This window comes from Populus alba, chromosome 18 (genome assembly GCF_005239225.2).
Source record: "Populus alba chromosome 18, ASM523922v2, whole genome shotgun sequence".
Lineage (NCBI taxonomy): Eukaryota > Viridiplantae > Streptophyta > Magnoliopsida > Malpighiales > Salicaceae > Populus > Populus alba.
This window is the reverse complement of record NC_133301.1, coordinates 5,206,887-5,351,065: the sequence shown is the minus strand read 5'-3', so window position 1 is coordinate 5,351,065 and position 144,179 is coordinate 5,206,887. Positions and strand designations below refer to the sequence as shown.

At 31.9% G+C, this 144,179-nt stretch overlaps 7 protein-coding genes, 1 long non-coding RNA gene, 4 other non-coding genes and 1 pseudogene across 15 annotated transcripts; 8 read left to right on the top strand and 5 right to left on the bottom strand.

Moving 5' to 3' along the window:
• Positions 1-6,746: 6,746 nt before the first annotated feature.
• Positions 6,747-11,216, bottom strand: LOC118046008 (glycine dehydrogenase (decarboxylating) 1, mitochondrial-like; annotated as a pseudogene).
• An 8,180-nt stretch (positions 11,217-19,396) lies between these two features.
• On the bottom strand, positions 19,397-21,084 carry LOC118046007 (GATA transcription factor 21). Its single transcript, XM_035054757.2, has 3 exons — positions 20,820-21,084; positions 20,036-20,419; positions 19,397-19,917 (listed from the first exon to the last, which is right to left on the bottom strand). Exons 1-3 carry the CDS (start codon positions 21,012-21,014, stop codon positions 19,579-19,581), a joined length of 918 nt encoding a protein of 305 aa, XP_034910648.1. The 5' UTR covers positions 21,015-21,084; the 3' UTR covers positions 19,397-19,578.
• Positions 21,085-40,414: 19,330 nt separating this feature from the next.
• LOC118046006 (zinc transporter 4, chloroplastic) lies at positions 40,415-43,520 on the top strand. The gene is made up of 4 exons (XM_035054756.2): positions 40,415-40,709; positions 40,792-40,849; positions 41,230-41,975; positions 42,698-43,520. Exons 1-4 carry the CDS (start codon positions 40,695-40,697, stop codon positions 43,151-43,153), a joined length of 1,275 nt encoding a protein of 424 aa, XP_034910647.1. The 5' UTR covers positions 40,415-40,694; the 3' UTR covers positions 43,154-43,520.
• A 12,070-nt stretch (positions 43,521-55,590) lies between these two features.
• On the top strand, positions 55,591-59,525 carry LOC118046044 (uncharacterized). Of its 4 annotated transcripts, none has more exons than XR_012168637.1 (6): positions 55,591-56,500; positions 57,666-58,025; positions 58,148-58,230; positions 58,307-58,406; positions 58,499-58,628; positions 59,041-59,525. It is a non-coding gene; the product is annotated as an uncharacterized lncRNA (long non-coding RNA). The 4 variants fall into 4 exon arrangements; XR_012168636.1 differs by having other exon boundaries at positions 58,516-58,628; positions 59,041-59,523; XR_012168634.1 differs by having other exon boundaries at positions 58,307-58,628; positions 59,041-59,524.
• Positions 56,837-56,933, top strand: LOC118046052 (small nucleolar RNA snoR69Y). Its single transcript, XR_004687073.1, has one exon. It is a non-coding gene; the product is annotated as a small nucleolar RNA snoR69Y (small nucleolar RNA).
• On the top strand, positions 57,110-57,204 carry LOC118046050 (small nucleolar RNA snoR69Y). Its single transcript, XR_004687071.1, has one exon. It is a non-coding gene; the product is annotated as a small nucleolar RNA snoR69Y (small nucleolar RNA).
• Positions 57,410-57,504, top strand: LOC118046051 (small nucleolar RNA snoR69Y). Its single transcript, XR_004687072.1, has one exon. It is a non-coding gene; the product is annotated as a small nucleolar RNA snoR69Y (small nucleolar RNA).
• Positions 57,671-57,768, top strand: LOC118046047 (small nucleolar RNA snoR69Y). Its single transcript, XR_004687070.1, has one exon. It is a non-coding gene; the product is annotated as a small nucleolar RNA snoR69Y (small nucleolar RNA).
• An 8,791-nt stretch (positions 59,526-68,316) lies between the features above and the next one.
• LOC118046005 (pathogen-associated molecular patterns-induced protein A70-like) lies at positions 68,317-69,511 on the top strand. The gene has a single exon (XM_035054755.2). It carries the CDS (start codon positions 68,409-68,411, stop codon positions 69,348-69,350), a length of 942 nt encoding a protein of 313 aa, XP_034910646.1. The 5' UTR covers positions 68,317-68,408; the 3' UTR covers positions 69,351-69,511.
• A 6,811-nt stretch (positions 69,512-76,322) lies between these two features.
• Positions 76,323-79,463, bottom strand: LOC118046004 (translation machinery-associated protein 22). The gene is made up of 7 exons (XM_035054754.2): positions 79,173-79,463; positions 78,947-79,045; positions 78,755-78,819; positions 78,044-78,125; positions 77,866-77,933; positions 77,695-77,778; positions 76,323-76,699 (listed from the first exon to the last, which is right to left on the bottom strand). Exons 1-7 carry the CDS (start codon positions 79,318-79,320, stop codon positions 76,643-76,645), a joined length of 603 nt encoding a protein of 200 aa, XP_034910645.1. The 5' UTR covers positions 79,321-79,463; the 3' UTR covers positions 76,323-76,642.
• An 8,754-nt stretch (positions 79,464-88,217) lies between these two features.
• LOC118046003 (protein LATERAL ORGAN BOUNDARIES) lies at positions 88,218-88,868 on the top strand. The gene has a single exon (XM_035054752.2). It carries the CDS (start codon positions 88,218-88,220, stop codon positions 88,866-88,868), a length of 651 nt encoding a protein of 216 aa, XP_034910643.2.
• Positions 88,869-97,276: 8,408 nt separating this feature from the next.
• On the bottom strand, positions 97,277-98,553 carry LOC118046002 (NDR1/HIN1-like protein 26). The gene has a single exon (XM_035054751.2). It carries the CDS (start codon positions 98,346-98,348, stop codon positions 97,515-97,517), a length of 834 nt encoding a protein of 277 aa, XP_034910642.1. The 5' UTR covers positions 98,349-98,553; the 3' UTR covers positions 97,277-97,514.
• Positions 98,554-131,156: 32,603 nt separating this feature from the next.
• LOC118046001 (protein indeterminate-domain 7) lies at positions 131,157-134,252 on the bottom strand. Its single transcript, XM_035054750.2, has 3 exons — positions 133,291-134,252; positions 132,766-133,162; positions 131,157-132,314 (listed from the first exon to the last, which is right to left on the bottom strand). Exons 1-3 carry the CDS (start codon positions 133,445-133,447, stop codon positions 131,309-131,311), a joined length of 1,560 nt encoding a protein of 519 aa, XP_034910641.1. The 5' UTR covers positions 133,448-134,252; the 3' UTR covers positions 131,157-131,308.
• Between the last annotated feature and the right edge of the window lie 9,927 nt (positions 134,253-144,179).

The window sequence follows — 144,179 nt, the reverse complement described above, 5'->3', positions numbered from 1 at the left end:
TTTTTAATATAAAATAACCGAATCAAACCGAATTGAAACTGGTTGGTTAGATTTTGATTTTTAATTTAAAATAATCAAACCAAAACCGGTCGGTTAGAACCATTTTCAATTTTTCTATATATGTTTTATAAAATTTTGATTTAGTTGTTTTTATAAATAAAAATCAAATCAAACTAAAAATAATCACCTTTATAACAAACTATAATATTTGATTCAAGTGCCTGAATGGCTCCATCCATCCAAAAGGCTAATTAAGAGACCTGAAGCTTGGTGGTGATCACAAAAATGTCAGAACTTGCTTGTTTCTGTTGAGGAATTACATCTTTCTTATTTATTTTGGATTTGTGGGTGATTTTTAATTTTCCTATTTTGGCTATTTATATGCACGTGGTCATCAACTATCATTCAATAAAATTAAGTTTTGAAAGTTTCTCTCTTGCTATTTATTTTACAAGTTTTAAAGCAAATTATCAAATCCAATATCTTGTTATGCGTTGGGTCACTTTAATAACTGGTCTTTATTAGCTCGGAGCTGACTTCATCAGGGAGCATCATACGTTTATCGATGAAAGTCCCCAAGGGACGTAGCGTGGTGACAAATAATTTGAGATCTGCACAGCATGTCTCGAGTTCGAGTCAGGGCGTGCATTTCTTGTAAGAGCCTGGAACAGCCGGAGTTTTACTCACTCACCCGAGCCCACAAAGTGCGCTTTCCAGGGGATGGGGTTTCCTCGAATCCAAAAAAAAAAAATTTATCGACGGAAGCTCTTTCTATTTCTTTATAGGAATAGGCTACATGTGTGTCAGTCCACGAGGATGATTTTAAACAAGGTATTTACAATCTATATAATATAATAATGATTATTTATGGAGAACTTAACATACAAGATTGAATCCTCAATCAAGATACCTATGAATCAAAATATCATGTTGACTTGGTATAGTTATCCAAATATTGCTACAAACCATACCAATTAATGAGCATGAATTGTTTAGTTTGTCATTACAAACGCATACTAGTCAAATTAGTTGTCCAACAATTAATTTGACTAGTGTTCATACAAGTTTAGAAAATAATATAATTATAGAAGATTGTAATATTTAGTTTTTTCCTAAATAATAATATTTTGTGTGCAATGAACCTCCAATAAAAAAGAATAAAACATAGAAAGAAAAAACAAGAATCCTTGAATACCAATTATTCTCATAAAAAAAACCCACAGTTTGACTGACATATATCAAAGTATTGTTCAAATAAAAAACTAGTTTCTTGAATTTAAACTCTCACCATAAATTCGCTATATACTCAAACTTTTTATTTTCCTATCTAGCAATACCAGCAATGAAAACAAATGATCCAATAACAATTTGCAATCGATCCATCAATAATATTAACACAAAACTTTGATACTATTATTAATCATGTTTCTATGTGACTCCTAGATCAGTTAGATGACAATCTTTTATCTAAATATATCTTATATGTTTTGCTTAACTCATGTCTCTAATCTCATATGATCATTAGTGACTCATCCAAATTATAAAGGTTAGTTAAGTAGAACCTAATTTTATAGCATTAAATATTTTTTATTAACGGTAACCTTAAGTGACTCCAGCAAATTATTCATGAATAAAACTATAGTTTTATGCATATAAAATTGAAAGACAATTACTCATATTCTTAACATGTATTTAATATATTAATGAGAGATTCATTATCATTTAATTGAGTCCCATACATAACATGGCATAACAATTTATATATAAATATACACCCCTAGCATGTTATTCTAATTAGATAATTATGGACATATCTAAACTAATTTTCTCAAGCCATCAAAGGGAATTAAGTGGTCAAAATCTAGGTAGTTACTGCAAATCTTCACAAGTCCTTTGTGAGCACCATGGTTGTATCCTTCACCGCCATTTTTTTTTCTTCATCTTGGATTATAAAATAAATTTTCTATCTAAATTTCTACATTTATAAATTATATAATATTTACATAATTAATTAAAAAGCCTCAAGTTACATTCGAGCGGGAGTTAGATGAGAAAACAATTATAACCCATAAGAAAAAATAGAGATTAGACAAGACACACAAACCCTATTTAATAAAAATTATAAACATTCAACCATAATAACACAATCACATTAGTTTTTAATGTCTATAATCACCCATCATGCATAACACATTTTATATATTCATAATAAAATTATTACATGTTGCAATTCTAATCATTGGCTTTATATGCAATTTAAAATAATATTTCTAACACTTACAATATTAAATTCAAATCGAATATGACAATTTCCCAAATTTAATAAATTTTATTTAATATAGATTATTTTATTGATTTGTTTTCAAAATTTAATAAGAGAATTAATCATATTAAAATTCTTATTAATATCCTAAACTATTTTAGGATCAATTAAATAAAAATATTTTGCTTTCAAAACTCTCTTTACTTTAAAGAAACCATTTTTCTAAACAATATTTAATTAAATCCTAATTAATTTAATTTGTGTTTCAATTTTAAATTAAAAATTTTAATTCAATCCTAATACTATTAGGAAAATTAATTCCATAATTAATTTAATTTGTGTTTCCATTTTAAAATGTAGAATCAATATTTTATATGAGGGGTAAATTTGTAATTTTATTACAAAAGACAAAATGTAACAAGAAATAAAAGGTAGGGGTAAATACATAAATTGCCCCAAAAAACCCTTTTTTAATATATTATACGTGACCCAAGAGCTGAATATTTTGCCCCCTTCATCTTTAATTCCCTACTGTCGACACTGGGCTCTCTGCCCAGTGCCATTGGCTGGTGCAACAACAGCCACCGTTATCGCTGATAGCCAGCAGCGTGAGGGATAGCCCCCGGCGCTGTTGCTGGGCAGGTGATAGTGAGGCAACAATCATGGTCTACTACCTCGCCAGCCAATGGCGTGCTAGCCTGTGAGCTAGGCCAGGCGCGCCATCACCTGGCAATACAGCTGGTGGAGGTGCATTGATCATGAACTCTTCTTAAAAAAAAAACATTTACTAGATTCCGGCCAGATTCATAGAAATCCGGCCATATTTGGTCGAAATAGTACAGTTTCATTTAAAAACAATCAAGAAAGAAAAAATAATTTTGGAAAAATAATTTTACACATAAAATTAATTCAAAATTAACACTAATAACAATTAAAGCATACCATCAATAACCATAATTGTAGACTCTGATACCACTGTTGGGTTCCAACTATTATACACTTAACATAAATAAATAAATAAAAATTATTCAAGAGTTCCTAGGATCCTATTAGATATTTCTAGAGATGTTTAGGGATTTATTAACAGAAGATCTAATCTTCTTCGAATTTGAATAATTATTTATAAGACCGGGTTGATCCATATGAACCACTAATGAGAAATTTTCTAAATTTCTATTTAAAAGAAAGAAATTGTTATGCCTCGAGTACTAACTTACTATTCTGTAATTTTTATCTAACAAACAAGCACTAAAACATAAGAGGCATAACTTACTATTTATAGAAAAATTTAAAATTCTTATAAATTGACAAAAATATCAATTTGCCCCTTGAGTAATATTAATTTAGGATAATTTTAGAAATTAATTCAATCAAGTCCTTACTTGATTTTTCTAAGTCTATAAACATATTTCAAATATTAATTATATTCTAGTCTTTAATTTTTAAAATATATTTTAATCAAGTCATATTTAATTATACCATCTCATATTATTTTATTATTTTATGACTATTGGTTCTTAATTTATGACTATGTGTTCCCATGTGGAATCAAACTTGGTTCTTCTTCGAGGCTATCAGTTCATAACATTAATGCATCCTACTGACGATCATTGCAATTTTTAGCTATGAAACTTTTTGTGCTTATAAGATGCAGGCCAGATGTGCCATTTACTATTAAGTGACACAAGACCACCTATCACTGTTTATATATATATATATATAAACAGATGATTTGTCCTCTATCACAAAAAAAACAATTTTGTCTACACATGTAAACTTGCCTCAACTAATTAAGCATATTCTTATCAACAACTTCTAGTCCAAAGCAAAAACCATCTAAAATAAATTAAAAAAGGACAATAATATCAAGAGGTTGAGGTATTTATAATTAATTATATATTTTATTCATGTGTTAATCGTCGATAAAAAGAATACATAATTATATGTGAGGAACATAGAGTACAAATGCACCCCTATTGAGTTATTTTCTTACGACCACGGCGAGGCTTTGAAGGTGATTGAACTACTCGAAGACAATGATCGTAAACCTTTTGAGTCCGTTCGAAAAACTCTGGCACGGTCAATATGAAATCCGGTGTAGTGGCGACAAACAACCCTAAAGCATGGTAGCAAAATTTTGAAAACTTGGTGACTTCGGGACAACACTTGTTGGGAATATGTTTTTTCTTGAATATTGCTGCCATGGTTGCGTTACTACAAGATGGAAATTTTGTTGCTAGGGGCTTTTCACATCGATCCAAAACCTTAAAATATCCCGGAACTGGTTCGGGATACTTTGATGGGTTCCAAAAGGCATTTGTGTGTTTTGGAGAATTTAGCATCACCACAACAGCAAAGAGCGTAGCCGTAAAAATGAAAAGGTTATTTCTAGCTGCCATGACAATGGATGTCAGGTATGGATAAATGTTTCAAGGATATTTTTTTAAAATGAGGATTATGTAAGGTTAATATATAGACCTAGAGAGGAGGTAAGAATTTTCAATGATTCATAACATTTTTTCAGTTTTTATTATATACTCATTTAATAATTCATTAAATGAAGGCAAAATATGCATATTTACTCAATGTGAGTTAGTAACAACACATTGTCATTGAATCTCTTAAGCTAACTCTCCTATAAATTTTCTGTTAGATGCTAATTCACTTTATTTTACTTTCTAATAATTTTTTATTGGTTCTGTTTTCTCAATTAATTTATTTATCATGTATTTTTATTTTTCATATAATATTGATCTTATTAGTGAATGTACAGATTTTGAACATGCGTCTTGTAATGGAAATATTATCAAAACATACAGTAGAATGGTAAAACAAATAAATAACAACTATATAAGGGCAAAATCCATAAGAAATATATATATATATTTTTAATACGGGTGCTGGTGCAAAAGGTGCCAACAACCTTTAATACGTGAAGGAAACTCTAGATTTGCAGCCATGGCAGCTACGCATACTGCAATGTAGGCATACTTTATTTTGCATCGTAACACAGTGATGTGTTTTGGTTTATTGGATATAATATAGTTTTTTTTTTATCTATTTTTTTCAAGTTGAAACACAAATTAATATATCACAGAATTCATAATGAAGAAAAATAAACATGTTTTGTAGTTATTTTATTATCTTGAATCCTTTTACATTATATGAGAAAGCGATTAGTTTATAATATTGTACATATGTAAGAGTTTAAGACTAGCCTTTTTATATATTTTAGTATGCAATTCAAACGAGTCAATCTCGAGAGTATCCAGTGATTGTGCCTGATAAATTTAAATAAGTCATAAACACGAGTATTTGCCACTAGTGTGCACCCTATTAATATTGTGTAGCATCGATTAGATGGGTAAAAGACAAAAAATTGATAAATAACTAAGAATATGAAGTTTGAAGGAGAGAACTGAAGGGAAAGAGATAAAAGAATGAGGGTGGTTGTGAGTGCGAGGGTGAGAAAGGAAAAATAATGAAGATAGAAGGGAAAATATTATTTACACTAAAAACTAAGTTATCTACATTGGATTATACAGGTTGAGTAAGTTTTAAAAATCCCACCTCGCGCTTAACTCATGATATCCATATATTAAGTTTTTTAACTTATTATCATCCATAAATAACTACATTATCTAACTTGGACAAGTCAAATTAGGTTAGATAATGTAAATAACACAGATGAGTCTATTTTTTGTAAACACCCTTAATTACAGGATAAATACAAAAAAAATGAAAAATATTTTGTTGGAATAATGAAGATTAAGATATAAAATAAATCTATTTTTATTTAAAGAGGTACAAGAGAATAAATCCTCTCTGTCTCCGCTAAGATTAGGGGTGTTTTAAAAAAAAATCAACCAATTGAAAAACTAAACCAAGATTAAAGAAAATATCTAAACAAACCGATTCAAAAATTAAAAAAATATTTGTTCCAGTTTGATTTTGGTTTAAAAAAGTTAAAACCGATTGAAGTGAATTAGTTGAACCAAACTTGAATTAAAGGTTAAAAAATATGCATAAATGGAAGTTTCACCTAACCCTAAATAACTACAGAGCACAGCAGCCACCTCCCCCTCCCCCCTCTCTTGTTCTCTCCCATGGTTCTATTTTTCCGAGCTAGACAGTTGTCGCTGCAAGTAAATTCAGTTGACTGCTCGGTGTGGTACCAAAATCAATACTTATTTTCTTAAGTTGGTCGAGGGCTTCATCAGGATCCACCACTAAAGTCGGTTCGTCTAAAACGGAAGACACTGACACCCTTTATCTCCAGTCTCTATCGCCCTGATCTGTCAATCTTTAGCGTCGGCAGCCTCCACCTCTAGTTTCCGCCTCTCTAAAATCCAAATGAACATTGACCTCTCCTATCGCCTATTTCTTCCTCTTTGGTCTCTTGCAATTACTTTTGAGATAGAACATTTGAGATTTATGCTAATGAGCCCTCTTTCCCCTCTTGTATGTTATGATGATTATGGATAAAAAAAGAGAGTTCATGGTTATGAATTAGGCTGAAGTTTGTAATTAGAGAACATATGTAACCTGTTTCCTTGGCATATTTGATTTTGATAAACAGAGCATGGACTTCTTTATTAGCCAACCAGGTGCTCGTCACTCCCTATTTCTGTGTTATTATGGACTGGAACTGGAGAGCTTCTTGATCTTACGGAGAAAATAAAATTCAGTCTGTGTAACCTTTTGAATGGCATACACATTTTCTTCTTGGAATCCCATTTCCAGGCTGAAATTAAAAACTGAACAATGAAAACATGATGACGAAGACATTTGGCAGTAATAATTCCATAAAAAAACATACAACGCGAGTGATGACTCCTTAAAACAGATCAAACAATATGACTACACAAAAAGAAGAAATGATTTGCTCCAATTTCAAGCAGCATCTTCCAATTACCAGCTGGATGATGCTGGATGAAATAAAGAATGAAAATAGTTTCTTCATGCATATCTTAAGTCCAATAAAAATTAAGCATTTCTCCGATCAGTGTCACATCATTCCTTAGTTAGAAGCTAAACAAGTCTGAAGATATGGATGAAGTTGTTTGCGGTGAAGGAGGTAGTTACCACAGGATGTTAAGGTAGGTATGGTGCTAAGTGCTTCTTCACACCAACAGGGCCCATGCCAGGACCACCCCCTCCATGTGGAATGCAAAATGTTTTGTGGAGATTGAGATGGCAAACATCAGCTCCAATAAAACCTGGGCTTGTGAGACCAACCTGTAAGGACGAAGAACATAAAATCAAAATGTAACATGTTCACCACCAGATTTCTCATTTACATAGTTCTAATCCAGACATTTCATTGAAATTTGATATTCAGATGACATGAGCTATTCAGTTAACCCCACGGATGCTTTATGGAGGTACCATGAATCTTCAAGAATGAAAAGCACAGGATAAAGAAAACTAAAAGTTCAGATCCACATCTTTGCTTTACTATAATTTGCTCATAAATTTGAAATGCAGTCTATAAATCAAAATGATGAAAAGCCATTCCTGATTTGAATTACTAAGAAGACATCATGGTCTGGCTACAGTCTGATTCACAACCCTTCAAAGTGCAACTCTTCCCATATGGCATAGAATGAATTTTTGAACATTAGGATGCTCATACCTTCTCTACTCAAAGAACAACCATCACTCATGGCATAAAAGGTGCTTATAAGAATCGAAGGGTGTTGGAGCTGTTTATGTCTTCTGCAGAAAATATTCTATGAAGTAAAATGACCATATCAAACAGGAAAGCTTACAGGAAGTAAGATGTTTAACCAAAATATGGAATGGCAAAACCAAATGTAGATAGTTTGAGAACACAGAACTAAGCATTCATGTTAGCCCCATCCATGTATACGTGACCACCATTGTCATGAATTATCTTACATATCTCATCGATTCCTTCTTCATAGACTCCATGAGTCGAGGGATATTGAATAAGCAGTCTTTTTAATGAATATTTGGCATCACCGTACCTTATGATAGGCACGAATAACCATAAGCCCAGCACACTCTCCAGCAGCACCGGCATTAGGTTGCAATGAGAAAGAGTCAAATCCAGTAATTGTACACAATAGTTCACCCAATTCATTGAACATTTCCTGAGACAATACCGGAATTGAACAAAGGTTAATTTGCTTTATCATACACAAGATTTGTTCGCGTCACACCAAAAAGCATAGCAGATCTCTCAAATTTCTGTTTAAGAAACATGTGCAACTATCTACCTGGTAACCTTGAGAATGTTCACTTGACGCAAAAGGTGAATATCAGTGAAATTAGGAAATGTCACTGGCATCATTTCACTTGTAGCATTCAATTTCATTGTACAAGATCCCAGTGGAATCATACTGTGGCACACAGAAAGATCTTTTGATTGCAATCTATGCATACACCTGAGCAGCTCATGCTCGGTATGGTACCTGATAAAATCAAACAGAAATCAGATGGCTTCCAAATAATAACCCTGAGCAGTTCAGATTTTGAGGAATAGTCTATACATGTTGAAGATTGGATGAGCCAGATAAGGGCTCTCCCTTGTTAGTCCAGATGGGATCACATTCTGAACCTCTGGTGCCAGATATGCAGCTGTGAAAGGGACCTGACATTTGAAAGAAAGAAGTGAATAGTATTATTTTCAAGATTATGATTTATGGTAACAACCTTATTAGAAACATGCAGTAGCAGAGAAGTACTAACAGGCTTTCCACCAGAAAAAAACTTTGAAAAGTTTATCAACATCCTCTAAGGTGGTTGTTTCATCAAAGGAAACGGTAATCTGAAAGCAAACCATGTTCTCATAATTGCATGACATAGAGTAAAAGTCAAATTACACAACAGATGGGATCACACTTACGGTATTTGCATCTATAACACTCAATTTATCTCGCTTTTGTAAGCAGCATCAACAATTGCAGTTACATCAACACACTTAACCTTCACAGTGTCAAAGAAGGGAAGGCCCTGTACTTCAACTGTCCCAAGTTTCTTCAGTCCAACAGCAAACGCTTCAGCAAGACCATGGACCCTTTGGGCAATGGTTTTAAGGCCTCCAGGTCCATGATAGACAGCATACATTGCAGCCATGTTTGCAAGCAAAGCCTAAACAAAACAAGAGATTCCTTATAACCAAAGAACAACCAGCTTACGAAATGTGCAAAGGGCCAATGATTATGAACTAGGCACTCTGTCTCGTAACTTCGTCAAAGACAGGGCAACTTAATAAGTTTCATTACTCTATACAAGCATTTCTCAAAATATTAAACAAAAAAGAACAGTATAAACAGTAATTTCTTACTTGAGCAGTACAGATGTTGCTGGTAGCCTTGTCCCTGCGAACATGCTGCTCCCTAGTTTGCATTGCCATACGCAGAGCAGGCTTTCCCGAAGAGTCAACACTAACACCAATAATTCTACCAGGCATCATCCTCTTGTACTCTTGTGAGGTAGCCAAAAATGCTGCATGAGGACCCCCATACCCATTGGAACACCAAACCTCTAAGCCGAACCGCGCCCAGTTCACTGGGAGGTTTCAACATCGTCAAAGCCAACAAATCCGATGCCATAACAACCTTAACTCACGAGCATGAGCATTCTTTATAAACTCCCCATAATCCAAAACTTCACCCTCAGTCCCTGGATACTGAACTAAGACACCACAAACATACCCAGATTTATAATCAATATCCTTAAGATCTGGGGTGACTGCCTTAAGATTGAAACCACCAGCTCTAGTCTTGCAAATATCAATAGTTTGAGGGTGGAAATTGTTAGCAATAATAAAAGTCCTTTTCTTTCCCTTAAGAATATTATTACACATAGCCATTGCCTCTGCAGCAGCAGTCCCTTCATCAAGCAATGAAGCGTTTGACATAGGCAATCCAGTAAGATCCGTAATCATGGTTTGGTAATTGAGCAAAGACTCCAATCTACCCTGAGATATCTCAGCTTGGTACGGTGTGTATTGCGTATACCAAGCTGGATTCTGCATTATATTCCTCAAAATGACGGGGGGAACATGAGTGTCATAATATCCCATCCCAATATAGGACTTGAAAACCTTATTCTTTGATGCCAAGTATTTCATATGTTCAATCATTTGGCTCTCAGTTAACCCTCCATCAAACTTTGAGAACTTCATAGAATCAAGTCTAATCGATTTAGGCACAGTTGCATCTAAAAATGAATCAAGTATCAAAGCCACATAATTCAGCCATTTTGGTTTGTTCTTCTGGGGTGGCTCAGTTATGGTGGCGAGGGAAATGGTCATCTGGTTTCAAAGATTCAACCGAAATGGATCTTATCTGGGACCCAACACCATAATAACTAGCAGAAACAGCAGCAACATTATGGGATATACTATTTTCGTTTCCAGGAAATAAACCTGATCTAGGACTTGTAGAGCCAAATGATGACAATGAGGAAAGATACCTAGAAGGAGTGCATGATACAGAAGATGAAGAATCTAGCAAAGATGATTCATTTCTGGCCTGGTTGTGGCTTTGCTTTGATCCATTAACCAGCCTTTTCAAGATGGCACGATTAGCTAGCCTCCTTGCACGTTCCATGAGTGGAAAACACACGGAGAAAAGAGAGGGACAGAAAAAGACAGAAAGTTCAACGCTTTTTTTGTTGTTATAACTGAGAGAGGAAGGAAAAAAGGAAATAGGTTTGTTGAGGGAGGGAGGAAATAAAGTTTGAAGGTAAGTGATGATTATTTTTGCTCCATGGAACATCGGGGGTGAATTTTGTCTCATTATAGATTTTAGCACTCGAATATTTATGGTGTAACTTGGCTCGTTGTGTCATGTGTGTGTGTTTAATATTTAAGAAAATCCAAGTTTCAAAAAGAAATTCCAGGCTTCAAGATCCGATGGTGGTGCGTGGCAAAGGCAACTAGAGGAAAAGGACAGTTTCGAGGATATCACAATCTGAAGAAATTTAGCAGATCTCAAAAAAAAAAAAAAAAAAAACGAAAGGAAGTTATTGAACCAAAAGGGATTGGTATCAATGGATCAAGATGCGTTCAAATTTCATTCCAGACAAGAGCTATTTTATCTGGTCTTAAAATACATGAAAATGCAAATCCATAAGATCTGAAGTCCTTTGGTGGCATAAGCACTTTCACACTCTGCTTATCTTCACGCCTCACCAATCACTTCTTCTCATTGAACAAAAATAACGCTCAGTCATAATTAGGCTATGATCTATCTGCTAGGGTTTCGGTCTGGAGCAAATGACGTCCATGGAGGAGGGAGTGCTCTCTCCCATCTTGATTTAACCGGCTTGAAAAGGTAACTACATCTGCATGGCATTCTTGTTAGTTTTTTTTTTTTTTTTTAGATTAAATCTTTTTGTTATATATTTAAAAGAATACCAATAAATTCTTTTGAATTCGAGGAGCCAATGAATGGAATTAAATATAATATGTTTTTGTTTTTACAAATGCCGCTGAAGACTCGCAATGCAATTTAACATTGTACAATATAATTAATAGTCAAGGATACACAATGCCCAATGCAACGATGGATGGAAATAAATAAATAAAATTCATATTTAAATTCCAATATATGCACATGTTTAACAAAAAGAGTATTAAATTTATGAAATTTCTATCTCATTGATTTGTATGGAATAGAATTGTTGATTGAGTATGAAAAGGAAACTTGTTAATTTATTATTTGTATGATTTTATTTGTATGAAGTGATCAAGTTTTTTAGGAAACCATCGCCATGGGATCCTAAAATATAAAAATTAAAATTACATTAGAAAAGAAAAAACAAAACATAAAAGCATAGTTTTTAAACCCGATTCAGTGATCAATTTGGTATAATGATCAGGTCATGAGTCAAATGGGTTGATCGAATGGAATTGTTGATTGAGTAAGAAAAGGGAAATAGTATCTTGTTAATTTATTTGTATGATTTTGTTCATAAGAAGTGAGCAGGTTTTTTAGGAAACCATCATCACCAGGTCCTAAAAATATAAAAATTAAGATTACATTAGAAAAGAAAAGAAAAACCTAAAAGTATAATTTTTAAACTTGATCCGGTGGTCAACCTGATATAATAATCGGGTCATGGGTTAGATGGGTTGACCCGGATCAACCCAAAAAAGAAGAAGAATTCCACTAATTTTAAATTCGTGGCTATTATCTCTCCGATAAAACTCTAAAAGCTACCCATTAATTGTAGCTTTTTCCCCTACACCTATCTTCTTTGCAATCCACAAAACCACACCACTAAAAAAACACTATTTTTCTTTCTCTCTTATCCTCTGTTCCAAGATCCCTGCTTAGTAATCACAACAAACCCATTATTTCATTTTCTCTTTAATCTTCCTAACTCTTCATCTTAAAAATCCTTGTTTTGCTAACATGCGCCGATTTTCACCACGAAAGACCTTAATCCACACCCACACAAATCAATACCAGATCGCCATTATCACCACAAGATTTGACCCCCCCTCAAAACAACTGCTTAACAAACTCTCTCTGATCTACCAACGTATCCATCCACCAACCCACAGGTCTACCACCACCATTCGGCATGCATCTCTCTCCCCATTGCATGCCGAGAAGATTTTAAGATTTGAGGAGGAAGCAAAGGAAAAAATGGTTTTAAGATTTTAAATTCCTTTGCTTTTTTTTTTTACAACTAATGTGGCTTTACATATTGAAGAGTTTAGGTTTTCTGTCTTCATGTTGCAAATGGGTTCACAGTAAAAGGCTAAAACAATGACGTTTTACTTTTATATATATATATATATATATATATATATATATATATATATATATATATATATAAACAGTTGAGTCTCATCTAGGTTTACCCAAGTCTTATGGGTCCCAGGTCAACCCTCCAGATCAAATGGGTTTTACTGGCCAAATTCCTGGCAAGTGTTTTTTAAACCCGGCCTGGTTCCAGTCCCAGGTCAACCTGTCAGGTCAGGATGGGTTTTAAAACTATGCCTAAAAGGATCATGGCTTCATTGTTGACCAAGACATAAAGATGTAATACAATCTGCTCTTCACAGTCCTTTAGTATTTTTTCTATCAACTTTATATCCAGCAAAGTTTGTATTCAAATAGCTTATTAAGCTTAATTAACTTCCTTTTGGATTCCATAACCCTAAATTTATAGTATTATGCAAATAATAAAAAATGTGCTTTATGACACTAACATACGATTCTTTAAGGCAAGCTTGAAAACATGCATAGAGACATACATAAAACATAATATCATGTCTACTAACAATTAAGTATAAAAGTGATCTAATCATACCTCAATATTTGATGATTCTACATTCTTACTATATTCACCAATATCAACCTTTGTTGATGTTCCCATTAGTGTATCAACTATTTTAACATGTTCCATTCCAAATCTTTTTAGAAGATCCTAAATGTACTTGCTTTAGTTGATGAAAATGTCATCTTTTGTTTCTTTGATTTGCAATTTAAGAAAGAAGTTCAACTCTCTTATCATGCTCATTTCAAATTATCTTGAAAGAATTTTGCAAAATCCTTATAAAGATACTCATTAGTAGCATCAAATATAATATCATCAACGTAAATTTGTACAATCAAGATATCTTTGCCTTTTCTTTTTCTAAAACGGGTGCACTTAATTTTACCAATGTTAAAATCATTATCAATAAGAAAAGACTTGAGTATATCATAACATGCTCTAGGTGTTTGTTTTAAACTAGAAAAGGCCTTTTAAGTTTGAGAACATGATCGGGGAAATGAAAATCTTCAAAACCATGTGGTTTTCTCATAATTTGTACATTCTTCTTAATTAAAACCCTTAACAACTAGTCTAGCTTTGTTTAAAATTTTGGTCCCATGTTCATCAACCTTGTTCCTAAACACACATTTTATTCCTATTATTGATTGATTATTAGGTCTAGGGACTAGCTAGTTCCCAAACATCATTTCTTTCAAATTGATTTAGCTCATCTTCCATAGCTAAAATCCTTTTTTCTTCATCATTTTTAGCTTCTAAAAATGATTTAGGTTTTATTTGAGAAACAAATACAAAATGACAACTAATATTTCTGTGAAACTCTAATGCCCCTTTAAAATGATTACTGATAATTAATTCATGAGGATGAGAGCTTACATACCTTAGTTTTTTTAAGGGTACAAAGTAGTTACTTACCATCTATAATTGATTATATGCCTTTGTTGTTTGTCTTCATAGGGTTTTTATCATTAAGACTTAAATGTTAAATACTTTTATTTATGTCATCTAGAATCTCAACAATTTTTTCATTTTAAGTTTTCTCAAATGCAACATACATGGATTCCTTAAGATAATGTATTTTATTGTTATAAACTTTATATACTTTGTTAAATAAGGAATAGCCAAGAAAAATTCCAACATCGAATTTCAAATGAAATTTATCTAAATTATCTTTAGTATTGAGAATAAAGCATTTTGAACAAAAAACTTTAAAATAAGATATATTGGGTTTTCTCATAAGGAGTCTTTTTCAACTATGTTCTCAAAGTAACACAATTTTAAACATAGAAATAAGTTTTTATAGCTTATACCCAAAAACATTTAAGTATATCAAATTCATTTAAACGTATCAAATTCATTTAAACATAGCTTTTGCCATTTCGTGAAGATAACAATTTTTTGTTTCCACAATCTTATTTTGTTGGGGAGTTTTAGGAATTGAAAAGTTATGAAGGTATCATTTTTCTTCACAAAACCTTTCAAATAAATCGATTATAAATTCACCGTTATGATCACTTCTTATGTTTATTATAGAAAAGCCCTTTTTATTTTTAATTTTTTAAAAAGTCTTTATAAATTCATAAATTGTTTCATCTTTAGACTTAAAAAAAATACCCAAGTATACCTTGTAAAGTCATCAACAATTACAAACACCTATCTATCACAACTAATATTTCTAGTCCTAGTGGGTCCAAAAAGACTTACGTGTAGTAATTCTAAATATTATTTTGGTTGAAATGTGATTTTTGCTCTTAAAAGAAGTTTTCACTTGTTTATCCATTTGGCAAGCATCACACAATTTTTTATTTTTAAATACTATTTATGGGAGACCTTTAACTAGTTTATTTTTAACTAGGTTAAAAAGGATATCCATGCTAATATGACATAGTCTTCTATGCACAAAAAAAATCGTTAATAATGGTAACAAGACAACTTTCTATTCTCATGTGTGCATCAATTTTAATCTTTTAGACATTTTCTTTTCTAATTCCTCCATAGATTACTTTATCATTTTCGAGAATTAAACAACTTGCATGATTAATAACAATTTTATAGCCTTTATCACATAATTGACTAATGCTAAACAAGTTGTTCTTTAGGTTATTAACAAGAAAAACATTTTCAATGGAATGAAAAGATTTACCTCCAATACTGCCAACTCTAATTATTTTTCCTATTAAGTTGTCTCTAAATATGACATTGCCTCCATTTATTTTGGTAATGCTTGAAAATAATAAGTCGTCTTTGATCATATATATAAAGCAAACATTATCCAAAAACTATTTCTCATACTCCTTTGATTCATACACACAAAAATCAAGATGAGATTTTTGGTACACATACCTTTTTGGGTTCTTTGTTATTGGAGGTGGTTCCTTTTGAAACCCAAGTTACATTATAAACTTTGTCCTTCCTAATAAGACATGCATAAATCAAATGATTTATAGCTATACAATAGTTACATTTATAATTAGAGCCATAAGATTGTTTAGCTTTAAAAAATAGTTCTTTAAATAATTTTGGTCCTTTTTAAGTTGATAACCTAAACCCTTTTTTATATTAAAAACACAAATTTGGCTTGAAAAGCATCATTTCTATAATTTTAAAGCATTGTGTGAATTGTGCTAAGGTTTTATTCAACTTGTTTATTTTTTCTTTTAACTATTTGTTTTTGTCTTCAAGTTAATTTATCTCATTACTATCATCAATCATAATACAAACTTTCTTTTCTAAAATTGTTTCTCTACAAGTAATACACACAATTATTTTTTAAGGTACTATATTTCGAACTTAATTTTTTAAATTCATCATATGTTTTTAGGTACTATATTTTGAACTTTTTCCTTCCTCATTTTCATTTTTGATTGCAATAAATCACATGTTTGCCACATTTTCTTTTTCATCACTTGAGCTTGAATCTAGATCATCACTCTAAGTAACTGTCATTTCCCTCTTATGATGATAACTCTTCTTTTTTATTTTGAAGAAGTGGATAATCTACTTTAATATGACCTGTTATGTTGTATTTCTAGCATCTTAGAAGCTCTTTGCTTGAATCTTTCTTGTAGTTTGAGAATCTTTCTTGCCTTGCTTCTTCTTTAGGAAACTTTGGAAGTACTTTATGATTAAGGCAATTTTCTCTTTAATGCCTTCATGATCACTTTCATCATCATCCTCATCATCTCTAATGTGATGGATAGTTTTGAATGTCAAGTTTTTCTTTGGCTTTTCTTCTTTTTTTGCTTATCCATAGTGATTTCATGAGTCTTCAAAGAATCAATAAGTTCCTTCAATGGAAGTTTGGTGAGATATTTTGCTTTCCAAGTTTTTGTAGAAACCTAAGAATTTTGCTCATAATTTTGGCATTAATATATGTTCTACCAAGTGCCTCTAAAATATCTGTATTGGTATTTGTTCTAGTAAATAAGCTAGTAATGGATTCACCAGGAAGCACTTTAAACAACTCATATTGATGAGCTAATTAACATGTTAATTTTTTACTATTTGACTGTGTTAGTTTCTTTATGAGTTACTTTTAAAGCATGCCAAATGTCTCTAGTATTTTTACATGATGTAATTCTATTTAATCCACTTTTACTTAAAGCACGATATAACATGTTCGTAGCTTTGGCATCCATGTAAAGCAATTTCTTATCATTATCCATATATTCACTTTTAGTTTTAGGAATCTCAATACTATTTTCAATTTCAATGGGTCTATTAAGTTCATTTTCTACGTATAACCACAAATTAAAATCAATAGATTGAAGATAAATTGTCACTTTAACTTTCCATTATGCATAATCATTACCATAAAAAAAAAGATGGTCTAGATGTAAATGATCCTTTATTTTGAAGATTATAACTAGTAGTTATAATTATACTCAAAGTTTAAATAAACTTTATATATAAGAATTAAGCTTTGATATGAATTGTTGTTCAATGATTAAAGCAACTTAACACCTAAGAGAAGGGTGAATTAGGTATATCACTAAATTTTATACTTACAACAAATTACTTCAAGTAAATATAATAATCAACAATATTATTAAAGTACTTAAAGTAAAGAGTTAAGGAAAAGAATTTGCATATTCATTTTAACATAGTTCAACAAGTTTACTTCTACATCTCAAGTATTAAACCGTACTTGAGTATTGTATTCTTTTACTAGTCCAAACTCAAAGCACAATTCCACTTGATGAATCCATATAAAGCTTTTTACACCACTTGAATAAAACTCTTTTTCAAACTTTTTTTTTCTTTGGTGAAATCTCCTCACTAATACCAAGAGTTTTTACCTAATCTTTAAAGATTTATAATAATAATTTTGTTTTCACAACAAACTCTCTTAATAGAGAGGATATTTGTAAACCCCGTGAATTTTAAATAACAGTAATGAGGATTTTACCGTGAGAAAATAAAACATTAAATAAATTGACTTTAATATTAGGGTTGCACTAGAAGTCAAGAATTTTACTAGAAAATTAAGAGACATAGGTTAAAGGAGGGTAAAATGGTAATAGAATAGAAAACAAATTCTCTTTTCCACCTTTTATAAGTTGCCGGTTTAGTAGAGAGGGAGAAAACAAAGAATTTCTTCTTTTCTTTATCAATTTTATATTAAAACACTTAGAGAAAAACCAAGATTCAGAGCTTATTTAAGAAGGGGAGAGTGTTTGATTTTTCAAAAACAAGAAATTAAAGAAGAACAAGTGAAGAGACATGTGATTCTAAAGAGAGAAACTCATAGTAAAGAGGGAAGAGAAGAGAAGTGTGGGAAAAATTTTATTGGTTTTGATTCGAACTTCATTCCATCACCGTATAAAGAGTTTAAATAAATATAAGTAGAATTAATGCTTAATTTTATAAATTAATGTTAGGGTTTTAGGAGTCAATTTGAAGGAAATGTGAATTGCCTTGAATTTGAGTTATGTGGACCATGATAGAGTGTGATAGAGGTGAAATAATGAGAAAAATGAAAAGGAAACCATGTCTTTCCTTGGATCAATAAGTTTCAGCCACACTAAGAAAACAAAGCAAGGAGTAATTTATTTAGCTACTACCGAGCAAAATTGATTTAAATTGTGTTCTATTTGTGATATTAATGGCGTGGAAGATGATTTTGGAGGAGTGACATTGTTTTACTTGCAATGACTTGTGAGCTATGATACCTTTGCAAGAATACCTTTCTCCCTTCCCTTATCTCATATTGTGAAACACAACCATTCGATCGTTCTATGCCAAATTCACTCACCTTTCGGGCCAACATCGACACTAATAAAAAAAAATTTATTGTTCATTGGCCTGTAAACCTTATCCTTGAAAACTAACCAAACATTACTGATCCATAGCCCTTTTTCTTAGCTTCGGATTTCTTTTTTCCAAGATTTCTTTCCATGTGGAGGATGAGACCAATCATTTCACCATCTCTGCGCTGTCAATGCTGCTACAAGGGAAGGTTTTCGACATGGATCAGCTTGTCTGTGGCACTTTAGCATCACACAAAACCACCAACAAGAAACTCAAGCAATTTTTGTGGCGCATGTACATTTGTTTTTGCGCACTCTTAATCCACGGTGCTTGTATACGTTGCCCTTTTCTTTTCTTTTTTTGGTTAATTTTATGTAACATTTTTCTTTTAAAAATAACCTGTACTTGTTAGCCAGACAATTAAATTGATTGACTGTGCATTCTGACAATACTTGAAACAAAAAAACCTGTGTATGTTTCGGAAGATTTAGGCATCATGGAATATAGCTGAAAAATATCTTACAATGGACTGTGCTAATTAATCTAACATTCTTAGGACATTGAAGTATCATATACAAGCAGTAGAAGAGCTGCAAGAAATTGAATCAATATTGATAGATGTGCCTGGAAGACCTTAGATATTATTACTGATTTCAATTATTTCAAGACAGACTGATAGGAAGCCAGCCATACTTTGTTTGCGGCATGCAGGGAAAAAAAAAAGATCTCTCTCGCTGACAGAAATTAAACAAGCTGACAAATTCCTAGAACAAAATCAAAGAACAAAAGAAAATAAAAAAGATTTAACTGTGAATAAAGCCACAAGATAGTTCCATTAGTAGGATTGCAGCTTCTTCCACATCATGTGGAAGCACTTGTCGTAAGGCTGGATTTTTGCTCAAACTTAATGCAAGATTCTTGAAACAAAGCTTCTTTTGGCTCTGAAGAGGTGGATTGGGAGGCTTGTTGCTCAGTTTCTTGCCTTGCACAACATGGCTCGTCCGCAGTTTCTTTACCTTGCTGTTTACCTTACTCTTCGTCGAAGATGATGATGCCTCAACGGAAATAACCGCGCCATTTTCAGCCGCTGCCATAGCTCGTCTGGCCTTCCTTTGTCGAATCCCACAGGCATTGCAAAGTGACTGCATCATAAAAAAACAAATTTGCATTTTTTAGCAATCATTTTTTATGCATACATCAACAATTCTCCTTAATTTATCGTGTGTGCTTTGGTTTATAATTTCTTATAAATATATAAACCTTAGGACCGCGAGGGCCGCTCCTCCAAAGTGGGGTTGAGGTGGTGTTACAGTCAGAGCAGACTCTAATATTGCTGTTGCTAGAGGAGTTGTTGTCGGTATTCTGACATTGCTGATTGTAAAACTTGAGCATAAATTTCATTGGTTGATGATCAGTTTCTGAGCGATTTGAGTTGGTCATTTCTTGCATCATAGTCATCCTTGAGGGCATCCAATTGCCTGAACTATCACAGCTTCCTTCAGTACCGTCCTCCGTTTTCGACGAGAATAATTTGTGGAAATTGCTATCATCATCATCATCATCATTTACCACAGGTTGGAATGAAGATGATGGAAATAGTTTATGATCGCTCGATCTGCCAAGTGATATGCTGTACTTGTCAACCTGATCAGATCAACATCAAAGTATACAAAGTTACTCAAGCAAGCCATACATATATACACCTATTAATTGATCAAAGAATATTACAATTATATATATCATGAATGTTAATAAACACTAATCCTCATGGAACTTAAGAATTAGTGGAGGATGAAATTAAAGAAAAAAAAACTAAGATCAAAAGATTCTGTGAGATTAAATGCAAACAGTTGTTGATTAATTACACGACACAAACACTCATCATGTTATGATCATGTAAATATTGGCATTAGAAAAGGATGTACGGGCACCACACAGTGCTTCTCTACACCAGAAGTTGAGATCACATTGAAAAATAAAATGGTAAGACAACAAAAGAAAAATGAAAACATGAAACCATGCAATTAAAGTATGCTGTCCTTGCCTCGTGATCATCATGCTGGCGCGACTCTGCAAGTTTGCTTTCTCTTTGTTCATGAGTCTTGTTAAAGAAATTAGTAGGACCTGAGAGAGAAGTGGCAGCTTGATGCGGTGACAGAAAGAGCTGCAGGTGTTGCTCCTCTTTAAGATCCACAAAAGGGAAAGAAGACGATGCTGGGTTCAGACAGACGGGAGTCATGGAGGGCGAGAGGGAGAATATGGGATAGGATAGAATAGCGAGCAAGCAAGTCCAAAAGGGCTTTAATTAATAGTAGCAGGAGTCTTATAAAGGAAGGGGTAAAGGGCAAGAAGAGGCCTGAAAGCCTTTCACGTGACCGCATGTCACCCAAGCAAACAAATTATATAAAGACAAATTAAAAGGAGGTGTAGACTGCTACTACTCGACTCAGTATGACAAATCCGTATCTGCTGTATTCGCCTCATTACCAGATCAAAATTAACTCCATGAATTAGATATACACAGCTTGCTATATGTCTTTTTTGCTGCATTTAAGGTTAAGGTTGATGTGCCCTACATATCACATGCCTTTATTTGTCCTTAGGGTCGTTGATATCAAAGCCCATAAATGCGTTTCCAACTTTGAAAGCAAGTTGCAATCATATTATTCCTTAAGATCTACATGTATATAAGCGTATATGTAATGAAGCTGAATATGTACGTAGTGTTACACTGGTTTGAGTAGCTAGGTTACCCTACGACAAATGATTGCCAGAAGAAAAAAGAGATAAAATCATCTAATGTCTTGATCGTCATTGAGATGTTTTATTCTCTTAATTTTAGGATGAAAAATTGAGACTTCTTGTATCACCTTGTCACATAATTAAAAGCGTCTGATTGGTTATAAATCTAGCAGGGGGTGTTGATCTTGAGGGTGTGTGTTTGAATTTTTAACTCAAGCACGGTATAATTCTTGCAAATCAATGGAGATATATACAAGCATGGGAGAGAGGTGCTTTAGAGGTTTGTGCAGACATATGAGGAAATGGGTGGGCAGAGATTTGCATGGGAGATAGCATCCCCTCTTAGCCTTGCCAAAAGGCACTATAATTAGGAGGCCTGGCCTGTAGCTAGGGACAGCGACAGCCTCTTTAGTCCCCACACAAATTTCGATCAACTTGTTTCCTTCTGATCTTTCCAATTTTGTTTTACCACCATCCGTTAAAAGGAGAAATTTTCCAGCTTTTTCTTTGATCTGTCTCTTTGATTCATCAAAGAAAGCTCAGATATCGAGATGGAAAAGTCTCTCTAAAGCCTAAAGCCACATATATATATATATATATAGATGGACTAATATTGTTCCAGATATGGGAAGAGCTACCAAAATTAGCTAAAAGATAGAGCATGGAAAGCCCTTTTTGTATCTTTAGGTTTAGGACCTAGGGTTTACTTCTCCAATATTCACACATAGGCAGCTAAAGCTCACACAAGTCGAGATACCCAAAAAAACATTTGAGCAAAAAAAATGTTTGGTCAATCCAAAAAGGTCTTTAACAAGAAGAAATATCAATGCTAAGAAAAATCAGTGTCAAATTATATATATAAAAAAAAATGTTCACCTGAATTAATTTATTAAGTTCATAACCTAAATTATTTAACTAGAAATATCAAATTTAAAAAAACTCTTAAACTCAATTTTAAACTAATCAAATTTTAAAACATAAAATTTAAAGAAAAAAATCAATTATACAAAAAGATTAAAAAAATTACAATTATAAACCAAAAAAATACTCAAGCCTCACCTGAATTAATTCGTTAAACCCACGAGTCAAGTTATGGGATTGAAATAACTTGATAAAAAAGAAAATGAGGAAGATCATGAAACCCACTTTTTAAAAAACCATTGTTGTCTTATAAAGCCTGTAACCTGAGCCATTTAATTGGAAGCACCAAATATAAAAAAAATAAAAACAAGAATCTTAATTCTCGACAAACCAAAAATTAAAAGATAAAATTACAAAAAAAAAAAAAAATCAACCATGCAAAAGGATTCTAAAGAAGAAAGAGTATTAAAAGCCAAAAAAAAAAGACACGAATCCACCTTCGTTAACTCGCAAAACCCATTAAATTATTATAGTTATAAAATAATACTCATTAAATTACTCATCATTTCTTCAATTCTAACATACATAAGTTACAAAATCATCCTTAATTTCATTAAGTGAAAAATTAAATCTATTTTCTCCAAATCCCAAACAAATCCACTAACCATGTAAAAAAAACCAGTTTTCTAACCTTTTTAAAATATAATATTTTAGCTTTATAATAAGGTGTAAATATCTCACTTTAATGGGTGTTCATATATTTTACACTATTAATTCTCCTTTTTTTCATGTTTATTTTATGCATTAGAAAGTTTGTTAGGCAATGGATTATATATATATATATATATAATAGACTAGATATGGGTATGCACTATGCTGTGAATCCACAAATTTCCCCCCTTTAAAAAATGATATCTAGATGTTGCAAATGCATTTCAAAATAATAATAAAAAATTAAAAATAAATAACTCGGATTATAGCCTTGATCGGGTTCATAAAGTGGTTTCATTTTAATCAAAGGATTAAAAAATTTGGCAACGATAGTAATTGGACAAAGTTTAAAACAAAAGACCATGATAATTTAGAGAAAAAAAAACCTTTGGAAGTACATAGTTGTATAAAAAGAAAAAAAAAAATATCCAAGTTAGCATGATAGATATGTAACATGGTAATATCAGGCATGCCAACTTAAGTTATCTCGTAAAACTCGTGGCTAGACTATGAGATCGAGATAACCAAATTAAAAAAAAATAAAGAATACCATAAAGCTAATTTTAAAAAATATATATATTGTTGAATGCTGGAATTTGAAAAGAAAATAATCCAAAAAAAAAAGAGATTAGCATTAGCATTGCAAACTCATAACCCAAGTTATTATACCGGAAACACTATACATAAAAAAATGTGAAGCCCAACCTATGACAAATGAAATTCCAAAGAATAAAATCAGGATAAAAAATCAATGAGATAAAATAATTCAAAATAAAAAATAGCAATTAATAGAGTGAGAGTGAAAATCAAAATCAAAAAATAAAATTAGATTGAAAAATGAAATTAAAAACAATTAAAATTTTTATTCAAAAAATTAAAATTTTGAAAAAATTTGAAAAAACTTATAAATAACAAATTAGACTTGAAGGATTATATTTGTGTGTGAGTGCTCAGTAAAAATGCCTGACGGTTTAGGTGGTTTTTTTATTATTTTAATTAATCTATAAAGTCCAATTGTTTATTAAAACTCAATTAATTATCAGCCTCTCCTCTCCAAAGCTGTCTTTTTGTCATTAAATATTTGGAATTATAATAATGATGATGATTTAAAGTATTTTTTATTTAAAAATATATTAAAATAATTTTTTTTATTTTAAATAAATTTTTTTTAATATTAATATATCACAATAATCTAAAAATATTAAAAAAATTATTTTAAATTAAAAAAAAAAAATGTAAATGTAGACATCGCTTTCCAAACACACGTAAATCGATATCTTATCTCAAATTCGACCTCTCAAATCTCATTAAAATTAGCTAAATCATTTTGGAAGAAAGACAAAACAACTGTACGAAACATTATCAGATCATACCTGAGGAATAAGTGATTCACAGAGCTCCTCGCTTTGGCACCACCCAGAGGGAAATGTTCTGTTTCTCTTCACACAACTCAATGACTTCGGTTGACCACATAAATTTGCATTATTTCCAATCCCTTTGGATTGATCCGAGATTTTTTAAGTTCATAAAACTGGCTACGTATGAGTCACTCCTGTTCATGGATGTACTGAACTCCGACAGATATGACATGACTCCGGTGACGGAGACATTTTCACCGAACAGCTTGAAGAGCGTCTCCTGGCTAGTGCTGTTGCTTCTCTGATAATTTGATTCCTCAGCTAATCAAGGGCTGCCAGGAGCAACAAAGGGGCCTTTCCTCAATGCATGGAATCGTTCTGGAAAAGAGAGAGTTTCAAGCACTGTGAATTTTTCTTGCATACTTCGATTATCTGAAAACGCAAACATTAATTCAGGCAACGAATAATTCTGTAAATGCAGCCAGGATTGATAGAAATAAAATGTAGATTTGCGTGCAAATTGACATCTTTGCATACCCACAGGGAGATCTCTACTATCCATGTGCTTGGTAATTAAATGATGGATCATCCAATCAGGCAATGCCATGATGCACTGCGCCTGGATAAACCGCCACACATGCAATATGATTTGATGGAAATGTGAATCAAGCTCCCATTTGAGCCCAAGTTCTATAGAATGTGATATTTTTTACTAATTATTTGGCCCATGAATAAAAAGGACGGAGGGTCACTGATCTCTCTCTTGTGTAAATTTGATAATAACTGATAGATATTCTGAAAATATTTTAATGCCTTTTACAGTGAACTCATTAACCAAAGCTGAAACAAAAGGGATTTTTACTGGAACTTGTGAGTGAAGATATTGTTTATTGTTTTGCCCCTCACGCCAATAGATTTAAAACTAGTTATTTGTAGTATTAAAGTGTTTTCACATGGCTCATTCATTATTATTAAATTAACTAGGAAAAAATAAGTATTTTTCTCACCTCAGTTACATAGTGAAATGATTAAAATACAATGAAGATAAAAAATTTATAAAACTGTGGGCAGTTTTTATAATTATCATGTCAGATGAGGGACAATTTAATATTTGACTAGACATAGAAAATAATAATAAAAAATAAAAACACATCATGAAACTATCAAAATACATTTAAAAGCCAAAAAATTTAAGATTTTGTCTTATGGGGCTTTTTTTTAACAAAGGTTTTTTTGTTATTATCAAGTCAGTAGAGCGATAATTGAGTCTTTTAATTAAGAAATCAAATAATAAAAAAAAAATAGTTGGCACAGGTTTTGCACATGCCAACATGTGAAAGGCGTCTATATTTGATTTCATCCTTTAATATTTAATTGATTATAAATTAGAATTCATGATTTTTTTAGATAGTGTGCTTCGGGTTTAATAATCTAAGTCATGGGTTTGAAAAGCTTACGCAGGTTGACATTTTAAAAAAAATTAGTTTTGTAATTTCTTTTATTTTTTTATTAGGTTATTTCAATCTCATGATCTGGGCTGCGAGTTCACGAGATAATCCAAGTTGACTCACCCTAATTATCAGGGTCACATGTTTGTCATGCTAACTCGGGTTATCAAGGCTAATTTTTAGGTCTTTTTTTCCCTATTTTATCCTTTTTGTATTTAATGGCTTACCAATTAAGTTATAGTATCTTTTTGAAAAAACAATTCTCAAGATTACATGATCATTTTAAAAAAAATTGATTAATTCATCTAATGTCTTTAATTATTTTTTTATCATCTAATTAAAATAAAATCAATTTATTTAACCTAATCAGGTAACCTGAGTCATGAAATCTTTTCATTTTCAAAATATATTTGCGATTGTTGAACATTGTTTTTTATGGGGAAAAAAATAGTTTGGCCTTGTAGTTTAGTGCGGGTCCACACCAAGTACAATATACTAAAAGGAAATAGTAAAATGTTACAGAAATGGTAATTTTATAAATTCTTCTAATTTTCTTAATATAATGGGTATTGTAGAGATACACTTAACTTATTTATTACCATTTTTTTGTTCTTATCTTTGTTTTTTTTGTAATTATTTTTCTTTATACTTTTTTGTTTGGAAAAGAGTTTTTATTTTTAATTCCTTGAAACTTAGAATATTTATCACTTTATATTTACAAGCCCGCATATGAAGGCTTTTAGTTTTTTCTTTTCTTAACGAGGCAGATAAAATATTATCTTTGTTTTTTTAAAAATGAAAGTGCAAACCTGATTTACCAAATCCAGTAGTGCCAAATCTCTTTTTTACATATAGTTTTTTTAAATTGATGTCTTTTTTCTAATATGTATTTTTTAAAATAAATTTTTAATTTATATTTAAATTAATAAGTTTTTAGATTTTCAAATTATTCTAGAGCACTTGGGCTGCAAACACAACAAAATAAAACAAAAGACTAATAATTCCTTGAAACAAAAGAAACAAAAAAGTATTAAGATGATTAGATAGGTACAGGTAGGAGATTCATACTCATACATATGAGGAGATGGGGAAGAAAATAAGAAAATGAGTGGAGATTAAGGATCTTGATTTTGCAATTAACGAAAGTGTTATTTCTTATCATCAAAACTTGGTGTTGATTGTGCCTCTCACACCGTCATATGTGTAACAGCTTACCTCGACTAATGCTCCATTATGAGCAATTATTTCTTATTTTTACTAGACATCATAAGGCGTTATATGCCTTTTTCTTTCAAAACAACTATCACGTACCCAATCAACTCAAAGTTTTGTGACTTTTCAATTGGGCCCATGTACCAAGCAAAAGGAAAAAAATGTTGTTCACGAAGTTTTATTGAGTAACTTTAACTTAAAGTTAAAAAATATTGCTTTTAAAAATATATTGTTTAGAATGTGTATAAATTCTTCCAAAACTGGATTTTGATATTCTAAATCATATATGATATTTTTATTTAATTTTGGTGGTAATATATTTCAATCTGATATAGCTCTAATAGTTAGGGTTACAAGAAAAAGGAGGTAAATAATTAACAAACTTGTACTTATATCCAATATTAAAGTACACCTAAGATTCAGAGCTACACCTGAAGAAGGACAATCTCGTCAGAAAAAAGAAGAAGAGGAAAGAACCTAACAACAAGAATAGGACAAATTAGATATTCTAAAAACTTGATGAAACAGCAATCAGTGTGTATGACCTATTAAGAGCTCATCAATACGAATGATTCTAATAATTCTTCCACACGCTTGGTTGTTACATTCACAGATTCAAACAACATGTCCAGCTCGAACCTGAAAACAACAAGAAAAGTAAAACACCAGAATCTTTTAAAGCAATAATTTATGTAGAGGAGAAGGAAAAAGATTTCTCAACTTCCTACAAGAGACATAACTTTGTGACAGATTTAAAATTGTCTGTGTGTTTTTTTTTTTTTTTTTAATATTGATAAACTAAATTTATTTAATTGTTTAGTTCTCAAGCAACTTAGTTTTATTTTAGTTTTTTATTTTTATTTTCTATGCCTTTGGTCCCGTTGTCTATTTTTTAAAAAAAAAAATAATTAAAGATGTTAAAATGGATGCATTGAAAGCAAAATCTGAATTTTAGATTTCAAAAAAATATTGAAAATTATACATTCTTAAGAAAAAAATATTTTGAAAAGAGAGAAAAAAATTGAGTGATGAGATATATTTCAAAAGGACAGCTATAAAATTAATTTAATTAAAATGATGAGGGTAAATGCATTCTATTTTTTTTTTTTTTAAATTAAGATTTAGTTTAATAAAAGAAATAGTAATATGGAATATTAAGAAACCTAAAATCATTTAACATAAATAAAATATATTTAATATGTTATATTTTTCAATGGTTATTTATATTTCAAAAGCAAAACTGGTTCAAAAGATCATGGTTTGGTGGCTAAAACCAAAACCGAAAAAAAAAATCTGTAATTCAGGTGGCCCACACTACTAAAGTGGTGTGGAAGTTACCATGGGCCTCAATAGCCAGTCCAAAACTGAAATATGGGCTTTCCTATAAAAAAAAATGATGATTTATCAATGAATCACAGAATGTATAGTCCATAGGGTTTGGAAATTTGATTATTCAGATACTGAAATATGGGCATTATTTTACAGTTCATCTCTTGGGCCATTTCGTATTTGGTCTAGCTACTATTTAATTGAGCTTGGATTCGTTAAAATGATTATTCGTATTAATAGTTTTTTTCTTTGTCTTTTTAGCTTAGTTAAACCAAAAAAAAAAAAAGAGTAAAGTAACACAATTTATAAAATAATTAGAAATTGTTGCAGAATCTATGACTTTGTTCGAAATTTAACCCTAAAGACCATTCCCCCCCCTCCCTCTCAAAAAAAAACGCAATAGCTCTTTATTTTTCCAGCCAAAACAAACACAACCGCTCACCATCATCACCTATATTATATGTCTGGTGGTGTATTTAGCACTTTTTCTCTATCAATTTGATGTAATTTATATTTATATTTATAATTTGATATATATTTATATTTATATTGATCTATATTGATCATAGGTTCTAACACCTAACACATTCCCCTTGAGTCCGAAGCCATAACCCAAGCACCCCTTATCCCCAATAGGGTGCGATCATGGCTCACTCAGTGCAGCCCAAGCACAACATGTGCGCTGGGAAGTGTCCAACCCACAAGCAGAAGTCCAAGCACCACATGTGTGCTAGGAAGTGCCTAGTCCCCAGGCAGGCAGCCCATGCTCCACATATGAGCAAGGGGTGTGCCCAACGCCCCTCTAACCTGGTGCTTGGATCATGTAGGCTACAATCTCCCCACATGCCCCCACCAATAGTGCAGTCCATAAGAAATTTAATTTGATTTTATTGAATGTTAGAGTTTTGAATTAAGGATTAGGTTAACTAGATATAATTTAAGTTGATAATTATATTTTTTTTATTAAATAATCAATGAACTTAGGTTGTTTTTTATTGTGAATTAACAAAATTATGTGATGGGGTAGTAAGTGTTGATTTAGGCAAAATTATGGATTATGCTAATTAGATACAGTTTAAGTTGATAATTAAGTTATTTTGTTAAAAAATCAATTATTTTAGGTTGTTGTTGATTGTGAATTAACAAAATTATTTGTTGAAAGAGTTACTATTGATTTAGGTTAAATTATAAATTATATCAAATTACATATAAAATATTAATACAAGTTATGAAATACATGAATTTGATTAATAATTTTGTTAGGGTAGCAAAATTTGATGAAAGCATGTTTTAATTATGCCGATTAATATATGTAGGATCAATATCGTTTTGATTACATTTGGAGTGGAAAGGCCAAATAAATATTTTAATTAAGCATTGTAAATTATTAAAATATTAGTGATTTTAATTGTTTAAATAACTAAATTGATTGATTTTCAGGGCAATGATTCTGTAACACCTCAACAATATATTTTAATGGAGTTACGTGAGCTTGTCCACCCGTTTGTTATTGGAGCTGATTTTATGAGATCAGTTAGTTGCATGACATACATCTTGACCACGTATTGATTATATTAGTTGAGCGATAAAGGCGTGAGACATATACCTTCCATCTACGTGCTGGTGAGATGACACCCACACTTCAAGATGTCGCCATGTTGACCAGTATTCTAATAGATAGAACTCTTATAACAGGTCGTGGAGAGTTTATTGATAGAGATATTTTATATGATCATATATTAGGACGGGTGCCTCCAACTAGTGCTTATATAAGAGACTGCATCAAGTTGACATAGTTAAATATTAATTTTAAGACATCCTCAGCAGATTTGATAAATGACCAATTGATTATGTATGCTCAAGCATACATATTACATATGTTGAAAGGTCTTATTTTCATGAGTATTGTTGGCAATGCAATATCGTTGTTCATTTTTACACTACTTGAGGATTTTTGGGTCATTTCTAATTATAGTTGGAGGGCATGCTTGCATATCTATACTGATAATTATATAAATCATGTCTAAAAAATAAAAAACAAATTGTCATGTGTCTTCTATTTCTTCAGGCATATATATTTTCAATTATTTGATTATTAGAATTAATAGCATTTTAAATATTAACTTATAATTGTCAATGTTAATTAATATAATTCTGTTCATAGGAGCATATTAATGTTGGACGTCTAGATAGTTAGGGTAATAATATGTTTGACACTATCACTTAGATGTCATTATCCATTGGTTATAGGTAATGATAAAATAAAATTGACAATAGTCAACATGTTATTTATATAAATTGAATGTAAAAAAATATACTAATTTTTTTAGCTTATCACATCAAATGGTGTGGGGCTAGATAGTTCACAGTAAACTCTACTCATGTCCACGAGTTTTACCGGGATGAGTTAGACACATAATTGTCATACTAGGTATGTGTTACAAATGTATTGAATTTTTTTTGTTATTTGAATGTAAATTATTTAGTTTTGATTTGCTATCAAATATAAGTCTTTCATATGTTTTGATAGGTCATACAGATGTCATATATAAAGGACTTGATACTTTCAACTTCATTTATGGTGAAAATCCTTATCTTCTTGTCTTAACAAGACGTTATTGCTAACATCAGAATTGAAACTAACTGTACCCATGAAAGTTCTAGGAAATTGTCTTATCTTTCCAGGAAAAAAAATTGAGATCATTTGGACTTCTAGAACTCGAGATATGGGCTAGATACTGAATGGTGTCTAGGCTGCAGGACAGATTTGGACTTCTTCGTTATTGTTATAATTTGGACTTGAAAACGACTTTTTTAAATCTTGGACTCCATATGAAAATGGTAGGCCTATGTACCTTTCCACCCATATAAAGCAGACCTAAATCCAAGATCTACAGCTCCAAATATGACCCAATTACCGAACAATGTTCCAGTTTGGACTGCACCAACATCTCTTTTCTAAGTTTGGCCCTCTCTTTGTCCTTTTAATTTCAATAGTTAAACTCATCAATCAATCCTTTTATTTATGTGATAGGCCTGCATTTAAGATGAACATTTACCATAAATTAAAGGTATCTTATATTATTAGATATTTTATTATAAAACATGTTTTAGTTAAGGAGTTAATAATATTTCAAGTGCAAAATGATGATATAAAACCTTGATAAAAATACACTTTTAAATACTAATCAACTTGCATGACATAAGGGATTTGATATTTGATTAGCACAGGTCATGTTGCACTTCTTTGACATTGTTGAGATGCATTGTCCATATCAGGTAATGCAATAGTTTGGACTATCTCAATATATTGGATTATGTTGATACCGGTGATGAGCTATATAGTATTATTTGATAGGGTATACGTGAGGGGAATTAGTTGGTGATTTATACATCTTACCTAGATCTATGAGATGCTAAGAGATATCGTGTTTTTGAGGAGCGACATCCAAAGATTGATGTAAATACCTACATGAGATGATATATGTCTATTACACATTGTTTATTTACACCTACCTAGTCATGTTTTCTGAGGTGTCCATGTAATCTAATGCATTATGCACCCTGATATCCAAGAAAAAATTGATTGATATGCAATAATATTATTTTAATATAACATTTATTAAATATCAAATTAATTTTATTATTGATGATGATTATTAATTGTTGATTTTTAATGCATGCATATAAATTCATTACTTGGTACAGGAGACTCATAAAGTAATAATGACTATCCATGAAGGTGTTGATGAAATGAGATGTATTGTGGCTAACACCACACTTAATTTATACCGTGGTGAACTTTAAGAGGTTGAACGTCATGAAGCGACATTACCAGAAGATAAGATTGCTTATTATGGGAGTGCTGGGGATGTTTGTCCGTCCACGAGCATCCCAAACTCATCCATAAACATCCCAACCTATTCACGAGCATCTCAGGTCCATCCATAAGCTGGGATAATGTTGGTCCTCCTCACACCAACATAGATATTACAAACTTGTTCTTGAGTTGAAAGAGTTGGGGTGATGCACTAGACCCAATCACGAGTGCTCCAAACCCTTTTACAAGCTGAGACAATTATTAAATATAGTTACATGTTAGTATATGTTATGAGAATTATGAATAGATGTATAGTTGATTTAACTTCAATAAAATATTATGTTATGTTAGTTATCGATCTAATTTTATTACTTATGATTGAATATGGTCTAATTTTGTTATTTATGATTGAATATGTTTTGTGCTATTTATATGAATTGTATTTTTATATTAAAAAATTGATTATTTAAATTGAATGAATTGTTATTTTTCAATACAAAGATAACGACAAAAGAAATTATTCCAGTATCAATCTATTAAAAAAGTCACAGATACTATCTCGTAAATACTAATTATAAGTTAATCAAGCATGCTAGTTCTTAATTATTTATTTGCGTGTGTTATTTTATTTATCGGGCTTATTACCGTTTTAAAATAATGACACTAATTTTTAATCGGTACTTGCACCTTCAGTTTTACCGCTTTCGTTACACCATCCTTTATTATAATGTATTCTTTATTACCTCACTTATTTCTTAGAAACATTTTGTTATTTTTCTCATTATTTTATATATCAAAACACGTTACTAGTTTCTCTATCCTTATAAATTCTAAACCAAAATTTATTTTATGGAGGTCATCCCTTCCATTCTATATCATTATTTATCTATTATTTCTAATCTTGATTTTCATCACTAATTGAAATCACACCACTTTCAGTCTTACGTTTACATGAGGATTTACACATCTGCATATTTAAATTATAAATTTTCAAGGTTTCGCATAAAATCATAAAATGGTTGATGGAAATAAAGTAATATTTAGGAGAGCATTTTAGACATTTGGTGCTTTAATTGATGGGTCTCAATATTGTCGTCTAATTAATATTGATAGTACTCATCTTTATGGAAAGTACAAGGAAAAGTTATTAGTTGTAGTTGTTTATGATGTGAATAATATAGTTTATCCATTGTGTTTTACTATTATGGAAGAAGGGATGAACAGTAAATAGAGTTTGTTTTTATATTTACTCCATGATATGTGATAAGTGGACAAATTAAGTTGTGTATTATATTAGATTTTTCCTAAGCCAATTGAATATCATCGATATTATTTACAACACTTTGTGAGTAACTTCAACACAAAATTTAATAATATTGCCTTAAAAAATATATTGAATAGAATATGTACAAATTCTTCTAAATAGGATTTTATATAAGGTGTTCGTAGAGACTAATGATGCAATCAAAGCATGGTTAAAAAAAAAAGGGCATTATCGTATAATTATGGTGGTCGTCATTATGGAAATATGACCATGAATTTGTCAAAGTTTTTAATAATGTATTTGAAATTATATGTGGCTTGCTTGTTTTGGTTATAATGCTAATAATGTTTTTTTAGATATAATAAATATTTTATGGCCTATAAAGAAAAATTAAATATTTATTTTTTAGTAATGATGTAGTGATGTATTGTGCTCTTAAAAAATCCCAGTTGAAATATTTGATGATGGGGAAACTTCTGCTTAATTATTTATTTGCGCGTGTTATTTTATTTAAAAAATTGTCCGACTTCGCGAAGTTACTTAAGCACTCCGTATTAAACTAGAAATAATTGGTAATCAAATAGTTGACAATTGACGTGATAGCCACCCTGCAGTGCCTCAGTTCGAAACCTGTTTTTGGATTTATAAATATGCAAATTGCAACTATAGAATAAAATTTCTTTTTTGGAATTATTCGGAAATAACTTGTGGGATAACATAAAATTTTTTCCATTCAGTTTCTTTTAGTTTTTTTGAATAAGGAGAATAAAAAAATGTTCATTTATAAAGAAGAATATACTTTTTTTTTTTTACCAAAATAAGGAATACAATAAAATTCTAATCATTTTTCATAAAAAATCCAAACCGTAATTTATATATATCATCTTAATATTTTATATTTGCAATAACTTAATTTTAGATCATTGATTTTATTTTATTTAAATTTAAAATCATCATAAAAACTTTATATTACTCACTGAAAAATATATTTATATCAAATATTATATATTAAATTTATAATGCTAACTAAATATGAAGAAATTACATTGTTAAGAATGCTTGTATATAAAAATATATATATTTCAAAAATAATGAGAATTTTATAAAGAAAAACTCTGGAGAGTTTTGAAGATTTTTTTTTTAAGCCAGGAATAAATTTTCTAAATAAAAAGATATTATATTTAAATAAAATTTCTTTTTTTTCTAGACTTCAATTAAAAAAAAAAAAACAATAAAGTATTAGTTTATTACATGACTTTCTCTGACGTGTGAGCAATGATTGTTGGAGGAGTATCCATCGTGATGTGCTCATCATGGTGAAATTATTCTGCCTCCCGAGGAGATGCATACCAAAACCAACACGGCATGATGCAAAAATACTAGTCATATTTTCCTCCTGGCTATGAAGTCATTTTAGTCCACAATAACATAGTTTATGAAAAGAATTACATTATTATATTACAATTACAACATTTACTAAAATATCTAGAAAAAATACTATAGCAATTTACAGTAGTCAAAAGATTTTTGTCATAAAGTATTAGCTTACCAAATATTTTTTTAGCTAAATCATATTTTTACTAGTCATTTGAGTTGTTTTTCGACCCATCTAGTTTATTAGATTACATCTAGGCATGTCTTACATGATTTATTAGACTGATTTGAATGACATTGTTGGAGAGTTTCCTATAACCTGAATATTTTTTTATGTTAAAATTTCTTACTAAAATATCCAAGAAAAATAAAATTATGTGGGAGTCCCTGGGATTTCATTAGATAGATCTAGAGTTATTTAGAGATTTAGCACTTGAAAATATGAACTTCTTCGTCTTTGAATAATTCTTTAAAGGTTGAGCTATTACAAATAACAAGTCGTTCAATTATCCGACTTCCAACGATTATCCACATGAACCAACATTGAAAAATCTTCTAAGTTCCTATTTGGTAAGCTATGTCTAAAGTGTTAGCTCTAATTTTATGTTTATGTAGTTTTTTTTTTATTTAACAAACAATCTCATCACAATAAAAGGCATAGCTTACTATTTATAAAAAAAAAAAAATCTAAAAATCCCTATATGTTGGTAAAATATCAATTTTGCACCCTAAATAACATCCATGTATTAATTTAGGACTTAACTCAATCAAGTCCTTACTTGATTTTTATAGGTCTAGAAATATAATTCATCTATTAATTACATTACAGTCTTTAATTTCTAAAATATATTTTAATCAAGTAATAATTAAATTATCTCAGTTTAATTTCTAACTAATTGTTCTTAATGTATGTGACACATTAGATTTCTAATATGTTGGCCAAAATATAAATTATAATTATAATTAAATAAATTAAATAATTTAACTTATTATTAATTCAATGATCGATTAATTTATATTTGAAGACAAGGTGCATCATCTAGCAATGTGTAATGATCCATCAAATATTAAAAAATTCATTAGTGGTTTGACTTTACCTTTCAATGACCGGTTTCTCAGTGTAATTAATATTCTTTCATCAATAATATTTTGATTTAACTTTAAAGTATGAAGTATATCTACCATGCTAAATCATGTTTGTTCTCTACATAATAGTCATTAATTATTTGAATAAAATTTGAAACCCTTTTTAAATTTCATTCCATCTTCAACAAGGATTTCTCTATCAATATTATTTGATAACAAATGAAATATATTTTTTAATTCACTTAGATGATGAATCTTCTCTTGATCACTCAAGTACCTTCATATGGTTTATATTATACCTAATATTTGTCTTTTTGTTATCTCAATTAAGATAATATGTAATAAAATTAAAACATAACATTATCTATATAAGATAACGTAATTATCTCAAGTCTAAGGATCACTTACATAACCGTTACTTGAGTTTTTTCATAGACATAGGTGATCTATTCATATGAAAATCTCAGGCATGTTAGTTTAGTATACATATCTTATGACAATCATTTACATATTAGTTCTATGTATTTTTTATATACCAGTTTATGAGAATAAATTACTTCTTTTCATAAAAAGAAAAAAGAACATAATATGTATTAGTTTCTATTGTTCTAACGAATGTCTAGTATTTAAGAGAATATCGGTGATAAACATTTTAGAAATAATGCTTTGATATAATAAAAATCACATAATTATAACTTTATAATTTTCTTTCCATAACATTTTTGTCTTACGAATTTTATTTTTATTGTAGAATTTTTAATTTAATATTATATGAATATTGTAGATAAATTAAGTTTTTATTAATAATAAATATATATTTATGTATATTTAACTGATTAGTTGGAGAACATATTAAACTAACTAGAGTTTTGATATGGACATAAGGGTATAACTTGTACCAAAACTTAGTTTTCTATTTTCTTGTAACAATTTGGTTGTTTTCCTATCAATCTCCTTCTTTATAAGTTTGTTTTTAAATTAATTTAAATTGCGTGGTTTTCTTTTTAAACTCTATTTTGGTAACAACAATGAATCAAAGGTTGCCACAGTGGCACTCAAATCTTTATTTCTTCTGTCAAGAAAGTTGTGTTGCTTTAATTATTGTGTATCAATGAATAAATTCTTCTTATTTCCAGTCTAAGATTACATAAATAATATGTCTTTTCATGCCAATTTATATTCGACAACAGTTTCAAAAAAAACACATTTTAACCAAACACTTTGGAAGAACTTTTCATTCAGCAACAAATGCAAACCAAAACAAAGCTCTTCTTCTACGTATATTCTCTTAAAACACCTCTCTTTCTTTGTAGCGTGGTGTCTGGTTGGAGTTATTTTTTTAAAATATTTTTTTATTAAAAAATATATTAAAATAATATAAATTTTTTCTTTTAAAAAAATTATTTTTAACACTAGCATGTTAAAATGATTAAAAAACACCAAAAAAAATATTAACTTGAAACAAAGACATTTTTTTTTTAGTTTTTTTTAAAAGTTGTTTTGAAACGCAAAAACAAACATGATAATATGATTGGAAATGCGGTAAACATCATGTTCCCTCAAATTTTAAATTTTTTTTGTTAAATTTTTTTTATATATATTTTCAAATCGTTTTAATATGCTGATAAAAAAATTTAAAAAAATAAAAAAAAATTATTTTTATATATTTTTAAGTGAAAAATACTTTAAACCATAATAGTTATCACAATCTCAAATAGCTGATAAACCGACCATGAACTAGCATCTTAGACACACCAAACTACATGCACTAATTAAGTTGTGTATTATATTAGATTTTTCCTAAGGCTATTGAATATTATCGATATTATTCATAACACTTTATAAGTAACTTCAACACAAAGTTTAAAATAATATTAAATAAAATGTGTACAAATCCTTCTAAACAAGAGTTTGACATTTTATATAAGTTGCTGATAGAGACTAATAATGCAATTAAAACATGATTAAAAGTTAAACTAAAATAAAAAGGTATTATCATATGATTATGGTGATTGTTATTATGGAAATATAACTATGAATTTGTCAGAGATTTTTAATAATGTTTTTAAAATTATACATGACTTGTTTGTTTTGGTTATAATGCTAATAATGTTTTTTTTAGATATAATAAATATTTTATGAAGTATAACGAAAAATTAAAGAAATTTTTTTTTAGTCATGATGTAATGATGTATTATGCTCTTCAAAAATTCCAGTTAAAATATTTGCTGATGCGGAAACTTCTACTTAATTATTTCTTTGCGCGAATTATTTTACTTCAAAAATTGTCTGACTTCGGGAAGTTACCAAAGCACTCCGTATTAAACTAGAAATAAATGGTAATCAAATCGTTGACAATTGACGTGATAGCCACCTTGCCGTGTCTCAGTTTTAAACCTGTTTTTGGATTTATAAATATGCAAATTGCAACTGAATAATGAATTTAGCGACGGAAAGACCTTGAAACATAGTTTTTAAATCCGATTTGGATTAAGGTTTGAGTTTTAAATTTTAACTGAGTTATTGAGTTATTTTAATTAATGTTTTTTAATAAATTAAAATAATATTATTTTAGTAAAAAAAAATTAACGGGTTGTAATTGAATTTTTGACCGAATCTTACCGAATAATCTGGTCAACCTGACGGACTAGCAGGTTCACACCAGGTTTTTTCTCCACTGTTTTTTCTTCAACTCGGTCCAATTTTAGCCTCGAATCGGCTGGATCCTAGATCAACTCGCCGGGCTGAGCTGGATTTCAAAACTATAATTTGAAAATATAATTTTTTTTTCTGGAATTATTCAGAAATAACTTGTGGGATAACATAAAATTATTTTTCATTCAATTTCTTTTAATTTTTTAATAAGGAAGATAAAAAAATATATTAATTTATAAAGAAAAAAAACCTTTTTTTACCAAAAAAAAAAAGAAATACAATAAAATTCTAATCATTTTTCAAGAAAAATCGAAACCATAATTTATATATATCATCTTAACATTTTATATTACAATAACTTAATTGTAGATCATTGATTTTATTTTATTTAGATTTAAAATCATCATAAAAACTTTATATTACTCACTGAAAAATATATGTATATTAAAAATTAAATTTATAATGCTAACCAAACATGAAGAAATTACACCGTGCCTCAGTTTTAAACCTGTTTTTGGATTTATAAATATGCAAATTGCAACTATAGAATAAAATTTCTTTTTTGGAATTATTCGGAAATAACTTGTGGGATAACATAAAATTATTTTTCATTCAGTTTCTTTTAGTTTTTTTGAATAAGGAAAATAAAAATATGTTCATCTATAAAGAAAAATAAACTTTTTTTTTTTTTACCAAAATAAGGAATACAATAAAATTCTAATCATTTTTCATAAAAATCCAAACCATAATTTATATATATCATCTTAATATTTTATATTTGCAATAACTTAATTTTAGATTATTGATTTTATTTTATTTAAATTTAAAATCATAATAAAAACTTTATATTATTCTCTGAAAAATATATTTATATTAAATATTAAATATTAAATTTATAATGCTAACTAAATATGAAGAAATTACATTGTTAAGAATGCCTGTATATAAAAAAATATATTGTTTATGTTTTTTTCATTTGAAAAATAATGAAAATTTTATAAAGAAGAACTCTGGAGAGTTTTGAAGATATGTTTTTTTTAAGCCAGGAATAAATTCAAATAACTATTTTCTCAGTTTTCTAAATAAAAAGATATTATATTTAATTTTTTTCTTTTTCTAGACTTCAATTTAAAAAAAAAAACAATAAAGTATTAGTTTATTACATGACTTTCTCTGACGTGTGAGCAATGATTGTTGGAGGAACAAACAATACTTTATTGTGATGAGCACATCATGGTGAAGTTATTCTGCCTCCCGAGGAGATGCATTCCAAAACCAACACGGCACGATGCAAAAATACTCCCCATATTCTGATAAGCTGATATCAGAATATATTATCAAAATCACGGTGGGAGATAATTTTTAATATGTTATCAAAAGATCATTTTAATATACTATATTAAAAATAATTTTTAAAAATAAAAAATATTATTTTAATATATTTTTAAACAAAAAAATACTTTAAACTAGCTTAAAAAGCATCTTAAAAAGTAGCACTATCACTACTTTCTCATGATTCCTGGTGGTAAAATTATAAGAGTTTGTGGACGAAGGCGTGATCTTCGTCATAATTGGAGGACTGATATGGAGTTGTCCAGAACCGGAAAGGAAAAAATAACCCAGGATTAATTTAGTAATGGCGGTAATAATATATAACGCTCTGAAAATAATTAATGAAGAGAGGAGGGAGAAAGAGATTAAAAAAAAGAAAGTGACAGAGATGGGGAGAGTTACAAAAAGTGTCGACATAATCGTGCTCATTCTCTACCATAAAGTGGCAACTGTAGAAGCCACCTCTTTGCATTCCCTTGGCTGTCGTCAAACAATGTCGACACTCTCTCATAATCCCCAGGAAAATATTCCCACTCCCGCTATCTTCCTACCTATTTCTGCAATCCCACAGTGGCGCTACACGCAGGATAAGACTTTTCCTATACCCTTTCTCTCTTTATGATCGCGTCCTCTGCTGCTTTTCTCTTTTAATATTTGGAATTTGGGTTTCCCCGTCAATTTTTCAACCTCCTTATTTATACTCCCCATATTCTCTTACCAAATTCCCATGTTATTCATCGAGGTTGGTAGCTAATATATTTTCCTTTTCTCTTACAAAATACTTGATGGTTTTGTTGATTTTGGCTTCTTGGGATTTGTAACAGGGTCTTTGGGAATTGCTTTACCTGGATCATTTCCAATCACAAGCTCAAGCCTTTTCTGGTAATTTCTCGTGATTCTAGATTCTAACACTCGGGTTGGTTTTTCTTTTTCATGTTCAAGCAAGCAAGGCAGAATTTTGGGTCTTGGGTTTTGTTTATTTATGTCAATATTGTTATGCAGTGTTAATTTCTTGTGTTGTATCCTTAATTGAACCCAATCCTCTGTCTTAGCACTCCGAAATTGTGAAAGATGCTTAGCTGAAACCTCCACTATTCTTTTCATTCAAAGATAATGCCTTTTGTATTAGTGCTATTTGTTGTGTTGTAGATCTATAATTGAGTGGAGTTTTCTGTTTCATGACTTCAAAATTTAACCTTCACATTGATTGTTGCCAATTTAACTCAAAGCTAACTTATTTTTATTTTGATTTTATAACGCAGGCGTTTTATTTGAAGCAATCTCTAAATCAATGTCAAATTCTAGCTGTGGATCCTCCGAACTGGAAATCTGCAGAGACCACTCGTCAGCACTCATTCTCAAACTCATTGCCATAGCTTCAATTCTCTTCGGTGGCATAATTGGCATTGCAATACCGATAATCGGAAAGCACCGCCACTTCCTCAAGACCGATGGTAGCCTCTTTGTGGCTGCAAAGGCTTTTGCAGCAGGCGTAATTTTAGCCACCGGTTTTGTTCACATGCTATCAGCCGCGTCCGAGGCCCTTTCGGATCCTTGCTTACCTGAATACCCGTGGAAGAAGTTCCCATTTTCAGGGTTTTTTGCTATGATGGCTTCTCTGCTAACTCTGCTTCTTGATTTTGTTGGGACCCAATATTATGAAAGGAAGCAAGGGTTGAACAAGGCTAGCGAGGAGCAAGTTCGAGTCGGGTCGGTGGATGCGAATCCGGGTCATGAATCAGGTATCATACCCATTGTAGAAGTTAAAGAGTTGAATGGGTCTAGTGGGAAGGTGTTTGGTGAAGAGGAGCATGGTGGGATGCACATTGTGGGGATGCATGCGCACGCAGCACACCATAGACATAACCATTCTCATGGGCAGGATGGTTGTGATGGGCTTGTCAGCAGTCGTGACCATGGGCATGCGCATGGATCTGGGCACGAGCACGGTCATGAGCATGGAGAGGGTGACGAGGAAAGTGGTTTGAGGCACGTTGTCGTTTCACAGGTAAGCATGTGGTTTCTTTTCTTTCTTTTCCCCTTTTTTCACGGTTGCTGTACCTGCCTGCGGTGGCCGCTGCTGTGTAAATTAGCTACCCTAGGTGCGAGTGTTTAGGTGTAGTTTTCTTTTAAAAAACAATTATTTAGTATATAAACCTTCATCATAAATTTTACTAAATACATATCTAAATTTAACTACCAATATCTAACTATGTTTTTTTTTTTTTTAATTTATTTTTTTAAATCATAATTATAAAATCCACTTCAAAAACAAACACTCTAATCACAGTCTCAAGGATAGTTTTGAGTTTATGTTACTGTAGGAAGTGATTATACTCAATGCTGTGGGACCCACAAGGAATGGTCAACGATGTAATTTAGGCGGCTTGTGTATTTATTGCTTGGTAAATCTGCTGGCAATAATTAGGGTAAAGTAGTCGCAAATTGCAAGGATTGTTGTTGAATTTGATATTTTTATTTTGTTTATGGTCTATAGTGTTTGGTTGGCACTGACCTGATTAGTGGAAAGTACTTGCACGGCTAGTTCAGCCCGACGTTTTCATGTCTAATCAAGTGTCCATTTGTCCACGTTGCGTCTGGCTCCAAAAAAAGTAGTTTGCCAGACAAACGTATAGTGTGTTGTTTTTGATGGTCGGTAAGGCACTTTGGTTGGTAAGGAACTTTCTTCTTGCCGACAGTGAGCTTGATGTTTTTTGTTTTGATTTGCAGATATTGGAACTTGGGATTCTCTCCCATTCTGTGATCATTGGGTTATCCCTAGGAGTTTCACAGAGTCCGTGTACCATAAGGCCGTTGATTGCTGCGTTATCGTTTCACCAGTTTTTTGAAGGATTTGCGCTTGGAGGCTGCATATCCCAGGCACAGTTTAAGACTCTGTCGACTACAATAATGGCATGTTTTTTTGCCATTACAACCCCTGCGGGAATCGGCATTGGGACAGCCATTTCTTCATTTTACAATCCGAACAGCCCAAGAGCATTAGCCGCTGAAGGCATCCTAGATTCTCTGTCGGCCGGGATTCTTGTTTACATGGCTTTAGTGGACCTAATTGCTGCTGATTTTCTTAGTAAGAGGATGAGCTGCAATTTCAGACTTCAAGTGGTGTCTTATTGCATGCTTTTCCTCGGGGCTGGATTGATGTCTTCACTAGCAGTCTGGGCTTGAGCTTATTGGTTTTAGATGAACTGTGTAGTTTCTCTCGTTTTGGCCCTTCTTGGTGTTCACTTCAGAGCAGAATGTGCAAGAATTACGTGTCCATCGATTATTTGATTGCTTTTAGGAAAAATACAAGAAGATATAGGGAGAAAAGAACCAGAAGCTATAGCCCTTGTTTTTCAGATTCATGAAATCATATGTACTACAACGGAGAAAAAAAGAGAGAGATCAAGCGGCGATTCCACCAGCTGTTGGTGAACAAATTCATAGATAACCAAAGCTGGCGTCTGTCTTGTAACGTGTTCTTTTGTACGCACTTTGCCAAGCTGAAAGCAAATACATGGCAAGACTATCCTTGGCCTTTGTTGTTGTCAAACCTACAATGATGAGGTCCTGTAATGGAGTTAAAGAAGCTACTATCTACCTGCCTAGTGGACCAGAATTTTAATAGCCTAACTTCCACTTGTAAAAGAGCACGACTAGGCTGGGTTGCTGCTTTAACTGCACCAGAAATTTTGCCATCAGTGTAGCAATTCCGTTTTGACTATAAGAAGAGCTAAAGACAAGATTACCCAGCTTAATGTAGCTCAGGAATGAGGATTAGATTAGGAGGGATCTCACTATAGGATGGAATTAGGTGATTGAGGTGAGCTGTGCTGTGGGCAGTAGAAAAAAATATTTAAATGTTTATTAATGCTTTTTTTTCTAGAGGAAAAATAATATAATAAATTGTGTAAGGGTTTGCTTAATGTAAAGCGGTTGATTTTACTAGTTTAAAAATAATTTAAACAACCTGTAAAAATAATATTTAATTAAATAAAATTTTATGATTATATAATTTTTTAGTATTAAAATAATAATATATTGAATTGATCTAGAATAATCCGGGTTGACGTGTTAAATTCATGACTTGATTATGATAACTTTATAGAAAATAAATCAAAATAAATTATAAAATCTAATTCCCAATTAATTCAATATTGAAGGATGAAAATGAAAAAAAAATCAATTAAAAAAACTTAAAAAAAGACCCTAGTTAACATGTCAAACTTACAACCCATGTCATAATATTTAGATAACTTTATAAAAAATAAATTAAAATAAATTATAAATTTCAATCCCAAATTAGCCTGATGATGATATTGAAAAAGAAATCAATTGAAAAAAGAGCATAAAAAAACTTAAGTTAATCCACAAAACTCATAACCCAGGTCATCAGACCGAGACAACCTTTTATAAAAAAAATAAAATAAAAAATAATCTAATTTAACCCGAGTTAACCTATCAATTCCGTGATTTTGGTCTTGAGACTGACTAAGATAATCTCATAAAGAGAGAGTCAAAATAAATTATAAAACTTGATTCTCAATTGCCTCTGTCAGATCTAATATTGAACGATGAAATTTGTAAGAATTTTAATTAAAAAAAATAACATAAAAAGTAAGCTAAGTCAACCTAAGTTAATCTTTAAGCATTATTCCCATGTTATAAGACCATGATAACCTAATGAAAAACAAACTGAAATAAATTATGAAGTTTAATTCCTAATCAAACACAATATTAATTTATGAAATTGAAAAAAAAAGAGAAAAAATAAGTTAATTGGGTTAACCTGTGATCTAGGTCATAAGATAAGGACAACACAATAAAAAGTAAGTCCAATATTAAAAGACTCGTGAATTGAATCATGAGACCGATATAACATTTTAGAAAAAAAAAAACATGATTTAACAAGGATTAAAATGTCAAAACTCGTGACCTTGATTGTGAGACCAATATATTCTATTGAAAAACAAATCAAAATAGATTATAAAGCTCAATTTCCAATTGATCTAATATTAAATGATAAAATTAAAAACAAATCAATTAAAAAAAAATACAAAAAAATAACTCGAGTCAACTCGGGTTTATCCATTAAGCTCTATTCTTGGATCATGAATAATGCTTTGTGAGGAGGGGTGCAACAAAACCCCCCTCTCTTTTAGTTTATAGTTAATAATAATCATACCCGAGCAAAAAGACCCTAAACCAATCTTGATGTTGGGGCACATGCATAATTAATGTAGGGGCATGAGAGACTAATAAGATGTGTAAGCAACTCTACACTAAACAAAGATAACTTTCTCATTGGTTCTTGCTTTGCTATGAGTTAACAATTTTTTTTAATTGTAAAAAAATGTTCAGAGGAGGAAAGAATTTTTTGGTGATGTTATTAAACCCAACCAAACGAATCAATCTTGAAATCTATTGACTCAACTGCTTGTCTAAATCAAGTTTTCAATTAAATTACGTAAGAGCTAACCTAACATGAATTAGTCAATTTTACAGGTCCAAATGCAACTTTGATGACCGATAAAAATATGATTTAACTTTTAATTTAAGATGATAACTTTTTTTTAAAATAGTGAGATGATGTCATATTGAATTGATCTTTGTCACCCTATAAATGGGATCATGGACTCCATTGGGTTTAATATCTTTTTTTTTTATAAAATATTTTTATTTAATTATATAATAAAAAATGGACGTTCGCAAAATTTAGCATCAACCCAAAAATAGATGTTTTAATGAAGATCATGATAACCCTATAAAAAAGTAGAAATAAATAAATAAATCATGAAGTATATTGAAGGATGAAATAAGAAAAATCAATTAAAAAAATTAAAGTACCAAAAACTAAACAAAAAAAACATATCGAGTTTAGTGGGTAAACCCATTAAATCCGTGAATCGAGTAACCTGAGTCAACACGTGAAGCCAACGAACTGGGTCATGGACTCCATTGGAATTAATAAGTTGTTGTTTTTTAAAAAATATTTTTTTATTTAACTATATGATAACAAAATAGACAATAACAAAATCGAGCACCAACCCAATATCGATATGTTTTTTTTGAAATCGTGATAACCTTACAAAAAGAGAAACAAAATAAATTATGAAACTTGATTTCTAATTATTCCAATTTCAAAGGATGAAATTAAAAAAAACTAATTAAAAAATATAGAGAAAAGTTAAATCCACCAAACTCGCGAATTAGGGCAACCCGACTTACCTCGCTAAACCTGTAACCTAAGTCATTGACCCCACACTAAATGTTAAAAAGTAGGCAATCACAAAATTGATCATCCACCCAATGCAGGGATGTTTATTGACATCACGATGACCTTATAAAAAGAAATAAATTATAAAGTCCAATTTCTAATCAATTCAATGTTAATTAATAAAATTAAAAAACAAACTTGAAAAAAAATCAATTAAGAAAATTAGGACTAAATCAATGGACTAAACTGAAAGAAGAAGCGAAAAGTTACAAATCTAAAAAAAATAAAATATTAGAATCGAGGACTGAATCAAAGAGATTTTAAGAGTTAAGAGGCTAAATTGAAAGAATGAGGCAAAAGTGCATGGCGCATGGGAAACACTCACCGGGGCATGAGGAAGGTTATTTGCTTTTGAGCGGTGAGTGAGCCTTCCTCCATATTCTGACAAGTTCTTCTTTGATGTCATAGGAATATTTGAAGTGTCTTTTCCCCTATAAAACAATGCATGTGGTAGTGTGACGACCGATGTAGCTTGACAACCCATTCTTCTTTCCTTTCTCTCTTATCTCTCTCCCTGCCAAGACGTCCTTGATTGGCTTATTCATTTCTCTCTTTTAGGCCTTAATGTTTTTCTATTCTTCAATTTTAGTCCATTAACTCTCAATTTTTAGAAAAATTAAAGAATTTTAACAATATCTCGCAAAAATAAGTATAAAACCAATGCTGGATATTTTTCAATCAATACCACCATAACCATATAATATATAAATTAAAATAAATTATTAAGTCTAAATCCCGACAAACACATAATACAAGCATCAAATTAAAATTGAAAAAAAATTTAATAACCAAATAAAAAAATTACCAAAGCACCAAAATAAATAAATTATAAAATACTACCTATTACAATAATAATTCACAATATTTATAGGTATAAGGAAACAATGCTTCCCCCCATCGTAATTATAGTATGTAATTAACTGAAATGAGGTAAACCTATTTGATAATTGAGAGTGTGTGGTCCTTATGAATTTCTAATCGAACCCCAAATTTTCAACCAACCAGGAAAGCGACCACGAAGAAAAAGCATGGCAATTTAAGTGATTTTAGTAGTTTTAGATAATCTTGTTATTGTATTATATCGTAGGCATTATATCATGTGTATTTGAACAGGAATATTAATTGATCTCGTATCTATAAAAATGTTTGACTAAAATCTTGAATAATTTTTTTTTTTTGGATTCGAGAAGACCCTATCTCTGAAAAACGTACTTTGTGGGCCTAGGTGAGTAAGTAAAATCATGGTTGTCCCAGGATCTTACAAGAAGTGCATGTTCTGACTCGAACTCGAGATTTACTATGCAAATCTTAAATTATTTACCACCATGCCACACTCCTTGAGAACTTGAATAATGTTTATAGCATTTTATTATTTTTTTCTCAACTATACATCACTTTTTAACTGTTTATTGATCGAAGTTCAAGTTAGAAAATTTATATCCTAAAAGTAAAGTCAAAGGTAATTGTTTTTTAACGACAATATATTTTATTTTCTTAATACATTTTGAATTTAGATTTTAGTTACTTTTTATTTTCAAAAAAACTTGTATTGTATCGTCTGATTTCATAGCTTTAACTAAAACTTATGATATGAGTTTTCTATTGGGTTAAGAAAAAAGAATTAACAATACACCCATGTAAAAAAATTGTTATTCAAAGTATTTAGTTGAGATTTCTTTCTCATTTTTCTTATTTTTTCAACTTGATCAATATTTTGATTTTTTTTATTTTTATTGACATAATCAACCCAATGCGAGTTTAATTCTTTTTAATAGATGTCAAAATCTTATTAGTTTAAACTTAAATACATATTATATTATATTGTATTGTATTAACTATAACTAAAATTAATCAATATTTCACTGTAGCGCGAAATACTATTCACTGTGAATTGCATTGTTCTATATTGTAGCACGGGTGGGTACTGTACATTGTAAATGCTTTCATTGTAGATTGCACTGTTGGTGGGGGCATGTGGGTAGGCTGCAATCTACAAAACCAAGCATCAGGCTGGAGGGGCATTGGGCAAACCCTTGCGCACATGTGGTGCTTGGGCTATGCCTCTGTGCTGGGCACACCTCAGCACACACGTGGTGCTTGGGCTCCTGCCTATGGGCTGGGCACTTCCAAGTGCACACGTGGTGCTTGAGCAGCGTTGGGTTAGGGACAAGTGGCATTTGAGTCATGGCTCCCGACTCAAGGGGAATGGGTTGGGCATCAGGACCCATGATCAATGGGTGTAGCGCAACAACCAAATTCTATTGGGTCCTTAATCAAAACTTAATGTTCATGGGTTTTAGAATTCTAAATATTATTATTTATTTTAGAAATATTATTATTTTTATTATAATTAATATTATTAATAAAATAATTAATAAATTTGAAAGAAAAATATTATTATTTATATTATAATTTTTTTATGGCATTTAAAAAAAAATAAAGAGTGAGCTCATGGCATAGTATTATTAAAAATATTCAACAATTCTAAGTATTAATATAAAAAATATTATAATTTGCGTTGTCAATATTATTATTTTTCTTAGAATACCAATTATTCATATCAAAGATATTATTATTTTTGTTATAATATTATTATTTTTATAATAATTCAAAGTTTTTTATATAAAAAATATTATTATTTGTGTTCTAAATATTCTTGGAATTAAAAATAGTATTATTTGTGTTATGAATATTATTAGTTTTACTATAATCAAAAGTATTAATATTTAAAATATTTTTTTGTGTTATAAATATTATTATTTTTATAACAATCAATATTATTAATAAAATAATTACTAAATTAGAAATAAATTATTCTTAATATTGAAAAAACAACTAAAGATTTGATTTGAAAGGTAAAAGTAAAAATTACAATTAGTATTATTATTATCATCATTAATAAATTTTATAAAATTGTTATTACTGTCAAAGAAAAACCACGTGGGGACTCGTGACGTTTGGGCTCCTGCCCGGGGGTGGGCGCACTCCCTGCATGCACGTGGCACTTGGACTCTTGCCTCAATGCTGGGCACACTCTTTGTGCGCATGTGGCGTTTGGGCTATGCCTTAGAGCTGGGCACATGATGTAGGACATGAGGAAGAGGCAGCTGGAAGTTAATATTGTTAGCTAGTTTAGCTGGAAATTAATACTGTTAGTTAGTTTATTTGATTAGTCTCAGTCCTGTTAGGATTCTATTTTTTATTTCGTTTAGTTGTCATTAGCTGTTAGTGTTGGAAACAAATCAAACTTGTTTGATATTAGTTCCCAATCCTTTTAGGACTTTATTTTCGTCTCTTTAAAAGCACAGAGGCAGGAAGGATGTTTTCATATTATTTTTCATTCATCAATAAAATTGTTCATTGAACACAACCTCTCTCGTGGATTCAAGATTATTTAGCTTCCGCTACGTCAAGTGGTATCAGAGCCTACGCTCTCAGCAAAATTTCTGATGGCACGCGATGATATTGGGAGTAATCGTTCGACTGACGATGATTAGTGAATAAGGGCCATAGAAACCGGGGTTGTTACTGCCTCCATCAATGACATACATCCACTATTCGATGGGGTTCCATTACTGCAGGCTCAACTTGAGGAGGTTCTTCAAAGATTAGAGGCGTTGTCCCCTAATGGCAACAGGATAGACGACCAAAGACGTGGAGGGGCAGATGAGATCACTCATGGCCCGGCGTCCTTGACCTGTAATCCCGAAAACATACCACAATACCAAAACACACAATCATTACCTGTGATGTCGTCAACAAATTCTCAAATTATTGAATATGGAGATCGGGTTCCAAGGAGAACCCAAGGTGACCGAGATTATAAACTCAATGTGGAGATACCAACCTTCAGAGGAACACAGAACGTGGATGAGTTTTTCTCTTGGATCAACGAGGTTGAAACGGGATTTGGGGTGATGGACTGCTTTGAAGATCGGAAACTCAAAGTGGTGGCCAATAAACTGAAAGGATCAGCCACAACTTATTGGAAGTATTTAAAAAATAAGCGAGTGCTAGACGGAAAACATCCAATTGCAACGTGGGAGAAGATGAAGAGCAAATTCATGAGCAAGTTCTTACCTCCTGATTATGAGCAACGTTTATATGTTCAATTACATAATTGCAAACAGGGGAATCAGACCGTGGAAGAATACATTGACGAGTTCATTCGATTAAATTCACGAAACTTGCTACCAAACAATGAAAACATGCAAATCGCATGGTTTAGAGGAGGTTTGAAACGGGACATACAAGACCAAATGAAGATGCTTAATACATTCACACTCAGACAAGCTTTTGATTTGGCACGAAAGGCTGAAGAACCAATCCGAGCACCATCTGTACGACCCAGGTTTACAAACCAGCAGTACCAAGCAGAGTGACACCCACAACTGAACCAACCAATGAGACAGTGGCGACTGAACATCGACCAAGGAGAGCTGCACCACAACTAGCACCGAACCCCTATGTTAGACCAACGCCCTCGCTATGTTACAGATGTCATCAACCAGGACACCGATCGAATCAATGTCTGCAAAGACCTGCTGTCCATTTTGCTGAAGGTGACTATGAAGTAGCAGGGGACGATGATCATGATACATAGGTGGTTGAAGGAATTGAGGAGGGAGAGGAGGATGATTTCGTTGGAATGGTGATGCGTCAACCATGTGATATTCAAGAAAAAAAAATAACAACATTAACTCAGCACAGCTCGGTAGAAAACCTGACAGCAGAACAATGTAGGAACGAAAAGTTCAATTGCATTGTTCAAAGGGTTTTCTTGACACCCAAAAAAGGACCAGAAATTTTGACTCGCCATCAAGTTTTTCAGATCAATGCTATTATCAATAGAGTGATAGTAGAGGTAGTAATCGACATAGGAAGTTCTGAGAACTTAGTGTCTAAAGAACTGGTTCGAAGGGTGAAGCTGACCACTGAGAAACACCCGCAACCCTATGGTTTACGTTGGATTCGAAAGGTGGAAGGCGCTGTTGATGTAGTCAATGAAGTGTGTAGGGTACCATTGTCAATTGGTAAGATTTACCAAGATGAAATTGTGTGTGATGTAGTGGTGATGGATGCTTGCCAGATTTTATTAGGAAGACCTTGGCAATACGATGTGGACATCAATTTCAAAGGAAGGGCCAATACCTATGAATTCTGGTGGAAAGGGAAACATATCATTTTGAAACCACCCATTTTGAAAACAGAGGCACGACAAGAGGAGGGAGGAAGTTTCTTAACCATAGCATCAAAACATGTGGCTGAGGAATGCAAAGCTTGTGCGTTACTAGCTCAAGAGGAGGATACGGGAGAGGAAGAAATACCTGAAAAGGTCCTCCCTTTAGTGATCAAATTTTTTGATCTGACACCTGCAGAGCTACCAATGGGTTTGCCACCAATGAGAGATATACAACATCATATAGATCTGATTCTAGGAGCCAGCTTACCAAACCTAGCACACTATAGAATGAGTCCCCAATAACACAAGATACTACAGGATCAAGTTGATGACTTGTTATGTAGAGGATACATCCAGGAGAGCAAGAGCCCGTGTGCAGTACCGGCATTACTAGTCCCCAAGAAAGATGGCACCTGGCGAATGTGTATCGACAGCCGAGCAATCAATAGGATCACCATCCGATACCGGCATCCAATACCCACTATCCAAGACATGATCGACCAATTGGGAGGAGCAAAAGTGTTCTCTAAAATCGATCTGCGAAGCGGGTACCATCAAATTCGGATTAGACCTGGAGATGAGTGGAAAACAACGTTCAAAACACGCGAAGGACTGTACGAGTGGTCCGTGATGCCGTTCGGTCTCTCCAACGCTCCAAGTACTTTTATGAGACTCATGAATCAAGTGCTGAGACCGTTCTCATGCAAATTTATCGTCCTTTACTTCGATGATATTCTTATTTACAGCCCTGATGAGGAGACACACTTGAGACACCTGAGGGAAGTGCTAATAGTACTGCGGAAAAATCACATGTACGTGAACAAGAAGAAGTGTAACTTCTTGCAAGACCGGCTAGTCTTCTTGGGGTTTGTCGTAGGAAAAGATGGGGTCCAAGTAGATGAGACCAAGGTCAAGGCAATTCACAAATGGTCAACCCTTTCAACGGTGGTAGACGTACGAATCTTCCATGGGTTAGCAACGTTCTACCGAAGGTTCATTCGAAACTTCAGCAGCTTGGCGGCACCATTGATCAAGTGCACAAAAAAAGGTGGTTTTCGTTAGGAAGAAGATCAAGAAACAAGTTTCACTATATTGAAAGAGAAACTAAGCACGACACCCGTCCTCGCGTTACCAGATTTTGACAAATTATTCGAGGTTGATTGTGATGCTTCAGGGAAAGGAATTGGAGTTGTGTTATCTCAAAAGGGCAGACCAGTGGAATTCTTTAGTGAGAAATTAAGTGATGCGAGACTGCGATGGACAACTTACGAGAAAGAATTTTACACCGTCTTTCGAGCTCTCATGCATTGGCAACATTACTTGATCCAAAAAGAATTCATGTTGTATAGTGATCATCAAGCTCTGAAATTCATCAACAACCGACATCACATGAACAATATGCATGCCCGCTGGATCACATTTATGCAGAAATTTACCTTCTCTTTAAAACACAAGGCTGGGCTGATGAACAAAGTCGCCGACGCATTGAGTAAACGAACCACACTGTTAGTAACGGTCGAAACTGAGATCACGGGTTTTGAAACTCTGAAGGACCAGTAAAACAATGACGAAGACTTCAAGGAAGTGTGGAACAAATGCAGCACCCACCAAAATGTGAGTGACTTCCTGGTACACGGTGGCTTCTTGTTTAAAGCCAATAAACTGTGCATTCCAAAGGGGTCCCTGTGAGAGAAAATCATTCGAGAACTTCATGGGGGTGGATTGGGCGGTCACATGGGACGTGACAAGAAAATCACAATGATCACCGACCGTTACTACTGGCCGCAGCTGAAGAGAGACGTGGGAAAAATCATCCAACACTGTCGAGTTTGTCAAGAAGCAAAAGGACATACCCAAAATACTGGTTTATACACTCCCCTGCCCATTCCGAAGACGATTTGGGAGGATTTATCAATGGATTTCATGCTTGGATTACCACGAACTCAGAGGGGAAATGATTCCATCATGGTGATGGTCGACCGGTTTTCCAAAATCGCACATTTCATCGCCTGTAAAAAGACTGCAGATGCAAGCCATGTTGCTGACTTATTCTTTCGCGAAGTAGTGCGCTTACATGGAGTTCCAAAGACCATCACATCAGATCGTGATGTCAAGTTCGTAAGCCATTTCTGGAGGACTTTGTGGAAGAAATTTGACAGCAAACTGCAGTTCAGCAGTGCGTTCCATCCGCAAACGGACGACAAATGGAGGTGGTGAACCGTACTCTGGGAAACATGTTACAATGCATCAGTGGAGAAAAACCAAAATGATGGGACCTGGACTTGGCTCAAGCAGAATTTGCATACAACAGTATGACCAATCATTCGACAGGAAAACCTCCTTTCGAGGTCGTATATACTCAGCAACCAAAACATGTGTTGGATTTGGTCACATTACCAATCCAACCAAAGGTCAGTAAAGCTGGGGAAAATCTAGTTGAAAGGGTTTAACAACTACATTCGGAGGTGCGGGCTAGCTTGGAAACTGCTAATGCTGCTTACAAATCTGCCGCAGACCAACATCGGCGCAAGAAAGAGTTCACAGAGGGAGATTTGGTAATGGCCCACCTGTGAAAAAATCAGTTCCCTGGAATTCGAACTAAGCTCCAAAAACGAAAATATGGACCTTTCAGAGTCACCAAGAAAATTAATGACAATGCCTATATCTTACAGCTACCAAATGATTGGAACATCTCCAATACTTTCAATGTCGCCGATCTGTCGGAATACCATGAGGACGTGCTTTTGTATTCGGATAACTCGGGACGAGTTTGTTTCCAAGAAGAGGAGATTGATGTAGGACATGAGGAAGAGGCAGTTGGAAGTTAATACTGTTAGCTAGTTTAGCTGGAAGTTAATACTGTTAGTTAGTTTATTTGATTAGTCTCAGTCCTGTTAGGATTCTATTTTCTATTTCGTTTAGTTGTCATTAGCTGTTAGTGTTGGAAACAAATCAAACTTGTTTGCTATTAGTTCTCAATCATTTTAGGACTCTATTTTCATCTCTTTAAAAGCACAGAGGTAGGAAGGATGTTTTCATATTATTTTTCATTCATCAATAAAATTGTTCATTGAACACAACCTCTCTCGTGGATTCGAGATTATTTAGCTTCCGCTACGTTAGGACATCCCACCGCATACATGGCGCTTCGACTCATGCCTCGATTGGGGGCACACCCATGTGTACACGTGGCATTGAGCTATTGCCTCGGCACATCTCTTGTGCACACATGGTGCTTGGGCTCGTGCTTCGGTTGTGGGCACACTCTTGGGCTCCCGCGTCTGTGTTGGGCACACCTCTTCTCACTAGTGATCTCAAGAGCAAAATAAACAAATGACACTTGCTTCTAGTTCTCGTGGCTGATCTATGTACCGAACACATCGCATGGCTAATTTTACGTCAGCAGCAATCTGGGTTCATATGTGGTTGATGCAACTTGCATGCGTTAACAGTTAGGATGGAAATCTGACTTGGTTAACTGGAGTTGCATGTTAAGAAATATGAAAATATAAAGCCACAAACTGTCTTCTGTACTAACTTTTGCAAAAGTATTTTTGAATGAAATGCATGCACGATAATTAGAAGATCCAGATGGCTATGTGCATGCTTTAATTTTGAAGCCTCGTCTCTTTTTCTGTAAAATCAACATGCAAAGAAAAGGAGGTTCTGTATACACAAAAACAGAAGTCCACAACGAAAGAAAAAAGCATAAGACAGCATGTAAAGCTAAAAAAACTATCAAGTGTCCGACAGACAACTGGTGACAAATCAAGGAACCCCACCAAGACGAGAAAAAAAAAAAAAAAAAACAAAGAAAAGAGACGACGAAGAACCTGGCAATGAAAGAACTATAAAAAGTAAAAAAATATCCCCAGTAAGGCGAGCCAAAAGCTATTCCTCTAAAACAGTATGGGAAAACACAGAGCTTGAGATGGATAGCTGACTCTTTTATAACAGCAGCTTGTGAGGTATTTTGGTTATTTTTTTATTTGAAAATATATTAAAATAAATTTTTGATATTAATATTTTAAAATGATATAAAAATATTAAAAAAATAATTTAAAATAAATAATATATAAAAAATAAAAATAATATATTTTTTTTAAATCACTTTAGAAACACAAACAAATGCTTACTCTAGGTATATGAATCTTCTTCATTCTTGTCCCACTTGCCGGCCCCTCCCTCGTTACAAACGGACAACTCTCTCCTCCCAGAATACGAGGACATTTCTAAAACCTCTTTGAATGGGATCAGTTGGTCTTTTGGCTTCTTGAGAGTTTTTGTTTTTGCTTTTCACCTGTGAAAGTAGCTAATGACCTTTTTGTTTGGAAGCTTTAGATACATCCATGCATCCATGCAAAAACTATCCAACGCCCTCGGGTTTTGTATTTCAGAGCCTGCTTCATGCTCCCTTGAAAATGCCCTGCCCTGAGACTGAGAGTACAAGTCTTATGAATATTTTTGTTTTTAAAAAAAGTATATTTCGGTGTGCAGTAAAATAAATACATAAATTAAATCACAGCGTAGCATTGTTAGTTGTGAATTTTTTTACAACATCCTCAGAAGTCAGAACCCTGCTTCTACTCCTGTTTCGCACTTCCGCTCTTCCAGTTCAACCAAACACGGTGGCTCTCCACCAAATCAAATGCCACTCTTCTCCCACCGCTACATCTCATCCTCTCCTCCGCCATCCCAACCACCAACAATCCCAAAACCTCAAAACCCAACTTTATCCCTCCCTCAACCCGTTGCCCTCTACCTTTTCTAGTGTTTTCACTGATATCTCTTCTCACTGGCCTTTCTGGGATCGCTATCTCAGATCTGCAGGCTCAAACCTGTTCCAGTTTTTCGTTGTGGCAAATCTGAGGACACTTTTCGAGCATTTTATTCTGGTTCGGGTAGACGGAGCATTGATTGACAGGCCTAAACTTCTTGGGTTTGTTGGGACTCAAACCGGGTTTGAATCCGGTGATCGCCGGGCTGCACTTAGAAGTACTTGGTTTCCTTGTGACCCAGATGGACTTTTGAGGTCGACCATGACTTTTGCGTAGAAAGTCGAGAGCTTTGAGAGGTATTTTTTTTTTTATCAAGAACAGTGATGATGATCTATTAATAAATATGCTATTCTGTTTTGTTTTGGAGTCTTGCTGTATAAAGTAATCCTATAAAAATGAGTAATTGTATTTTAAGTTGAGGAAATTACTCTGTTTAAGCCATGTAGATTGCATTTCATAATAATCAAAATCTGAATTTTATTAAATGGAAATCGCATCCTCATCTCATTACAATTCGTGAAGAACCAAATGGGGGCCATGAATTAATGGGAGGAGAAATGAATACCATGCCTCTCTCTGTTACTGTACATTCTAGTAAAGTTGTACTTCTATAATTTCATGTCTAGAGGAACTTGGCTGGCAATGATGTCACTGATAATCCCAGCTCTATGTGATCTTCAATTGGAAGGTCCAGGAGTATATGTTATCATCTTATGTCCAAGCCTATAACATTGTACGAAAAGATATTTCATTTTATGTTATAGGCTCAGAAATAATGTCATTGATAATCCCAGCTCGATGAGATCTTCAAATACAAGGTCTAGGAATTCTTTCTGAGCCTATAACATTGTTTGAGTACACCGTATTTCATTTTACTCTTAAAATATGGAGCGTTGAGAGGAAATTTCCGGCAATGATGTCATTGATAATCCCAGCTCTATGAGATCTTCAATTGGAAGGTCCAGGAATAGATGTTATCCATTTCTTTCTGAGTCTATAACATTGTTCTAGTAAGATGTTTCATTTTATTTTCATAATTGTAAATCTTGAGGATCTGGCTATGCTGACTATTGATCATCTCAGCTTTATGAGATTTTCAATTTGAAGGTCTAGTAATAGATGTTTATTATTTTTTCTCTCAGCTTGTAACATTGTTTGACTAAAATATTTTGGTTTACTTTTATATTTTTAAGTTTTGAGTAACTTACTGGCAATGATGTCATTGATAATCCCAGCTCTATGAGATCTTCAATTGGAAGGTCTGGGAATAGATGTTATCGACTTCTGTCTGAGCCTCTAACACTGTTTGTATAAGATTTTTTGTTTTGCTTTTGAGATTTTGAGTCTTGAGGAGCCTCCTGATGATAATACTCTATGAGATCTTCAATTGGAAGGTCTAATCATAGATTATATTTGCTCTGTGATCCTGTAACATTGTTCAACTAAAATATATCGTTGTAGAAACTTGCTGGCAATGATGACCAATGATAATCCCAGCTCTATGAGATCTTCATTTGGAAGGTCAAGGACTACATGTGATCAATTTCTATCTGAGCCGATAACATCGTTTGAATAAGATCATTATTTTTCTTACTCAAATATAATTTGGTTATATTGTTTCTTCATCTATTTCTCCCTTAGTTTCTTTTATTCTGCTGTGACTCTTTGCCTTAAAAATTGGTTTCTTACGAACTGATCATATTGAAAAGGCCAAGTTCACTACTGCTCCATGGCAAGTTGGAGCAAGCTACTGGTTTATCATTTAGGTTCGTAATAGCACGTTCAAAAGATGCAAAGAAAATGGCCCTGCTTGAGAAAGAGGTGGATAAGTACAAAGATTTCATGTTCATAGATGTTGAGGAAGGATATCTAAAGCTCCCATACAAAGCATAACAGTTCCTTTTTCCACCTTAAGTTTTCTAATACCTTTCTTCTGTCATTAGGTTGGCCTATTTCAAAACAGCCTTTCAGCTTTTTGAAGCAGATTATTATGTCAAAGCTGATGATGATTTCTATTTGCGTCCAGGTATATAGTAGCATATGTAATGATTTATTAGTGAGATAACTGCGATTAATTAACATTGATATTTCTGCTATGTTAGATTGCCTTGCAACTCTTCTTGCTAAGGAAATAATCCATTCACTAACTTATATCTGATGCATGAAGAAAGGACCAGTTATCACTGACCCTCATAAGAAATGGTACCCAGATATTGCATATTATTTTTACTGTTGGATTTGTGATTATTTTGTACAGTTTTTTGTTATGAGCTCTTGCTGGTTACGTGATTTAGGTAATTTACAATTTCAGGTATGAGAAATCTGGACATCTGATTGGAAAAGAGTACTTCTTGCATGTTTATGGACCCATATATGTTTTTCTGCAGAGGTTATGGCTTCATTGGCTGCTGCTAGAAGTAACAGGTCTGTCATTTACATGGAACTTGTTTCCATTGATTTGTTGTGTTCATCATCTATATATCCAGTCAGCGATCTTAATAATGTGCACTTCTAATAATCTGCTCTTGCATGGTAACCTATGAAAAACTTTGGATGTAATTTTCAGCAGACCTCAGCATACTTTTCTTTAATTAATCAGTTGATGGCTTTCCTTGATAATTATCATGACGTAATTGAAAATCAAGGAATCATGAGAGGCTTGATGTTGCGCAACAAATGGATGTTTGCAAATTTAGGACGAAAGAGACAAATCAAATTTCTGTTTTGATTTAGGCCCTCTATATTCTTTACTCTTTCTATTGAAACCATGCGAGTCCATTTGATGAGTGTGGAGCAGCCATAAAGAGTACACGTGAATAACATTGTTATTATACAGGTGGCCGCAGATATAAATAGTGGTGAAGTTGCTCGCAGGATGGAGGGATATAGTGGAGATGATCTAACTAACGTTTACAGAGATGCTTCTCTAAATGGGAGGAGGCGAAAGATAGTGGGCAAGGAACGAGATGAAACTAAGAACGTTTAAGGATGAGATTTCAAATGATCCTGTTGCATTGTGTGATTTTGAAGAAGCCTTGTTGAGTTAAATTTTATTTTTCACCTGAAATTATATTTGATTGCTTTCAGAAAGGCTACTTTTGAACATGCTGTGTCAGTATATTCATTTGGTGTTTATACGGAGAACAAACAAAATATCATTTTCAGGCTATTATTATTCATCTGGTGATCGAAATCATGTGCTTGTGTAAGATATTGGGGAAGACATTGATTCTTCTTGGGGTACTTCAATGGACGTGTCCAATTGGATCCTTGTAAATTTGAAAAATCAATCTGATAAATTCAAGTTTAAAAGGCCTAAAAAAACCTTCCAAGGCTGCAAACCCAACTGTCTCAGACAATATATTTAGTCCCAGGTTTTATGGGTCTAGCTCAGAGGAAGAGTTCAGCGAGGTCAATCATAAATTCATTAAAAAATAATCGATTTCTTTTAATAACATTTTCAAGTCATTCTAGGAATTAGCTATCCGCGACTAGAAAAAATAAATTAAATTATCAAAATTAAAAAATTAACTAATTGTTAAAAATATAAACCTTATTTTCAAGCTATTTATTTTTTAGTTTTTAGAATATTATCACAATCGATTGCTGAATTTATAGCATTTCTCTAAATTACATATAATTATATTGTTTAGATTTATTAACTTATCTAGTTCTTAAGGCTGCTATTAAATTATATTACCAGTACGGATATTGTGGTTGTTTAATGATTAAAGTTAGCGGATCGGTTAACTGATTAATATTAAAAAAAGATAGATATTCAGAATATAAATTGACGTATCATTTCAATGATTCATTTTGATTTTTGTTGGTGGATATTTACCTGAGACCAAGATTTTTCTCTTGATAAGTTTCAAATTTATTTAATTTAACTTGATTGTTCTATTTTGTTTATCATAGCATGGTCTAGATAACCTCAAAATCTCTCAACTTTGAATCATCTAGCATAAATACCTGAATTAGATTTTTCTCGTGGATCGACACCTTATTTGCTTTATACTATCTTGTTTGTCTAAGTTAGGGTAATTAATTTATGTGATCGTGACATCGCAACATCTTGACTGTGAATTTCTTCAATTTAGCCCCTAAATGACACTAAACTTTTAATTTTCTTGCAAGTTTATCCCTAATTTGAACCAATTAACTTTATAAAAATTAAGTTTGGTCCTCGAAAATTCCAATATTCTCAATTAAGCTTAAATTAGGCTTCCAAACTTAATTGTTCATTAATTAAGTCCCTAATAAAAATTAATTTGACCCATTTAAAGTATAATTAATTCATTGCACTTAATTAAATCCTTTAATTTGACCCAAATTAATTCTTAAAAATAATTAAATCCTCTTGCTATTATTATTATTATTATTATTATTATTATTATTATTATTATTTATTTTGAAAGAAAAAAGGGTAAATTTTGAGGAATAATCCAAAAATGAGTTATGACAATTATAACTGCTTTATAATTTTTTTTGCAAAGTATTTTTATCCCGTGAATTTTATCTTTACTCTAGATTCATTAATCTAATATTATATTAATATTAAAAATAAATTAACAGGGTAAAAGATGTTTTGGTTAATACAAGTGGAATATGTAGGTTCAAAATGGTTTTTGTGGAGTTTAAAGCATAGTTTTGAAACCCGACCCGTTCATTGACCCGGTCGATCCTCTGGGTCACGGGTCAGGTGGGTTGACCCGGGTTAACCCGGGTCAACCCAAAAAAAACCTATATATAAAAAAAAACCTATAATATGGTTGCAATATAAAAGAACTGTTTTGCATGTGATTAAGCTTCTGCAAATTTCTTCATTTTTACTATTTGTTCTCCCGTGGTATTAAGTTTCCACCACATCATCATTGTTTCTCTCTGTGTGTTTGGGCAAAGAGCTTTACTTTTCTAGGATTTTATAGTTATGTGCTTGATTTCCATATTTTCATCACCAAACCTTTGATCAGGAACCACTCACTCTGCTCTGAATTTCAATTAGGTGAACAAGGGAACTGCAAGCGCAGGTAAAATATTGGCTGGTGCATTGAAAGACAATAAACGTGCTGTTTTATACGGAGAACCCACATTTGGGAAAGGGTAATCACTTCTGCTTCTACAACATCTATGAACTATACCATCTGTGCCTAACCCGCGTGTTAATCTTGTTCCACAGCAAGATTCAATCAGTTTTTCAGCTATCTGATGGTCCCGGCTTGGCTGTTACAGTCGCTCGGTATGAGACACCTGCTCATACAGGTATTGATAAGGTTCGTCGCGATTCTTTATGACGGCATCTCTCTCCCCCATTCTTGGTGTGATTCCAGACCATCCACCATATGACAGGGAAAGTAAAAAAAAAGGTGGCCGGGTCTCATCCGGGTTTGGCCGGGTGGACCGGGTCTTGGGTCGACCCACCGGGTCAACCGGGTTTGACCGGGCCAATTCCCAAACGGGTTTTGGCCTCCACCCGGACCGGTTCCATGCCCGGGTCGGCCGGGTCCCGGGTCGACCCGCCGGGCCGGTCCGGGTTTAAAAACTATGGTTTAAAGTGTTTGAATTTAGTTGAACATGTGATTTCAAGAATTGTCAGGTAATAAGGCTGAGGTTTTGTAAAATTCCAAGGTTTAAAATATTAGCCTAGAGGGAAAATATTTGATGTTGTTACATTTGGATCAGGATGGAAGAATCCATTTTCAATAATTAAAACATTATGAAAATTATTTTTGATTCAAATTTTTCTTTTGAATTTTTTTAAGATAAATCTATTTGGGAACATGAAGATTTGTATTTTAAAAAGGTTGAAGCAGGGGTTTTTTAGATGAAGAACATGCTTTGGATTTTGAAATTACTTAAGAGGAATTATTTTCCTACAATGATTGTTGGCTTATATTTTGTAAAGCTGAAAGTAATTTTGAGGGTTTGGATAAGGATTCTACATAATTTTATATTTGCGAAGAATGTTATGTCTCCTCATCTTTAGTCACTGCTTCATACCAAGATTTAATTGATTTTGCATAAGAAATAATTGTAGTAAGAGTTTTATAGGGTTTTGAGATTTTGGAGAATCTGGATTTTGTTGAGGGGCTTTGCCTTTGGACTTGGGTGACACTAGGATCTATTTTGAAGGAATTCTCTTGTTAGAAAATTAAAGATACAATTTTTATCTCTTTTTATAAATTATATATCAAAATCAAATATATTAAGTATAGCTTTTCATAGAGAAAAAAATCTGTTTTGATGCAATGTTTTAAACATCTTTATGTAAAACCTCTTTTTACTGATTTGAAATCAATTCGTACAAGAAAATTTTTATTTAATAAATCACTTGGGAATTTTGTAATGCATAACATAATAAAAAGTTCTTTTTTGATAGTAGAATAATTCTTTTGATAATCTTTTCAGTGTGCAGATGTAAATTAAAGAAGTTATTCTTTGTTATTTTGCACTTGTTTAAGAATAACCCCTTACTCTAACTCAACAGCATCTATGTCCATCATTTTGGGAGTTAAGTGATTGACAATATTTAAGTAAGGAATTTCTTGGACCTGTTTTTTAATCTGTCAATTAATTCTTATGTTTTCATCAGACCATAGAATACGATTCTTTCTCAACCTATCATGTAAGGGTTTTGTTATTATGCTTAAATTAGGGTGGAAGTCTAAAACATAATTAAGACTTTCTAAAAACTTTTATTGCTGAGTTTTGTCTAGAATTTTGTTAAGGAACTTACTAGAAAATGTAAGGGATCTCTTAATAGGTTGATAGTTTCTTGGAAAATGTTATTACCAAGAAAATGAACACGAGTTTTGAAAAGATAAATATTTAATTTTGAAACAATTAAACCATTATGTTTTGCAACATAAAAGAATGTTGGTAAATGTTTAAAATATTGTTATATGGAATTGGAAAATATAAGAACATCATCAATATAAACTATGCATAATTTTGAATATAAATTAAAAATATCATACATAATCCTTTGAAATTCCGAGGGAGTATTTTATAAACCGAATGATATAAAATTCTACTCATATGAACCAAAAGGAATTGTGAATGCAATTTTGTAATGGTTTTTTGGATGAATTCAGATTTGCCAAAATCTTGACTTTATATCAAACTTTGAAAATATAAATGTAGAGTGTAATTTTTGTAACAAATCTTTTTTGTTTGGAATTAGATACCTGATCCATTTTAAAGCTTTGTTCAAAGGTTTGTAATTTATAACAAACATTGATGTGCCTAATTCAATTTCAAAATTTTTGTTAACATAAAAAGTTGCATATGACCAAGGTGACTTAGACTTTTGTATAAGACCTTTAGACTCTAAATTCTGAATTTTAAGTCTACAATGTTGTTTTAATTCAACATTCATCTAAATTGGTCTTACTTTTGTAGGTATTTGTTTTTCATTAAAACTTTTATCATATGAAAGGTTAACAACATATTATTTTCTCTTCCAAAAAGCATTTGGTAAATTAGAACAATTTGTTTTTCAATTTTGTTTTGAAAATCTGATTTTTTTTTTTTTTGTAAAACAGGACTTTGCAACTTATTTTCATTTTGTTTTTGTAAAAATCATTGTGTTTAAGATGCATGAGATGAATATGGTTTCCTTGGATTAGTGCATTGATATGATTAGTATGAATAAAACATGCTTTGATCAAATTTAAATTCCTAGTCTTTGGTTTTTCTAAGAAAGGAAAAACAAGTTTCAAACAATTGTTTTTTGAAATAATACTTTTATGAGAAGTTTTGTAAAGAATAATCATGTCAATAAAAAGAGTGCCAAGAATAATAATATGATTAATATCATTTGTAATAACAAAGAAATTTTAAAGATAAAATCCATTATTAAAAACTGATGCTTGAGTTTTGTATTCAATAACTAATTTAGTATTATTTGTTGCGTAAAGTTTTTCAGAAGTGTTTTGTAGAAATCATTTTGAACTATTTCATCTTTAATAGAATTCAAATTTGCACCTATATCAAACAAGATAATAGTGTTTATTTTCAATTCATTTGAAAAGATCAACGTCATTTTTATGATATACTTTTTTGAAGTAATTTAAATTAAAACATGCAAAAAATCTTCAAGAACTTACTGAATATTTGACAATGCATGACTGTCTAGGGTTTGTTATTCTGATTCTAGTTCAGAATCAAACTGGCTCTCTAACTTTGTAATAAGCTGTTGTAAAATAATAGAGTATTTTTATTAGGTTTGTTTGAGGTTTTGTAGTTTAGTCTTAAAGGTTTTGATTTCAAATTATAATTCTGGATAGTAGCAACGTGTTTAGATTTCTTTTTCTTGTTAAGGATTTTGGTAAGGTCATATATATTTGTGCTGGTTAATGGTAACAACACTTTTTTATAACAGGTTGTTGTGTTTTTGGTTTCAAAATTACTCATGAGTTTGTCTAGATAGGTTGTTTTTTTTTTTTTTTTTTTTTTTTTTTATAATTGAGGATCATCAAGATTTTTGATAGCTTCCAGAATAAATTCTTGATCTTTGAATAAGACATTAATTTGTTTTGAAGTGGTATGGGTTGAATTTTCTAAATCAAAACTAGATATTGCTAACTCATCTATTTGGAAGGGTTCTTCAGAAGTATTGGAAGAGTTTGTCTCAAAATCAATGACTTTAATCAAAAGGATTTGGATATGATAAGTGACTTTTTTTTATCTAATTGAAGTTCATGGAGTTTGGTATTTACTTATCAAAACTTAGAGATATGACCTTTTTGGCTACATTTATAATAGGTAATGACTTTAAGGTCAAATTTGGGTTTGGGTTTTTACTGAGAAGGTTTTGTGGGTTTTAATTGGTCGTTTTATAGTAAAGCTTAATTTTGGTATAAATTTTTTTTCTGTATTTGTGGGCTGATTTTTTATGAGGTAGTTTATTGAGTTTTGTATTGGGTTTGGAACAGTTTCCACTACAAATTGTCTTTTTTATAGATAAGTCAAATTGTTGAAAAAAAAAACTATCTAGTTCCTATTTAGATCTTCTCATCTCCCATGTAAGGTGTTTTTGGAGTTTAAAGTCTTGATATATCTAAAGACCTCCCTTTTATGTAAAGCTAACAAGCCCATTATAAGTCAATTGGTTATATGGAATGATTTTTGTAGCAAATGTGTCTTTGATTTTATTTTTTACTCTTTCTCCTGGAAGAGTTGGTAAACCAACAAGTAAATTTTTCTTTCCAGAATGGTTGATTTGAGTCTTCTTAGATCATGACATGGGTAAAAAAAGTATTTTTGTAACATTGAAAATCACTAAGTTTTTTTAATCTAAGATTTAAAAGGAGTTCAACATTTTTGTCTTTAAGATAAGAAAGATCTCCTACAAAATATAAGAAAATAGTTAAGATAATGGTTAAAATTGTATTTTGAATGATGTTTTCATTAAAGTCAAGGATAGGTATTTGGTCTTTAGTCATTTGGATAGAGTTTAAGATTTCAAGATGTGGTATTTTAGTGAGATGGTAATTCCACTATTCTTTTAATTGGCTAGAAAAACCAGCTATAAAGTGTTTAACTATAGCTTTGTCTAGGGTTCTAGTTTGGGTTTTGTAAGTATTAACAATTGTTGTTATTTGTTTTAAAGTGTTTAGGATATTGTATTAAGATATTCCATCTATGTTCCATTCATAGAGGGAAGAGACTTTGAATCTATGTTGGTTTATGATGGTTGGTTCATTTTGGATTGCTATATCTGGTGCAACATATGTTTTAGGGTTTCTCCAAATTAGTTTATTGATTTTAGGACTTTTTTCATGAAAGGTTTTTTCATCTGAAGTTTAGATTTGGTTATTTGGATAATGTTGAGATGACTTGTGGAGGTTGGATAATGGTTACTAATTTGGGATGTATTAAGAGCAATTAAGGTGGAAGATAAAGCTTCAAGGTGATTGAGATGTTCTTTGATAGCTTTGACAAAATATTTTTTTTTATATATATAATTTGGGTTTAACTAGTTTTGGTAACCTAGTATGGTTTGAAAACTGGATTTCTAAGTTTTTGGTCAATAGGCTTTGATGAAGTTTCAATAGTAGAGACTATAGACTTCTAGATATGCTTTTCAAGTTTAGTCAATTGCTTTTCTATGGTGTTGAGGTTGGTATTTATAAAGTTTTTTTTTTTTTCACTAGATGATGTGTTTGGTATTGATGGTAACATCTTCATTTGGAGATTTATAAGGAGCAATTTCTACTGTCTGGTTATTGTGAAATTTTGAGGTTTCTCAGAGGAAGATGCTTAGACTCAATGGGAGTGTCGTTTACTAATTCCTAAATGAAGGTTTTATTTCTAAATGTAATGGGACATGCTTGTTTTGCAAATAAATTTGTAATATAATTTTCAAACACATAATACATTTCAAAGCAATTAAAGAATAAGATTTATATTTTATGTAATGCAACGAAATCATAAAAACATTTTTGTATTTTCGTTCTTTGATGCATACAATTTTTGAAAAACCAAAATCTCTTTTAAAAGTTATGGTTATGATAAAAATCATGAATAAAATATTTTTGTTTATAACAAAATTTGTTTCAAGAATATTCAGCTCATTTTGGATGTTCTCTATTATAGAAGACAATGTTAGAGAGGTTGGTGGAGAAGGTTGGTCATTGTTTGTAAATAGTGGTTTAGGCATATTTGTAGTATAATCTGTATTTTAAAAACTAGTGCTAGGAATATCAAAGGTTGATTTCTTAGATGAGTTTATGTGGTAAGGCATGTTTATGACAGAGAATCTCAGAAATTCTTACAAGATTTATTATACTTGGATGCAGAAGGTCCAATTAAGAATCTAAAACTAGTTGAATGTCTATGGAAGGACAATTTAACTTTACCATCACTATATTATGTTATTTGTTTGAGTTGGATATTTGGTTGTGGTGGTTATAAAAGTTTAGGTTGGGTGACACCTTCAAGGATCCAGTCTTCTGTTATGGTTATATTTTTCCACTTGATATATTTGGGTACAATTATATTTGACCTAGAAATGTCTATTTGGAGGAGTAAGGTTTCAGCTTTTTAGGATTAAAATTTATGGTTATTGGCAAAAAAAGGGTTTTGTAATGGGTTTTAAAAATCAAGGCCATGAGAAATGATTATTCAAGTATATTGTAGTTATGAGTTTTGATATGTAGAATCATACTCTGTAAAATGTTTTTTTTTTTAGGGATATAGTAAAGTTTATTTAACAGTCAAAGAAAACATAACCACTACATAAACTAGATTCTATAGAACTTAGTAATGAATCATGAAAATTTTGGAATTTTACATCTCCGTGGACAATTATAATAAAAGTATTTAGATTTTTTTTGCTAAATGGTTTGATCCCAACTTATACGAGATTAATATGAATATATTTATAATTTCAATTTTGGTGTTTTAGTAGGAATTTTTTTAAAAAAAGTTAATTAATTTTAAAAAGTTTTATCAGCTGAATATTTATGTTTTTAGTTTTTATTGTAAAATTAGTTTTGAAAAGATTAAAAAAATTATGATAAATCTGATTTTTTTTTAACTTTAAAAATTTTTCAATCTTCGATATTTTTTTTGGAAAATCATCTATAGGTATTTCTTCAATATTAATTTCTTCACTTTTAATAACTCTTATATATATATATAATATATCGTTTTAGTTAGTCTAAATATCTCGTTTGACATCTTTTCTCTGACGTCGAATGAGGATTTTTGAATGGTTTTTATGAACTCTGTTTTGTAATTTTGTTTGAAATTTTTTAAGAAGGTAATGAATAAGTCAGCATAGTTAAAGTCAGTGTGGAATTTTACCCCCAAAAACCAGCTTTATAAATCCAGTTGGAGCTCTTTTACTCTTTGATCTTTACCTGTCCCCATCCCTTTTTCCCTTTAACGAACACAACTACAGCCTCACACTTAAATACTTGCATCTAGTCACCCACTTCCCTTTCGTTCACTTATCAGAGACTCCCAAATGCTGCAACGTGTCCCTCGAGATTCTAAATAAATAAAAATAAAAACTCAAAATTAAAATACATTCCTAACCCTAAAATAAAAAAATTAAAATAAAAATAAAAAATACTAGTGTGGGCATCCAATAAATATGTCCTCGAACAATACTTCACCTTCCATTCTCCTCCCACAGCGATTAACAAACCCCATCTCCCTTTCTCTCCACCATTTCTTCACACCCAGCCTAAAATCATGCTTGAAGAATCCATGTCAATCTGGGCTTCTATGAATAGTTGGCTTACCCCAACTGTTCTATTTGTGCTTCTCAATCTCATGATTGGCACCATTTTTATAACTTCAAGCCTAGCCACCCCCAAACCCAGTGACCAACATCAAGAACAAGAAAGACATGTTCAAGCACAAAATGGTCATGGTCTTGGTCTTGGTCATGGCCACCAGCTTGCTAGATCTCCTTCTGTACTACAAAGACTCAAATCTATCAACTTTTATAGTTATAGATCCCAAGAACCTACAACCTTAACTTTTGAAAAACCTCAAGAATCTGACCAGCATTTCACTCTTCATCATCAAACCCCTCAACAAGGTTATCAATACCACCAAAATCAAAACCAGCCAGTTATTTCTAGATCTCCTTCAATGTTGCAGAGGCTCAAGTCCATCAACCTCTACAATTACTTATCCCACGAACCCACTAACCCCACCATTACTGATAACCACAGAGATCAAGAAACTACGCCAGCCCATTTCACTTCTCAACACATTTATGACCAAAAACAAGAGCTTGATGGACAGCTTCAAGAACAACTAGAGGAAGAGGAAGAGGAGGATCAAGAACAGACTCTTGAGGAGATATACAGCAAGTTACAAGGAAATAAACTGAGCAAATCCAAGTCAGACACGAAGCCAACTTCTGGTGAAGTACCCAAGAAGCTACCGAAGAAAATGAAGAAATCTGCAAGTACAAAATCTGCTTTTTCCCATTTTGAAGAAGATGACATGGTTGAATCTCGGAGGCCAGCTACCGTGAAAGAAGGGAAGACCTCTACTGAGTTTGATGACACTGAAGTGGATGCTAAAGCCGATGATTTCATTAATAGGTTCAAGCAGCAGTTGAAGTTGCAGAGGATGAATTCTATCATGAAGTACAAAGAGATGATTACTAGAGGGAGCTGAAATCAAACCTGGTTTTGTTTTCTGGGGATGGTTTTTAATTTTTTGTTTTGTTTTGGGGGCTTTTGTTGAAAATTTAGGATTTTTATTGTGTAGATCAATCAGATCTCCACCTGAAATTTACTCGCTTAATTAATTAATATTCCTGCTTGTTGACGCATTTATCAGCAATCTAATTATTTGTTATTCTCATGAACTCCAACATTATAATGTGAATGGACACTCTGAAACCCCATTGACTTCATGTAATAAAATAATGGCATAAAACAAAATAAAAAAGAAAGATGGAAAAAATGGCCAATTGGGTTCTCGATTCCTGGGTGTTTATTGTTTCAAGGTCTCGCTTCCAGTCAGGGAAAGAAGGTCGTAGCTGGTGCCAGGTTGGGAAAGTTGAAGACAAGAGCCCAGTTGCAGTGGGTGCTTTGGCCGAGAGCTCGTGTCTTTATTGTATTTTGACTGATTTGCCCAAAGAAATTTTGTTGATGTCAACAGAAAAGTTGTGGGCAGTCTGGTCAAACCAGTTTTGTGTCCCCATTTTGCTATCCCGAATGCACATGGGGGATTTAATTTTGGTACTGTAGGGTCCTCCACTTCACATTTACTTGATGTTGCATGATACCTACATTAAGTATTAAGTATAAAACTAATAAAGTATCAAGTATTAAACTAACTAAAAGGTGCGACTTTCTCTTTTACTGGTTTCACTGTTTATTGTAAATGTTTTTTTTTTTTTTAATTTTATTCTTATTATTTTTTTGGGTGATTTAGTCTTAATTGAAAATCAAATGATTTTAATTTCTTTTAGAATGGTAAAATTAAAATAAAAAAGATATAAATAAAAAGATATCAAACATGGATGGTGTTCTATAAATTTTACACTTTGATTTTTAAACTAAAAAAAAAATGTAAATTATATAATTTTGACATCTTAATATTTTTCAAATCAATTTTGGTATAAAAATTTGTTATTGTTATTTTTTAGTCTCGGGTTGAGAACGGGGGGAGAGAGGTCATTGAATTTTAATAATAGAGAGAGAAACATGTCATTGACATCAATTTAAATCACCAAAATAAGTAATATTTATGTCAAATTATTTCTTTTGATGAGAGAAGTTCATATTATGTTTTTTTTTACTTTTAAAGTTACAGAAAAAACAAATATGAGTTCGGTTGATTTTGATTTTTTATTTATTTATGATTTTTTGGTCTTTTGAGCCCCTAGATAGGTTTATCATGATTTTTTAAGTGTTTTATATGTGTTTTGGGTCAAAAATAGATTGAGAAACGGGTTTTTAAGTAAAAAAAAACTTCAGCTTTGATTTTTTGGCTGCTAAGAGCAAGATCAAATAACATGTCGTCTTATTTTTTTAAAAAAAAAAAATTAAGATGGACGACATGTCTTATGCCTTATTGTAGAGAGAAAAAAAAAAGGTAGGATCAACTGTGGGGCTGAAATGTTTCTTTGCTGCTCTCATGGGGCAATATCCTATAACATGCGATTATTCTCTGTGCCGACGTGGGTCCAAATTTGGCTTTATCCCTTGGGGGAAATTCTCAGATGATAAATATAGAGAGTAATGTAAGAAAGAGTGCCTAAATGAGGGCTTGAATGTTCGCTCCAATATGGAAAGGGGATGCTATGATTATAGTGGAAGCAAGTCCAGACATGGCGAGTGCTGTTTGCCCTCTAAAAAGATGCCTTGCTTGTTCCCACTTAACTACTCTTCCATTGGAGCCATGGGATCTTGTGAGAAAGCGACGTCGTTATTCCAGACAAATAACACTGTTACCAATGCTTTAAAACCAGGACCATTCAGCAGTTCCCTGGGAGGCCGTGGCTTTCACAGGGTTCGGTATAATACAGAGGTTCGAGTTATTTAGATTAGATTGCATATAATCTTATATAACAAGATAGATAAAAGTAAATGAACTTGTAAATCATATGAAAAATAGAATTATATTATGCTTATTGAACATGTATTTAAGGTAACACCTGAATCAATCATCAGGGATTAAAGTGGATAACTGAATCTTAATACTCTGAATATTAATTAAATAAATTAACTTTGTGAGATTTTTTATATTTTGACCAAAACTTAATGGAATGTTTCTTGAATTTTTGAAATTTATAAGAAAAATCAGGTATTTTTAATATCGAATCTGTATCTTACAGTGTAAGTCTATAAATAGACATTATACAAAAAATTTAAAATAACACGCGAGGAACTCTCAAATAATTTCAAAATGATTCCTAAATTTATTAGAATTTTTTAGTATTTTAAGGACTGTTTGGTTGGACACACAAATTAATACACACTAAAACTAAAGAAAAAAAAAGAAGCTTACGGTGTTTGCTAAACATGTTATTAGTCTAAAATCAAAAGCATTAAAAAATATCTTAAGGCCCAACCAATACCTTATTTTAACTTTTTGGTTGGGCTTAGCCCAACAACATAAACTGGGGTTTTTAGGCCCAAAGCCATGCACACGGGTACCGGGGGGTTTTAAGGCCTAGCCGAACCTGATGTGTTAGGAGACAGACAGCTCAAACAGGCCCTCTTTTTATATATGATGTGGGCTGGACCAGGTTAGCCAATGGTCTAGGCTGCCAGTAACGCAAATTATTCTTTAACGTTAGTGGCATGTTTTAGCATGGTTTTGAAGAAGATAAAGCTTACCTGGCCGAGAAAATATGTAGCTTTATCACCGGTGGAATTATAAACTATCTGCTGTTGGGACTGTTAATCTTTTGGTCCTCGATGGATCAACTTCCTCATCACATAGGAATTTTGCCATGGTTTCTACTGTAAGTGAACTTGGTAATTTACGGTAGCCATGCAAGGAGGATGTGTTTGCTGCTGTTTAGCTGGAGAAGAATCTGCTAGTGTTCTTGGTGAAAATAGTGATGTTTGCAGCTTCGGAATGCTTATTCAAGTCTTTGTGATTGTGTTATTCCAAGGTAATTATAGGTGTGGAGTCTTGCTTTGTGAATGCAAATTTTTATTTAATTATTATTATAAGAGAATGGAAAGATGATGTTTCCGAAGTCAACAACTTCCATTGTTTTTCTAAGTTTTGAATTGTTTTTCTATGAGATTCTAATTTTAAAGCACTCCTATCTATATAATTGGCATGCTCCAATTACGTGAATGCACTGCATCTTTTGTGCATTTAGCACGTGTATCCTTAGAATTATGATCATTTGAGCTAACTTGAAACCTACCAAAATAATCCGTCATATTAGTTTTAATTCATATCATATGATTTAATTTTAAATTTAAATTAAATAAGAAGTGGGATTGAGAAATCCTAAGATTAATCTGCTACACTAAATCTAATGACACTATTAAAAAGTTCTCCACAACAATATGTAAGCATTATATTATTTTTATATTTTTTATAATTCAAACTTGTCTTTGAATGTTGTCTAAAAAACAAACATTATATTATACTCAAAGATCTCAAACAAAAACTGAACTCGAGTTTTATACATAGAGAGATCTTTTTTATCTTTATTTTAATCACATAATTTATTTATTTTTCATATGGGTCCTAGTTGCTTATGATTTTTATTAAATAAATGATATAGAATATTAATTAAAAAGTTAGACTTTTTATGTTGAAATAAGAGATATTAATAAGAAAAGGAGGTTTTATACTAGGAAGTTAGTTTATTTGAATGGAATTTAAATTATTACTCTTCTTATAAAAAAATAATGTCAAAAAAAATTGAAGAACTCTCAACATTACAAATAAGATATCTATTTCTCAACTTTATGACTGAGTCTTTATTTAGTATTAATATCTCTTTTAAACATTTATTAATGTATATAAATCTTAATCTATTTTACTAAACATATGCATCACATTTAGAGTTCATAATTAAAAAAAAAAAATCTTGCAAATAGAATACACATTATCAACACTTATATTTTTTTTACGTGAATTTTTTTTTTTTGATTTGACTAGCAGCATAGTGTAACATTAACTAATTATCTAATGTTCTTTACTAGACTATATCATGATAAATCAATGCCAATAAATGGTAAGCAATTTTACGTAAATTTTTAATGAGAGATATCCCTAATTATTTACAAGATATTGAATGTTGTGCTTATTTTATTATTCCAATCTTGGAAGTAAAGAAACAATAGCTTTTATAAAAGATTTTTGGTTTGGTGAAAGAAGACTTAAAAAACAAGAATACGAAAATTAGTTAATATTGAATGTTGTGCTTATTTTATTATTCCAACCTTGGAAGTAAAGAAACAATCGCTTTTATAAAAGATTTTTGGCTTGGTGAAAGAAGACTTAAAAAACAAGAATACGAAAATTAGTTAATATTGAATGTTGTGCTTATTTTATTATTCCAACCTTGGAAGTAAAGAAACAATCTCTTTTATAAAAGATTTTTGGCTTGGTGAAAGAAGAATTAAAATACAAGAATACAAAAATTAGTTATAGCTTAAAATTCAAAGCTGCAGGGGTTAATTATAACATAGTTATCAAGCACTTGAGTTTTAAACCAAGTTTAATATTAAACCAAATAATGTTGATTCGGTTAATCTCAATTAACTTGATCATAACCGTTGAACTCTATCGATGTAGCCTAATTTCATCGAAATACGAGTTAATTGGAAGATATAAAAAAAAATGATAATTGCATCATCTTAATTAATTATTACAAAATCCGACCGTTGGATTGGGTTAATATTTTATATGAACTCTCCAGACATGTTTTCCTATCTTAGGTTAAAAATTCAGGTCAATCGGAGTTCGGGAAGGCACCGCAATACTGGTCAATAGAGGTTATACGAATTTTGTTATTTACTTTCATTTGACTTGTGGACTTCCTATTTGGTTAGGATTCTTTTCCTACAAGAATGTGGTAGTTGGTTTTGGAAATTTTCTAGTTCCACAAAGATCTTTAATGAGCTGCAATATAATCTACAAGTGTGACAATGATTCATTAATATTTCAGAATCCTTTTCTTATAAGGATTCCTTATTCATCCTAGCTACACAAGGAAAGAAGGGCTGATGGTATTTAATGACATATTAGTTATTTTTATTATTTTCTTTCATGTTTGAGCTTAATTAAAACTTTGTTTTGAGCTACGGTCCAAGGCTTGTTTGGATCAGGTTATGAGCTTTTCAATTTAGGGTTTTTTGGTCAGTTTTGTTTGGGGGTCAATTCAGCCCATAAGGATAGATCCATTAGGGTTACTTTTAAAAACTATTTAAACATATATAACCTAAATTTCAGTAGTTTTGATGATTATTACTTCTGAATTTTTCAGTTTTAACGTATGAGAGTGATTCTTGCATTCTTTAGTTCTTAAACGAACTAAATCTGATTTATCGAAGATTAACTGGCTTCGTGGCGTCATTTACTCATTCCAATAGTGTTGGTGCCTTGGGGCAAGTTTTCATTGTGTCGCACTCCTATTAGACCTATTTCGTCTTTTCAAGATCAGATCTCAATCTTGATTGTGGGTTGCGTGACCACGTGATCACGAGGTCGCATCATTTTCTTAATCTCTTTGGGTAACACAATTCAATTATTTGGGTAACACAACTTATCAAATTTGTAACATAATCCTCTAGGTTATCAAATAACTCTATTATATACACACAGTAGCTTTCAACCACTCACCAGTTCAATTATTTCTCCATTCGATTCTTTTTCATCACTTTTTACCATTCATCTTATATTTTTTTTATTTTTTATTTAGAGAAAAACATATGTGAAATGGATACAGACATGTATACACACATGTATACATTACAAAAAAGACTTAATTATTGAATGTTAGAAGTACACTTATACCATTTTAGTACATTTCTATGTGAAGTTGTTAGCATAATTATAAGTATTCATAATACATAAAGTACCTAACAAAATTATAAACAGGGAAACAACACAATTAGCGATAATCCACTTCGTGATATAGACTTTCAACATATATAGCATTATGGGTGTTATTAGTCATCAAGAAAACTTATGTCCATGATTTTTTACGAGAAAAAGAAATTGTAATGTCTATTAAAATTTTAACACCAATGTTGAATACATTCAACTCAAATTCAATAATACTTGCTTATCATTCCCATTTCCATATGAATGAACACTATGATTCGCATTTCAAACTAAACTCATATGACAATATCCATGCTTATCATTGCAAGTAAACTAACATTATGATTTAACAACTAGCTATAAAATATACGTATGTGATTTCCATAAAGGAAAGAGATCAATATGCTTATTCATAATTCTTTTAACATCGATTATATTATATACATATCCAATTACACACTAACTTTTATAACGTCTAAATTCATAATTGTCACTTTCAATAATATCTTTACGACGAATTATATAATACATTCAATTATGAGATTACTGACATGTATAGATACTCATTTTCTCAATTTTTGATTCCTCTACCAACTAATTAATATTTCATTTCCTTGTCACTTTCATCTCAATGTTAAAAAAAAAAAAATGTCACTTCAATTTATTATTTTAATAGAAACAGAAATTCATCAATAATAAAATGAAAACAAACCCTAGAGTACAAAGTGTTAAAGAAAAAAAAACACTAACTAGTTTTCTAATTATAATAATAGTGGATTTTCTAGTTATAATAATAGTGGATTCGAGGGTTTTTTTTTTTTTTTTAGAATTGTAAGAGAAATACCATCTATGTCAGATTTACATCTTTTAAAGAATTTTGAGGGAGCATACTCTAAACTATAATAGCAGTTTGAGATGAACTCATGCTATGTCTTCAGCAGCTGATGCTGGCAGCTTGACGCTTTGAGGGCACATCCAATAAGATGGATATATTATCATTGAACGAAGAATCTCAATGGTGACAACCTTCGTTGACATGGCTGAAGAGGTAACCCAAAATGTGTGCGCGCAGCTACAGGTTCGCTATCAAAGCATTGGCTCTATCAAAGCACTAGCTGGCACAAAATCACTACTTGTATATCTGCACTATATCACGTCTATTCCATTTGAATTTAATAGGTTAGATTCAACAAACACGACACAAAGAAACATAAAAAGATTTCAATCCAAATTCATGAATCTATTGGAGATATACGATGCTCCAGCTCCATTAATGCATGCTTCCATTGCATTTTTTCCCCCTACTAAACATACTTGATTTTGTGAGAACTCATCCAAACAAAAGGGATATCAGAAGTTCCATTCTGTCAATGGCGCTTACAAATGGGTCATTTCAAAATCAAAAATCAATCTGAGTTTCATTTGGAAGGCAAACATCAAGCAGCTGGAACCTTTTTCCCATCTTCAATGAAGTAAATGGCGGTTTCAGGAACCTGAAAGGAAAAACAGTGGAATGTAAGCCAGTTAAGCATGGAAGAGAGATACAAAACAGAATTTAGAAGGCAATTTAGAGTTTAAACAGATTGTTTTTAAGAACACAGTGAAGTGCTACTGTGAAAACAAAAACCCATTATTCATAAGTGAGGCACACGCAGTAAACTTCTACTAACAATTGACAAACGATATTCATATTCAAAGCACACAAGAAGCTTGCAAACCAACCAAAGCCATGGGCATTAGTTATGCAACTTTTGATTGTGCAAATTTCAAACATCGTTTTTTTTCATACAAATATAAATATTTGTTCGAATGAAATAGCAATCACATAACATGAACATGATCTTATTGTATAAATATCCAATAAAGAATAATAGGCAATTTTTCACGTATGTAAATGTAACACATGCTACACATAACATAATTACTATAGCATAATTTATGAATCAAAAGGTAGCAGAACCATTATAGGAGCAAAAGGAAACTCTTGCCAAGTCTGTAATCTTTGTACAGACTAGCATGAATCTTTCCCTAAGAGAATTGGACATTTGTAATCTTTCTTCAGCATCATCATCACACTATAACTAAGTTGGCAAAAGCAAAGATTATCACATGTAACTCGAGAGCGAGAAAATAAACTTGTAAGACAACGCAGAACTTAAGAGTGAATTCTCCACTTGCATATGTATAAACTTTCATCAACATCAAACTATTCAGGATTGGCTCTGAAAGCCATAGTTTTGAATGTCTTGAGGTTTCAAAATAAAAGTCTTTCAAAATTAACTAAACACCCACAAATCAGCTTTTGACTCAAAAGTTCCTTTTTCGCAAAAAAAAAAAAAAACAGAACAAATCTTTGGTCAACTGAATTTGGACTTGTTTCTTATTCATAATTCAAAAACATGCTATGTCTAAAAGAAGAATGACAACTAAGAAGGATGTCAGGAAGGAGATAAGGAGAAGGTGGAAAATGGTTGGTAGAAGAAATTACATCAGGCCAGGTCTCTGTGATAAATTCCACGATATCATAAGCTATGTCTCCTTGAACATCAATCTGTTCCTTCTCTGTTGGACCCTGAAATGAACAAGGAATAAAAAGTTTTATCATTCAGAGGAACAAAAGGTGATGAATTTGGTTAATCATAGGAGGCATTTGGTGCACCTTAACAACAGATGCTCCAGTAGCAAACTTCTTCCCAAGCTTTTTGGAAGCATCACTCAATTTAATACCTGAACATAAATATTTATCATAAGAGATACAACTAGTAACTTTAGCAATTAGTAATCAACGCAAAAAACCACAAGATAATGATTTGAAGTCAACAAAGCATCAGGCTTACCAAATAGGTCCAATCCTTTAATAATGGTGATACTTTTGCGCTTGTTGCGAACAACCTTCTCAATTACAACTTCTTGTCTTACCTATATGGAATAATGCAAAGTGAAATAAAAATTCCATGCAGTAATGCCAGATCATTATAATTTTAGTTGAAAATTAAATCCAGCACAAAATCATCTCATAAACTAAAAGGCCATAATGCAAAGTGAAATAAAAATTCCATGCAGTAATGCCAGATCATTATAATTTTAGTTGAAAATTAAATCCAGCACAAAATCATCTCATAAACTAAAATGCCAATAGTCACTAATATTTTTCCTCAATGAGACAAAAACCATCCAACAAACGTGTTCTATAAGCACTTCGCTCTTACAGTTTCACTTCATCCACACATCTTTGCCATCATATAACAAAAAGCAAACCTCTAATGCAAGCCACTTTGGGATTCCAAGTTACAGAGGAGGTGAAAAATATCACAGAAAGCAAATGTGTCACATACATGATCAAATGCAATAAAGCAAATTGAGCATCATAAGTTACAGAGGAAGCCACAATCTCATTTCTGAAACGGAAGCATGTCGATGATGATTGCTGGTTAACTTATCAAAACAATTTAATTTTTTGAATTGAAATTTCACATGCGTTTGGCCAATCTTGAATGCAATGCTATCAAAGAATGAAAAGCTTCCAAGACACACAAACAAGTCCTTACTTTCTTCTTGATTTTGCCACCTGGAAGCCTTTTCACTTCTTCTTGCTTAGATGATGATGTCTCTCCTGAAACGAAAAGGCAATGAACAAAAAGATAAAATTTTGGAGAACAAAATCATGCCCCGTGTAATGTTTCTCGACACAAACACCCATTAAAATCTCATACTGGGTAAGTGTAAAAAACAAAAGTTACCAGAGTGAACAGAAGAAGCTGACCCATCAGCACCAATTGAGGAAATTCCAAATGAGTGCAGTTGCTCCGAAACCCTCCCAGCCTCTTTTTCGTCAGCCTCTGCCAACCCAAATGAAAAGATCAATTCTTTGCGTCTTAAAATCAGTCATTACAGCAGGAAACAAGCAGGGGTCTTCTGGGTTTTCAAGATTGAAACAAGAAAAGAAAAGAAAAGAAAAGTTCATACCTTTAAGGAGATCAGGGTAGAGTTCAGGGGCGTTTTTGATGAGCCAAGGCTTGCATTTCTCGAAATCAGACCCGAATTCACAATACTCTGCAGGGAGAGAGCATGTTGGGCAGTATGACACTTTCACTGGCTCAGGTTTCTCTGCCATGGAATTCTGGGAGTTTTGATAGGGGGGATCGGGATTGATTTAAGTACTATGAAATATAATTTGATGCCCAGACCAGAGGGGAGGAAGAGAACCTGATTCTTAATGACACATCTAAATAATTAAAGTTTTATATCGCTTTTTTTTTTTCTCTTAATGTTTAACACTATTTTTACATAAAATATCAAGGAACCCTAACATACTAATTAATTTTATATATTTGCTACGTCTAATAAAAGCCGAAGACAAAAGCAGTAAATTATAAACAATTAACAACGCTACATCATCAACTCTAACCAATAATTAAAAAAATATATAGTTAAAAATATAATATTTAATGAAAAGTAATAATTAGAATAAATATAGAAACAAAATATATTTATAGTCAATTGAAATAAACACAAAAATAAAATTATTTAAAACACTAAAACAACTCAATCATTCACTTAAAAATGAGTTGCTGTCCCTTTTTTTAATTTGGTAATCATAATCGTAAATTTCATAAATATAATCTTATTTTCTTTTCATCCTTAAAAAAAAAGTTTAAAAACACAATTATAACTGTATTTTCAAAAACTTTAATTTATTTTTTATTTAAAATTAATTATTTTATATATTTTTGAACTTTTTTATATGCTGATCTTAAACATAATTTTATAAAAATAAAAAAAAAATATCATTTTGATATATTTCGATAGAAAAAATAATTTGAAAAGCAATCAGAACCACACTTTCTAAATATATAATCTTAATTTTTTATTGGATTTTTCCATGTGTTTTGATTATTTTAGAAATCAAAAGATCACTGCATGAACATTAACCAAATTTATTTTTATATTAATTGAATTTAGTTTTCCTAATTAACATTCTACGCACATTAGCTTTTACTTTATAATGCAAATTATTAAGTGTCAAAAGAAATTAATTTAAGAAATAGAAGAATTAAAGGATGTTATTTTGCTTCCATATCGGTTTATCAGACTTTTGGATTATCATTCTAAATTTTAAATTTTTAAAAATAAAATAAAATTCAAAATTTTTTAAAAATTACTTTTAAAATATAAAAACAAAGAGCGCCTATATCTAATTTAATAACTTCACTTTACTCTCTTTTACCTTTCCACCTTAATCTCTATAACCCTTCAAATAAATTATGCATTATGAGTTTTATTTTGTCTAATAATAATAATAATAATAAAAAAGGACAAGTGAAATGGAATCAAACATAACTCAGATAAGTAGAGCAACCGTATTTGTAGCACCGGACAAACACTAATTCTTAATTAATAATTAATAATTATTTTTTTATGAATCACAATTATAAAGTAAAGTTATAAACTTAAGACTGTTTTTTTTATGGAGTGTGAAATATAACAATATATAACTAAGAGGCTTTTTTATGTAATTTAAAAGCTATAATTTAGTAACGAAAAATAAATGTTGATAATTAGGTTTGATTTGACAAAGTTTACAATAATTATATAAATTAAAAAATTAAGAAATTTAATAAAAATACCGGTTTAAATGATAACACAAGTAAACTTTGTTAGAATATTTTTATAAAAAGTAAAAATTTATTGAGTTGTTATAAAAAGAATAATGATTTTTCAGTTTATTTTAATTATCTTTTAATTGCATGCAATTACTAAACCTTATATGTTGTATTAATTGCCCTTTAATTGCATGCAATACAAAATATTATATGCTTAAAAACACACAATAGCGACCCTCAACCACTCATTTCTGCTCAAACCACAATAGTTCAGTTATTTTCCCTCCACTATTAATTGTTGAAGTAACCAATAAGGAGAAGAAAAACTGTGAGGTAATAGATAGAAAACAAACCGGTAAGAAAAGAAAGGAAGAAGAAGAAAGAGAAGACGGGGGTTTGATGTGCCTCAATCTCCTTCCTTAAAAAGCATAAAGGAGCACTGTTGGCAGGGAAAGGAAGAGGTGAAGGAGCCACTTCAGATCCATCAGTTTTAGCACTTTAATCAGTGACGGCACGTGGTACATGCGCCATCACTATTCCTGTTGCTCTTTTGACCCGATTTTAGTTAATTCTTGTACATGCTAAACATATCAGAAGGTTAATTAAGAAGGTTAATTAATAAACTTAGAATATCTTTTGGACAAATTGTTATAACATTCTGAAATTTAGAACAAAATATTTATTGCTGTGTATATTTTTGGATTGTTTAGAAATTATTTGATTAGAATTCATGTGTGTTTTTTGTTCAATAATTTGTGTTGAATTACGAGTTTATTTTTAGGGTTGTGATTTCTAATTGAATACTAAATGTTGGTTGATGATTTAGGGTTGAGTTTATGTCGATTTGAACATAAATCTTGATTCATGGGTTGTGCTTGGATTGATGTTGGTTTATTTGAATTAGCTTGAACTTTGAATATAAGTTTATGAAATTAATAAGACTTGTGTGGATATTCAGTGTTGTTTGATTTTGAGTTGATAAATGATAATTTGTTTGGTGCTGTCTTGAATTGATTTTGAGTTGATGAACATAAATTTTTTCTTTAAATTATAATTTTGAATTATTTGTTTACTAGAATATTTGTTTCTTAGACAACATTTTATCATTATCACAAAGCAAGTTTCAATTAAAAAAGAAAAATATTCTAATAATTTTGATGTGATTATATCAAAACCCACAAGAATAACACCGTACTTGTGCATTGCCATGAGGAACTCTTTGGCGGCATCATCAAATTTTTTATAGCGAGTCAACCTTAAAACATCCTAACCTGAGTCCTTGCCTAACCTAAGCTTGTGAGGGTTGATTAGATATGACTAGGTCGATCTGACAAGTTAAAAAACAACTTAAATGATTCATAAAAATATAATTTAACTTAAAAAATTAAAGATGAAATATATTTTTTAAAAAATATAGAGACGAGGACATATCGAACCGATCGCTCGTCAACTTAAGTTAACTTGTCAAACATAGGACTTAAGTTATAAACTTAGCTGAGTTTTCGTAACTTTGTTTTTGAAAACCATTTTTATTTAACTATACAATCACCAAAAGCAAACAATCATTGCTATTTTGTTTTTATATAATAAACATATTATATTTGTAATTAATTAACTTTTAATAAAATCACACCTAAATATTGAAAAAAATAAAAAAAGCTAGGAGACTTGGCATAGGGAGCCGATTGCGATTGACCTATAAAATGAAAATGTCATATATACATACCTAGCCTTTTTTTTTTTTTTTGTTAGCTCCTTTAAAAAAATAATAATGTAATAACACGTCATTTAAAAACTCAAAATCCGGCTACCAGATAGAAGGTTGAAAAATCAAGGATGGAGACTTTTTTTTTTATTAAAAAAAAAGATTTTCAACCTATTTTAATCTAAAAACATCTAATAAATACCCTAATAACCTAAAAAAAGAAAACAATCTTCCAACTCAAAACATGTCAAGATTGGTAAAAAAAATACAAAATCAAGTTGAAAAAAAATCCATGCCAATCTTCGCGCGCGCGCGTGTGCCAACTGGAATTGTCAAAAAATCCTTTTTGAAATTGAGCTTTTAAAGACGATCCTTTCTTTCTTGTCAACTGGAATTGTCTCTTTTACTCTGATCTTCTATCAATCTGCTATCATTCCTTGATAGCCCCATTTGAAACAATTTCTGCCTTCCCAATTCCTATTCACTGGTGCAAAATCAATTTGTTGCTGACGCTCTTCTGTTTCTTGTTCCAGCATGTTCTTCTACCTTTGAAAGCACTGAGATTTCTCTTTTCCGTTGGGTTTTTTTTGGAGTTCTGTTTAATTTTAGATTAGTTGATCGAAGCATACAGCGTCGTCTCCCCTAGCGGGCAATGGAACCCTCTCTTTTCATCTCTATTCTCAACATATTGAAAGAGGTCTGCCTCGCGGAGAAGATCAGAAGAGAGGCCTTCTGTTGATTCTTTTGATTTCATTTCTAGATGATACGGTGAAGGTACGAAATACAGGGCAGTTTGGTTGGCAATTGGCAACGGAGAGTGATCTGGAATTTGGGAAGAAGCCAAGAATGTGAAGAGATCTTGAAAATCAAGATGTTGGTTTTATTCTGTATACAGCTATGATTGATGGACTGTGAGAGATGGCTCTAGGAATCAGCATGAGACCACTAACTTTTAAGACCCGCCCGGTCCACAACCAGGTTCTGAATTTTTTAGGTTATCAGATTGGCCGAATCATTTTAAAAAAAAATCAAAACAATGTTGTTTTAATAAGAAAAAAAAAGTCAACAGGTTTGCGGCTGAGTTTTGCCAGGTCAACGGGTTGCTGGGTCAATCCGCCGGGTCAGCTAAGTCACCGAGTTTTTTTTCTTTTGTTTTTCCTTCAATCTAATCCAGTTTCAACCCCAAATCGACTAGATCTCGGATTAACCCACAAGATGAATCAGGTTTCAAAGCTATACCACTAACTACTACCATTATTAGTACTCAATTAGTGACTAAAATGGTCAAAATCCCAATTAATGGCACCAAGGAAAAATAATTACAATATTAAATCCATAATTATTGATAATTGATGAATTCCAAGCTGTTAGAATTTTCAACCATCTGGCACTTAACCAGTCCAAAACTCTTGCATGTTCCTGACTATGGAAACTCTTGTATGAGCAGTCACTACCATCGGCACAGAAACATGTATTCACTTGAATAATTGCCTTTGAAAATTTGTTTTAATTAAATAAATTATGAGTTAATAAAAAATTAATTTTAAAAATATTTTATTTTTTCTACTTAAAGAATATTTTTTTTTATATTTAATTCTTAATTTATAATGGACTAATTAAAATTATTAATGATGTAAATTAATTTTTATAGATTTTTCTACCTTTTAATTTTTAAAATTCACTAAAACAAATGGTGAATATAGAATTTTAAAACTATATTCTTTTATATTTTCAAACACTCTTTTCTCATCTTATATTTTAGTGTTTTTTTCTCATTTTATACTTTGATTTTCCTTTTAAATCTAGAGTTTAGATTTATATTATTGAGATATATTTGAGTTTCATATTTTTTTTATTCAAAGATCTTGGCTTAGAAGTACATTTAAACCAAAGTGTGGTGTTGAAATCTTGGAAAAGCATATTGTATATATTCTAGTTATATAAGTAAGGAGTAATAAAGCTTTAATAACAAATTTTTTATCCTTGATGACAATAACAAAATTAAGATTTATTTTTTTAAAAATATTTTAACAATTAAGTAGTTTTTTATTTTAATTTAAGCATAGTTGATTTAAACATGTTTGTCTTGAGCTTATAGATTTAAAAACATTGGATTGTTTAAGGATACGAGTAATAAATAAATTAAGAGTAAAATAAACATGTATATAAAATAGTGAAGATAAATAAGCTTAGGAATTGTAAAGAACATAATAAATATAATAAAATAAGTTGCGTAAAAGATAAAATACAAAGTTGTAAATAACTCATAAGTTATAATGCGAGCAAGATAGGATTTTTAAAAACTTGAAAGAGACCTTATATCGAAATTATATCGGGCTGTGTTGATAAATTACAAAGAGATATTTTGCTTAAATAATACTTTTCCATCCTATTCTTGTCCTAAAAAACAAAAAATCAGCCTTAAACAAGAAAATCATTCATTAAGACCTTAAATCTTAGTCTATTTTATACAAGGAAAGAAAATAGCCTAATGCTAGAAAAACTTTACTTCATGTTAAGTTAAGCTAAACAAGAGAAACTTTCAACATATATTCACCTACTCATTCGGTCTAGGGGCCTTCTAAGCCTAATAAGCAACTCTCAAAATTTCTATCATCTTGGTCCATGGTTTTTGTCTCAAACTTCGGCCTCTTGATCTATTCTAGTCGAACTATAACTACTCTTGTCAAGAAATCCACTACCACATTACATGTATATATATATATATAAAGGACTTTAATGGATCCGGAACTAAAAGGCATAGATGATTTCTACATTGAAATGATCTTTTTGTGGACAAATTGAAAAAAATAAAGGACCAAAATGAAAAGCATGAAAAACATGGATGGCAATTTAAAAGCTGCTGCGTAACATTCACTTTGCACCTCCTACTTCCCAAATAAAAACTTTTCAACATCTATAGATTTTAAAAATTCAATTTTGATACAAATTTTTTTTTTTTTTTTTATTTTTAGTTTAAAAGAGGAGAAAGAGTTTATGAATTATGGTAGTGGCAATGATGAGAGAAAACATTAGTTTACACTGAATCTAACCACTAAAAAATTAATCTTGGTGTTAAGAGAGGAGTTCCACTTGAATATTTTTCATCTTTAAATTGGTGGGGAAAATAGATATGACCTTAGGAAGTTTTGGAATTTAGGTTTATTATTTTTTTTCTTGGTCTATTTTTTAGGTTATTGAGTGTATAAACAAGTTTATTTAAATTTTTATGGGTCAAATTATGGTTTAGAAAATAAAAAAAAAAAAAATTGGTGTAAAACACCCATGTCTTTTGTCATTAAGGCCTGAAAGAGATAGGCCACTCAGACCCACATGTCTAGGTTTTTTTTGATATATTTGTTTCTCAATGTTATAATTTGATTTTGTTTTATATATTATATATATATATATATTTTTTTTTTTCAATTTTATTATTCAATATTTAGCTTATTTTAAATAGATCTTCATGAGTTGTTTTGTTTTGCTTTCCATTAAATTATTATGGTTTCAAATAAATATTTTTTATTTTATTTTTTTAATGTTTTATTTTGTAAGAGTCTATTTTCGTTGTTATTTTTTCTAGTCATCCAAAATTGTTTTTAGACTCACAAGTTGAGTGTGTCACATTAGGTTAACTCCCACAAGTATTTTTTTTTTCTACTAAAAACTATATTAGCAAATACTTAATTTTTTTACATTAAAAAAATGATATAACCCATAACGCAATGCATTCCAATCACCTAGTAATAAAAAATATGCAACATATTTTTGTTTATTTTGGATATCAATACACATATGAACAAAAAAAGAAAAAAGGATAGTGTTAGTGTCAGCAACTTTTGGTTAAGGACTAGCTATTTATCTCCTTTCTCAAGCTAGAGAGTAAGAAATAATAATATAAACAAATTATACCAAAATCAAGTTTTTTAAATATTGAGTAACCAAAAAGTTATCATTTAAAAAGCAAAAGGGATAAAGTGAATTTTTTACCTCAAATAATTTAAGATCGTCACACTTTTTTTTTTTTTTTTCCACTTTGACTCTATATCTATTAATCTTGTTATTTTTCCATAAATTTGTCTAAATTAATCTTTAATTTAGACCTATAAAAGTGTAATTAAAAAAAAAGTTAAGGGAAAAAAAAACAAAAAAAGTATTGTAGTAATTTACAGTGCTTTATATATAGGTGAATGATAAATAATTTCATCATATATTTTATTGTTTGTTTACTAGGAAGTTGATATGTGTCGTTTGGTTTTTGAAAAGGCGTTGTTCAAATAGTGTTTGGCACTGTATTTTAAAAGTATTTTTAAAAAAATTAAAATTTTAATTTTTTTAAATTAATATGTTTTTAATGTTTTTTGATCATTTTGATGTGTTGATATCAAAAATAATTTTAAAAAAATAAAAAAAATATTATTTTATTATATTTTAAAAAATAATTATTATTATATTCATAAATATTCTCTATATCCGAAAGAAGTGGTACATTCTCAAATACCCTCTAGAAGATGAGATTAGGGTCTCTACCCGTTTAGTTTTTTCTTGCAGGTCTTGGGCTCCCTTTCCTAACATAAAAAAAGAAAAAAAAAAAAATTGGAGTGATATCCCACATGCGTAATTTAATGAACTGCCTAAAGAATTAGTAAATCTTTTTTTTTTTAAATGCCTAGAATTAGAATGAAAATAACATTGACGACAATAATAAGGCACAAATTTGGCTTAAAATGCTCATACTAATTCACTTTACACACCACACTAGTACATACTTTTACGTTGGCAGGTCCATTATCGATGAGCTGGCATTTATCCATACATCTGCTAATGTCGTCTACGACATGACAACAAGCTATGCATTTGGCAACAAACAGCTCCCCACATCATTGCGGCCGCGTTTAATTAGAGATTGGTTAAAATTTTAAAAAAACTTATTTAAATTTAATTTTTTTATATTTTTGAATTATTTTGACATATTAATTTTATTTTTTTTAAATATTGTTTTAATATATTATTTTAAAATAATACTTTTAAAAGATAACCATTATAACACAACCAAACACCCGCAGGATGACATTTATCTGAATTGTTTTGAACAGGAGTCATGAACGCTGCAAGTTGGAACATAAATTAAAGTTAATACATGGGATGGACAAAATGTATGAGTTTCAGCACTTCCAGTTCTTCATGGGAAAGGAACAAAATGTGCCAATGAAGGGAGAGTCCTCAAAATTTTATTTTTTTATTTAAAATATTTTTTATATATTATTTCAGATCATTTTGATATTCTATATCAAAATAATTTTTAAAATAAAAAATACTTTAAACCGTTATTGCCTCTACAATTTTAAATAAACCCAAAGAAGCAATTCCTGTAACACTTGCAGGATTCAAAAAACTTGATATCTGCCTTGTTGGAGATAGGGTATTTTGAACACAAATTGAGCACCGTTTTCAAGATTTCCAAGCTTGGTGCGCAAAGCAAGCAAGAAAACAAACACAGAGAGAAAATCAAGATAACCAAAAATATAAATTTCATTCAAAATACAAAAACTGTAGCACACGTACACCACGCCACGTCCCTCTATCTTTATAAAACATTGTGTACGTCAGTTAAGCCCTAGTCCCTCCCCCCCTCTCCTCCTTCTTTTTCTCCTTCACACCCGTTAATCTCTCTCTCATCTCAAGCTGCCGGGATCTTAGCTCATGAAACCGCCTGCTTGTGCAGCTTGCAGGCACCAACGTAGGAGATGTAGACCAGATTGCCCTCTGGCTCCGTTTTTTCCTCCTGAGAAAGCAAAAGATTTTGAGGCTGCTCACAAGCTTTTTGGGGTACATAATGTTGTCAACAACCTCAAGAAAATAATCCCCGAACAGAAACCCGAGTCTATTACATCTATGGTTTATGAAGCTAATGCTCGAGTTAGAGATCCTGTTAGTGGTTGTACTGGCATCATTTCAAGATTGCTGCAGAATATTAACGCTGTCAAGGTTGAACTTGAGTTTGTGCAAGCTCAAGTGGCCTGCTTTCACACCCTGCAACAACAACTTGGAGACCACAATGTTGTTGATAATGTAGGCTTTGTGGACTTTCTTCAAGAAAACAGTAGTGCTAATACTGTCCAATCTCTTAATCAAGATTTTAACTTTTTGTATGAGAATCTTCAGAACCCTCAGCAACTTCAAGAATCCAGTTTTGCTCTAGAAACTAAACTGTTTGATGGTGTTCATCAAGGGATTTCTCTCTCTATTGGCAAGCCTGCTGTTAAGCCTGAAAGGCGTTCATCATCATCACCATCCTCTTCAAAAGCACATGGGAAGCAACCACTCCAGGATGTGAGCGATGACGGTTTTTGATATTCTTGATTAGTGCATGCATATAATTCTTACTGTTTTTATTAGTCAATGTCAAGAGTTATTAGGTGATATATAAGCATAACAGTTACAAGTGTCAAACAATTAACAAGAAATAAATGTGTTTTTGTAATGTTAAAAGATTTGAAACCCAAATTAAAATTGACGAGGGTAATTAGATAATAGAGTAAAGTATTCCAAAAAAAAAAAATACTGTTGTCTTCTTAATTTGTGTCTGTGCATATAAGACTAGATAATTACGTTGTTTTGCAAAGTCCGAGGCCATGCATTCATTTCACTGTGGAGCAAATATGAGTGATTGTGTCGGTTATGATTACTTAAAGAGCCATAAATGTTTTGCTTGTAGAATGTTGCTTTGAATCACCCAGATTAACTTCAAATGAGATTATATCTGGTTTTTCGTTTTATTTCACACATTAGCAAATGCATTGAGTAAATACTACTGAGCTAGTAAGGATTAAGACTGATTCCTCTGCAGATGGTTTCCATCAACAATTGGTTTGGACTTGGGATAGTAGGAGTTAGTGACAAGTATTCCTCCAAGTTTACAATTGTGTTGCATCAAAGAGAATAGGATAGCTCAAGTTTTTGCTTTCACATATTATGCAAATAATATCATTTCATTTATTCATGTTTTTGGATAGCAAGTTCAAAATGTCTTGGACCTTGTTTTATTTTCCGAGGCCCCAAAGGGCTGCTTGAGCATTGTCTTGCTACAGAGTGGCCTACCTCACTACTTCTGTTGTGTAGTTTGGGCTTTAGGTCCCTGGTTGACCGAGAGAGACTCTCAGGGAAATGTGATAATCAGTATAGGAGTGGACAATCAGTATAGCATGTATTTGCACTGTAAAAAGAAGATGCTTCACTCTAGTGGTAATCAGTGTCTTCTTACCAATGTGATACGCTGTTATTACTGATGCAAGTTTTGTTTTGTTCTGTTTTCAGTTCCATAGAGGATTAAAACACGATGGAAAATCATGCCAGCACGAGCAGTGGACAATCTAAAGGATGATACCATGGTATTTTCTCGGAAAACTGATAAATGACAGATTAGACTGAAAACTGTTGCAGTAGCTCTGCTCAGGTTTCTTATAATTTTGATTGTTATATACCGAGAAGAGACACGTGCCAACAGGAAATTCATACTGTGACATGTTTGATAGATTTGCGTTACACAACTTAGCTTCTTTTTTTACATTGGTAGGAGAGAATTCCACTGTTTCGTGCCTTCTGTGATTATGGTCTCATTTAGTCATTTGAGTTTAGCAATGTCCTTGAATAGCACAATCTTAAATTTCTGTTGCACCTGTAAATCCGCACCCTGCTGGAAGTTCACTTTTGATGGGGATCATTTTCTGTATATGAAAGTGAAGTTAACTTTGATATGAAGCCCTGCCTCGTTTGAAAGTTTGTTTCACAAGGTGAATTGTAGTTGATATCCACAGTACTCAAGGTATTCGCTGTTTAGGCTGTAGCCCATGATTTTTTTTTCACGATTCGTTTTGGGTACAGTTGAAAACATCAAGTAATGGCTATCGATGGTTGTTGGATTTATGAATTCAGAGTCCTACAAAGGTAAGGAGAGGTTTAGGTAGCTGCTGCTTAAAAGCTGAAAGAAATGCTACCCATTTGAAAGATTATGAAGGACCGACCGATCCTGTGAATAAAGCCATCTCCCTCTTTTCCATTTCTACTTGGAGCCACCTGAATTCTGGACCCCAATGCCAACCCGTTGATCGACGGAAAAATTGGCTCCACATGAAGAAGCATCCATGCAAGTTCGTCAAAACCATGTGATTTTGTGGCCTTTCTTTTTGGATTTGTCTTGCATTCATAGCCACAAGTTAACATCTTCTCACGTCAGCTTCTAGTTTTGTTGCGTTGTGTTTGTTGTTCATGACCTCTTAAAAGCTCATTCAAGCCTGTATCGTCCGAGTAAGAAAGCATTAACATTGAAATCCTGTCCCAGGACTACCAAGCAAACAAACATGACCTTCTTTGAATGGCCGTGTCCTGAGATTTTTCATCTTTTGGCTCAGGAACAACTGACCATTCTGTGCACCCAACAACAACCAGTACCGTGCCAATAGTTTCAATCCTCTGTTTCAAAAAAAACTGGTGTTAAATGTCAAACAGTTCCAGAGTCGCTAAGAACGACAAGATCCCGATAGCCTACATTTCTGCTGGCATTCTAATTGCTAACAAGAAATGTTCTGCTACTACTTTGTTAGTGCTTGAAATCATGCATTTATACATATATACTATATAATTTCCATCATTCAGAACATGAAAACTAGATGATATCTACATGTTATTGTTCTAACAGAACTTGCAAATAGCCCAGGCCATGGTTTGCTATCTCAAATCCCAGCTCCCTTTCTGCTAATTATGAGCTTAATTATGCAAACACAACAGCCGCCACTTCTCTTCTATAAAGCAATCAACTCCCACTGGTGAAATTGATGGTGCTTTCTGATAGATAATAGAATTCCGGTCACCACCCTTTGTCCTAATATCTTCAATCATCGTATGCACCGTGCTCATCTTTGGACGGTCTCTTGGCGATGGAGCCAAGCAAAGCAAAGCAAAGCCACTTGCATGAGACCTACCATCTCCCCCTCCATATATTATACCTCAACAACTCAAAATCAAACACCTCCCAAGTCCACTCTCCTCTTGCCACTCTTCGAGCCCACTTAACTAAACTTGTTTCTCCCTCTCCGTTTGGCATTTTCCCTGTCAATATCTTGAGTAAAATAACCCTAGGGCTATAAACATCGCATTTGTGGGTGAACCTTCTTTGGCTAACATTATTCTGGTTCTTGGACATTAGTTCTGTTGCTTTATAAGCGTTGTTTGAGATAGATGAGGCATGCTGGAGTTGGTAGAGAGAGTGCAAGCTTCCATTTAGTTGAAAATCAGAGACCAAAAGCTAACTCATTAGCATCATAGTAAGCTTTTAATCTAACAATGCTTGAAAATGTTTCAGTGTGTATTTAACTTTTGTGATTATAATTTAAAAAATATAGATTTAAATAAAATAGTTTTAGTTGGATTAAAATATATATTTAATTAAATTTATTATTAAAGTTGATATTAAATGAAAATGAATAAAAAAATATTTAGTTTGGTTTAAATTAATATTAAAAATATTGTTGATAATAAAATGACACTTGCAATAACCCTTAGTGCATTTGTGTGTGCATATAACACAATGACACTTGCATTTGGTCCCTTTCAATTTTATTTTTTTCCAGTGGCCCACTTCCATTTGAATAATAAAAAAAAAAACTTTTCCTTCGCGGGCCTCATTATTTTGTCTTTTTTCATAGGAACAATAGCACGTGATGGTCACGAGAGCTGCCAAAATTGCCACCGAGTAACACCACCCAATCACTCACTCCCTTTTTCTTTTCATTCTTCTTTCCTTCATCACCTGATTTTGCTGGCTCACTCTCCATCGTCGCTGAAAACAATCCAATGCTAACTTCTGTAATGAATAACTATATTTTTAGCTAATGAAATAGTTGGTGAATTGTCCATATAAATCTTTGTAGGTTTTTTTATGGCACTCGAAACTCTAATAATTTTCTTAGCCATATAAAATGACAAACATATGTTATGGTTACTATATATTCAACTTCACAAGTAGATAATGTGATAATAAATTGTTTCTTTGAATTCTATGTATTTGAGCTTTAATAGTGAATGGTTCTTTCTCTTAAATCCCAATCACATTAAGGCCATGCGCACCCAAATTTAACAAATTGCTTCTCATTATGGGATTGGGATGAAAATTGATTTACTAAAAGACACCATATAAAATAGTACAACAAAATTTATTATTCGATTGAGTTGTTCCTTTTGTGGTTTAATGCATTTACTTTTTCAATCATTATGTCTTTGTTGTCTTTTTTATTGACTAACTACTTTATTTTCCTAGCAGTAGTAGCATTTTAGATCTTACAAGTTGATGAAGTCATGAAACTTCAAACTAGATTGGATTTTTTAATGTTGTAATTTTAGGCTTGTGAAGTGACTATATTTGACTGTTTGGTTTATAAGCTTTCTTGTAAAACAAGTCTCATGTTAAAACAAGGAACTTTATAATACTTAAGATATTAAAGTCATTATTAAAGGAAATATCCATTGGGTGAAAAGGCTAACAAATATTGCATTGTAGTTTGTGCCATTGACTTTTGGGAATTTTCAAGGTGAAAGGACTTGTCATGTAAAATCCTTATTTCACAAGGATATTTTTTTGGTTATTTTTGGCTTATTAGTAAAAGGGTTTTTCTTCTCCTGTTGCTTGGGCCTAGCTCGAGTTCCAGGAGCTTTTTTTGTGTTTTTCGTCTTTTATTGTTCGAGCTTGGCCTAAGTGGTAGGAGTGTTTTCTTATCTTACTGCTTGGATCTTTTTTTTCCTACTTGATTTTTTGGCACTATTATTTGCCTCTATGTCATTTAAATTGTTCAGGTTTGAAAGACTTGACTAATAGAAATAAAAAAAATACTTATTGTTTTATACATGTGATTTTACCTTCTCATGATTTTTGATAATGTGCTTTCTTATTAATTTTGTTAATTTGCCAATATGAGATATGGAAGTTTGATGAGTTTGATGCCAATAAAAGAGATAGTAGAGAACATTATTATATAGAAAGTGGAGAATGTTTTGTGTAAAAGTAGTGTTAAAACATTATATAAAGAGATATTGCATGGAAACGTTGAGATTTCTCTTGGAGACATGAAGATCTCATTATAGAGATTTTATTAGAGGCATGAAAACCTATTTGAAGGCATGAAGAATTAGTTTGGAGAAATTTTAAAACACTACTACTTTTATTAAAAAGTTCAAAATATTTTCATAAAAATGGAGATACAATTTCTAAAGATTATATAATCTTATTTAATTCATCATAAGGATCTTTCCCTATTTATTTAGGTTGCATTTCATTTCTTGTAAATTATTGGAGGTGACCCTTAGCCATTAATATATATATATCTTTTTTATAGGGCATGATGTTCCTTAGTATCATGATCGTGGTCGTGATGAAAGTGAAAAGGTTATTAAAGTTCTTGTGTTTATGCCACTTTTTATGTAATATGGGTATCATAGGAATTCCTTTCCCTTACCAATTAACAACCAATACCTCAACATATATGGTGGTTAGAGGTGTGGCCACGAGCTTAAAGAATGTTAGTCAGTCAAAAATAGATCATTCGGTTCTCCTATTAAATGCCTTAGTATGATATTAATGATGTTGGAGAGATTCTGTTATTCATGACTGGAAACAAAAGTGTTTTTGTCTGGTCACACTTACTATCTTTACTCAAACGTGGTTTTCTATCACTTGTTTTACTTTCTCATAAAAAGTAGTTATAGACTCTAGTGTTTAGAGCTTTAGTGATAATATGTTCGAGTAGATTCTTTATATTGAGCATTTCCTTGGATATTGCTATAGTACTCTCATATTCTCATTGTATTTATAATGAAGAGCTTAATGGTGTTCTTTTCAATTGGTATGTTAGTGTTGAAATAAGAGATAAACTTAACATATATATCATACAGACTAATGATGGAGTTAGGCTAAAGGTTGTGATACCAAACCTAAGCAAATCCATGGAATGTTGTCAAGAGAATTTTACACATAACATCACTTTTTTGTGTTATAAATTCTAGAATGCTTTCCAAGTTTTATATTTGCTCTTTTAGGTTTGTAAGATTTTTGTAATTGTCTAAGATGGCCTTCACGAAGACTCAACCTTCAAAGAGATAAGCATGTAATACTTGATGATAAAGTGGAGCATTTTCTACTTTGTGTTATTCTTAGAAGCTCATGCAATTATTGATCTCATCTCGCATCTATTTTTTTTTTTTTTCCAATAAGAAGCATGTAAGCAACATTCATAAAATAATTGATGATGGTAGCCACTTCTTTAGCTAGGGCTTGTTGAGGAATGCTCTTTATAACATAAGTGACTCCTTCATAGAGTTAGAGTACAAATGTTCTTATGCTTACTTTGCACATTGTTCTATTATGTTCTCTTAGATAATTTGGAGTTGTCTATATGCACCTAGTGGTGCAGGTAATAGAGCTAACTATTGTGTTTTCCATTCTAAGAATGGAAAAGTGTGAAGTTATTTTTATCTATTAAAACAAAAGATAACAAGAATTTTTTGAGATGGATGTGAAATTGAAATGAACTAGCTAGAGCTACAAATGAAGTCATGAAAACCTCGAATTGGATTGGGATTCTCATGGCTCTAATCTTAGATTGGTGGAGTGATTAGATTTGTCTATGAGCTTTCCTGCAAAATAAATTTCTTGTCGAAATAAAAGACCATTTAATGCTTAAATCAGTAAATATATGATATGAGAAGTATGTGTATGATGATGAGGTATGTAGAACAAGGGATAGTAATAAATGGTCTCATGTGACCTTTTACCCCCTACTTTAGGTCATATGAGTTTACCTTGTGAAAGTTGGAAAATGATGAAGAATCATTACCTCGGGTCATATAGATATTTAAGTTTTTAGTTGTTGTGCCTTACTTGTTATTAGTAGAAAGGTTTCAAGAGTGAAACAAGTCAAGGTATAACCATTAGCGAGAGAATAGGCATCTCTAAAGAGACAAGGTGAGGGAAATAGTTATTGGCATAAAAAATTATGGCTTTGTAGGTGAAGAGAATATGTCATATTGAAAAAAGAGATAAATTGAAAAATATACCTATTGTGTGATAGGGTTAGAAACTGTTACATTGTGATATGTGCCAATAACTCAAGGAAATTCACAGGGTGCAAGGGGTTGAGACTTGTCACTAATCCTAATGTTGTTGGCAATTAAGGTAAATTGGGCCCCATTAAGGGAATTATATTTATGCAATGCTTTTTTTTTTTTTTTTTAAAAAAAAAAAGCACCTTATAAAGATTAATACAACAACAAGAGTTCTTGAGTGGGAAAAAGGATTGCAACCAACTAAGCTAGCTAATGGGTGCATTTATGAAATAACATTGCAATTCTTAGAAACCTGATGAATTTTTGTAAGTGGTTTTGATCTTGGTTTGAATTGAATTAAAAAAAAAAGAGAGAACATGAAAGAATTTTTTTCATAAATATATTAATTTAGGTGTGCTATATCCCGATAAAGAAAATTTTAATTTCAGTATGTCATTGTAATACCATCTCCTATGCTATCTTAAAGTGCTAAAATATTAATATGACAAAAAGAATAATATAAATATAGCTTTTTTTTTCTCTCTTGTACTTCAATAGAAAAAAAAAGTTGTTTGAATAACCAATTGTAGTGGAGAAAGACAAGGAAATGCTTAACTCTTTTCTTCAAAGAATTTAAAATCACTTTCTTTTCACATGGCTTCACTTAATTTGTTTATAATTTGTTTATTGGCTTGTTGGTTTTAGTTTTTTTAAGAAATTTGTAAGAATAATTTTTATGGAAAAGAGAGATATTTTTACTATTTTCATTATAGCTACTAATTGAGAAGAAAAAATAAGCTAAAAGAATAGTTTTTTGGGGTTTGGCTTTCTCTTTACATTCTACGTAAGAGATGTCCTAAGAAAAAATAAAAAAAAAAAAAAAAATAGCTACACGAAATTAATAGTTCCTTGAGTGCTTAACAAGAGTGCAAGTTAAGTTCAATCTAAACTGAATGAAGACCTTATTCCTCCTTAATTTCAGAAAGTAACGGGTTTTTTTTTTTTTTTTTTAATGATATCTATCGAGCAATTTGTGCTCACGTTTTGACTCTTTCTTTCACATGTTCTTCTCCTTCCTCCTTGGGATATTGGCAATCGAACTCTTGGTTGAAAAGACGGGTCAACTACGATTTTTTTTTTATATATATATATATATATATATATATATATATTACATGAAAGAGGAGTAGTATAAGTTGCATTGAATGAATTGGACCTATATCTCACATCAAGCTAGTGAAGAAGAAACAATGAAATATTCTCACAAGTTAGCGTCTGCTCTCATTCTCTTTAAAGAGTTAATGCCGCCTCGTCCTTGGATTGTCCTATGCAACTTCATTATTTCATGCCTTTGGATCTTTTCTAAATTTCACTTTGATTTTCTACTCTACCTTTGGTCATTTATGATTTATGGACGAAAAGCTTGCAAAAAATTGGCCCGTCCCTTCCTTCCCTTGGGTGAAAGAAACACCAGCACCCGATTTTGCTCTTCTGGGATCTGCACCTCCAAACGTGGAGCGTTTCCAGGGGTTTAATGCCCAGAAATTATTGCTCAAAAGGTGTTCACAAAACTGGTAAATCTCAATCAAGAACATGGATAATTACTGTTGAGAGAGAAGTAACAATTAATGCTAAAATACTAAGCATACATCACCCGAGAAGACAGAAGATTAAGTTCAATCACCAAAATATAATCAATATTTTTCAGGAATTCTTAATTTCAACACTTTTTATCACTTTCATTCACCCACTCACATTTTCTATCTCTTTTTTTCTCAATCCATAGTTTGCACTTTCTTGCTTCTCAGAAAGTTTACAAACCACAAAAAAAATATAAAACCAGAAGGAAAAAGGAAAGGGAAAAACCAAAAACAAAAACAAAAACAAAAAAAAGAGGAATTAAAAACATCAAAAGGTCCACCTCCAGATCTTGATTCTTAGATCAACCTTACACTTAGACTTGGTAGTAACAGCAACCGTTGGTGTTTTACCTTTCGGTATAGACCCTTTAATCCCATCACAAGTAACTCTAATTCCAACTTCCTTCGTCTTTAGTCCACCCACCTTCATTTTCACCCTTGTATCCATCTCAATCTTCAACATGACTGATCCATCTGCACTTTTCTTCTTCTTCAGATCCGATCTCAAAGAATTTAGTGCATCGACGTCAAGATCGTTCGACCCAGACACCACAACGTTTCTAAAACTTGTCTGATTCTTTTTGCTCAAACTGAAAGCAGGCAAAGAACCATTACCAAGAAACACACCATTGCCATCAGATAATGCAGAGACCGTGAAGGGTTCATAGTCTAGTGAGATATGTGAATTGGGGTTCCCGGAGATGATAGTGAGGTTAAGAAGAGTGGAAAGGTGGGAAATGGAGGAGTCAGCAGAGGTGGTGAGATTAAGACGGTGGATGCGTAGGGAGGTGATGGTGAAGGTAGGGCGGTGAGGTCGGTAAAGGATGTAAAGAGCAGTGCCAGCAATGGCAGCGAGGAGGAGGAGCAAGAGGATGGTGAGAATTGTCCAGAAACAGCAACAACAGCAGATGTTTCGTCCACCACGGCTACGATGGCGACGGGTGTGGGGTTGTGGACGGTAAGGTAGGCGGGAAGTAGGGTTGTATAGGTGGGATTTGTTTGCTGTGGCGTTTGGGGGGTTGCTTGCGGTGGTGGTGGTGGTGTTAGCAGTGGCGGTGCCATTGGTTGCTGGTTTTGAAGAAGGGAAGACTTTCTCTGACATTTTTTTCTCTTTTTTGGCCAAGTGTTTGCAAAAGAGAGTTGCGTCTGTGTGCGTGTGCGTGTGCGTGTGTGTGGGTGTAAGGAGAGGGTGCAGAGAGGGAATGTAAAGGGCAGAGAAGAGAGGGACAATGCACCAACAAAGGAAGGGATGCTAACTGCAGACCAAAGTTGGAATCTTGCAAAGCAAAGCCTTTAATTTCTCTCTCTATTGCTTACTGACTCTTAGTTTTTTTTCTCACTCTGGGGACAGTTTACCTTTCTGTGATCTTAATGGGACATCTTAACAGGCATGGTGTCTGCCTCTGCCTTGGTGCTTGACACGTGATGATGGGTGTGGTCTTGTGTTTTTTTTTTTTTAATTAACGATGTTCATACCAGTTTTTTGTGTAAATCTTTGATGATTCTAAAAAATCTTGAAATGATGAATATTGAGGAGCAAATCCAATCCCTTTGCTTTTGTTTGATAAGAAAGTGACTTGGTGCTCTCTTACAATTTTGACTGCGAACATTTTCTCATGTCAAGATGATTTGCATTGTTGCCATGTCTAATCACTCATCCTACCGGGGCTTTTTGAACTAATCTTTTTTGAATTATTTTTCATAAATCACTGATAAATAGTTGTTAGAATATGATCTTCGGTCTGAAAGTCTTGAAACTAAATTCACAGTCCGCCAGTTAAGTTAGCACATCAAACTCTAAAGCTGTTCATTCTAGGAGACTTGGTCTGTAATCAAACAAAACATTACAATATTAATATTTGGTATTCTATTGGAGATTGTGTTTAGGATATTTTTCTATTTTGTAAATTAGTATATCAAAATAATTTAAAACTATATTAAAAAATTATTTAAAAATATTTTTTAAAAAAATTAAAAAGCATAACTGGAACACACAGACAAATAATGATTACAACTATATAAATTAAGAATTGGATTATATAAAATCTTGAGGGGTATAATTCAACTGGTCAGGTTCTGAATTTGCTTCTTAGAGGTCACTAGTTCGAGTTTTCATAAATCTTAGAGTCACTAAAGATTTACACGGTTGTTAACTTAAGGGCTCGTGAGATTAATTGAGATACGTAGATATTGGTTCAAACATCCATATTAATAATAATAATAATAATAATAATAAAAAGAATTGGGCAACATAAATATTGTTGCTTGTAAACGACTACAAGAGACCCGTTTGGAAAGGCAATTGAAAATTAAGTCCTGATGCTAAAACAGGAAAGGAAGGCAGAAAACTAGCTCTCAAGTTATCAAACAAACCCTCTAAGGAAAAAACAAAAACTAATATAAGTAAGACAAAAGTTGTTGATGGAAGGCAACTCAACGTGGTAGCTAGTCAGAGTTTTACCAAATCCAACCTCGAAAACAGCATTCATTATTAATGGGGTAATTATTGACTTGGGATTTAAGTTAAGTTGGTGTCTGGTGACTTGTCTTCGTTAAACTAATTATTTTCACTCAACCTGAGGCCATGCCACTGTTTTAATTAATTATCATAATTATACTTAAGTCTTGTTATTATATTATGAAGCTTTCATTGCTTTTAACAGCCATGGGGAAAGGCTCTAGTGGTGGAATGATGGAAAATTTGTACTTAGCTACAGCCACCGACACTAACGTGAAGCTGTGGTATCCCCCCCCCCCACCTTTTTTTTTCTTTTTCTTTTTTCAAAATAAAAAAATTAATATTTTTACCTTTAGTGTTATAATTTATTTTAATTTGAGTACTCTAGTGTATTCGTGGTGTATTCGTGGTGGTGAGCAATGGCCCAACAATAAATTAAAAGTCAATATTACAAATAAGATTTAATTTTATAAATTGAAACAACAAAACACTGAAAAAAATCTTCTTTTTACTATTCACAGGGTGTGGAAAACTATTGTATGGTCTTTGAATTAAATTTTTTATGCTTGGTCCATATTATTGTTTATATATTCTTTTTCAATGCTTAAACTTTATTTTTTTTCATTTCAATCCCTATATGGTGAGAGATGAGAGGGCAAGTCACTAGAAAAAAAAATTAAGAAAAAGAGAGAGAGTTCAGTCAACCATATTCTAATAACAAAAAAATCAATCTTGATATTAATGACTTAGTGTCGGAGAGGAGAAGTTCAATAACGATAATGTTTTCCTTTGAAATTACCATAAAAAGACCAGGATTCGTAAAGTCAGTTTTGATTCTATTGGATTTTAAGCTTTTAGAATGATTAAAATGTTTTTTTGGGGTTTGAAATGGTTTATTAAGATTGCTAGAAAGTTTTTGGAGGGTTTTCAAGTGAAATCAAGTTAAAAATTGAGCTTTTGAGTCCCAAAACTTGGATCTTGATTTCAATGAATGACATGTTGTTCATCTATTAAAAAAAAAAAGTCAAACGCATGAAATGAGTGCATCAATATAATGAATATGATGTATCCTGACTTTCATCCTCTAAGTAAAGTCAATTTTAATTTCAAATAAATTTCATCTAATTAGACAACATATAGATCTTTTTAGCTTGCAGAGATACATATTTAATCTAGCAATTCATAATTCATTAATTTCTCCATTATAAGTAATATTATTATTGGTACTGGAAATAATACCATCATTAAATCATAGCAATCAAATTATGTGAGACATTATGTGAAACAACACAATGACATCCAACCCTAATTTATCGATTTCACAAATTAGTCAAGATATATAAGTTTGACAAAGCTTTAATCAACGAAACCCTAATTCATCATATTTCTCCTTAAATAATATAATTTATCAACTCAATTCGAGCAATTTAAAGCTAATTAACAAAATATATAGTTAATTCAACAAAATTTTAAACTAAAAAACACCTTTAACCCTAACATAATCAACAAAAACTTAATTCATCAATTTCTCCCCAAACAATTTAATATATCAACTCAATTTATGTACTATATATCTAATTCAATAAATATCTAAAGTAACTTAAAAAACCCTAACCCTAACATAATTAAAATAAAAAATCAGCACAAAAAATATCAAATTAATAAAGGGTTGTGTGTAATATACTTGATATTGTTGAAAGTGGGTGGTGATGGTGGCACAATGTGGCTGTGGCGGCTGAATTTATGCAAAGCCATGTGGGTGAGAGGAGAGATAGACTATCATGGTAGAGAGAGAGAGAGAAACAGAGAGACTATCAAGTGGTTTGTTATGTTGAAGTGAGGGAGGTTGTTGTGGTTAAGAGAGAAACTAGAACAGTGGTAGTGATGGAAGGAAATGAGAAGGATAGGAGAATAAAATGAGAAAAAAAGGTTTTTGGCATTTTAATTGACTAGAATCGCAAATGTTGTATACAACTTGTTAAACTGTGTTATTTCTTTAATAAAGTTTTCAACTATGCTATTTATCTAATATTTTATTTCTATTGTGCTACTTTGAAGAAGAAAAAAAAGCTTCCATGTAAAGGTAATATCCCCTACACTCTATATATTGAGGAAATAAATTTTCTCCTATAATGACCACAATAACGCATTAAGAAGTATATGTTGTAAACCAATTGTTTTGATTAGAATAAAGCTCCTGTCTTTCAGGAGCCAGTAAGTTAGTTTGTTAGTACAAGTCAGTATAGCTTTGTTAGTGCTGACTATGACTTAGTCATTGTTTTGTGATTTTCTGTTTTTCTGTTACCACAATCTTCGGCTAAGAAGATGTGGTTTGTTTTCCCATAATTCCAAGTTGTAATGGCTATTTAAGCCAAAGGAATACTACTGAATAAAGTGTGAATTCACAGTTAAATTGTGCAAGATCATTGACATTTTAACAATTGGTATCAGAGCCTTTTAACAAGGCCTGATTGTGAATACAAGAGTGAAAAGAAAGATTTGAGTGAGTGTTTCTTTAAAATGACAGAATGAAGCAGCAATGGCTATGTGCCTAAGTTTATGGGACACTATGATCATTGGGCTGAACTGATGGAGAATCTGCTTCATTCCAAAGAGTATTGGAATGTTATAGATCGTGGCATCATGGTGGATGTCGTAGGAGAAGCACGGTCTTTCTCCTTAGTAGTATCAGAAAGTCGTCCACTCACTGATGTTCAAAGGAAGGAGTATGAAGAAAACAAGTTAAAAGATTTGAAGGCAAGTAATCTTTTATATCAAGCAATTGAACGAGACATGCTTGAAACCATTCTTGACAGAAGCTCATCAAAGGCAATCTGGGACTCTATGAAACAAAAATTTCAAGGCTCAACAAGGGTTAAAAGAGCACATTTACAATCATTACGTTGTGATTTTGAAATTCTTCGTATGAAGGAAGGAGAAATTATAAATGCCTACTTTGCTAGAGTTTTATCTATAGCCAACAAAATGAAGGCTCATGGTGAAAATCTAAATGAAACAATGATCATAGAAAAGATTCTTCGATCAATGATTTCCAAATTCAACTACATGGTCTGTTCAAATGAAGAATCTAACAACATGACTACAATGACTATAGATGAGCTTCAAAGCAGTCTTCTGGTGCATGAGCAAAGGATGAAAAGTCAAGGAGAAGAAGAGCAAGTTCTTAAGGTTACTCATGAAGACAAAGTAGGAAGAAGGGGACGAGGAGTTTGGAGAGGTGGCCGTGGTAGAGGAAGACAGAGTTTCAACAGAGCTACTGTGGAATGCTATAAATGTCACAAACTAGGACATTTTCAGAATGAGTGTCCTAGTTGGGAAAAGAGTGCACATTATGCTGAGATGGATGAAGAGGAAGAACTTCTACTAATGGCTTACGTTCAGGACAAGAAAACAAGCAAAGAAGAGGTCTGGTTTCTAGACTCAGGATGTTCTAATCATATGTCAGGAACTAAAGATTGGTTTATAGAGTTGGATGAGCAGTTCAGACACTCAGTCAAGCTGGGCAATGAAGCAAAACTGATGGTGATGGGTAAAGGAAGTGTTAAACTTGTGACTGCAGGACTAACTCAAGTAGTAAGAGATGTGTTTTTCATTCCTGAGCTCAAGAATAACCTATTAAGCATTGGACAGCTTCAAGAGAAGGGATTTGCTATTGTTATGAAGGATAAGGCTTGTAAAATATATCATCCTACGAGAGGCCTTATTATGCAAACTCTTATGACAGCAATTAAGATGTTTGTTTTACTAGCTACTATGATTACTCAGCCTTCAAACTGTTTAATAACAAGTATGGATGACTTATCAGAGCTGTGGCATCGTCGTTATGGCCATATGAACAACAAGAGTCTTAAAACCTTAGAGAGCAAGCAACTTGTCAAAGGCCTTCCTCAACTCAAAGCAATAAACACAGAATGCACAATGTGTCATCGTGGAAAACAACATCGAATAGTCATTCCTAAAAAGAGTCAGTGGAGAGCTTCAAGAAGGCTTCAACTAGTGCATGCAGATTTGTGTGGTCCAATCACTCCAACATCAAACAATCTAAAAAGGTACTTATTGTGCTTTATAGATGATTTCAATAGAAAGGCTTGGATTTATTTTTTAGTCGAGAAGAGTGAAACTTTTGCCATGTTTAACATATTTAAAAGCTTTGTGGAAAAGGAATCATAATGTGATATATGTTGTTTGAGGACAGACAGAGGAGGGGAGTTTACTTCCAACGAATTCAATGTGTTTTGTGTTAATCATGGCATTAAGAGGCAACTTACTGCTGCCTACACTTCTCAACAGAATAGAGTGGCAAAACGTAAGAATAGAACTATCTTAAATATGGTTCGATGCCTGCTGTTAGAGAAGGAAATGCCTAAACTATTTTGGCCAGAAGCAGTTCGATGGGGACTGCATGTGTTAAATAGGAGTCTAACTGTGGTTGTCAAAGGAAAAACTCTTGAAGAGTGTTGGAGTGGCAACAAACCAAATGTTGAGCACTTTAAAATTTTCGGCTGCATTGCAAATGTGCATGTACCTGACAGAGGGAGGACAAAGTTAGATGAGAAGAGTCATAGATGTGTGTTTATAGGTGTTAGTGAAGAATCTAAAGCTTATCGGCTTTATGATCCTAAAACCAAAATGGTGATTGTTAGTAGGGATGTAGTGTTTGATGAGAATGAGGGCTGGAATTGAAAGAAGAGTGATGATGATGTGAGTGATATCTTTACCTGGGAAGATACAGATGGAGAAATCAATGACTATAATGAGAAATCAATTGAAGGAGATGATTTATGTACAAAGGGAGATGAAAATGATATTGAAATAGGAGGTGGAAATGATGATACTGGATCAGGGGAGAATGTTGAGACAGGGGAGAATGTTGAGGTACTGGAAAATGAAGATGGTGACACTTCAAGGGAAAATGGTCTTGTTGCACCAACAAATGATAACGCAGGGGAAAATAATTCTTCTACAGGAAGAGTTAAACGAACACCTAGATGGATGGATGATTATGTTCATGGAGCTGGTTTTCCTGATGACTCAATGTGTTTTATGATACATGATGATCCAATATACTTTGATGAAGCAGTAAAACAGGAAAAATGGAGGAAAGCTATGGATTTGAAAATGGAAACTATAGAAAAGAATAAGACATGGGAGCTAGTAAGTCCACCAGAAGGGATAAAAAGAATTGATGTAAAATGGATTTTTCGAACCAAGCTGAATGAAAAGGGAGAGGTAGATAAATGAAAAGCACGCCTGGTAGTAAAAGGATATGCTCAAAGACATGGGATCGACTACAGTGAAGTTTTTGCACTTGTGGCACGTTGGGACACCATAAGACTGATATTGGCTCTAGCAGCACGAAAAGGATGGACAGTTTTCTAGCTAGACGTCAAGAGTGCATTTCTTCATGGGGAATTAGAGGAAGCTGTCTATGTGGAGCAGCCAGAAGGATATGTTTGCAAAGGAGAAGAGCATAAAGTCTTAAAACTAAAAAAGGCTCTCTATGGCTTGAAACAGGCTCCAAGAGCCTAGTACAGTAGAATTGAAGGATTCTTCATGAAGGAAGGCTTTGAGAAATGCAGTCATGAACACACACTGTTTCTTAATCATACAGATGGAGGTAAATGCTTAATTATTAGTCTTTATGTGGATGATTTAATCTACACAGGAAATGATGTGGAGCTATGTGAAAAATTAAAGGAATCCATGAAACTAGAATTTAACATGAGTGATTTGGGAAAAATGAAGTACTTTTTAGGAGTAGAAGTTCAACAGAGCTGTGAAGGAATACATCTATGTCAAATGAAGTATGTTGGGGAAATTTTAGAAAGATTTGGAATGGGAGGCTGCAATCCGGTAAAAAATCCTATCATGTCAGGCACGAAATTGATAAAAGATGGTGGAGAAGACAGTGATAATTCAACCTTGTTCAAGCAAATAATTGGCAGCTTAATGTATCTATCAGTGACTAGACCTAACATTACTTTTGTCATTTGCATGTTAAGCAAATTTATGGCAGATCCTAAAACCTCACATATGGTAGCAGCAAAGAGGGTTCTCAGGTATGTGAAGGGAACTACCAACTTAGGAGTGTTTTATAGAAGAAGTGCAGAGAATTCTGAAGATGATCTCAAAGTCTACACTGACAGTAACTATGTTGGCGATGTAGAGGATAGGAGAAGCACGTCTAGTTATGTTTATTTTCTAAGTAAAGGAGCAGTTGCATGGAGCTCAAGAAAGCAACCAATGGTGACACTCTCCACAACCGAAGTAGAGTATGTAGCTGCTGTTGCATGTGCATGTCATAGCATTTGGATGAAAAGAGTGCTCAACAGTCTTAGTTTCTCTTTCTGTAAGTGTGTTAAGATTTTTTGTGACAATAGTTCCACTATAAAGTTATCAAAGAATCCAATTCTCCATGGAAGAACAAAACACATAGAAGTGAAATTTTGTTTTTTACATGATTTGGTAAAGGAAGGTGTTGTAGAATTAATTCATTGTGGTACTCGTGAGCAAGTGGCAGACATCATGACAAAACCTTTGAAGTTGGAATCATTTACAAGGCTACGTGATCTGTGGGAGTGCAAAGTATCAAGAATATAAACTGACTTGTTATCAAGTATAGTTTAGGGGAGGATATGTTGGAAACTAGTTGTTTTGATTAGAATAAAGCTCCTGTCTTTCAGGAGCCAGTAAGTTAGTTTGTTAGTGCAAGTCAGTATAGCTTTGTTAGTACTGACTATGACTTAGTCATTGTTTTGTGATTTTTTGTTTTTTCTGTTACCACAATCTTCGGCTAAGAAGATGTGGTTTGTTTTCCCATAATTCCAAGTTGTAATGGTTATTTAAGCCAAAGAAATACTACTGAATAAAGTGTGAATTCACAGTTAAATTGTGCAAGATCATTGACATTTTAACAGTATACTAGTTTTATTTGGAATATAATAAAACAAAATCTTATGATTATAAAATCTATAGTTTTACTTCTGAATCATCTCGTGTCATTTATACTGGTTTTATTTGGAATATAATAAAAAAAAACATGTTAATATTGTAGATGCATTTTTGAGTATTATGATATTTTTTTAATTAAGACAAGTAAACATATTATTTAAGTTTAATAAAAAAAATTAAAAAAATATATGAATTGATAAACCGAAAAAAAGTTGTTAATGTTAATTAAATACTAAATTGAAAAGCTAAATTTTTTCCCTAAAAGTAAAAGACATGCATATGCAAATATCTAACTCTATTTTTTCTTTTTAAATTTTGACATTTTCAATCTATTTTCACCTAAACCCTCCTTATAAAACATCTTTATAGTGTCAATGAAATAATTTACCAACTCAAAACACCCTAAATAATTTAAAAAATACAAAATCGATCCAAAACAAATTCTCTCTCAACTTTAATGCACTTTCCTCAACAAGATGAGGCTTAATAAAAATAAAAGGTCAAAATAAAAAAAGGAGAAAAAAAAAACATAAAAGGATTCAACCAAAAAATGAGGATGAAGTTAATTTTTCTTTAACAGATGAAAAATAAAATAAAATTGAGAGATGCTTCACTTTTAATGTAAACAATGAAGCAACTTTCAAATATTTTACTGTGTACTATAATTAACATTGTACCAATGCTATTTTACGGGTCTTTTTAAAGTTAAATTCTAACTTAAGAGAAGGAAATGTATGATATAGATGGTTTTTTTTTAAAATGAAAACAATAGGGTGTTGGTTATGCTTAATAAAATAAATTAAGAAATAAATAAAATTATAAATAAAAAAGGCTTTAAGGCTAATTAAATAATAAAGAGAGAAGATTCTTCCTAGTACATTTTATTTTACATCTTTTAATTTAATTTATGCCAGTGGTTAATCCTCATTACTAATATCAAATGATTTTTATTTTTATAACCGCACCATTAAAATATAATTCATTTATATAAAATATAAGAAGGAAGATTTACATAAAAATTATAATAATCTCTTTGAGCATTCTATTTTTTTTTTATAAAAAAAACATTTTAAAATATAAATCACAATTTAAAAATATTAAGCCATACAATTTAAAAAGTAAAAGAGAGGATATTAATTAATATTTAAGTGGAAAAAAAAAGAAAAAAAAAAGAGGTTAATTATTGTTGGGCTTGACAAGCGAGGCACACATGCCTAGCGAGCCATTAAAGAGCCTAAGCGTGCTTGACTATGTTTATTTTCTTCTTTTAAGGGAATAGATGACAAGTCGGTTGCTCTCATTGTTTTCTAATAGGAGAGATGTTAACTGCAGTGGAAAATAACTTGTCACTTGGTCAACTATTTTCCAAACATATCTTGTGAGTGAAAAGTAGGGTCTAAGTAGGGTCTAAATTTATATTTCATATATATATATATATATATATATATATATCAAAGTTGATCCTCCTTTTAATTTCTATTTGTAATCACAATTAAAGTTTGATTTTGCTAATGCACAGTTAATCTTTGAATGTTGCTCAAAATTATGTACACGACAGATAATGTAAAATCAAATAAATGTAAAAAAAACTATGGCAATGTAACATGGGGGATGAAATTAAAAAGGTAAAAAATTCAATGACCAAAAAAATGCATTATTCAAAATAAATATTGCAATCCAGAGTGAGCTATAATACAATGCTCACCTCTTCTAATTTACTCTATAATATAAATACATTAGTCGGTTTTAGAGTTTATTATTGAATTGAGATTTTCTTATTCTTTTTTACACTAACCATTACATTTGTTAAAATTTAATTTTTAAATTTAATGAAAGGATATGATTTTTAATACATGCTAAAATGCATTTTATTTCTTTTTTAAAGATAACTTGACAGTAAATAATATTTTTGGATCAAAGTAAGATTAAATTTTAATATGGACAATATTAAGAATACATTTTTCACATTAATTTTATATTTTTACTTTTTTTAAAAAAAAAATTCTATCAGATAAAAAAGAATGTAATCCTTTGATTGCCCTGCTAAGTTTTTAGAATCCTTTCATGCTGATATTGTGCAATGTAAATGTCCAAAAAATACCAACTTCTTAGGATCCTTTCATCGCTAATTAAAATAATAATAAAAAAAACCCCAAGTCTACTAAAAACGTTATTGGAGCTCCTCTTAGTAATTAATGTGAATTACAATAGTAATTCATTATGATTTTTTTATTATTATTATTTGGTTCTTTGATTTTATTTTATTTTGGTCACTCAAACTTTTTTTAATTTGATAATTTAATATTTTGTTAATCTATGATTGGTCTTGACGATGTATTTTCTATGCATGTGTAGGATTATCTTGTAATATTGAAAAAATATTTTGTTTCTTGGTGTGATAAGATAAAATTTAATTTCATTGGTTTAAAATATTAGAAGTTTGGAGACCAATACTAAATCTTTAACAAATATTTAACCCATTTTTTCCTATCATTAGAGACTTATTTACATGGGTAGATAAATTATTTTTGGTTAATATGATCATTTTACATTGATGTTATTTGAGAGGTTTGTCTTGGTTGTCTAGATATGGTGATCTCATAATATTGAGAAAGAATTCCAGCAAAATAAAATAAAATTTTATTGATTTATCAAACAATTAAGGTTAAAAAGACTAAAATTAAAACTAAAATAAATACGAGGACTAAAGTGAACGGGCATGTAGGACATTGTTAGCACGTGTAACACATACACCAGCATATTAGTTAAGCTGTCGTGTAGCTTTTGCAGCTTTCTTTGGTCACCAAATTCAATCTTTTACAGTAAAGTTGGAAGCGCCTCAACAAGTCCTTTCCTTTGGAGCAGTGCATGGCAACGTGGATTGATGGGTTGCCTCCTGTTTCTTTCTTCTTCTTTTTTCTTTTTTCTCTCTTTTCCTTGATTTCCACTATGACTCATCCAAAATAGCAAGGTGGAAAGTTATTTTGTTTTTATGTTAAATTTGATATTTATTTATTTAATTGTTATTTATTTTATTTTGGTTTTTTTGTTTTAAAAAAATTCATCGTTTAATATTTAGTTGATTTAGAGTTGGGTCTTATAACTTTTTTTACTTGACTTCTAGGGGTAATTTTAATTTTATGACTCAGGTCACGAGTGTAGAAGGTTGACTCAGATTGACATCATTTTCATTTTTTTTTAAATTGATTATTTTTATTTTATTCTTCAACATTGTATTGGGTAGAAATCAGGCTTTATAGTTTTTATTGTTTATTTTTTTATAAGGTTATCTCAGTCTCATAACTTGAATCATAGGTTTAGAGCGCCAGTTATCTCGAGTCCTTTTGCCCTCTTGTGTTTTTTTATCAATCTTTTTTAATTTTGTCCTTCAACGTACGGTTGATTTGAGTATTTGGCTTCTTAATTATTATTTTTTTGTCTTTTATTGGATTATTATGTTCTTATAACTTGAGTCGCGAGGTTTAGCCGACTTGCTTGAGTTGACTCATATCTTTTTATGGATCCTTCTTTTAAAATTGAATTTTTTTTTATTTCCCTTCATTCAATATTTTGTTGGTTGCTATTTTGTTTTTTGTTTTTTATATTAATTTCTATTTAGTTCTTGCATTGTTAACAAATAAGATTCTAGAAAACTTTTGAGAATATTGAGAAGGAGTCTTTCCAAAATATTTTCAAGCATTCTTTTTGTACATGCTATTGGTATCCATGTTTTTTTAATTAGTTTGATTTATTATGGTTGTCTATTTTTTTTATCATAATTAAATAAAACTTGCTTATCAAACCTAATTGAATCAACGACTTAAATAATAAAATTTTCTTGTTTTTTAAAAACAAGCCAGTAGTGCTTGAACTTAGTATTATTATTATTTTTTGCGTACTTAACCATTGTGTAGTATGGACTATCAATTTAGTATTATACTCGGTATAAATACCCGAAAATAACATCGCCTCAAAAGTTTTTGTTAGACCCGTGAACACTAATTCAAGTGGGTGCCACTTATGAGTCTTGGATATGGCAGCCAAGCTAAATCCAAAAGTTTTAGATTCAATAGCAATGTCAGATCCAACATGTAAAAGCAGTTTTTGAAATAAAAAATAAAAAAAATAATGCCACTTCTAGTCCTCTCAATATCTACATTGTAATTTAACATAACAAACACTTTATATTTCCAATATAATTTACAGTTATATACACAATAATAGCACAATAATTTTTCTATATATTTTAAAGTATAGATAATGTGATTCGCATTCATCACCTTAAAAGTAGTAAAATATTTGAGTGAGACGAGTGCAAGTCGCAGGGTGCTGCCTGTGGGACTGCAAGTGTAAAGAACTGTGCTTGTCACCCCCCAAATATTGTACTGCAAGTATAATATTAATTAACGGGGAAAAAAGATAACGGACGTACTTTCCATTGCCTCCAGTTTTGCATAAAAAAATTGTGTACTTGATAATGTAATTTATGCTGATTTTTAAAAGTATTTTTTATTTTAAAAAATATAAAAATAATTAATTTTTTATATTAAAATCATCATAAAACATTAAAAAAATTAATTTAATATTTTTCATGTTAAATATATTTTTAAAACACATTCAGTTAAAACACAAGGCATGCCCCCATATTTGCAGATCCATCACATTTAATATCACCTATTCAGCAGGGCATCATCAGGGCTCTTGGTTCGTTCTTCACCATTACAATTTGCAATTTTTTTCCTTACTCGAGCACTGCCATGGGAGCTTATATGCAACTGGTTAGACAACGCAAACGTAATGCTATTTTACTCTTTCCTCCATTACATGATCTACATTATGTTTATTTTTTCAAAAAAAAAAAAGTCAAATTAAAAAAAAATCATAAATATAAATAACATAAGTGTTTATAATTATATCTGCGGCTACTAACATATTTTGACATTTCGTGCTCTAACATGCATGGGTTTCATGACAGCGTCTTTGTGTGCTGCACACGGACTGGATGCAGGTTCATCTTTAACCATTATCCCTCAAGGTTTTCCTAGATTTGTAAGAAGAGATTCTCAAGATTATATATAAAATCTGCACCATTGCTAATTATTTGACAAGACACAGATGCAAGATTCAGACCGAAGACAGATTGGATTAACGACACATGTAGTGATTTTGGTTTATCTTCTGTATATTCTTCAGGTTGGAACACAATCATAACAATGCCACAGATCTCTCTATCCATGCACATGCGTATGCATGTTAGCATGCTAGATTCATCGACAGAAACAGCCGAAAAGCAACAAGGTTACATGTGAAAGTATGAGCATGTTTGTCTGGTAAGCATGCATGGCCACAAGGTGTGCCTTCAATTCCATGTGGCATGATACAATTGTTAATTCTCCATTTCCCATTATTGATCAAAATGCTTTACTCGTTATAAGCTCATCGCAGGTGACTAAATAAAACCCACAACCTAAGAACATTGCAGTACACGAAATGTGGCAGATATTCGAGAGGAGCCCTCCATGTTTCGAGAAGATGTCAGCATCCAAAGCAACCTGTCATGCATTCTTTGTAGCTTAAACATCATTTAATGCCAACAAAGAATCAAAACCATGATATCATCCTTGTATATGAATTGTGAGCTGTGCTTGAAAAGTAGCTACAGGATAACCTCTCCACTGTCTTTTTGTCTACTGTTACTGCCATTATGTTATCAGACACTTCCCAATGATAATGTTACTGTTGGAATTTGTTTTATAAAATACAGGTTAATTAGTATATTTGAGGTGAAATTAAAAGTGAAGTATATTTACTTTTAGAGTTACAATTTTGTTAAAAATTATTCTTTAATAAAAGGTTTTTTAACATAAAATGATAACATGATTAAAATAAATTATTAATAAATAAAAAGTTAATATAAAAAAAACCTTAGTGTGAGAGCTAGCCTTATAAGATGCTACTTAGAATTATCCTTACTAGGAAATCTATAGTTTGTGAAAGTTTGGGTAAGAGAATTTTTTGTGCTAGTGGAAGTCGCATCACCTCTAATGCACCTTATCTAAAATAAGTTACATTGTTGATTAATTGTTTTTTAGGTCATGTTTTTATCTATTAATCTTGTCTAAGATTTAAGACAGATCTCCTTTCGTGAATAAATATTTATCTTATCGAGTTAAATCATAATTGTTTTATAATCTAAATTTTAGTATCATATTTATTTTTAATTTTTATATCTTTAATACCTAATGGTATATTTTAAAATGCAGTTTTATACCCTAAAATATTAAAATTTATAATTAAATTCTAATACTCTAATATTAATTAAACAAATTAATAGTTTTGGGATTTTTGGTATTTTCCCTGCCCCAAAACACTACAGCCTGATCAGTAACCCAGCTATACTTCGAGGGATTTCAACCATGGCTGGATTACCAGACGCTGAGAAGAACTTTCAATAAGTATGGTGAGGTGACTTCACTGTTCATATACCGTAGGAATCATCAAAGAAATTGGGGATTCGGTTTTATTTCAATGAAATTGACTACTACAACAAAAAAAACCCCAGTTCTTCAACTCAGCAATATGTGGTTTGTTGCGAGCAAATTTGAAGCGAATAGAGGAATCATCGGCAGGACCAAAGCCAAACAGCCAGAGCAACAAATCAGTTGAACGTGTTCCTGTACCTATTAAACAACGAGACTCAAGAAGTTATACAACGGTAGTGCAAGCAGGAAATACAAATGACCCTTCTTCTGCAGTCGAGGAGTTCAAAGAGGTCAGTGATAGTCCATCTCTATCTGTGCAATTGATCATTCATGACCCCACTGAGGAGGATGTTGCGTGGATGAAAAATAGCCAACTGGGAGTTTTGAGTGAAGGAATCGATTATCAAGAGATAAATCAAGCTTTGATTTTTTGTTTATTCTTACGATGATATGATTGGAGCTTTTGAATTGAATATAGCACCATGGGGTGTTTGTTTTGATGAGTTAAGACCTTGCATTGTGATAGATGGTCCTTTAGACCGCTTTGCTTGGATTGAAGCCACTGGCTCACCAATCATTGGCTGGAATGTTACTAGCATCGACAGGGTTCTCCTGGATTATGGCAGAATCATTGGATTTGATCAAATCAATCTGTGATATAGCAGTCTTCGATTGAATGGAACTGATTATCTCTTGTTAATATACAGGAACTCAGTACACTTCATTTTCCAGTTTTTGAAGCTATAAAATATGATATGAAGGCCTTCAATCTAATGAGAGGGGAAGAAGATGATGATCAGAGTCCAGTAGTGATGGAAAGAGAGACAGCCGTTAGAAGTAACAGAAAGGCTATGACAGAGGAGGTGATTGATTGCTGGATAAACATATGGGATATGCGATCAAGAGATGCAGCCATTACAGACGTTATATTGAGATTCAAATTTCTCAAGCAGCTGTTAGTTCAAATCACAGAAAGGATCGAGCTCTCAGCAACTGGAAAGGGCCCATCGGATGTTGTTGTGGTGAAGGCCCAAACAAATATATAGGACCTACCGAGGATCAGTGTTTCTTGCTACCATGGAGCCAACAAACTGATTCTAATATTAATAATCAAGCGCGCTTACATCTAATGGTCCTTGCAAGGAGGAGGAAGGAGACAAGAGGTTCGCGGCTCCCGACGGCAGCGTCCAGCAGCTGAATGATGATCACCGGATTCTCTTGACTCTGAAATTAAGCATGGAAGTAGTCTTCGTTACATTCATAATTACAAATTTGTAGCAGCTGCACTCTATTCAAGATCAAATTCTCTGTTTTGGAGATGTTCAAGATTTGACAACTTTGGCGGTGGAAATACAAAGACAGGTGGATAGGGAGATTGAGGATTGGACTGCAGCTCAATAATTGCAGATTGACGCTCGACATGGTAAGGTTTTTATGAATTTACATACGAAGGATTCTTTCTGGAATAGCTGCGGATTGTGTATGTTTGTCCAGGGCTTTCAGGAATTTTATTAACTCTTGTAATTTACTAGAGGATCCCCTGCTTTTAGGTAACACTTAAAGAATGTGGATGAATATAAGTATTGATTGTTTTTTAAAGAATTTTTTTATATAAATAAATTAAATTAATATGTATTTTTTATTTTTAAAATATTATTTATGAGATTAATATATTAAGATAATTCAAAAAATTATTATTATTATTATTTTTAAATCAAATCCTCAACCTCCATTTAGAACACAATTGGGGGGTGAAGATTTAGATTGGTTTGAAAGCTTGCATACTTGGCTGCAAAGTTCAAATTGTAAAATGGTAGAGAATCTGAGAATCAGGAAAAGAAATTGTTACAAATACAAAGCAGCATTCAGAAACTAGAAAAGAAAAAGGGAAGATAGACAGCTTACACAATTTGAAATAAATGAATTGCAACGACTCAATTCAGAGCAGCGAGAGGTCGCCAAATATGTTGAAGCGATATGGAGCCATAAATCACGACAAATATAGTGCAGGCTTGGCGCAAAAATATAAAATTCTTTTCAAGACTGCTTGCTAAAAATATGGCAAAGGGTCTCATGGCTTCAGTAAACTTAATTTTATTCAAGTAAGACAATTAGAGCAAGAAATCACGATGAGGTCAAGCAAGCAGTTTGACATTGTGATGGATTGAAGGCAGCAGGAACCAGGACTAGATGGATTTACATTCATATTTTATAAAAAAGGTATTCTTTATAGGGTGAAGGTGGATTATAAAGGGAAAAACATGAGTTTTTAATGAAGGTGGATTGTGAGTTCTATTTACAAGCGCAACAATAGGGTTTTTCAAAGGAATTGATTGTGGGAATAATACATATTTAAGTCATTTATACTATGCAGATAATACATTGGTATTTGCTCTCAATGATTTCACTTTATTACTTAATGTTAAAAGAATCTTGAAGTGGCTTGAATTGATATCTAGGTTAGATTGAAGGTTAATTTCTATCAAATGTAATATCCTCAACCATTTACAAATCAAATATAATTAATAAGTCGTATCTTTTCATTTAAACCGACAAAATTTAATTAATTATATGTACCTCAATTATAAATCAGGGTATTTGTTTTTATTTTCAACAGAGTTTTTCCTATACTTTTGCATACCAAATTATCAACATTGTCTCTTGTATTTACCAAATATCAACTTCCTTTCATTATATCTTGATCTAATTATTCTAGATCACATCTCAACCGATGTCATTTTCTTTAAAATACCACTTTCACACAACTACATCTATTTACACAATTACATACAATTATTTTATAGAAGATTTATAATTAACGACTAAGAACATATAAAAAGATTCAAAAGTTCATAACAACACAAGCCCATACTATTAAACACACACACACATTATTCAAAAGAGAAAGATCTACTTTACAAGCCCAACACACTATCACTACTAGAAATTCGCTTAATAGCAACAGATTTACTGACGAAATATTTATGTCGGTAATTTGAGGTCGAACTTACCAACAAAACTTTTTCCGTTCGTAATTCAGTCGGTAACTACGGACGGAAAAATTTAGTCGATAGTTACCGACTGAATTACGAACGGAAAGTTCAGAATAAAAAAAAAGACGGTTCGCTGACGTTGAGATTTTTGCAGGTGATTTTTGCCAACGAAATCACTGAGGGATTCAAAACAGCAACTTCGTATGGTGATTGTGATCGGTTCATTGTTTAAAATGCCAACGGAATTACCGAGGGATTCGTATGATGACGTGTCAATTTTTCTGTCAGAATAGCTGACGGACTCACCGATAGAATATGTCCGTCGGTGAAACCGTCGAAAAAAGTTAATATATGCCCACTCTGCCGACCCTCTCCTCCCCTATTTCTCCTTCTTCTTCCTCATCCCAACTCTCCCCATCTGCAAACAACCACCCCCCCAAAAAAAATCTCCCTCTTCTCAGCACAACAAGTTATATTTCTTGAAGTTTTGTGGTTACAGTATCCATGTTTTTGATTTACCGATGGATTTTATCAATTTTTTTCAAGTAATTTCTATCTTTTTAAATTTAACATTGAAATGTCAATTTTTTTTTTTTTTAGTATATGTATTTTGTTAGTAGATGTACATGTTTTATTGTTATTTCTCAAACAAACTTGTAGTATATGAATGTATAATTTTATACTTGTTATGGTTTATTTTAGATTTTGTAAGATTTTATTTCTTTGTAAATTGTTAAAACTTTATGGAATTACTGAATTACATGTGATGTTTTGAAATAATTTATAGTTTGCTTAATGGGTCCGTTTTAAGTTTTATCAATGGTATTGTGGAGTTGTAATTTCTGTAAATTTATATATATTAATTTGTATGTACGTTGATAAATGAAAATGAATATTTAATATTTATGAGAAGTTGTGATTGGTTTGTTGGATAATCTTGAGGTGAACCAATATTTTTACAAGTTTATTTACCTAACTTAGTTAATTAATACATGTTATCATCATAATTTTATAGAGGTTCGATATAAATCATGGATGATCGTTCATGGATGTATCGAGATTCACCCCAAGGATTGCGGACGATGGATTATTGTAACGGGGTTCAGGGTTTTATTAATTTCGCAACATCTATTCCCAAAAATTTTACTAGAGGTGGCATTAGGTGTCCTTTGACACAACCAAAAGATTGATGTCTTCTTCCAAGTGCAGGAGTGTCGAAATAATAAATAACCTAGCAAGACCGGGGTCGAACCACAAGGAGATTAATTGTATAAATTATAGACAACAATAATACAACAACAACAACAACAATAATAGTAGTAGTAATAATAATAATAATAATAATAATAATAATTATAAAGAAGAAGAAGAAGTTGATGAGAACTTTGAGATGAAAGATTAATGTAAGGATTAAACAATTATAAAAACAAATGTCAAGGTTAGAGGATCCACGAATGATATTTCAATTAAGTATAGTATAAACTCTTATTACTAAACTGAAAACCACAGACAAAGGAGGTTCCAATCGAATGATTTGTCATTAATATCTCATTATAAATTGTTAATATGATCATATTAATTATCTTATTTATGTAACATCAAACTTTTAAATATTGTTAGGAATTCATGATGCTAACTTATATTAACAACAAATCAAGTTCATTTCATAGCACAAGTGTAGGTAATACCATACGGTTGGGCTATGAGAGTGCCAAGCATTTGTTGTCCAAGTGTTATACAACACAAATCTAGATTAACCATTTAACAAGCAAGGTATTAAGAATTAGTAAGATAAAAAGATAAGACATGTTAATATTAAACATTAAGGTCCATGTTGAGTTTACACCATACTTATTCTTACACCATTAGTGTAACCTTTTCATCTTGATATAATAAACTTAGCTAAACACAATGAAGAAGAGAAACATAAATAAACAAAAGAAGAACATAAATAAGATATAAGTTAATTAAGGAAAGGAAATGAAAAGCATAAACAAGATATTAATGACAGCAAAACTTAAGAATTACAAAAAAAATATAAAGAGAGAGAGCAAGAACAAGTTTTTGATCTGAACAACTAAGCCCCTAAATGCATGACAAATGCCTTCTTTTATAGGCCAAAATTTAAAACTATTGATTTGATGACTTATTGTTGAGTGGGTGGCTAACTCTTGACTTGGTGAAAATCCTTATCTTCTTGTCTGAATAAAACGTCATTGCTAGCATTAGAACTGGAACCACCTGTACCATGGAAGTTATGGGAAATTGTCTTATCTTTCCAGGGAAAAAAAATTGAGGTCATTTGAACTTCTAGAACTCGAGATATGAGCTGAACACTGAACAGTGTCTGAGCTATAGGACATATTCAGACTTCTCTATTGTTGCTATAATTTGGACTTGAAAACAACATTTTTAAATCTTGGACTCCACATGAAAGTTGTAGGCCTATGTCTTACCGGATCTGTCCAAAACTTTGAGGTTATTTGGACATCTAGAACTCGAGATATGACCCAATTACCGAACAGTATTCCAATTTGGATTGCACCAACATCTCTTTTCTAAGTTTGGCCCTCTCTTTGTCCTTTCATTTTCAATATTTAAACTCATTAATCAATCCTTTCATTTATGTGATAGGCGTGCATTTAAGATGAACATTTACCATAAATTAAAGATATCTTATATTATTAGGTATGTTATTATAAAACATGCTTTAGTTAAGGAGTTATTGATACTTCAAGTGCAAAATGATGATATAAAGCCTTGATAAAAATGCACTTTTAAGTACTAATCATCCATGCAGGAAGTATCAAAATAAAAATTATTTGCATCTAGATGTTGTAATGATGGATCTTCTACACAAACAGTTTATGGAGAATTACCAGTGTTGGTATGCACATGGAGAAGTATTTGTTAGTAACAGGAGAATGGGAGAAAGGGTGGTTGGGTCAACTTCTAGTGCTAGCAATGTGCATGATGCGGCAAATGACAACACAAATCCTTACAAAAATATGGTTATGGATGCAATGAGAATGAATCAAGGTAATGTCAGTCAATATCCAATCAAAGAAGAACCTAATGCAGATGCAGCTAGGTTTTTTTATTTGTTGAAAGATTCTGACAAACCATTATAGGATGACTGCATAAACCATAGTAAATTATCGATCGTAGCATAGGTGTTCACCATCAAATCAGATCACGAGTTGAGTGAAGCCGAGTATGACAAAATTATTGAATGGGTGAGACGAGCATTTTACCAGAAAGGAATAGGCCGAAAGAGAACTTATATGTTGTGAAGTCCATGATTAAACCCCTTGGTTTAGGATATCGAAAAATTAACATATGCCCTAACTTCTACATGTTATACTACCTTGAAAATGCTGAGATGATTGAGTACATGACATGCAGGTATTCCCGTTACAAACCCAGAACTGGTAGGGAAAAGACTCTAGTGGAATATAAAAAACTTAGATACTTCCCAATCACACCTAGAATGTAGAGGTTATTCATGTCTTCAAGGACTACTAAGCACATTACATGGCACCAAGCACATGATGTGGTTAATGGAGTAATGGTGCATCCTTCTAACAGTGAAGCGTGGAAACTCTTTAACAATGTACATCCTCACATTTCAACTGAATCAAGGAATGCGTGTCTTGGGTTGTGTATAGACGGATTCAATCCATTTAGGTAATTTTCTGCTCCTTATTCTTGTTGGCCGGTCATACTCACAGTTTATAACTTGCCACCGAGAATGTGTATACAACCAGAGTTCATATTTTTATCTATTGTCATACCCGGTTTAAGCAGCCTGGGCCAAAATATAGATGTTTGTCTTCGACCATTAATTGATGAGTTGGTGCAATTGTGGTCCTCCAGAGCTTTAACTTATGATATATCGAGAAAACAAAATTTTCTTATGAGGACGGCTTTAATGTGGACTATCAATGATTTTTTTAGCTTATGGAATGTCAATACTGCATGGAAAACAACAAGGCATTTACACTAGCAAACGGAGGTAAAGCTTCTTTTTTTTACTGTCACTGTCGCTTCTTGCCACTTAATCATAGGTATAGAAGAACAAAAAATATTTCTTTATTGGTAGAGTTGAAAAAGATGTTGCATCCCCTTGCCTTTCTGGTGAAGAATTGCATGATGTTGTATCAGAGTGCGGTAACATTGTGTTTGGACTTCAATCAGGTAAGAAAAAGTTTTCTAGTTTTGGTTTGACCCATAATTGGGTAAAGCGAAATATCTTTTGGGAGCTTCTTTATTGGAAGATCAATCTCCTCCGCCATAACCTTGACATCATGCACATTGAAAAGAACATGTTTAAGAACATTTTCAACACCGTCATGGATGTGAAGGGGAAGACAAAGGACAATATCAAGGCTAGACTGGATATAGCTTTGTTCTGTAACTGTAAAATTATAGAATTGGTTTATGATGAGTCACGGGTCGTAAAACTAAGAGCAAGCTTCGTGCTAGAAAAAAACGCACAACTACTAGTCTACAAATGGCTTAAGAGTTTGCTTTTTCCGGATGGACATGCCTCGAATATATCAAGGCTGGTTAATATAGAGGACTGCAGATTGTATGGAATGAAGAGTCATGATTGCCACCTTTTTATGCAAACACTAATCTCATTAGCTTGTTGTGATGTTGCCAAAGGGAATATGGGATGCACTCATGGAGATCAGTCATTTCTTTAGAGATATATGCTCCAGCAAGTTAAATGCTGAGCATATTGAGAGGCTTGAAACAAATATCATCAAGATACTATGCAAACTTAAGATGATATTCCCTCCATTATTTTTTGACTCAATGGAGCATCTCCCTATACATCTACCGTTCGAGGGCAAAGCTGGAGGACCGGTCCAGTATAGATGGATGTACCGCATTCGAACGGTTAGATATTACAGTTGCAATGTAATTCATATATAAAAGTATTTTCTATGTTTTTCTTAATTGAAAATACTTGATTAATTCAATTCAGGTACATGTTTAATCTCAAGAAAAAGGTTAAGAACAAGGCGCATGTTGAGGCTTCGATATGTGAGGCCTATATTGTTGAGGAGATCTCAACATTTATCTCATACTATTTCGAACTTCATCGAAGAACGAGAATCAATCGCGTTCCATGACATGATAATGGTGTTGAAGTGCCTTCCAGTGGGAACTTGTTAATATTCTCCAATCCTGGACAACCCACACCTAAAAATGCCGTAAAAGGAAGATATTTATCGGAAATAGAGTTCAAACAAACATACAACTATATTCTATTTAACTGTGATGAGCTGAGACCTTTTATTCAGTAAGTTTATATATATGTAATACTAATTAAATTTTTTTCAGTAATATACTATTAATTATATATTTTAATATCATACACTCATTATCACTTACAGGCAACATCGATAATATTTGCTCTCCAATAACTCACAGCTGACTGAATCTCAAATCTTTCAATTACAAGATGAACAATTTGCCACATGGTTCAAAACACATGTAAGCACTATCATAAACTCATTCTAACTTGCAAAATTACTATATGTATGCATGTTATTACGAGATTCTCATTCATTTACTGTTTATTAATGTACATTACATACAAGTTTTATCAAATGGGAAGGAGTGTGCCTAAGTCATTGTCTTCACTAAGCCTGGGGCCTGAAAGAAAAGTTAAGTGCTACAACAGGTATTTTGTCAATGGATATGTTTTCCATACTAAAGAATATAGGCATGGAAGAAAGACATACAACAACAGTGTTTGTGTTAAGGGATCTACTAGTAATGAGTTGGAAGTTGACTACTATAGTATATTAGAAGAGGTCGTCAAGGTGTAACATCATAGTGAGCATAATAGAGTGTTTTTATTCAGATGCTATTGGTATGACATGACTGACAGAGGAATCAGAGTTGATCCGCACTATGGTCTGGTCGAAATCAACTTAAAAGTTAACTTCGCAACATAAACAATGTCTTTGTTTTTGCAAAGCAATGTCAGCAAGTTTATTACACATATACCCCTTCATTTAGAAAGGATCGATCAAGAGTGGATTGGTTGTTCGTTTTAAAAACGAAACCCAGGGGTCATGTCGAGCTTGTTCAGGATGAGAATGAAGACACAAGTGTGCGAGATGAAGTCTTTCAAGTTAGTGAGTTAGTTGAATCATATCGAGTTGCTTCTTCGATTGACTTGGAAGAAAATTCAAATTTTTGTATTTTCGATAATAGTCTTGTTGATGTCAACACAAAGGAGTTGAATGTTGTTTTAAGCTCTAGCGGATAAGCAAATGTCGATGAAGATGATGATATCCATGTTGAAGATTGCGGTGAAGGTGATGACTATTCAATTGATGATGAAGAAAAAGAAAATTCTGACTAACTATTAGAATGAAGCCTTGTGTAAAACCTTTTTTTTTTTCATGTAATATAGATTATGGATGATATATTTTGTAACACGAAATATTTATTGTTTAAGCACTGTTGTTATTGTTTTATGTGATGGACAATTTATCATTTAAGTGTTTGCAGGAAGGTAAATAGGCAATATAAATACATTCTTTCTTATACAATGCCATAATCACCGACAAAATAAGGTCCATCGGCATTTTACAGAGAGTTCGAAAATAATTACTTGAAATGCCACAATCACCGACGTCAATATCGACGAAATAATGGCCGTCAACATTTCACAGAGAGTTCGAAATAATTACTTGAAATACCACAATCATCGACGTCCATACCAATGGATTTCATTTCATCAGCATTTCACAGAGAGTTCGAAAATAATTACTTGAAATGCCACAATCACCAACGACGTTGCCGACAGCGTCCAGTCCGTTGATAAGTGTCGGCGGGTCAATATTAACGATAAAATTACCAACGGATAGTGTGAATTCCAAAGGGAGGTGCATTAAATGCATCTCTGACCGCGTTAGCTTGCCAACAGAATTATCGACGGACCATCAAAAATATGGAGGGTAATTAAAAATATTGGTGCGAAATTCAAAAATCATCGATGGATTTTCGATACTTCCCTAATGGAATAAATTAAAATAATAATTATTTTTTTATTTCTATCGATGAATCTGCCGGTAAAACTGCCCTATAAATTCCAGCAATCTCCCCTTCAGTTTATTTTTTCATCTACTCTGTTTTTCACCTTAACTTTCGATTTTTTTTCCTCTCAATTCTTCATGGCTTTCACCTACAATCTCTAGCAAGTTTTCTTGTGAATCTTCATCAGATTAAAAGGTATTTGTTTCCACTATTTCATTTTACTTTAAGGGTTTTTTTTTTTTTTTTTTAGCTATTTTTGTTTTTGTTATGTTTTTTGTTTTGGTGTATTTTTATAATGTAGATAAAATCTTGAAATCAACACATTATTAAGGTAAGCATATTTCATTCATAAAGTCTATAGTTTATTTTTTTTTTGAATTTATTGAATATTTTTTATTGTTGTATTGGCATAATTATTGAATAATTTGTTTAATTGTAATTGTTAATGTTGAATTTACCTTAGAATTAGTAATTGAATATATTAGAATAATTAGTAATTTTACTCTATTATTGTATTACTTGTGTTTAATTATTTCCATTGATTTTAATTGTTAGTATAGAATTTTTTTTTGAATTTATTGTATTGTTGTATTGGCATAATTATTGAATAATTTGTTGATTTGTAATTGTTAATGTTGAATTTACCTTAGAATTAGTAATTTAATTTATTGGAATAATTATTAATTTTACTCTATTATTGCATGATTTGTGTTTAATTTTTTCCATTTATTTTGATTGTTAGTCTAGAGTTTTTTTTTTTTTAATTTATTATTTTGTTGGATTGGCATAAGTATTCAATAATTTGTTGAATTGTAACTGTTAATGTTGAATTTACCTTAGTATTAGTAAATAAATATTTTGGAATAATTATTAATTTTACTCTATTATTGCATGATTTATGTTTAATTTTTTTCCATTTGTTTTAATTGTTAGTCTAGAGTTTGTTTTTTTCTTCTTAATTTATTGAATATATTTTATTGTTGTATTGACATAATTATTGAATAATTTATTGAATTGTAATTGTTAATGTTGAATTTACCTTAGAATTAGTAATTGAATATGTTGGAATAATTAGTATAGATTAGGTCAATTGGTTGTGGCTATTGTCAATATTTACAGATTTGTGGATTTGGGTGATGTCAAATTTTTTTTTTAGCATTTTAATTTAATTATATAATTATTTATATAAAATTATGTAGATGCGTAGAACAAAAACTAGAGTTGGTCGCTCATGTATGGTCGCAGCTAGTTCTTCTAGCAGCGAGGATGATATTTCCTTAGGTGCCTCTCAAGAAGAGGTACCTACACTACCTGCGCCATCAACCGATGCTGCCTTTTCCTGCGCTAGTTCACAGTGCAGAGGCGGCGTGCTTTCACAGCGGAATCAATTTACCCGCAAGTACAAGGCACAATGGAAGGACAACCTTTTAATGTAAGTTTGTTAAGGTTTTAGTTTTTTTTTTTTTTTAAATATATAACATAATTTATGAAGTAATCACTATTTCATTAATTTCATTTATTTTCAGGTTCACAAACATTGAGGCCACTCGAGTAATATCATCGATATTTAAATCGTCGATGGAGATTTCACATTAAATTTCAATTGTGGAGAAAATCAGTAACATATAAACTAAACATCTAAATGATTTTGATGCCATTAAAATGCATGGTTTGATTTCAGATTACATGGCCGATCTTGAGGACGTTACATTTGAGTGGTTCACACGATGCTCACAGTCCGGTGCTTCAATTCAGCTCGGTATTGCTGCACTAATTAAATTATATTTAAATTAATTGTTAAATTAAATATAATTATTATGTTTTGGATTTAAAATTAATTATTTATTACACTATGTATTATTAAATTAATAATCGGTTGATGGAGATATATGGGGACAATCCTTTGACCCATCCGGAATTCGATCCGGATTTGTGGATGGAGGTTGGATCTTCTGGTGGACTTGATAAAAATCGGGTTTACAGGCTCTCTAACACTATGGTCAAGAACTTACGGGCGACTCATAGTGTTTTAACTACTCCCAATCAGTATTAAACACTCAATCTAAAGACTTCATGGCCTTGTAGCAACACACGACTCAACTCACTGAAAAATACAACCACCTATCAACGGAGTATGCACAACAAAAGGCAGATTATGAACAGCTTCGCGAGATGGTCATGAACATGGCATCACAAAGTGGAACATCTGTGCCTCATCCTTTTTGGCCGTATAACCACCAGCCTCCTCCCCCTCCAGCTCCACCTTTATATTAATTTGTAATAAATATTATTTACCTTTAATAGTTCATTTAATATTTTTTTTTAAAACACATTCAGTTTGTAATGAATATTATTTAACTTTAATTTTTTTTATATGTTTAATAGAAATTTTATTTGCATAATTGGTTTTTATTACCATTAATTTATATAATTTTATATTATGTATTCTAAATAATTTTTCTAAAAACAAATTTAAAAATAATCACAAAGGGTTTCATCGATGGAATGAATCTGTCGGCATTTGACAATAGCTGCCACATTCACCGACGAATTTACAAACGGATATATTCGGTTGGTATTTCATACACTCATCGACAAATTTACCGATGGACTTAATCCGTCGGTATTTGACAGTACCTGCCATAATGATCGATGAATTTACAGAAGGATATCTTCGGTTCGTATTTCAAACACCCACTGACAACTTTACCGATGGTATGTATCTGTTGGTATGTCACACTATCACCCACGAGATAAACCCGTCGGTATATTTCAAGTGAGAAACTTTTTTTTTTTGCACGCAAATTTTATCTGTAAAACCATTGGTAAATGTTTTTTTGTGTTGCTGACCGATATAGCAATGAAATGTGACATTACCAATGAAAGGAAAGCTAACAGACGTATTTTTTCGGTGAAGACATTGGTAAATAAATTACCAACGAACTCTTAATCATATAATGACAGAATATGTTCGTCGGTAAAACTGTAAAATCTTATAGTGTATTAAATTTACATACCAAGTTATCATAAGCCTACTATATTTCATCAATACATCATATCCACTAAGATATTTTATACCCAAATCCATGTCGATCATATCTCACCTATGATGAATTTATAATAATAAAAAAATAAGTTCTCAATATTTGATAATTACTTAACGCATGAAATTTCTTATTCATAAACTATGCCAGAACAATATTTAATGTAAAACGATAATGTCAATTCATCAAGTTAACCTCTATATTCACATACTATTAACTACCATTTTTTTTTATATCATTGGCAATTCTCTATAATCATCTTTAATTGAATAACACATTACTTCAATATTATTCTGATTATCTTTCCACGACTACCATTTTCTTCGACAATTCTTCTAAATGTCATAATTCTAGCAATCCCCTCACAGATACTACTAACCTAATAATCTTTTATTTTATCTATAATCTGGCAATCCCTTCATGGATGCCAATAAATCCGACAATCCTTTTAAATGTCATTAATCAAACAATGCCCTCATGTATGTCAATAAATCTGGTAACACAAACATTTCTTATTATTATTCATTTTACTTTTACTCAACACATAAATAAGATACTGCAAATAAAACATTACATCAAATATAAGAAAAGAAATACTCAAGTGTAATATGTATCCCTACTTCATATTCATGATAGTCCCGCTCCACTTAATCGAGAGTCTATCCCAACAACCTCTCCTGTAACAACAAAATTATTTTTATTAAAACCTTGTTTATAATTCCAACGTGCCTTATTTTAAGAGACATTAAATTTTAGTAGAATCATCACACCAAACATTCCATCCAAACTTAACTCATCATGTATCAATATACTAAAAAAAACATTTCATTATATGTCAACATCTCCCACTTCAATTATGAATTTTAAGTTGATGACAACACACATCATCAACATGTTTTTTCACTTTCTAAAATAAACATGATTTTGCTCTTACTATAGTTAGACCATGAATTAAATCAAATACCATTTTTTCAGTAGAGACAATAATTTTTCATTGATTAAACTTTATTCAATCTAACTTTACTACCTTACAATCTTTTTTTTCACTGAAATTTCATAATCTCTTACAGTAGTATTATATCTCCCAAATTCTCATCCAAAAACCCTAATCTCGTATTATAAAATCTAAATCAAAAATGCTTAAATGTGCATCACTCATAAATAAAAAAAATCTTTCTAACTTTTTTCAACATTGTTTTTATCATTTTTTTTTAATCAACAAAACCTCACTTCATTCACTTTTATCTTTGATTTTTCCATAGGTTTTCTCTAAAACAATTCTAAATTTCTATAATATCCCAACAATATAACTAATTTCTTTTATGTCCTTACCTAGTAACTTTTAATTATATGTTTTTCATGTAATTATTCCCGGATTTTATTACTCGTTTACACTAAATTTAATCTAAGCTATTTCAAATTTCATTGAATAGTATTCCCCTACTTTTCTTTACTCAAACATCAATTTCATCCGGGTTTTATTCATTTCTGTATTTTTTATTTTTCAGGTATTTTCTTAATTCAATTTTTAAAAACACATACACAAACGTTTTGTTTTATTTTCTGCATCTATTATCTTCCCCATAAGGTAAATATCCACCTTAATTACTTGGGGTAATTTTTCCCTCTTTAATCTCATAATACTAAATATTTTTTTTTGTAGGTGTTCACATCAAAGCTGTTTGGTAAGAATCAACCTAGATGAAGACTTCACATTAGGAACGACAAGCAAAGTTTACTATAAATGGAATGCAATTGTTAAAGAAAAAAAAAAAGAAAAAAGCAGTGGTTTGGGTGGTGGCTCGGTGTATCTTAAAAATAAGGCGCTGTTATTTAAATGGCTTTGAAGACTAGGGGATTGTAATCCAGAGGGATGACAAGACTTTATTAGTAGAAAATATCAGCCTTCTTGTTTAAATGGTCCTCTATATTTTAAAGTACCACTTTAAAAAACATGGAAAGGTATTTATTTATTCATTTATAAACTCTAATTCTGAAACTTCATCAGTTTTGAAGAGTGAATGTTGTTTCAAGGTTAGCAATGGGAGGGCAATTCATTTTTGGATAGATAATTGGTTGCAATGTGGGATTTTAAGGGGTGAATTTCCCAAAATGATCCTCTATAGGCTTTATGCTTTGTTTGCTGCACCACCTTGTTGTTTGGCTGACATGGGAGAGTATGTGATGGAAACTTGGCATTGGAAGTTAAACTGTAAAAGAAGCATAATGCCATCAGAACTGTCTCTCTGTTAATAACTCCTAAAACTGATAAATGAGGTTAGTTTGAGTTCAAATAAAGATGATAGAAAGCGCTGGGTAGCAGAAAGTTAAGGTACGTATACAGTCAAGTCTGGCACCAATATATTGGATGGAATTGAATTTTCTGGGATATTTTCTTTTGCATCACTGTTATGGAAAGGAATTGTGCCACCGAAGGTTCAAATGTTCTTGTACAAGGGAATTTTTAGCTTGAAGAAATGTAATCAAATGGAGCCAAGATGCATATCCTTTCTATACTGAGATAAATGAGCATGTTAATCAGCTTTTTTTTTCTTTTCTTTTCAATGTTTTGAATCATGAAAGATATGGCAACATTTTATGTACTGGACTGGGTATTATTTTATGTATGCCGAAAACAATAGATCTAGTTGTTTTGCTGTGGAGTGTAATGGTTAAGGGTAATTTATAGGGAAGAGCTTTCATGATGCTTTTTTATGAAAAATATAAGAAACAAGCTTATTTTTTAAGATAAGGTGCCAGATTGCAATACTTTATTGGAAGTTATACTGCATTACCTAGATTTTTAATTGAACAGGGTGTTTGAAAGTATAATAATGATTACTTTTCAAAATATTTTTCGTTTGAAATGAATCAAAATAATATATTTTATTATTTAAAAAAAATAATTATTTTAAATATCAGTACATTAAAATAATCTGAAAACATAAAAGAAAATATTAATTTCAATTTCACCCTTCACCAACTCAATATTGTTTTTCAATATTTTTTAAGTTTTTCTTTTTTAATTTCATTTATCAATATTAGATTGTTTTAGAAATTGTGCTTTATATATTTTTTTTCATTTTACTTTTTGTTGGGCTATATACCAATCTCATAGAGTTAGCTTTTCTTTCTCCATTTTTGCTTTTAACATTAGATTTATTAGAAGTGTGGATTTAAATTTATTTTATATTGCTTTCTATAAATTTATTTAATCTTATGACCTAAGCCGTATATTTAATAGGTTATCCCGGGTTATTTTCTTGAACTACTTTTTTTAATTGACTTATTTTTTTTATCCTTCAACATTAGATTAGTTGAGGATTAAACTTCATAATGTTTTTTAAATTTTGTTTCTGTGAGTTTATCTTAATGTCATGAACTAAGTCAAGGGTTTGAACTGAGTTAATTATATTTATTTTTATCCTTTTTTAATTGAAAGTTTTTTTTTTTTTTTTTAACTAGGCATCATAATTTTCTTTTATTTTTTTTATTGAGTTATCCGAATTTCATTATTCAAGTCGTAGTTTTGGCAAGTTTCATTTTTTTTCTCTCTTTTTTAATTGAATTTTCTTTTTTAATTTCACACTCAAACAACTTAATTTTTTTTTTCATTTAATTTTTTTTATCTCAATCTCATCTTTCAGTATTAGGTTGCTTAGAAATTAAGCTTAATAATTCTTTTCAATTTCCTTTAGGTAGAGTTATCTCGATCTTATGACTCTGAAGTCATGGTTTTGGCAGGTTTCATTTTTTTTATCCCTTTTTTATTGAATTTATTTTTTAATTTCACCCTCCAATAACTTATTTTTTTTATTTAGTTTTTTTATTTATTTCAATCTCATCCTTTAGTATTAGTTTGTTTGGGAATCGATTTTTTTTTTTCAATTTTACCCTTCAAAAACTCAATCATTGTTTTAATTTATTTATTTTTAATTTTAATCTCATTCTTTAGTATTAGATTATTTGGGAATTGGATTTCGTGATTTTTTTTTTCAATTTTTTTTATGTGAAATTATCTTGGTCTCATAGATTTAGTTTTTGTTTCTCAATTTTGACACATATATATATAACATTAGACCTGTTAGAAATGAAGCATTGTAATATTTTAATTTATTTCTTATAATGTTATCTCAGTCTTATAACTCAGGGTGCAGGTTTAATAGTTTAGCTCGAGTTTACTTGGATTTTTTTTTGTTTTTTTTTTTAATTTTTTTTATTTCATCCTTTAATATTAGGTTTGTTGGAAATTTGGCTTTGTATTTTTTTATATTTTTTTTGTAGAGTTATCTTGATCTCATAACCCGGGTTAATTTAGATAGTTCTTTTTGTTCTTTTTTTAATTTTATTATTCAATATTAGATTGATTAGGAATAAGTATTCAAACTTTATTTTAATTTACTTTCTATAAGGTTATTATGGTTTCATTACCAGGATAAAAAATTTGATAGATTACCAGGACAATCCAATATATTATTGTCTTAATATTTAAAAAGATATGTTATTCAATATATCACTTTATCAATATTCAATAAAAAAAATAATCTAATATGAATTATATTTTGAGTTTATATTTAATTTTTTTTATCAGAAATTATTTTAGCAATACTTGAATATTTTTTTATATGAAAAAAATTTATCGGACGCACAACACAGTATTGATTAGTAATCTAGTTTACACTATAATAAAATAAACGACTTAAAAATATTTAATAAAAAAATTCATCTAATAAATATTATATTTTAAATTTATAATTAATTTTTTTTATTAAAAATTATTTTAACAATACTTAATATTTTTTTTATCTGATTTCACTCACAACACAACACAGCATTGATCAATAATGTAGTTTATTTTAACACTATAAAATATTTAAACAGGAAAAAAAAAAAAAAGAGTTCAAAACCCAAGGTAAAACTGTGGAGCACTATTTAGTACTGTTCATACAAATTTATGGATGCCACAGAAATATTTGGCTCTGGAGATTCTCTATCTCTCTAAGAAGGAGAAAAAAAGGAGCAGGTGATATGACATATCGATCCGTAAATTGCTAACCTTGCCAAGGTGGTGGTAGATTTTGGTTCCTTTGCCCATATGTTGGAGGGTTAATGTGATCGAGCCAGTCTTTGTGAGGAAATGCTTTAAGACCCAAGAAATCTCTTGTCAAGTCATCGTTGCCACCTCCATGAGGACTACCAACAGCAGAAGTTCTAACGTCATGATCACTCCTCCTAAATTGGGATTCTGTTGACTTTGAGAGTCTTTCCTGAAAATTACCACTGTCTCTTTTTGGATTCAACATTCCATTGAAATCCTCATTATCAAAGGATGAACCATCAAACCCACTCGCAGAAGATAAAGAAGTCATCATATCATGGACTAAAGAAGGCCCTCCTGCATCACTCGCAGCAAGATGTTCCATGATACCAGATGTGACAGCAGCAGCTTTATTCTCTAAAGATACCAGCCCATGGCCAAACCCACTTCCCATCTCTTCACGTGATGACAAAAATAGACCAGATGTGACAGCTGGTAACGTGGAACTGAAACCAGGGTTCAGATTAGACATGTGACCTTGGTGGGGTCTAAGTATGGCAGCAGCAGCAGCTGGCGGAGAAGGCTTGCTCATCGTCACCCCCATTTGTGCTGCTTTTTGCAGCAATGCAGTGGCAGACATGTGAGGGGAAACTGTTGATGCGGACTGGAATGGAGGAAGTACAGTAGGGTTGGTGCTAGGGTTTCCATGTTGCAAAAATGACTGGTTAAAATTTTCTGGGAATAGTTGTGAGGAGAGATTGATCTGTGGTGGACCTGTACCAGCATCTCCGACTGGTGGAAAAACCAACCATGGTGGGATACTATATTCTGGTCTAGGGTTAAAATGATGCTGGTTTTGATCTTGCTCTCTTTTCACCGACAGGGCTTGTAAATTGACCAGGTGTGAAGCAGAGGAGCCAGGTTGCTGAGAGTAGAGAATAGGGTTTACAGTGATCGCTCGAACACTCTCTTCTGCTAAAGCATCACAGAAGGCTCTGTGGGTGATGAAACTGTCCCTCCTGCAAGCACAAAAAAACAAGCAGAAGAAAACAAAAAGGTATTCCATTAAAATGAAGCAAACAGTAGTGAAGTACCACTTCTTTTCTTTATCGCTCTCTCGTGTCCAGCTACTTTTTGTATTTTCCTTCTTTTTCTTAACCAAGGACAATTACATAGTAGATCTAACCATTAAAGTTTCTTAACCTTAGCAACTTTAAAGATAACGATAATAATTTAACTTAATACAGTCTCTCTCTCTTGCTCTCTGAACTTGAAGCATTTTGAAACCATAAGAATATGAAGTCAAGAACTCAAGATACTTTTATCTTACACTAGGAGGAGGCATGTCCATACTACATCATCATTAAGGAGAGCTAGTAAGCTTAATTATAGATCACTAAAGACTAAAAGAAATGAATCTAAACTTTGATCATGGAATGGAGTGGAAACTGAATTGTATATTGTACTTGCCTAGAGAAAAGAGTGCCACAATTACATCTATACTCTCTTGTGCCACAAATTTTAGAGTGAGCTTTCCAGTCTGATTGAACTGCATAACGTTTTGAGCACTTTTCACACTTCCACTTCTTCTCACCATGCTTTCTGCTAAAGTGCTTCTTGATCCCTGTGAGGTCCCCAAGAGCCCTTGATGGGTCATGGTGCACACAAGTAACCTCTGGACACACATATACCTTCTTTTTCACCTCTTTGTTTGTTCTTTGCTTTAGCTTCCATGGCAGGTTATGCCCTCTTCTATGAAGTTGAAGATTCTGATCTCTCTTAAATCCTTTGTTACAGATCTCACATATAAATCTGTTTGTTGCCTGCAGACTGTTGGGAGACAAAGCTATCACTTCCGCATCTGGGTCTGATGAAAAATTAAATGAAACCAATATTAAGATGCAAATAAAAAGATAATAATGGAACAACTATGTATATATATAGCTACTTTAATTTGCAACCAAGATATATCTGATGGTCTTGATGACTTGAAACCTGGGTTGCCTGGGAAACTTTTTTTCTTCTTTGGTGGCGGTTGATTTGTTGAATCAAAGGAGTGTTGAGGGTATATAGCACCAGTTTCAATTCTGCTGCCTGAAGAAGCACTTACTTCACCAGATGCTGAAGTTAAATTGGACATATTCTCATCCATTACCAGGCCTTTCAATATCTTCTCTCTATATTTAAGAAATAATTACATGACTTTGTGAATGATGACACAAGCTACAAGATGCGCACCCATGAGCTACAGATTAACCTTTTTACATGTGTGACAGGATGTCCTAGGATCTGTGCGGAAACCCTAAGCTAGTAAGGCTAATAAAAGTGGAAAGCAGTAAACTAGACCATGTGCACAGAAGCGATTTCAGCTTGCCTTAAATTTCTGAGAATATATTCAGTATGTAATAAATATCCTTTCATTCTCTCTGTAGCCTTCTTGATTATGATATCACTTCTCTTTCCTTGAAAACTAACAAGAGTCCTAGGAAGAAAGAAAATAAGTACAATACAAAAGAACAAAAAATGGACAAGAAAAAAATAAAACAAGTTCCTAGGTGGATTAGCTTAACTCCTTGAAGACCTGAACAAAACCTTTGCTTCTTAGCTAGCTAGCTAGCTCGGCTATTTGCCCAAGAAGATTAAACAAAACCAACAGCACAAAACATCTGTGAATTAATTGAATCTAAACCGTACCATGCTGGGATGAAATATGTAAACATGACTGTCTGGTGTGTGCGTGTGGAGAGGGAGAGAGAGAGAGAGAGAGAGAGAGATCAGAGATGAGGATGAGAAAGGATTCTCCTTTGAAGCCCTCCACACAACCAAAACCAAGATCCAAAGCAACAGTCTTGTTTAATCTGACGTGCGCTTTCTGTCTTTTCCCCTGTTCCCTTTCAAGTCCTAGCTAGAAAATACACGCACTCTCTCTATCTATTTATTTTGTATTGGCAAATAATTTCCACCTTGTTTTACTCACTGCCACCTTTCCCATCCCATAAAAAGAACAGCAGATATAAAGCAATCCAAGTAAAAAGGGAAGTCTCAAAAAGACTGTAACCACAATACAGCTGCTCGATAGAGAAGACAGTCATCATATGATGTTTGATAATCACAGGCTTTTAGCATACGGTAGGTAAAAGAGTTAAAAGAGGAAAAGCTCTTTCCTCTCTTTCCTCACACCGGCCATGACATGATTAGCACTGTGATTGAATTCCATTAGACATGCTCACGGGAAATACTTATATATATATATATATATATATATATATAAGAATATGCTATCATTCTCTTTTACTGTACGTACTTACGTACTTGTTTAATATTACACCTTAAAATTAAATACTCCTGTTTACTGTTTATGGCAAAGGGGGTCGGGATCTGTACATTTGAGGAAAAGAGGATGTCGGTCTGGAAAATACTATTTTGATTTTTCTTCTCTCTAATAATCGTACGAAAAAACCCTCAACAACGCATGCCAATAACTTGGATTTTCTTTTTCCTTTTTTTTTTAAAAAAAAAGAAAATAATAATGCAAACTTGGACACTATCGCATGCCATATCTTTCTCAACATTTGATGCACTGAATGCAAATATGAAGTTAGTACTTAGTACTTAGTACACACATCATTTGAAAATATAGTGACAAATGAACGGTTGCAGTAGTTGACTATTAATATATTTATTTTTTTAAAAAAATAATATTTTTTAAAAAAATAATTTGTTTTTGTTTTTGTTTTTGCTTTAAATTATTTATTTTTTGATATTTTTAAATCATTTTAATGTGCTGATGTCAAAAATAAATTTTAAAAAATAAAAAATTACTATTTTATTGTATTTTCAAGTAAAAAACACTTTAAAAAACAATCACTGCTGCAATACCAAATGAGCTCTATGTTTTTTATATACCTTTCCTAAGTTCTAAAATATGTTTAAAAGTTAATAGCTTAATCTATCTTTTATATGTATATAATAGGATATTTTTATAATATGCTTTTGTATCTTTAATTTAATTAATTTTATTTTTAAATATATGTTAAATTTCTAATATATCATTTGGATAAAAATTATAAGTCAACCGTAAAAATTGACCACATGTTTTAAATGTGATAATAAACTCATACTTGATATATGTTTTATTTCTAAGTCGTGTATTTCTCATTGCAAATCACGTACCTAATTTTGGTAGACTAAAAAGGATTGATGTAGACAAGACTGAAAAATCTAATTGTTCTGAACTTAAGAGTATGAGATAATTGAAATATCCAAAAGGTATAGGAGACTTGTTTATGGATTAATAGGATAAAGTTAATTAAGTCTAAGAAAAAACCAGTTTGGACCATACAATCAACTAGATAAATATTATCAGAAATTTAGTAAGTATAAATAGAATTATTCATGAAATTTTTTTATTAATAAATTGTGATGAATTTTACTGATAAATTTTTCTATCATTATATATCAGCTAATATATACCGAAGAATTGCAATGAGAAATAATGAATAAAAAAGCTAGAAAAGTACATGTAAATTTTTCTAACTGCTTTATTGACAAAATTAACTTGACAGTAAAGTTTTTCAATAAATATACCAATGAAAATAATACTTTTGTATATACAATTAAAATTATAGATGGTATTACAGTGAGATCCAAAAAGATAAATTGTACAATGATGTTACATTTCTTACCAACAGAATAACTGATAAAATGCTCAACAAAATAATTATATTGGTAAATCTATCGGTAATATTTAATTTATGACCTGACGATCAACCATCGTCTTTCCCTCTCCTATTTCTCCTTTTTTCTTATGTTTTTTTTCTACAACAAATAACCACCCCCTTAATCTCACCACAATTCAACCTCCCATCACAACACTTGGTTTGTCAGCATCCATGTTCTGATTTAAATTTTATTGAGGATCCTCTACCTTAAGTAAGCAAATTTTTTTTTATTTGAACATAATTTTTAAATGTTAATTTTTGTTTTGCATATTTTTGTAATATATATATTTTGTTTGGGTGTTTAATTATTTTATAATTGTTTTCTCATATAATTTTGTTATATAGATTTATGATTTGTACATGTTATGGCTTGTTATAGATTTTGTAAAAATTATATTTTTTTGTAAAATGATGAAACTTATGTCAAATGTTTTATTGTGGTGTTTTTTAATGAAATGAATAATAACTTAATTATTTAACGGGTTCGTTTTATATTTTTTTAATTTTATTGCCACGTTATAATTTTTGATAAATGTGTAGAAATTTGAATTTATGTAGATATATAATTGATAATAAATTAAGAGAACTATTAAAATAGATTGAATAAAATTGAGTTAAATCAATATTTTTGTAAATTTATTTAGTTAATGTAATTAATTAATACATGTCGTCATCATTATTTAAATAAGTTTGATACAAGTAATGGATAATCGTTCATAGCTGTATCGAGATTCACCTCAGGGGTTGTAGAAGATGGATTATTGTAATCGGGTTCTGTAGAAGACCAAGTCCATGAAGAAGAACAGGTCAACCAAAACTCTTCAATACCAGCAGCCGGTTCCTGAAACAAAGGAGATAAGGTTAACAATAGAAGATAAGATAATAAATCTTTCAAATTCAAATGTGAATCATGCTTAGGCTAACTGATATGATAGTTGTTGATTTACACTTAAACTCTGTACTGCTCAAAGTCTATTTAAAGACAACGAGAATGAAGAACAATGCATCAGAAGAATAATAATAAACAGTTCTTCAATTTCTATTCTGTCCATTCTTGAGTTCTCTATTGTTTTATGGTATCAGATCCTCTAAAAAGACCAACATCTATTTACTATTGATTTACAATGACTTCCTCATCTTCCACCTCAAATAATTCTGCTGATCCTATTCTTTCTATCCCATCCCTCTATAATCTTCCTTTTACTATAAGCATCAAACTCAGCTCCTCCAATTATCCTGTTTAGAAGGCTCAAACACTGCCTTACTTCAGAGGGCATGGTGTTTTTGGTTATCTTGATGGTACAATCCCCATTCCCCCACAAGAAATTGATTCTCTTCATCCCAGCACAGGTGTTGGTATCAAAATCCCAAATCCTCAATATGCTTAATGGCTTCGTCAGGATTCTCTCATTCTTGCCACCCTCAATGCCTCACTCACTGAGGATGTCCTCACTCAAATTATTTCTTATTCCACATCCCGTGATGTTTGGCTTACCTTAGAGCGCAACTTTTCTTCACTCTCACGTGCCAAAGCTATCCAGGTTCGCACTCAATTGACCACCATTCACAAAGGCTCTCTATCTGCTAATGCATATTTTCTCTCTATCAAACGTCTGGCTGACGAACTTGCTTTTGCTGGACAACCACTCACAGCTGATGATATCATCACCTACGTGCTAGCAGGACTTGGCCAGGAATATGATTCTTTGGCTTCTATCATTACCTCTCGTTCAGATTTTGTCACTCTTGAGGAACTCTACTCAGTTCTTCTTATCAGTGAATCCCGTATTAATCATAACAATCAACCGCTTCAAGCCACTCCTTCAGTTAATGTAGCTACAAGGCATTCTCTGCCTCACCCCTCATCCTCTTCTCCCATTCATGCCAATTTTCATGCCCCCAATCATGGTTCTGATTTCTACCATGGCAGAGGTCGTTGTTCACGTTTCAGCCCCCATAACTATGGTTCATCTACCTCTGTTACATGTCAGGTATGTTTCAAAACAGATCATTCTGCTAGACAATGTTATCACAGGTTTGATCTTTCTTATCAGGATCAGCGCCAAAATCAAACCCAGCCTCAAGCTATGGTTGTTGCACATTACCACACTGCTAATAATGAGTGGCATCTTGATACTGGAGCCACCCATCATTTAACCAACAATGCCAACAACATTCACGTGTTTAATGATGATGACAACAGCCACGATCATATTCAGGTTGCTAATGGTGCAGGTTTGGAAATTCTTCACAGTGGCACTTCCACTTTCTCTTCTCCATCAAAGTCTTTTATGCTTAAACAAATTCTTTGTGTTCCTGAAATAAACAAAAACCTTCTATCTGTTCATCGTTTTTTTCTAGACAATAATGTTTTCTTTGAGTTTCATGCTTCTTTCTTCCTTATGAAGGATTACTTGGGGAACATCTTGCATCGAGGTCCAATCAGTAACGGTCTTTACTCCTTCTCTGCCTCTTTAGCTCACCTTCAACCTCAAGGTCTGTCAAGTATTCATGTGTCTGCCCAGCTTTGGCATCGTCGTCTCAATCATGCTTCCTTTCCTGTCATCAATAAAGCTATATCTATAGCTCCTCGTAATAAACTTGCTTCTATATGTTCTGATTGTCAGTTGGCTAAAAGCCATGTTATGCCCTTTAAACATGTTCATGTTTCAGTTTTAAAACCTTTGGAATTAATATATTCAGATGTTTGGGGCCCTGCTCCTGTTTTATCCACCACTGGTGCTCGTTATTATATCAGTTTTCTCAATGACGCTACCAAATATTTATGGTTATTTCCCTTAAAACTCAAATCTGATGCATATCAAACTTTTATTAATTTTCAAACTGCTGTAGAACGTCAATTTGATACAAAAATTAAAGCTCTACAATCAGATTGGGGTGGGGAATTTCGTAGCCTACATAAATATTTGCATAGTCAAGGCATCAATCATCGAATAACCTGTCCATATACGCATCAACAAGCTGGTGCAATTGAACGACGTCACCGTCAAATTGTTGAAGTTGGTTTATCTTTACTCGCACATTCAAAATTACCACAACAATTTTGGGAAGATGCCTTATTAACTGTTGTTTATATTATTAATAGATTGCCCACACCAGTTTTACAAAATTATTCTCCTTATGAAAAAGTCCACAATCATAAACATGATTATCATTTTTTGCGTGCTTTTGGTTGCGCTTGTTGGCCTTATTTACGCCCTTATAATAAACATAAAATGGATTTTCGATCAAAACATTGCATATTTATTGGGTATAGTATTGGTCATCAAGGCTACAGGTGTTTAGATGTCGCTACTGGCAAAATTTTCATCTCTCATCATGTCGTTTTTGATGAGTCTATTTACCCTTATACAATATCTCCATCTGCTTCCTTCACCCCTGATTTCAATACTGTTGTTCTCCCACCAAATCTTCAGTTGTCCTCCTCTAGTGTTCTTATTTCTGCAGGTTCCCTTTCTCAGCCTCTTGCACCACGCCAGCTCCCTTTGATCTCACCAACAAGTCCATCAAATTATCTTCATGATAATTATATCTCCCCTGCCTGCAATCCTCCTTCATCTCAGCTGCAAAATGACACTAATCAACCCCCATCACTATCTCCAATTCAGCAGTCGGTTCTTATCACCCATCCCATGATCACAAGAAGTAAGAATAATATCTACAAACCAAAAATCCTCTCTGATTATCATATTCGCTACCCCATTCCCAAAGCTCTTATGACCACACTCCATCCACAGAATAAAAAACCCACTTGCTAATCCACTGCAGTTAAACACCACCATTGGCGTGAGGCTATGAACAAAGAATTTGATGCACTGTTAACAAATGGCACCTGGACTCTTGTTCCCAAACCACTGGCTGCCAATCTTGTTGGCTGCAAATGGGTGTACAAAGTCAAGAGAAAAACTGATGGTAACATTGAACATTTCAAGGCACATCTAGTAGCAAAAGGTTTCCATCAACAAGAGGGTGTTGATTTTGGTGAAACATTCAGTCCGGTTGTTAAACCACCTACTGTCCGTTTAGTATTGTCTCTTGCAGTCTCTCATGGTTGGTATCTTCTTCAAATAGATGTGCAAAATTCCTTCCTGCATGGCCTTTTACACAAAGAAGTTTTTATGACTCGACCTCCCGGCTTCATACATCCACAACTGCCTCACCATGTCTGCAAGTTACAGCGCTCTTTATATGGTCTTCGTCAGGCACCACGAGCATGGTTCTCTCGGTCAACTGATCAATTGCAGGCCATTGGTTTCATTAGCAGTCAGGCTGATCACTCTCTCTATATTTATCACCAAGGCTCTACACTCATTTATCTTCTCATTTATGTCGATGATATAATTTTTGCTGGGGCTGACTTGCAAGCTATTAACCGTGTAATAAGCTTATTATAGAACAAGTTTGCAGTTAAAGATCTTGGTGAGTTAACTTTCTTTTTAGGAATTGAAGCTATCAGAGACAATCATGGTTTGTATTTGTCATAGCGTCGTTACATTCTGGATCTTCTTACCCGCAGCCAGATGGACAAAGCAAAGCCATGCTTGACGCCCATGTCCACCTCCCAGGTATTATCCAAATCTGATGGAAAACCTTTTGCTGACCCTCATCTTTATCACAACATTGTTGGTGGGCTGCAATACCTTTCCTTCACAAGGCCTGATGTCGCCTTTGCAATTCACAAGGTCAGCAAATATATGCACAATCCGCTTGAACCACATTGGATAGCTGTGAAATGTATTTTGCGCTATTTAAAAAGCACAATCTCTCATTCATTATTCATTCAACCGAGTAATGTTGCAAAGCTTTATTGTTTCAGCGATGCAGACTGGGCATCTGATCGTGATGACAGACACTCAGTTGGTGCCTTTTATGTTTATCTAGGCACAAATCTAATTTCATGGGGGTGCAAACAACAACAAACTGTTGCACGCAGCAGTACTGAAGCAGAATACAAATCTCTTGCCAACGCTGCTGCTGAAATTAAATGGATGCAATCCCTGCTAACAGATCTTCATGTACAGCTTGTCCAACCTCCAATTCTTTGGTGTGACAACATCGGTGCTACATACTTAACCAGTAATCCTCTATTTCATGCCCGCACCAAACATATTGAGATTGACTTTCACTTTGTTCGGGATCAAGTTCTACGTGGTGAACTTCGTGTTCAGTTTTTATCTAGCAAAGATCAGTATGCAGATGCCCTCACAAAGCCATTGCCCTCCACTCAGTTTCTTCTTCTACATGATAGTCTCACTATGCGTTCCTTACCCTTTCGACTGCAGGGGTGTGTAGAAGACCAAGTCCATGAAGAAGAACAGGTAAACCAAAACTCTTCAATACCAGCAGCCGGTTCCTGAAACAAAGGAGATAAGGTTAACTACAGAAGATAAGATAATAAATCTTTCAAATTCAAATGTAAATCATGCTTAGGCTAACTGATATGATAGTTGTTGATTTACACTTAAACTCTGTACTACTCAAAGTCTATTTAAAGACAACGAGAATGAAGAACAATGCATCAGAAGAATAATAATAAACAGTTCTTCAATTTCTATTCTGTCCATTCTTGAGTTCTCTATTGTTTTAGGTTCAAGGTTTTATTAATTATGCATTATCTAATCTGAAAAATGTTAGTGGGGGCAGTATTAGATATTCATGCAAGAGGTGTAAAAATAAAAAATTTATTGATCGAGATGTTGTAATGATACATCTTCTACAAAAATGGTTCATGGAGAAATATATGTGTTGGTGTGTAAATGAAAAACCATATGTTCCTCATGATACCATGATAAAAAGGATGGTTGAGTCAACTTCTAGTACTAACAAAGTGCATGGAGTTGTATATGACAATAGTAATTCTTATAGGAATATAATTATGAATGCGATGAATTTGAACCTTTTATTCAGTAACTATACTACTTAACATGTCATTATTTTTTAACAATTTATCTCTTATAATATCATAAACCAATACATTGTTGAATTCCTCATAGACAACATCATTAATATTTACTGTCTCAAGAATCACAACTGATTGAATCTTAAATCTTTCGACTACAAGATGAATAATTTTTTACGTGGTTCAGAACACATGTAAGTATTGTTTAATTATTCTTATCTCTCAAGATACTTAATTTCATTACATGTTTTTTGTTAATTGTTCATGGTTGTACTTCATGTACCAAGTTTATAAATTAGAAATGAATGCTAGTGTTACTTTTTCTTCACTAAATCTGGGTCTTAAAAGAAATGTGAAGTGCTACAATGGGTATTTCATCAATGGACATGTGTTTCATACTAAAGAATATGGGCATGGTAGAAAGATATATAACAATGAGGTTTATGTCAAGAGATCGACTTCTAATGAGTTTGAAGTTGACTATTATAGGAAGTTAGAAGATGTAATTAAATTGCAATGTAATAGCGAACATAATATATATTTTTTATTATTAAAATAATATTACTATGATGACACAATCAAAAGATTGATGTCTTATCCCAAGTGCAGGAGTATCAAAGTAATAAATAACCCAGCAAGATTGAGGTCGAACCATAAGGAGGTCGACTATATAAAATTACAAATAATAAATGAAAAGGAGTTAAAGAGAACTTTTATGATGAGATATTGGTGTAAGGATTAAACAAAGATAAAATAATTATCAAGGTTAGATGATCCACTAATGGTATTTCAAATAATTATAGTACGAACTCTTTTTATTACTCAACTGGAAACCACTCACAAAGGAGGTTCCAATCAAATTATAAATTATTCACATGATTATATTAATTATCTTATTTGAGTAATGTCAATACTTGTAAATGTGGTCAGGTATTCATGGTGATAACTTATGTTAACAACAAATCAAACTCCTTTCATAGCACAAGTATCGGTTATACCATACAGTACGCTATGAAAGTGCCAAGTATTTGTTGTGCCATGGGTTGTACAACTCAAATCTAGATTAGCCATTTAACAAGCAAGGTATTAATAAAGAGTAAGATAACAAATATATAATATGTTAGTATCAAACATTAAAATCCATGTTGAGTTTATATTATACTTATTCTTACACCAGTAGTGTACCCTTTTCACCTTGATAAAATTAACTTAGCTAAACATCATAAAGAAGAAAAACATAAATAAACAATATAAGAACATAAACATGATATAAGTTAACTAAGTATAGTGAAGGAAATGAAAAGCATAAACAAGATATTAATATAACATAAAATAAAACTTGAACATTACAAAATACAAAGAAAAAGAGTGATCTTGATTTAAACACCAAGATGTCTAAATGTATGAAAAATGCCTCTTTTTATAGGCTAAAATTTGGAACTATTGATTTGATGACTAATTATTGAGTGGGTGGCCACCTCTTGACTTGGTGACAACCATTATCTTGTCTAAATAAACTGTCATTGCTAACATTAGAATTTGAATAGATAGTATACATGAAAGTTTTGGGAATTTGTCTCAACTTTCCAACAAAACAAGAATGAGATCATTTGGACTTCTAGAACTCGAGTTATGGGCTTAACACTAAATGGTGTCTAGGCTGTAGGATAAATTCCAACTTCTCTTTTGTTGCTACAATTTGAACTTGAAAATGATCATTTTGAATCTTTAACTCTTCATGATAGTTTTAGGCCTATGTATCAACTTTCCATCCATATACACCAGACCTAAATCCATATTCTACAACTCCAGTTATGATCCAATAACTGAATGATGTTCCAGTTTGAATTGAACCAGCATCTCGTCTTTAAACTTAGCCCTCTCTTTATCTTTTCACTTTCAATAGTTAAACACATCAATAAATCCTTTAAATTATGAGATATGCCTGCATTTAAAATGAGCATTTACCATAAATTAAAGATATCTTATGTTATTAGACTTGTTATTATAAAAAACTCTTAAGTTAGGAAATTTAATGACACTTCAAGTGCAATATGATGATATAAAACCTTGATAAAAATGCACTTGTAAGTACTAATCACACCCCCCAAACCAGCTTATTACTAGTCCCTAGTAATCAAAGCATTAAAAAAATTTGCGACATTCAAAAGCAAGGCATTCATCATTCAACTTTCATTAATCTATCTAAATAAACAAACTCTCATTAAATTTATATATATGCT

Excerpts from the sequence above, each read along its gene's own strand:
- LOC118046001 (XM_035054750.2), bottom strand. The coding sequence starts at position 133,447 with ATGGATGAGAATATGTCCAATTTAACTTCAGCATCTGGTGAAGTAAGT. Across the intron at positions 133,163-133,290 it reads AAGTTTCCCAGGCAACCCAG|ACCCAGATGCGGAAGTGATA; the intron begins GTTTCAAGTCAT and ends ATTTTTCATCAG. Across the intron at positions 132,315-132,765 it reads TGTGGCACTCTTTTCTCTAG|GAGGGACAGTTTCATCACCC; the intron begins GCAAGTACAATA and ends TTGTGCTTGCAG.
- LOC118046004 (XM_035054754.2), bottom strand. The coding sequence starts at position 79,320 with ATGGCAGAGAAACCTGAGCCAGTGAAAGTGTCATACTGCCCAACATGC. Across the intron at positions 77,779-77,865 it reads CTGGAGCATCTGTTGTTAAG|GGTCCAACAGAGAAGGAACA; the intron begins GTGCACCAAATG and ends TGTTCATTTCAG. Across the intron at positions 76,700-77,694 it reads TCACAGAGACCTGGCCTGAT|GTTCCTGAAACCGCCATTTA; the intron begins GTAATTTCTTCT and ends TTTTCCTTTCAG.
- LOC118046007 (XM_035054757.2), bottom strand. The coding sequence starts at position 21,014 with ATGACTCCCGTCTGTCTGAACCCAGCATCGTCTTCTTTCCCTTTTGTG. Across the intron at positions 20,420-20,819 it reads GCCAGCATGATGATCACGAG|GTTGACAAGTACAGCATATC; the intron begins GCAAGGACAGCA and ends TGATCTGATCAG. Across the intron at positions 19,918-20,035 it reads GCGGCCCTCGCGGTCCTAAG|TCACTTTGCAATGCCTGTGG; the intron begins GTTTATATATTT and ends TTTATGATGCAG.
- LOC118046005 (XM_035054755.2), top strand. The coding sequence starts at position 68,409 with ATGCTTGAAGAATCCATGTCAATCTGGGCTTCTATGAATAGTTGGCTT.
- LOC118046002 (XM_035054751.2), bottom strand. The coding sequence starts at position 98,348 with ATGTCAGAGAAAGTCTTCCCTTCTTCAAAACCAGCAACCAATGGCACC.
- LOC118046003 (XM_035054752.2), top strand. The coding sequence starts at position 88,218 with ATGAAACCGCCTGCTTGTGCAGCTTGCAGGCACCAACGTAGGAGATGT.
- LOC118046006 (XM_035054756.2), top strand. Across the intron at positions 40,850-41,229 it reads ACAAGCTCAAGCCTTTTCTG|GCGTTTTATTTGAAGCAATC; the intron begins GTAATTTCTCGT and ends TTTATAACGCAG. Across the intron at positions 41,976-42,697 it reads GGCACGTTGTCGTTTCACAG|ATATTGGAACTTGGGATTCT; the intron begins GTAAGCATGTGG and ends TTTGATTTGCAG.